Here is a 144,179-nt window from a genome sequence, read left to right as displayed (position 1 = left end):
GCACGGTTCTTTCGTTAAGTTTACGTAAGTCCATTACCAACCTCATTTTCCTATTGCCTGCTTCATCAGTGCCCTTCTTGTCTACTACCCATATTGGGTTATTGTAGGGAGAGACGGACTTTTGAATTATTATCATTTTTTAGCAGATCCTTGATTTCTTTATTAACGAAATCAGCTGCTCCCATTGGATATGGGTAAAGCTTGGCATAGATCGGTTGCTCATCTGTGGTCCTAATGGTAGCCACGACTGATGTGTTTTACGGCAACGCCTCGTCTGGGTCTGCAAGGGCCTTTGGCCTTTTGTCTGGTCTTTAGAATTTTCAAAAAAGAACTTCTAACCAATGGGGATACCTCTGCACAGTCTACATTTGTGAAATTTACATTTTTGCTCGTGTGGAAGGTGATTTGGTCGACCTCCGTACCCCACTTAAGTTGTCCTGAAGCTAGACAAAGCGAAGCAGCTGCCTGCTTTAGCAGGTCAAGGCCTACAATCCCATCAAAAGTTGACAAGTCCGGCAGAATAAAAAAAGTTGCCTTTAACCCAAACATTGAAACAAAGCATTTGTGTATAATTTGTGTCTCGCCGTGAATGGAATAAATTTTGAAGGGGGACTCTTCCGAGCGGACGCTCAACCCTTCATGTGGCCGAATGAAATTCTTGGCCGCATCCGTGTCTATGAGGAATCGCATGTGAGTCCCTACTACTCTTCGTCTGATGACGGGTAGCAGGGATTTGCTCCTAAAAAATTGAGGGCATCAGAGTCATAAATAGCATCGTCATTGATTTGTGTCGCTGCGCTGGGGCGGCATCAGCATCCGCCTTTGCCCCCTGTCCCGCGTCTTGCGTGACGTGATTCAACCTCTGCTGATTTCTCTGACCGCCTGTGCGTTCAAATGCGGGGTGCTTCCTATTCACGTAAGCAGGGGCCTGAGTTGGCTGCATGACCCTTGAGAAGGAAGGATCGACCTCCATGGGCACCGGTGCGCCATTATTATTGTGCTGCCTGCTGCTTCGTTGGTCAGTCTGCACTGGGGCCTTGCTTTTTTTGCTAAAGTGCGGATTCTTTGTACCGCTAGCTTGTGCTCCGGCTTGTTGCGAATGCCTCTCCTGTTGGTGACCCTGCGCTTTTCCATGCGGCTTGCGCTCTTTGTCTTCTAGACTTCTTGCGAAATTAGCCGCGAATGCGTACCTTTCATGATTTGACTCGACTTCTTGCGCGAGAGCTAGCGCTGAAGGCAAATCTCTGGGCTTTGCTGCGAAGAGCACATCTATAAGACTGCGCTTGAGACCCGATATGAACACACGCAACGCATTGTCGCGGAATTTTTCACCTAGGCCCTTTGCTAAAGCCGGCTCATATGACATGTTAACTTTGTAAGTGAGAAGAGTGAGTTTCTTCTCTACCTAATCGTAATATTGAAGCAGGGACAGGCCACCTTGCCTCAAGGTACCTAATTCCTGTTCAATGACATGAATTGGTCTCTTGTCACTATATGTGAAATCTAGGCGATTTATTATCGCATCAAAATTTAATACAGTACCAAATGAGGCCAGCACCGTGTCTGCGCCTGAGCCTGATAATGACGAGAACTGCCATTATGTGGTCTGAAGATCTCATAAGAGGCTAATTCTGCCTGCCTCCAAGATACATAAGATTCCTGTACTCCTGCAAACTCAGGTAAGCACTTGACGGCATCTAGCGGCTCGTCACAGCGAATGTCGTTTCTAATTCCTATAGCAGCATATGTTACTACTTGTGGGGCGGCAACGCTGCTATTTGTTCAGCTAACTTATTAATTCTGATGGTGGGGGAACTGAAGGGAGAAGTCTTGTAGCCGGGACTCTGATGCGAATGTCACAGTCGGAATCTGAGTCGCTAGACTGCTTGCGAGGGTTTCTATATTGGCTGAACCGTGACATGCGCAGGCCAGTAGCCGCTAAAAATAAAACGGGCCGTCAAAAGATGGGTCGAATTACGTGCAGCTCTGAACCACGAGAACTGTATGTATATGTATAGCACAATTTTAGACACATTGAAAGTAACACAAAGTAATTTTATAAACGATCTGGATGATAAATTGTTTCAACTAAAATTCTCAAAGCAGTCACTCTCACGTGTTTCAGAAACTTGGTTCTGATTATTATTATTTAAAAAAATTTTTTTTACATGATCTGTTGCAATAAAAAATACTCACTAGTACTAACTAATTTTTTATAAAATAAACTTAATAATTTTTGCGTTTGAAGAAAAATTTTGGCTAGAGTATCCACTTACATGATTCAATTAACACAAACAAATTTCTTTATAAAATAGGTCACTCGCAGCTCCCGCGCTGCTGTCTTAATTGTTGTTGGTTGTTGCAGCTTCCGCGCTGTTGTCTTAATTGTTGTTGGTTGTTGCAGCTCCTGTGTTGCTGTTTTACTTGTTGTTGGTTGTGGAGTCCGCCCCACGTTGGGCGTAATTGATATTTAAATAAAAGGTCTTCGCGGATTTTCGTGATAGGACTTTATTTTGGTTATTTATAAAACACTAGGCCGATACGCCGTAGTGAGCGAGTTAATTTAAGCGCGAAATTCCTGGGCCGATGTGCCTCAGTGAAAGTCGAATTCAAAACTGCTAAACTAAATACACAGAATATTTCACTTAAGCTAAGCCAAAACTCGCATCACGCCACAATGTCATGGTCGTCAAGCCGACTCATCAAAATCTTAGGCAATAACGGAAACTCTTGCAGCAAAACAAAAGTGACCGGTTACCGCCGCTGACCATTGCAGCTATAGCGCGCTGATACAAAGTATGCAAAGTATAGCGAGGGTTGATTATAAACTTATGAAATATCCTATATTAAGTGTTATGTGTTAACTTATATATACTTTACATTCTCATTTATTTTAAATATTTTCAGGGTGTAAAATAAGTGTTTCACAATTTTCGACCTGTTTGTCAGAACCGTGAAGATGACGATTTGACTTTTACGAGTACTATTGGAACCCAATCTATAAAGGATCATATAAATAGCACCACATCTTCGACGAGGAAACCGAACAACAAATAAAAGATAATTATACACTAAGCTATAATCCGAAGATATAAATCTCTTTGTTGTTCACCAACTTCGATTGTACCAAGGAAAAGTGATGCATCGGGAAAAATAAAATTTCGAATGGTAATTGACTAAAGAAATCTTAATGAAACAATTGAAGATAAATATCCTATACCGTTCCTGGATGAAATTTTTATGATTATGCAAGTATGCGAGAATAACGAGTACAAAATATTTTAAATGCACACATGGCAACGCTTAGGTACCCTTTCCAACGATAACGAGCTAAAGTGCGAGAATTGCGCAACGACGTGGCAAGCCCTTTCATTATTTTATATTACTCGTCCCTTAAAAAGGGAAGAAAGCCACCGACTTTTGAGAAAAATTGAATTTGTGGGCATTTCTGCTTGTGCGGAAAAATACGCACGCAGACAGTACAAATATGAAGTCTTAATATTTTAAAATGTTTAATAAGTGTGCTTCGAGTATTGACTTGGCTAAATATTCCAAAGCCAAGTCAAACTCAATTTTTCAGAATTCTTAGTGCTATGAGAATTGTCTTACTCGTTGCAAAAGGTTTTATAATTTTGTAAACTTGAAGCGTAAATCTTTAATTTTCCATCTTAATTTTCTCTAGGGATGGATAAGCCTAGCAATGATTCTAATAATAATAATTCTTTCACTCGTAATATTTCTTAATCTAGTTCTGTATTTGCTCGTATTGTTTCGCATTCCTCTCTCCTTTCTGCTATAAACTCTTAAAAGTCTTCTTGCTCTTCTGGGCCCCACAATACTCCTAGTTGTCTACTCAAGGAGTGTAGTGCCTTCCTTCCATTACAAAAGCGATGGATTCCCTTGAATCTTCTGTCTTCCCATCTCTTTAAAAAGATTCTTATATTATTCTTCTCCACAAGAAAGGCGGAAAGTCGGATATAAAATATTACAGGGTCATAGCAAAATTGTCCGCTATCCCTAAATTATTTGAAAAATAATCACTTCGACTTTGCAGCATTTCTGCAAATCAGTTGTTTCCCCTGCTCAATATGGATTCGTAAATAATCGGTCAACTACGACCAATCTGCTTGAGTTTACTTCCTTGGTAAATGATGCATTCCTTTCCAAAATGCAAACTGATGTTATTTACACTGACTTTAGTGCTTCATGAACCTGTACCCCTTAAACTTGACCGCTTAGGTTTCTCCGTTTCTTTTGCTTTAGATATCTGGGTTTTAAATAGTAAATAAGTCATGTTGCGGTTGACTACCTCGAAACAAGTGCACGTTACTTTTTGTATTCCTCAACGTAGTCATCTTCGACCATTACCTTTTACTCTTTTAATAAACGATCTCCCCTCTTTTATATTACATGGCCATGTACTTATATATGCGGACGATGTGAAACATATTCTTTCCTACACTAATCCTCTAAATCACTCTCGACTTCAAGATGATTTGAACGCTATGCGAATTTAGTGTTCGGCCAATCAATTGCATCTAAATTGTTCAAAGTGTGCTTATGACCTCAATCGTACTACACGTACTACACGCATTTATCTGCTGGGAGTTCGACCATTATATACGTTACATGTATAGACCATTGCCCTCATCTGACCATAGCTCACTGTATCTATATCCGCATATTAATTGTCTTATATTCGAAAACGCCATCTTCTATTGCACGTAAGATCACAAATCAAAATAGTATTATAATCTTTGCTACAGTTAATAATTGCATATATATTTTATTTACTTTAAAAAAATGTCCTCTAATTCAGTGTTGACAATTACGTTATTTTTATACCCTAAACCCATTAAAAATTGGAAAAAGGGTATAATATATTATTTTTGTGCAAATGTATACAAAGTATATAAATTGTTTTATCAGCATCAATAGTCGATTCGATCTAGCCATGAATGTCTGTCTGTCTGTCCATATGTATGATCGCAAGGATGTCAGAACTTATAAGTGCTAGAGACAAAGTATTGGAAGTTTATTATCTCCAAAAATAGCTCGCCCCGTTTCATAATCTTGTTTTTTTAGCAAATCGTGTATGTTATAAGAGCCAGGGTCACCGAATTTTTCAAATAGCCTTTTGCATATACATGTATCAAGTATCTTTCAGTTTTTACCTATAGCAATCTCCCCGCTACCAACATATAGCTACAAATAAATAAATTAACGAATTTGATCTACCCTCTAATTTAAGCCAAAATGTTATTGCAATTGTCTTATTGAGAATATACAAATATTTTATAGCACAATAGGATTTTTTGTTCCAAACGTGTTTTGGCTGGCCACATGTTTGCTTCAGCCGCAAATTTCTATATAAGTACTTTTCTGTACACACACGTTCATGCGCGTCTTTATTTAATTCTATCTACAGTATTACAATTGCGATTGTATTGTATGGGGATATACATATGTGCTGCTAATTGTTGGTATGGCTACTGCGTAGAGGCGGTGGCAATTTAAATATTTTGTCTATTTCATATAGTTTTTTTTTCGAGTAAAAGGTGTTTATTGAATTTAGTTTAGCCCATTGTATGGCGTATTTTATATTGATAATTTTATTTGCTTTTGAAGGCTCTTTAATAATCCTGTTTTGTAATAGTTTTAGTTAGGCTGTTTATTCGTAGTTTTCGACAACCGGTTTCTTATTATTTATTACTTTGTTGATATGTTCTTCCAATAGGATCAAATAATCGTGGTCAGTGTACGTTCCTAAGTACCTACGTACTTCATGCAGTTGTTAACATATTTACGGCTCTTTTGCACTTTTGTTCGGCTCAGCAGCTAAAAATTTAACTAGTTTTATGTTCGCATAACATTTCAGTTACATATTGCCCTGCGAGGCAAGCAATGTCACTATTTTGTTTTGTTTGGCGCTTCTCGCATGTCATAAAGTAGCTCCATATTATTTGCTGTTAATTATCTAGCGCTTATCGCTTTGCGCTCATCGTAGTTTCTGTTATCGCGATCTTTTACCTTTTACACTTTGTCTGAATCAGTTAGCGCATCAATGCTAGCGACTCCGCAATGCATTCTTGTCTCGTATGTTCGCTATTCTCTTATCGATCGCTTCGCTAAAAACTAAAAACATTTAGGCATATTGTCAATACGCTCGCTGTAAGCATATAAATAAATCATGAATGAATTTTTATAAAATCCTTAATTTCTCGCTATTAAGTGCTAATAAAAAAGCTTGTTAGCCCAACATTTTGATGACCCCGACGTGATTCTTTTTATTTAACATTATATTGTTGCATAAAATTATTTAAATTAAAATTGAGCTAGTTGTTACTAGCAGCAATTAAAAACCGCTCTTATGTACATACGTATGTACATATGTACGAGCAAGTGTCATGAGGTAAATTGCAGTAAGGAGGAGTCTGTGTACATAAGCATATATACACATACATACAGACGAGTTGGCTCTCGCTATCTGCATTTTACTTGAATTTTGATTCGACTAACTGTTGCGCGCGCTTAAGAGTACAGTGCTGACAATAAGTCAACTGTCAACGAACTTCGTGTGCAGTTTTAATTCAGTTTTTTTTTTACCTCTTTTTCGTTTTCTTCGGTTGCCATAGAAAGTTTTAGTGCTGAATCGCTGGCCCAGCCTACAAACAGGGCGTCATTTTTAAAGCGCAAGGTGGCGTCCTCGTATGAGCGGTTGCATGCGCTTCAATCTAGCCTCAACCAAACGTCCCTTGCCAATAATGATAAAATTGCATCGTCGGTGCTGCTATAGCGGATTAAAAAAAAAGGAATCTGCATTCGAAGACGCTCAAAACAAATTTGAAGAACTAGGCTTTGACGAAATCGGCAGTAAGTTACGCGAGGCTTTTGATGAGCTTTCAGTAATTTTGGAGACATCGGTGTGGCTTGAAATCGCTATGCGCAGTAGAGCATTGTCGTCCAGCTCCACATTTGAAAATGAGCCTATTGCTGCTGCGTCAATGACTAGATCCAGAGCGTTACCGACCTTACCGCCAATCAAATTGCCAACGTTTTCTGGAGGTTATACGGACTGGTCAGATTTCTTTTCAATGTTCACAACTTTAATCGAAAATCATCCCGAACTGGCAAACATTGAAAAAATTCATCATTTGCGGCTCTGCTTGAAGGACTCAGCGCTAAATTAAATTAAATTTATTACGAAAAAGATTTATAGCCTTCGATTAGTATTTCAGGCACACATCGTTGAAATGCTGGGGCTCAAGAAGGTAAAGAATGGCTCCGCTGGCATGCTGCGTGAATTGTCGGATAAAGCCCATATTCGTGGTCTCACCAGTTTGGGTAGCAAGGAGCATATTGCTGGTTGCATCCTTATTTAGGTGCTACTGCAAAAACTGGATCCTGCTACGCAGGCGAAGTGGAAAGAGAAGCTGGAGGTTCCCGCCTTTGCAAATGTAATTCCAACATGGACACAAATTTCCACATTTTTGGAGCAACGATTTCAGGTGGGCAAGAACAAAAAGACTAACCCCAGTATGACCCCAGTATGTAATGGTGAAGAGCATAATATATGGCAATGCCCGAGATTTGGCTATTTGTCTCCAGAGATGCGTCTCAAGGAAGCAAAACGATTATCTTTATGCCTCAACTGCCTTAAAAGGGGACATCTTTTACGAACATGCAATTCCGGAACTTGTCGCACATGTGTCTCCAAACACCACACATTTCTGCATTTAGACGTTTTGCATTCGATTCATCACTCTGTCACTCATTCTGCAGCTTCTTCAGCCCCCGCCTCTACCTCTCTTGTTGCCCACAACCTCAGCAGCGATGTAGTGTTCCTGGCCACTGCCCCACTAGTTCCGTGTCGTGCTGTATTGGATGGTGGGTCAAGGGTACATTTAATTACATCCCGATTTTCTCAACAGCAAAAGAAAGAAAAGTCCATCTTCAGCCGCAGTTGCTGCCTGGGAAACGCCCCTTTCGCTACTGATGGATGCAATGTGACCGTCAATCTCAAACTTCAGAGTACTCTGCAATCATCACAGCCATCGTAGCTTCCACTATAGCAGATCGCCAGCCAAGCATCGCCCTTAATACAACTAATTGGAATGTGGCTGGAAATATTCGCCTCGTTGATCCTTACTTTTAGAAGCCGCAGCGAGTTGACTTATTAATGGGAGCTGGTCTTTTCTGAGAACTAATGTGTATCGGGCAAATAAAACTGCTACCGGGATTGTCTCTTCTGCAGAAGACACGCTTTGGATGGATAGTTGCAGGTGGCGGTTGATGCCCGCACTGATTCTGATGGCCGAACCGCTGAGTTAATTCAACGATTTTTGGAAGTAGAAAGTTTTCCAGACCCTGTTGCTAAAGCAACAATTAAAAGCTTGACTGCGAGGAGCATTTTGTTAAGAATTTCCAAAGGTTGCCAACAGGAGCATATTCCGTGCGACTTACTCTGGATCAATTAGGTGAGCCTAATAAACAGGCATTTAGCAGATTTATATCGCTTGAGAGAAAGTTGCATCGTCCCAACCTTAAGTCGCAGTATTGCGCGTTCATTCAAGAGTATATGGAGCTCGGACATATGACTCTTGTCTCTCCAGAGTCGTAACGTTTGCGCAAATATTTTCTTCTCAACATTGCGTGCTGAAGGATCAAAGCACGAGCACCAAACTTCGTGTCGTGTTTGATGGTTCAGCTATCACCAGCACTGGATGTTCGTTGAATGAAGTGTTGATGGCTGGGCCCGGCATACAACCGAAGCTGTTTAACATTTTGATGCGATTTCGCACGTTCCCTGTTGCCATTACTGGCAAGATTGGCAAGATGTATCGCTGTGTCAGAGTTACGGTCCCAGATAACTACCTACATCTTGCATCTTGTGGCGAAATTCTATGGATTCTGAAATAAGTGTCTTCAAGTTGGACACAGTTACGTATGGCACAAAACCAGCTTCCTTTCTTGCCGTTCGAGCAATGCAGCAATTGGCAGTCGGCGAGCAACATTCATTTCCAATTGGTGCGAAAATTCTTCGACGTGAATTCTATGTAGATGATCTATATCTGGCGGTGGCTCGGACCAAGAGGCGATCGACGTATTAAATCAAACAAAGGGCATACTATTTAAAGGTTGCTTTGAACTCAGAAAATGGAGCTCGAGTCAATCTGCAGTGCTAAAATGCATTCCTGACAAGGATATAGACTCGTTTTTAAAATTTAGCGATGGAAGCGACATTACCAAAACCTTGGGCCTTGCGTGGGATCCTTCAACTGATAAATAAATGTTTTTTCTCACGCCTGCCAATCAAACCCTTAAACCTTGCAAGAGATCTGTTCTGTCCACCATAGCTCGTTTTTACAATCCACTAGGATTAATTGGACCAGTCATCGTTAAGGCCAAAATCATTATGCAGCTTCTTGGGAGAAAAACTTGGATTGGGATGAGAGTCTTCCAACTTCTCTAAATACTGCCTGGCAGGAACTTTGCCAAACTTTCAGGAATGTCAATTATCCAATTATCCTTCCCCCGGTTGGTTTGCAATACAATGTGCGATATAGAGGCTTACGGTTTCTGTGACGCTAGCATTAGCGCGTATGAAGCGTGCATTAATGTGGTTTAAAAACTCTTACGGTACCAAAAATCGAGCTTTGTGGCGCACTTTTGGTAGCCCAATAGATAAAGGAAGTAGCTGAAATGAAATTATTTACCGGTACATTCCATTCTTGGTAAGATTCATCAATATGTCAATATGGATCCGAGATGAATCGTCGAAGTTCAACGTATTCGTTGCAAATCGGATAGCCACCATCCAGGAGCTCACAGCGGGCTTCTAGTGGCATTATGTTCCAACCGCCAGTTGAGTTGGTGGGTTCTCCAAAAGTCAACCCTTCCATCAGATGTTTCCGGAACAAGCCCCGCTTGGTGGAGCACGAAATGGCTAATCTTCCAAAGGAGCGATTTGTTGAAACTCGAGCGTTTGATATAACTGGTGTGGACTTTTGCGGACCATTCTTCTACAAGCCTAACACTCGAAACAAAGCTCCTATAATATGCTACATCAGCGTATTTATTTGCTTCGCCACGAAAGCCATTCATTTGGAATTGGCCAAGGATCTATCTACGTGTGCATTTCTCAATGCTTTAAAGCGCTTTATATGCACTTGTGGCAAGCCACATCAGATTTGCTCTGACAATGCCACTAACTTTGTCGGCGGCAAAAACGAGCTATTGGAACTAAAAAATCTCTTCGTCAGTAGCTGCCATCAAGAGGCGCTTCATTCCACCGCGCTCCCTTCACTTTGGTGGCCTTTGCGGAATTTTTATAATTGACTGAACTTCTCGCTATTAAGTGTTAATAAAAAAGCTTATTAGACCAACAACTTTGTCTTAAGTGGCTGGCACATCAATGCTATCGACGCCACAATTCAATTTTGTCTCGTACTTTCGCTATATCAGATTTCTTATCGATTGCTTCGTCAAAAATTGTACATTTTCCCATAATTTCAATAGATTCGCCATAATCATATAAATAAATGAAACTGTTGCATGAATTTATAAGAAAAAACGGCATTTTTATTTCACCCTATCCTTCTCGCTATGAATTTTTCAATTTTCTCTTGCCGATAGAGGTTTTGAGATCCTTGAGTTCATACACACGAACATACCGACAGGCGAATGGATAGACATATGGACGTGGCTAAATCAACTTGGCTATTGATGCTGATCAAGTAAAAAATTCATTAGTTGCATTAAAGCTGGCTTCAGATCCACAATGGTTCTTGAAGGGACCGGTTGGACAATAGCAAACTTAGAGAACTTGTCGATGCAAGTGAGAAAGTATTTCCTGTCAGTGGAGAAAATGTCTATGTGTAACATCTCTCCTACATGTGAGGGGATCGGTGCCTCCCCAAGCTCTTGTTTTTTGGGGTGTCTATCATATTTAGCCCTAGCACATGTTTTGCAATTTTGTACTATTTCATTGGCTATTTTTGCAAAGTAGTACTCCGAGAGTAACTGCTTAATATTTTCCTGTGCATACCTATGGGCCCTATTATGCTCGGCTGTGAGGATTTCCCTTCTTGCTCTAACCGCAAATACGTCCACTACGCGATTTTTGCAGTGCCAGAATTTTCTGGCCGGGTATCTTCGAACCAATGCATCTTGTATCATTGCAAGCGTGTGTAAATTACAGTGGAGAGCATTTACGCAATTGGGTGAAACTACATCTTCGAGCTCGTCTAGCAGCGATTCGATGCAAGTATAGCTGATCAAGTAGCGTTTCTTATTTCCAAAAAGAATAAAACTTCGTTTTAAGGGGAAACGCGCCTCTTCTAGCACTATTTGGTTTTGAAAATAATTCAAGAGTTTGTCTGTTGCATTACGTGCATTAGACTCGTCAATGCGCGCTTTCCACCTTTTAATCTTCGCATTTGGATTGGATTCCGAAACTGCGAAGGTCAAGGGTTGATGGTCAGTGAAGATATTAATGTCTTTCACCCCATACAAATAGTGCCTTAACTTGGCAAGTGACCATACGATGGCCAATAACTCTCTTTCATTTGTCGCATTGTTAACCTCGCTGTCCTTTAATGTTCTTGAAATCATTGTTATAGGGCGACCCTCTTAAGACAACACTGCACCTATGCCGTGAGCCGAAGCATCGATCGTTAGATCGAATGGCTTCTTAAAATCGGGGTACCTGAGCATTACATTCTCGGATGACAAAATATCGCACAACTTCTGAAACGCCCTTTCCTGCACTTCAGAGAATTGAACCTTTTTATTTCTGGACCTATGCTTACTGACTGTTCCATTTTCAGCCTTCAAGATATTCGAGATGGGTCTTGCTATTGCGGCGAAGTCCCTAATGAAACATCTGTAATAACTTGCGAGGCCTAGAAATGATCTGACCTCGAACAGTGTTTTAGGTTCTGGATACTCCTGTATTGCCCTAACCTTTTCAGGATCCGTTGTGGCGCCAGTGCTGGTGACTATGAAACCAAGAAAGTTCACGCTTTTCTTAAAAAAACGTGACTTTTCGACGGAGACCCTCATGTTTGCTTCGTGTAAGCTTTTTAGGACCCAATCCACGTGTTTAATGTGGGATTCCTTATCTTCTGAAAAGATGATTACGTCATCGACATAAACATAGCAAAATTTGCCAATCTGCTCTCGCAGTATGTCGTCGATGGTTCTTTGGAAGATGCTTGCTGCATTCTTTAATCCAAAGGGGAGTCTATTGAACTCGTATTTCCCCCCGTTCACAGAGAAAGAGGTTTTTTCACGGTCGCGTTCAGCGAGTATTATCTGGTGATAACCAGACTTCAGGTCTAATGTTGAAAAGAATTTGGCTCTCCCCAAATTCCCCAATATCACTGATATATTTGGCATAGGGTATTTGTCAGGCACGGTTCTTTCGTTAAGTTTACGTAAGTCCATTACCAACCTCATTTTCCTATTGCCTGCTTCATCAGTGCCCTTCTTGTCTACTACCCATATTGGGTTATTGTAGGGAGAGACGGACTTTTGAATTATTATCATTTTTTAGCAGATCCTTGATTTCTTTATTAACGAAATCAGCTGCTCCCATTGGATATGGGTAAAGGTTGGCATAGATCGGTTGCTCATCTGTGGTCCTAATGGTAGCCACGACTGATGTGTTTTACGGCAACGCCTCGTCTGGGTCTGCAAGGGCCTTTGGCCTTTTGTCTGGTCTTTAGAATTTTCAAAAAAGAACTTCTAACCAATGGGGATACCTCTGCACAGTCTACATTTGTGAAATTTACATTTTTGCTCGTGTGGAAGGTGATTTGGTCGACCTCCGTACCCCACTTAAGTTGTCCTGAAGCTAGACAAAGCGAAGCAGCTGCCTGCTTTAGCAGGTCAAGGCCTACAATCCCATCAAAAGTTGACAAGTCCGGCAGAATAAAAAAAGTTGCCTTTAACCCAAACATTGAAACAAAGCATTTGTGTGTAATTTGTGTCTCGCCGTGAATGGAATGAATTTTGAAGGGGGACTCTTCCGAGCGGACGCTCAACCCTTCATGTGGCCGAATGAAATTCTTGGCCGCACCCGTGTCTATGAGGAATCGCATGTGAGTCCCTACTACTCTTCGTCTGATGACGGGTAGCAGGGATTTGCTCCTAAAAAATTGAGGGCATCAGAGTCATAAATAGCATCGTCATTGATTTGTGCCGCTGCGCTGGGGCGGCATCAGCATCCGCCTTTGCCCCCTGTCCCGCGTCTTGCGTGACGTGATTCAACCTCTGCTGATTTCTCTGACCGCCTGTGCGTTCAAATGCGGGGTGCTTCCTATTCACGTAAGCAGGGGCCTGAGTTGGCTGGTTGCATGACCCTTGAGAAGGAAGGATCGACCTCCATGGGCACCGGTGCGCCATTATTATTGTGCTGCCTGCTGCTTCGTTGGTCAGTCTGCACTGGGGCCTTGCTTTTTTTGCTAAAGTGCGGATTCTTTGTACCGCTAGCTTGTGCTCCGGCTTGTTGCGAATGCCTCTCCTGTTGGTGACCCTGCGCTTTTCCATGCGGCTTGCGCTCTTTGTCTTCTAGACTTCTTGCGAAATTAGCCGCGAATGCGTACCTTTCATGATTTGACTCGACTTCTTGCGCGAGAGCTAGCGCTGAAGGCAAATCTCTGGGCTTTGCTGCGAAGAGCACATCTGTAAGACTGCGCTTGAGACCCGATATGAACACACGCAACGCATTGTCGCGGAATTTTTCACCTAGGCCCTCTGCTAAAGCCGGCTCATATGACATGTTAACTTTGTAAGTGAGAAGAGTGAGTTTCTTCTCTACCTAATCGTAATATTGAAGCAGGGACAGGCCACCTTGCCTCAAGGTACCTAATTCCTGTTCAATGATATGAATTGGTCTCTTGTCACTATATGTGAAATCTAGGCGATTTATTATCGCATCAAAATTTAATACAGTACCAAATGAGGCCAGCACCGCGTCTGCGCCTGAGCCTGATAATGACGAGAACTGCCATTATGTGGTCTGAAGATCTCATAAGAGGCTAATTCTGCCTGCCTCCAAGATACATAAGATTCCTGTACTCCTGCAAACTCAGGTAAGCACTTGACGGCATCTAGCGGCTCGTCACAGCGAATGTCGTTTCTAATTCCTATAGCAGCATATGTTACTACTTGTGGGGCGGCAACGCTGCTATTTGTTCAGCTAACTTATTAATTCTGATGGTGGGGGAACTGAAGGGAGAAGTCTTGTAGCCGGGACTCTGATGCGAATGTCACAGTCGGAATCTGAGTCGCTAGACTGCTTGCGAGGGTTTCTATATTGGCTGAACCGTGACATGCGCAGGCCAGTAGCCGCTAAAAATAAAACGGGCCGTCAAAAGATGGGTCGAATTACGTGCAGCTCTGAACCACGAGAACTGTATGTATATGTATAGCACAATTTTAGACACATTGAAAGTAACACAAAGTAATTTTATAAACGATCTGGATGATAAATTGTTTCAACTAAAATTCTCAAAGCAGTCACTCTCACGTGTTTCAGAAACTTGGTTCTGATTATTATTATTTAAAAAAATTTTTTTTACATGATCTGTTGCAATAAAAAATACTCACTAGTACTAACTAATTTTTTATAAAATAAACTTAATAATTTTTGCGTTTGAAGAAAAATTTTGGCTAGAGTATCCACTTACATGATTCAATTAACACAAAAAAATTTCTTTATAAAATAGGTCACTCGCAGCTCCCGCGCTGCTGTCTTAATTGTTGTTGGTTGTTGCAGCTTCCGCGCTGTTGTCTTAATTGTTGTTGGTTGTTGCAGCTCCTGTGTTGCTGTTTTACTTGTTGTTGGTTGTGGAGTCCGCCCCACGTTAAATAAAAGGTCTTCGCGGATTTTCGTGATAGGACTTTATTTTGGTTATTTATAAAACACTAGGCCGATACGCCGTAGTGAGCGAGTTAATTTAAGCGCGAAATTCCTGGGCCGATGTGCCTCAGTGAAAGTCGAATTCAAAACTGCTAAACTAAATACACAGAATATTTCACTTAAGCTAAGCCAAAACTCGCATCACGCCACAATGTCATGGTCGTCAAGCCGACTCATCAAAATCTTAGGCAATAACGGAAACTCTTGCAGCAAAACAAAAGTGACCGGTTACCGCCGCTGACCATTGCAGCTATAGCGCGCTGATACAAAGTATGCAGTGTCGCAATTGCGAGGGCTGTTAACTTATAAAGCACGCGATAGCGAGGGTTGATTATAAACTTATGAAATATCCTATATTAAGTGTTATGTGTTAACTTATATATACTTTACATTCTCATAAATATATCATACCCTTTTCATTTATTTTAAATATTTTCAGGGTGTAAAATAAGTGTTTCACAATTTTCGACCTGTTTGTCAGAACCGTGAAGATGACGATTTGACTTTTACGAGTACTATTGGAACCCAATCTATAAAGGATCATATAAATAGCACCACATCTTCGACGAGGAAACCGAACAACAAATAAAAGATAATTATACACTAAGCTATAATCCGAAGATATAAATCTCTTTGTTGTTCACCAACTTCGATTGTACCAAGGAAAAGTGATGCATCGGGAAAAATAAAATTTCGAATGGTAATTGACTAAAGAAATCTTAATGAAACAATTGAAGATAAATATCCTATACCGTTCCTGGATGAAATTTTTATGATTATGCAAGTATGCGAGAATAACGAGTACAAAATATTTTAAATGCACACATGGCAACGCTTAGGTACCCTTTCCAACGATAACGAGCTAAAGTGCGAGAATTGCGCAACGACGTGGCAAGCCCTTTCATTATTTTATATTACTCGTCCCTTAATAAGGGAAGAAAGCCACCGACTTTTGAGAAAAATTGAATTTGTGGGCATTTCTGCTTGTGCGGAAAAATACGCACGCAGACAGTACAAATATGAAGTCTTAATATTTTAAAATGTTTAATAAGTGTGCTTCGAGTATTGACTTGGCTAAATATTCCAAAGCCAAGTCAAACTCAATTTTTCAGAATTCTTGGTGCTATGAGAATTGTCTTACTCGTTGCAAAAGGTTTTATAATTTTGTAAACTTGAAGCGTAAATCTTTAATTTTCCATCTTAATTTTCTCTAGGGATGGATAAGCCTAGCAATGATTCTAATAATAATAATTCTTTCACTCGTAATATTTCTTAATCTAGTTCTGTATTTGCTCGTATTGTTTCGCATTCCTCTCTCCTTTCTGCTATAAACTCTTAAAAGTCTTCTTGCTCTTCTGGGCCCCACAATACTCCTAGTTGTCTACTCAAGGAGTGTAGTGCCTTCCTTCCATTACAAAAGCGATGGATTCCCTTGAATCTTCTGTCTTCCCATCTCTTTAAAAAGATTCTTATATTATTCTTCTCCACAAGAAAGGCGGAAAGTCGGATATAAAATATTACAGGGTCATAGCAAAATTGTCCGCTATCCCTAAATTATTTGAAAAATAATCACTTCGACTTTGCAGCATTTCTGCAAATCAGTTGTTTCCCCTGCTCAATATGGATTCGTAAATAATCGGTCAACTACGACCAATCTGCTTGAGTTTACTTCCTTGGTAAATGATGCATTCCTTTCCAAAATGCAAACTGATGTTATTTACACTGACTTTAGTGCTTCATGAACCTGTACCCCTTAAACTTGACCGCTTAGGTTTCTCCGTTTCTTTTGCTTTAGATATCTGGGTTTTAAATAGTAAATAAGTCATGTTGCGGTTGACTACCTCGAAACAAGTGCACGTTACTTTTTGTATTCCTCAACGTAGTCATCTTCGACCATTACCTTTTACTCTTTTAATAAACGATCTCCCCTCTTTTATATTACATGGCCATGTACTTATATATGCGGACGATGTGAAACATATTCTTTCCTACACTAATCCTCTAAATCACTCTCGACTTCAAGATGATTTGAACGCTATGCGAATTTAGTGTTCGGCCAATCAATTGCATCTAAATTGTTCAAAGTGTGCTTATGACCTCAATCGTACTACACGTACTACACGCATTTATCTGCTGGGAGTTCGACCATTATATACGTTACATGTATAGACCATTGCCCTCATCTGACCATAGCTCACTGTATCTATATCCGCATATTAATTGTCTTATATTCGAAAACGCCATCTTCTATTGCACGTAAGATCACAAATCAAAATAGTATTATAATCTTTGCTACAGTTAATAATTGCATATATATTTTATTTACTTTAAAAAAATGTCCTCTAATTCAGTGTTGACAATTACGTTATTTTTATACCCTAAACCCATTAAAAATTGGAAAAAGGGTATAATATATTATTTTTGTGCAAATGTATACAAAGTATATAAATTGTTTTATCAGCATCAATAGTCGATTCGATCTAGCCATGAATGTCTGTCTGTCTGTCCATATGTATGATCGCAAGGATGTCAGAACTTATAAGTGCTAGAGACAAAGTATTGGAAGTTTATTATCTCCAAAAATAGCTCGCCCCGTTTCATAATCTTGTTTTTTTAGCAAATCGTGTATGTTATAAGAGCCAGGGTCACCGAATTTTTCAAATAGCCTTTTGCATATACATGTATCAAGTATCTTTCAGTTTTTACCTATAGCAATCTCCCCGCTACCAACATATAGCTACAAATAAATAAATTAACGAATTTGATCTACCCTCTAATTTAAGCCAAAATGTTATTGCAATTGTCTTATTGAGAATATACAAATATTTTATAGCACAATAGGATTTTTTGTTCCAAACGTGTTTTGGCTGGCCACATGTTTGCTTCAGCCGCAAATTTCTATATAAGTACTTTTCTGTACACACACGTTCATGCGCGTCTTTATTTAATTCTATCTACAGTATTACAATTGCGATTGTATTGTATGGGGATATACATATGTGCTGCTAATTGTTGGTATGGCTACTGCGTAGAGGCGGTGGCAATTTAAATATTTTGTCTATTTCATATAGTTTTTTTTTCGAGTAAAAGGTGTTTATTGAATTTAGTTTAGCCCATTGTATGGCGTATTTTATATTGATAATTTTATTTGCTTTTGAAGGCTCTTTAATAATCCTGTTTTGTAATAGTTTTAGTTAGGCTGTTTATTCGTAGTTTTCGACAACCGGTTTCTTATTATTTATTACTTTGTTGATATGTTCTTCCAATAGGATCAAATAATCGTGGTCAGTGTACGTTCCTAAGTACCTACGTACTTCATGCAGTTGTTAACATATTTACGGCTCTTTTGCACTTTTGTTCGGCTCAGCAGCTAAAAATTTAACTAGTTTTATGTTCGCATAACATTTCAGTTACATATTGCCCTGCGAGGCAAGCAATGTCACTATTTTGTTTTGTTTGGCGCTTCTCGCATGTCATAAAGTAGCTCCATATTATTTGCTGTTAATTATCTAGCGCTTATCGCTTTGCGCTCATCGTAGTTTCTGTTATCGCGATCTTTTACCTTTTACACTTTGTCTGAATCAGTTAGCGCATCAATGCTAGCGACTCCGCAATGCATTCTTGTCTCGTATGTTCGCTATTCTCTTATCGATCGCTTCGCTAAAAACTAAAAACATTTAGGCATATTGTCAATACGCTCGCTGTAAGCATATAAATAAATCATGAATGAATTTTTATAAAATCCTTAATTTCTCGCTATTAAGTGCTAATAAAAAAGCTTGTTAGCCCAACATTTTGATGACCCCGACGTGATTCTTTTTATTTAACATTATATTGTTGCATAAAATTATTTAAATTAAAATTGAGCTAGTTGTTACTAGCAGCAATTAAAAACCGCTCTTATGTACATACGTATGTACATATGTACGAGCAAGTGTCATGAGGTAAATTGCAGTAAGGAGGAGTCTGTGTACATAAGCATATATACACATACATACAGACGAGTTGGCTCTCGCTATCTGCATTTTACTTGAATTTTGATTCGACTAACTGTTGCGCGCGCTTAAGAGTACAGTGCTGACAATAAGTCAACTGTCAACGAACTTCGTGTGCAGTTTTAATTCAGTTTTTTTTTTACCTCTTTTTCGTTTTCTTCGGTTGCCATAGAAAGTTTTAGTGCTGAATCGCTGGCCCAGCCTACAAACAGGGCGTCATTTTTAAAGCGCAAGGTGGCGTCCTCGTATGAGCGGTTGCATGCGCTTCAATCTAGCCTCAACCAAACGTCCCTTGCCAATAATGATAAAATTGCATCGTCGGTGCTGCTATAGCGGATTAAAAAAAAAGGAATCTGCATTCGAAGACGCTCAAAACAAATTTGAAGAACTAGGCTTTGACGAAATCGGCAGTAAGTTACGCGAGGCTTTTGATGAGCTTTCAGTAATTTTGGAGACATCGGTGTGGCTTGAAATCGCTATGCGCAGTAGAGCATTGTCGTCCAGCTCCACATTTGAAAATGAGCCTATTGCTGCTGCGTCAATGACTAGATCCAGAGCGTTACCGACCTTACCGCCAATCAAATTGCCAACGTTTTCTGGAGGTTATACGGACTGGTCAGATTTCTTTTCAATGTTCACAACTTTAATCGAAAATCATCCCGAACTGGCAAACATTGAAAAAATTCATCATTTGCGGCTCTGCTTGAAGGACTCAGCGCTAAATTAAATTAAATTTATTACGAAAAAGATTTATAGCCTTCGATTAGTATTTCAGGCACACATCGTTGAAATGCTGGGGCTCAAGAAGGTAAAGAATGGCTCCGCTGGCATGCTGCGTGAATTGTCGGATAAAGCCCATATTCGTGGTCTCACCAGTTTGGGTAGCAAGGAGCATATTGCTGGTTGCATCCTTATTTAGGTGCTACTGCAAAAACTGGATCCTGCTACGCAGGCGAAGTGGAAAGAGAAGCTGGAGGTTCCCGCCTTTGCAAATGTAATTCCAACATGGACACAAATTTCCACATTTTTGGAGCAACGATTTCAGGTGGGCAAGAACAAAAAGACTAACCCCAGTATGACCCCAGTATGTAATGGTGAAGAGCATAATATATGGCAATGCCCGAGATTTGGCTATTTGTCTCCAGAGATGCGTCTCAAGGAAGCAAAACGATTATCTTTATGCCTCAACTGCCTTAAAAGGGGACATCTTTTACGAACATGCAATTCCGGAACTTGTCGCACATGTGTCTCCAAACACCACACATTTCTGCATTTAGACGTTTTGCATTCGATTCATCACTCTGTCACTCATTCTGCAGCTTCTTCAGCCCCCGCCTCTACCTCTCTTGTTGCCCACAACCTCAGCAGCGATGTAGTGTTCCTGGCCACTGCCCCACTAGTTCCGTGTCGTGCTGTATTGGATGGTGGGTCAAGGGTACATTTAATTACATCCCGATTTTCTCAACAGCAAAAGAAAGAAAAGTCCATCTTCAGCCGCAGTTGCTGCCTGGGAAACGCCCCTTTCGCTACTGATGGATGCAATGTGACCGTCAATCTCAAACTTCAGAGTACTCTGCAATCATCACAGCCATCGTAGCTTCCACTATAGCAGATCGCCAGCCAAGCATCGCCCTTAATACAACTAATTGGAATGTGGCTGGAAATATTCGCCTCGTTGATCCTTACTTTTAGAAGCCGCAGCGAGTTGACTTATTAATGGGAGCTGGTCTTTTCTGAGAACTAATGTGTATCGGGCAAATAAAACTGCTACCGGGATTGTCTCTTCTGCAGAAGACAGTTGCAGGTGGCGGTTGATGCCCGCACTGATTCTGATGGCCGAACCGCTGAGTTAATTCAACGATTTTTGGAAGTAGAAAGTTTTCCAGACCCTGTTGCTAAAGCAACAATTAAAAGCTTGACTGCGAGGAGCATTTTGTTAAGAATTTCCAAAGGTTGCCAACAGGAACATATTCCGTGCGACTTACTCTGGATCAATTAGGTGAGCCTAATAAACAGGCATTTAGCAGATTTATATCGCTTGAGAGAAAGTTGCATCGTCCCAACCTTAAGTCGCAGTATTGCGCGTTCATTCAAGAGTATATGGAGCTCGGACATATGACTCTTGTCTCTCCAGAGTCGTAACGTTTGCGCAAATATTTTCTTCTCAACATTGCGTGCTGAAGGATCAAAGCACGAGCACCAAACTTCGTGTCGTGTTTGATGGTTCAGCTATCACCAGCACTGGATGTTCGTTGAATGAAGTGTTGATGGCTGGGCCCGGCATACAACCGAAGCTGTTTAACATTTTGATGCGATTTCGCACGTTCCCTGTTGCCATTACTGGCAAGATTGGCAAGATGTATCGCTGTGTCAGAGTTACGGTCCCAGATAACTACCTACATCTTGCATCTTGTGGCGAAATTCTATGGATTCTGAAATAAGTGTCTTCAAGTTGGACACAGTTACGTATGGCACAAAACCAGCTTCCTTTCTTGCCGTTCGAGCAATGCAGCAATTGGCAGTCGGCGAGCAACATTCATTTCCAATTGGTGCGAAAATTCTTCGACGTGAATTCTATGTAGATGATCTATATCTGGCGGTGGCTCGGACCAAGAGGCGATCGACGTATTAAATCAAACAAAGGGCATACTATTTAAAGGTTGCTTTGAACTCAGAAAATGGAGCTCGAGTCAATCTGCAGTGCTAAAATGCATTCCTGACAAGGATATAGACTCGTTTTTAAAATTTAGCGATGGAAGCGACATTACCAAAACCTTGGGCCTTGCGTGGGATCCTTCAACTGATAAATAAATGTTTTTTCTCACGCCTGCCAATCAAACCCTTAAACCTTGCAAGAGATCTGTTCTGTCCACCATAGCTCGTTTTTACAATCCACTAGGATTAATTGGACCAGTCATCGTTAAGGCCAAAATCATTATGCAGCTTCTTGGGAGAAAAACTTGGATTGGGATGAGAGTCTTCCAACTTCTCTAAATACTGCCTGGCAGGAACTTTGCCAAACTTTCAGGAATGTCAATTATCCAATTATCCTTCCCCCGGTTGGTTTGCAATACAATGTGCGATATAGAGGCTTACGGTTTCTGTGACGCTAGCATTAGCGCGTATGAAGCGTGCATTAATGTGGTTTAAAAACTCTTACGGTACCAAAAATCGAGCTTTGTGGCGCACTTTTGGTAGCCCAATTGATGCAGGAAGTAGCTGAAATGAAATTATTTACCGGTACATTCCATTCTTGGTAAGATTCATCAATATGTCAATATGGATCCGAGATGAATCGTCGAAGTTCAACGTATTCGTTGCAAATCGGATAGCCACCATCCAGGAGCTCACAGCGGGCTTCTAGTGGCATTATGTTCCAACCGCCAGTTGAGTTGGTGGGTTCTCCAAAAGTCAACCCTTCCATCAGATGTTTCCGGAACAAGCCCCGCTTGGTGGAGCACGAAATGGCTAATCTTCCAAAGGAGCGATTTGTTGAAACTCGAGCGTTTGATATAACTGGTGTGGACTTTTGCGGACCATTCTTCTACAAGCCTAACACTCGAAACAAAGCTCCTATAATATGCTACATCAGCGTATTTATTTGCTTCGCCACGAAAGCCATTCATTTGGAATTGGCCAAGGATCTATCTACGTGTGCATTTCTCAATGCTTTAAAGCGCTTTATATGCACTTGTGGCAAGCCACATCAGATTTGCTCTGACAATGCCACTAACTTTGTCGGCGGCAAAAACGAGCTATTGGAACTAAAAAATCTCTTCGTCAGTAGCTGCCATCAAGAGGCGCTTCATTCCACCGCGCTCCCTTCACTTTGGTGGCCTTTGCGGAATTTTTATAATTGACTGAACTTCTCGCTATTAAGTGTTAATAAAAAAGCTTGTTAGACCAACAACTTTGTCTTAAGTGGCTGGCACATCAATGCTATCGACGCCACAATTCAATTTTGTCTCGTACTTTCGCTATATCAGATTTCTTATCGATTGCTTCGTCGAAAATTGTACATTTTCCCATAATTTCAATAGATTCGCCATAATCATATAAATAAATGAAACTGTTGCATAAATTTATAAGAAAAAACGGCATTTTTATTTCACCCTATCCTTCTCGCTATGAATTTTTCAATTTTCTCTTGCCGATAGAGGTTTTGAGATCCTTGAGTTCATACACACGAACATACCGACAGGCGAATGGATAGACATATGGACGTGGCTAAATCAACTTGGCTATTGATGCTGATCAAGTATATATATACCTTATGGGGTAGTAGATGCTGGTTTGAGAGTTGATCGATCTACGTTCTCCCGTCTGTTCACGCATACAGGCATTGATTTCGCTTAGCCGTTCAATATCAAAAACTACACATGTCGAAAATGCCAAGGGCTATGTATGCGTCTTTGTATGCTTTAGCACACGAGCCATACATTTAGAAGCCACTTCGTACCTAGCCGGTTTCGCTCGATTTGTTTCTTTCCCAACAAATATACTCCGACATCAGCAAAACGTTTGTTGGAGCCTTTTGGTTGGTTGGTGGCTTATGGGAAGCGGGAATACAGAGCTTCAAGCCTTCAAGCATGTTATTATTCAGGTACACGTTTGAAGAGTTATCGACACTTTTATTCAAAATTGAAGCTTGCTTCAACTCGAGGCCAATCTCCCCATTACCAGAAAATCAGACTGGCTGGTCCTCAGTCCAGGCCATATTCTGGTCGGAGACCCTCATATACCGATTGAGGAGCCTAAAATTAAAAAAATGCACCGTCCATCCTGAACCGCTGGTAAGGCTCTTAATCAGCAGTTTTGTTTCCCTTGGAAAGAGGAATACCTCAAGGAGTTACACAAAAGGAACATATGGCAACTTCCAACTAGAAACCTTCAAAACAAAGACATGGTTGTCGTTTAAGAAGGTAACCTTCCATCCACCGAATTACTGCCCGCGGCGTCATCAAACAACAACGGTGTCTAAAAACCACAATTTTAAAGCCCATTGTTTCTTACTTCAGCGACATGGTTCCTATCCCAAGCATCAAAGGCCCCGTGGAGCGGGGTCGCATCGCTGCCGCGTCTGCCGTGGAGTTCACTCACTGCAGAAGTGCCAACGCTTCCTGAGCCTGAGCCCTGAGAAGCGTCTCCGGGCAGTGCCCATCAACAAGTACTGCCTTAACTGCCTGGCCCACGAGCAATCACGCTCATTATGCAGCAATGATCGCTGCCGGTCCTGTGGCAAGGATCACCACAGTTTGCTCCATGCCAAACGAGAGGAGACGAAGCAAGGAGCACACTCGGGAACTCGCCCTTCTCGACGCACCCCATCCGCCGCACCCCCATTAGGGGCGTCACACTCCGATTCCACGGCATCGGCTACAACGCTGTCGTTATTCCTGCAGCGCAGCAGCATCAGTGTACTGCATACTGCACTGGTGCTTCTTGGGAACGGCACCAAATCCTTCGAGACTCGAGCGCTAATCAACCCGTGCAGTTTAACGAGTCGCATCGATGCATTCTTGGCAACGGGCCTTGGGTTTTCAGTCACTCGCATAAAACCCTTATAAAACAAATCAAAGAGTCAATTTGGCTGGGTACAATAGGCCCGGCACCATCTCATTAGTGCTCGGTGCGGATCCTTATCCGCAAATTATCCGCTCGATCCTGGTACCCAGCCAGGACAATCTGCCGCTGGGGCAGAACACTATGTTGGGATGGGTCCTCTCCTTAACCTGCAGCTATTACCGCCGCGTGTGACACCTGACCTCCTTCCATTCTAAGGGTCTCCAATTGCAATAGTATAGCTTGGTTGCTACTTATTATTTTGTCGCTACTTCCAAGCCTGACTTAAGAAAATAGCCCAGACGCCATACTTCGTAGTTTTTGACTACATTTATAATAATTCTGTATTTGACATCAAACGCATTGTGCTAATGTTTTTTATAACTACACAAAATAATTTATTTTGTTTGTTCGAAATTTACCACGTCGAAAGGAAAACCACCTCACAACATTTTCACATATATCAACTTACTTTATATACCACTTACACATACATATTTCAACTTACTTCATAAGGAATTCCATAAATAGGAATACATAAATAAGAAGAATTAACATATCGAACCCCCAATTAATGATTTGGCAATCCAAACATAAACACTGGCCAGATATCTATCTCACTTAGTAAATGAACTATTTTAGCTCAAATGTAGGCTGAGGCAATATGAACAAATAAACAAAGCGAGGTTTAATAAGCGATAGCCAAATTATAATTATTGAGTCATATTTTGGAATTCAAAGTGTATTAATCTGTTATAAGTATTTAGTTAGTTTCGTTCATGCTAAATACAAAAAAATTTATTTGTTTTAAAATGTTTACCGGTGCTTTTTCACTGATACAGATCCGGTAAAGAATAATATTTGCGAGTTAATGATCTGTTAACCATTAAAGAACAATTTAGTTCCGGGGTGTATTTTAAATTCATAAACAGTGCTGTGTAAACCATTATTAAAGCTACAGAAGCATAATTAAAAAAAAAAGTGCTCAAATTTTAAGAAAAAAATCCCAATTAGAAAACAAATAAGAGGCTATAATCGGGAATTCCCGAATAGAACATTTTGCACAAATACAAATGTGTGTAACAGGCAGAAGGAATCATCTCCGACCCAATAAAGTATATATATTCTTGAACAGCATCAAAAACCGACTCAATCTAGCCATGTCCGTCTGTTCGTCCGTCCGTATGTATGAACGCAAGAATCTCAGAACCTATAAGAGCTAGAGACCTGAAATTTTAGATGTAGGTCCTCCTAGTGACTGCGCAGATCCAGTTTGTTTTTGAAAATCGATAAATTACTCCGTTTCCAAGCAATCGATATAATCGATATCGACATCCTGTTTTTTTTTAAATATTAAGAGCTAGAGTCACCAAACTTGATATGCTGCATCTTGAATATTATATATATCAGATATCTTTCATTTTATACCTATCTCCACCTCCCCGCTAACACCACAAAGCTATAAATCAAGTTAATAACCCAAATTTTATTGCCAACCAATCTAAGCTACAATTTTAATGCAATTGATTTTTTGGGAATACACAAATATTCTATGGTACAATAAGATATACTGTAGAAAATTTCATTAGGATCGGTTAGAGAAAATCAAAGTTATATGTATCTGCGCAATTGGATGACACAGCAAGCGAAAACATCAAGAATTTATGTATACATATACACACACACATTTATGCGCGTCTGCTTCGCATTTTAACGCATTCTAACAGCATTGTAATTGCGACTATTTTCTGTAATGCTATCTTAGTTCGGTTTTTTCTCAATAATACTTAATTATTGGTGTGGCTGTGATGTAGAGGCATAGCAAGTGTTGTTGAAAACTATATTTTTTTTTCTAATTTGTCTGTTGAGTAGAGTCGATAGCAATTAATACGGTTAGTTGCGAGTTAGAACCCTGCCAAGATAACTTTTTTTTTTAATTTATCTTTATTACTTCAAACGAGCGCGTTGCGCGAACTACACTTTGGCGTTGGAAAAAAAGGGTTCAGGGTATTCCCTAGTCTGGAGCTCCCGACTAGAATCTCTTACTTGTTTTTGTTGTAATTAAAAAGTACAACTGGTCTAAATGGGGGGATAGAAATAATATTAATTTAATTAAATAAATTAAATTAAAATTTAATTAAATATTTGCATCGACTTAAAAATACATATTTTTTACGGAGCCAGCCGCAGAACAAAATAATAGCAAAATAATCAGAACAAACGAGTCGGCAATGAAAAAAGCACACCACAAATTCTGTCCTTGCTATCCCATTTTATACTCTGAACCCATTAAAAATGGGTATAAGGGTATATTGTATTTGTGCAAAATCCAAATGTATGTAACAGGCAGAAGGAAGCAACTCCGACCCCACAAATTATATGTATTCTTGATCAGCATCAATAGCCGAGTCGATCTAGCCATGTCCGTCCGTCTGTCCGTCCGTCCGTATGTATGAACGCAAGGATCTCAGAACCTATAAGAGCTAGATACTTAAAATTTTAGATGTAGGTGTTCTTAGTTCCCGCGCAGATCGAGTTTGTTTCCGATAATCGATAACTTACTCCGTTTCCAAGTAATCGATAATGTTGTTTTAGGATACAGCCTATGATCTTTGCTTCTGCTCATTTCTAACTCATTGTTATGGTTTCTAAACACTGTTATGCCTATAATTCGCAAAGTCATGTCTTCTTCTTTACCACTCGCTTTCAACTTGCAAGCAGATCGGCAGATTTTTATCATTTTTCATTTTTTGACCACCTTTTGTGCCTTACCTTACCTGTCTCTGTGCAAGGTAGAATTTCTGACGTACCAGTCAGCACCGGTCATTCGGCGCAATGCAAATTTTTGGAGTGCCTAAATGCGACTTCGATTTGTAAGAGATGCCATTCCCCAAACCTGGATACCGTATCTCTAAGTTGGCGCTACAACGACGTTGTAAACTGCCCGTTTGCAGCGAAGTGGCAATGGGCTGTTGAGGTTTAGTAGCCAGTTGGCCTTGGCCATCTTAAAGCGGCACTGCTTGAGAAGGCTTTCGATGTGCACCCGAAAGGTAAGCCTCTTATCCAGTACAACTCCAAGATACTTGGCGCTTATGCCAGGGTGAAGGGGGCTGCCATCTATCCAGACTGCTGGAGCCTTGCCACGCCTGCGAGCTCTCAAGCAAGTGGATGTATTCCTGGGCCCCATCAGTGTCTTCGTACTAACAGTGGGCGGAGTAAAATATTGGCACGTCATCAGCAAAAGTGGCCAGCAACTGTTTGCCTGAAGGTGGCGGGAAGACACATCTTGATTTTCTGGAGCAATCCATCTATCCAGACTCGGTCGAAGGCCTGCTGAACGTCTACAAAGACTCCATAGCAATAGTCTTTGTCGTCGTAAGCCTTAAGATTATGGTTAATCACTCTGTGAACCTGTTCAACAGCGCCATGCCCATTCCTGAACCCAAATTGGTGATTAGGAAGAATGGCTATTTGATTCGTAAGCCTAGCAAGTCGGGCGACAATCAGTCTTTCCTAAACCTTAGACAAGGAAGGCAGGAGACTGATCGGCCGATATAACTCAGGGTCATATTCCGGCTTGCCCGACTTATGTAGCATATGGATCCTCACTAACTTCCACTGTGCAGGGAAGTGTTGCGTCCTTAATATGGTGTTGAAGATCAACATTATGAAAAGAATGCGCATTGGCAGGGCCTTCAGAGTGGTGTGGCATGTTCCATCATGGCCCGGTGCTTAAGCCCTGGGAAGGGTTTTGACGATGTTGATCACCCCCTCCACGCGGATGGGGCCGATAGGTGGTGACATCTGAAGCGGAGTCTCCAATGCTGGTGTAGTCTCATCGAGCTCTTCTGGGGAGGCCGAATTGAAAGATGTGAATCGTTCCTCCAGGTGACTGGCGAAGGTATCAGCTTGCTCTTCGTCTGTAAGGCAGTATGTTCCATTGTGGCGAAGAAGGAGAACGGTTCTCCAGGGTTGGCGCTTCAGGTTTTTAATTGCTTGCCAGAGCGAGTATCCTGAGTCATGGGTATAGTCCATGCTCTCCAACCTTCTGGAAAAGGATGCGTCTTTGTGTCTGCGAAGGGCCTCCTTGAGTTGCCGCTCCGCTCTTCGCCACTTCGCCTTGTCCCCCGGATGCTGAGTCATGTGGAACCTGCGTTTGCACGGCCTCTTAATCCTGAGCAGGTTGGCTATATCTGTGGGCAGTCCGTTGCTAGAACTATCCAGCCGCTTGGCAACCGGCGGCCGGGTGGCTTCGGCTGCTGCTGTACGAATCTTTACGTTAAGCCGCTCAGGGGTCCTCTACATCCAGTCCAGTGCCAATTTCAGTATTGAGGTGCATACTTTCACTCATCTGTCTCTGGAAGACACCGAAATAAGTGCGTGAGTTGATCAGCCTCGGTATTGCGCTGACCACTCTGGCCCTGCTCTCCAGGGTAACTATCAGTGCTAGATGATCGCTCGGGAGGTCCCAATCGTCAGCGATTGAAAGGAGCAGGTCAGGGATTCCCTGATAGATAGCGAAGTCTATGCAAGACGGAGTGCCTCTGTTGCTGTACGGGTATCTTGTGAGAGCACCTGTACCCAATACCTTTGCTTGATGAGCGATGCGCTAGGCTGTTGAGAATTGCAGAATTATTCCGAAGGCATGTTTTGGTACTAGGGCCTCCAGCTCTAGTACTTTACCTGAAATGCCATTGGCATTCCAGATTAACACCTTCAGTGATGTGTTCATTTGAATAGCAACGCGGTCAGAAGGGTAAGGATTTGCTATTGCATACCCAAAACCTGCTGTTGCATTACTGTCATCTTTTCGATAGCTCGGCTCATGTCCTTGATGGCAGAGGAAAGTCCTTCCCCGTTTCCAGATGTCTGCTGTTGCTGTTATTGCGCAGTCAGCTCCTCCTCTTGCTGTTCCCTCAGCAATCTATGTAGCCTAGCTTGCACTGGTCCTTCTCGCTGGCTAGCGCTGGGTACACTGTTCTCCTTGCTGAATGCAGCTAGTCCTCTTCTGGTGGCAGCGGCGTATGAAAGCCCATCTACTTGTTCAGTGGGTGCTGTACGGGGGAAGTCAACAGGTGTAAGCCCATGAACTTTATTGCTGCGGCTTCGGTTCGCTTGAGATGGTGGGAGATTTTTGGGGCTCCCGCACGTTTTGTATATTCGGTGAACCACTCACAGCCTTGATAATTGGCAGGGTGGTTATAACCTCAGTGGGCGCATTTGCCGGAATTGAGTCGGGCCGTGTGCAATCGTCAGTGCGACGATTGAGCCCGCATTTTACGCATTTGTATTGTTTTCTGCAGTATGTGGCTGTGTGTCCGTATTGCTGGCATCTATGGCATGCACCACGTCCTCGTTTCTTCGTGCAGTCTCCACCTTGAACACCTGCTTGCACAGCTTCCTGGTGGTAAGAGCCTCCTTGTTGTTGGCTGCCGGCTTCAAGTTGATGAAGTGGATGTTCATGGGCTCCTTGGTGGCTTTGCTGTTCGGATTGTGCACATGGAGAGCGCTATGGCCCTGGCTCCGCAGGTCGTCGATGAGCTCTCGGTTGAGTGTGGAGTGGTGAAGGCCTTTAATGACTATGCGGTAGGGCTTCTCCTCCTGCAGCTGGTATGAATAGAATTGGATTTTTTGTTCTTCCAGTTTCTTTATGATGGCCCTGTATGTGGGCACATCATTGGCTTAGAGTCGCATAGTCCGACCTAGGTTGGACTTGATGGTCAGGTTGTCCAGGTCCACTACTTCAGATAGTATGAGCCACACGTCGTTGATGTCATTAATGTGTTTACGACAATGGGGGGTGGCTTCTTTTCTCCAGTTGGGGCATTCTTCGGGCACGGAGGAGCTGGTGCTGGCATGGGCGACGGCGTTGGGCTGGCTACCGCGCTCAACTTGAGCCGCAGCTGCAGCGCGTGAGTTGGGCTTGATGATATCTATTATATGCGCTAGGATGTCAACGGGGTCTCTATTCACACTATCACCAGCATGCGGACTGCTGCTGCGGACTGGGTAGGAAGGTGAAACTGGAGTACTTCCTGCAGACATCAGCGCGGAGAATTTATTGGCAGCTGTTGCTAAGCGGCTGTTAAGCATTGAGGTGCTTGGCGGCGTAGCGGCGTCAGCATATAGTTGACCTACGTCGTTAGTTCGTGACGACCCCTTGTTGCTTATTTTGGGTGCATTGCTGATCTCAGCACTCTCTGGTATGGTGGCTCTATTGACATTGCCACTGGCTAGGTACATGTCAGCAAGACAGCGAAGACTACTTTCTCACTAAAAAAAATTGCTTTGTCAGTAACTAGCTTTGTTTTAATTTTTGACGTTATTGTTTTTTTTTTCTGTTTGTTATTGGGTCATAATTATTGATGCATTGCAATCTTTGAGTGGGATTGCAAAAGCCGCGTTTGGCCGTTTGGGCGTACACTGGAATTTAGATTTTTGATTTTATTCCGCGAGTACGTCCGTTCACTCTGAACACCAATAAGTGTCTACGTACTGTGTTTCTGATATCCTTTTTCTTATTTTGTTTTTGATAGGCACGGAAGTAAAGATTTCAGCTTGTGTTCCAACTTTGAATACGTCTGTACATTAAATTCACTCAAAGGTTTGTTTATAGGGGAAAGCAATGTCGTTAATATTTCCGTCTCCAGTGACGCGGTTAAGGGCGTCGGCTACAACGTTTTACAAAATGCCTTTAAGTTGTTGTGTCCAGGGTTAAGTTACTGCTGCGAAATCTCTTATGAACTTTCTATAGTAACCGAGCAGTCCTAGGAAGAATTTTATTTGTCTTCTGGTCTTTGGCATAGGGAATGCTTTAGTAGCAATAAGCTTGTTTGGATTCGGTTTTATACCGGGATCGGCTACTACGTGTCCTAGGTATTCGCTTTCCTTTCGGAAAAATTCAGTTTTTTTAGTTGGAGCGTTAAATTTGCTCTATTTAACCCGTCGAATACTACCTTTAGGTCGTTGACGTGTTCTTGGAGTGAAGATGAAAAGTCTATAATGACGTCAAGATAGATTAACAACAATTGCCGTTAAGGTCAGCTAAGATATTGTCCATCACTCTTTGGAAGGTTGCTGGGGCGTTAGAAAGCCCGAAGGGCATTCTTACAAATTCAAAATGTCCTCCTATTGTCGAAAAGGCTGTTTTGCTAATGTCTCTTGGATCCATCTCAGCTTGGTGGTATCCACTTGCTAGATCTAAAGCCGTAAAGTATTTGGCTCTACCTATCCTGTCTAGAACGATGTTGATGTTTGCCATGGGATATTTATCTTAAACGGTATTTTCGTTTAGTTTTCTTTAATCGATCACTATTCCCCATTTCTTATTATTTGAAGCGTTGGGTTTCTTTGAAACTATAAATATTGGTGCGCTCCATGGGGAATGACTGTGTCTGATTATGTCTTGTTCTAAAAGTTTTGTGATTTGTCTCTGAATTTCCTGTTATCTATAAGGCTTTATCGGAATGGCTTTGTATGCAGTGGAATTTTGTCCGTAGTCTGTATTCTGTGTTTGACTAAGTTCGTGAAAGCGAGGTTGTTTCCCTCTCAATGAAAACGTTTTGCAAAGGTCTTTTAACGCTGTTAACTCTTCAGCGTTTAGATGGTCTGTCCGCAGATGGGTAAGTATATTGATACTGTTTTTCGTGTTGCTATCATTTATTGCGGATATGGCATTTATCTCAATGTAATCGTTATCGATGTAATTATTGACTTGTAATTCTGAGTCGAGGCACAATTTCTGTTTATCTTGTGAGTAATTGATTACATCCATGAGACTGAAATTATTTTTGGCATGTTAAAGTCCTCCAGACATGTGAACATCTTCGGAAATTTTTGTAGCTTCGCACCAAAATGCGCCGTTAGCGATGCTGACGGGTAGTTTTACTATGTTCCTGGACGCTTCGTCCAAAATGTGAAGTTCTGAAGTTGTGTTGTTTTCTATGTGCATCTTAATGTTGAAACATTGAATCTCTTGCATTAATTGGGAGATATTGAATACCGCCTTTAACTGTTGTAAAATACCAATTCCAATAAATCCATCGAAGTATCGGTGGAATTTAAATTAAGGTGGAATTGAAATAGTTGATAAAGTGTATTATCTGAAAATTCCTTAAACAGGGGTAGCACTCTTCTAATGAAGAGTATGTAAATTAAGATTTAAATAAGAAGACCTCACGGATTTTCGTTATAAGACTTTATTTTGATTATTTTATTAATTAAATTAATTAATGTTATATGGCTTATAAAACACTAGGCCGATACGCCGTAGTGAATGAGTTAATTTATGCGCAAAGTCGCTGGGCCGATGTGCCTCAGTGAAAGCCGAATTTAAAACTAAATTTACAAAAGATTGATCAAAATTTTCTAAACTATTGTGTGTTTTTCACAACGGCCGCTAGAATGCTTAGCTTGCGCCTCGTTCGCTGCCGTCGAGCTAGAACATCCGGCCCAGAGCTATGGCAGCATATGTGGCTGGTGCTATATTGCATTTTGCTGAACCCTGTTAACTCGTAAGAACATCCGGCCCAGAGCAATATCAGCATCTGGAGCTGGTGTCGTTGGCCTCTGTTAACTGCTCCCCTTTTAAGTTAAGGACGCCCTCGGCCGCTCCTATCTCGGCGATCACCTTCATAATCTCCTTGGCCGATGCCATGTTTTTGGTAAGCCGACGGCAATTTCTTCCTTGACTTCCTTGATGATCTCCAGGTTACGTTCATTCAAGCGGAGATGCCGCGATGCCGGGGAACTTACTCTGGACGTTGTTGCGATTAAAGTACTTAGTTTCGTTGATCAGAGCCCAATTATTGAACTTATTAAGTTCGTTCCGTCAACCCAAGTCTCAGTCCCGTTCTCAGTGCAAACTTTAGCAGGTCGGTTATTGATGATCAAAATTCCGTCATCGACCCATGCGATCGGGTCTAAGTGACTCGGCTATATTTGGCCGTTTGTCAAGCCACCAACATGCAGTGCTCTGGCTTAAGAGCTGGTCGGTGAAAGTTGACGAATGGTTCCTCCCGGCGTGGAAGTGCAATTCTTAAGGGCAAGCACTTGATCTCCGCACTTAGCTATAATGTTGTCGTCAATTTGTAGCACAGCATTCTCATGTGCAACTGGATACAGCATCACCTTTCTGCAAGCCATTTTGATTTTCGGGAACTAAATGATAAAGTGAAGGGCATTAACAGATTGTAATACTTTCACGGACGCAACGGACATAAGGTCAGCTATTGAAGTACCTGTGGGTTCATCGATCTAAACAGATTTTAAATCTGGGTGATCTAATATATTTGAGCTTATGATATTAATTTTTGCAAGGGTAACAGCGAGCATCAAATTCTGCGTTTCCATCAGCAACATTCTATTCCGAGCTAAAAGAGTTTCGTATAAATGCCCGGAAACTACCTGATTCTTCACACTTGAAGTGAGTTGATTGATTTGTTCCTGAACTTTTGTGTTGATAGCTACCTGTCGGTTGTTAGAGTTCACCAACTGTAACTCAGTGAATTTGATCTTCCCGAAGTCACTGGCGTCAGGTGTTCCCGCAACTACTTTGAGGGCTGTGCCCAAGAAATCTAAACTTCTTGCCACCCTGTGGTGCACGCCAAGAGCTTCTAACAGATCTCTGAGGCATCTACGCTTAGAAGCTTTTTCATTAACTATTTTCTCGTACCCAGAGATGTTTGCTGTGCCTGACGAAATTGAATTCCTCCAGACCAGAACTTGGCCCTCAACAATGGGAATATACTTGGCGTGTGAGTAATTAGTCACATGTGCTGCCGCACTTGCAAAAAATAGAAATAGCAGAAACCCGAACCTGCGGAAGATAGACAAAACGAACCAAACTATTACTACGTGTCTTTCTAAAGGTAATGCCAAGTGGCGTAAATAATATAACTTAGAGGTCAAGCCTAGTGGCTCAAATGTTAAAACTTATAGTTAAGTTCAAGATGCATAGAATCGTTGTTTTATTTCTGCTCTCGCCCTACTTAAGGTTGTCCTTGTGGACCACCTACCCTCCACTGAGAACGGTCGTGCCAAGGTCTGCTCACGATCCGATCAAAGACTCTATTTTGTAGCTGGTCGTTCAGCCTAGCCCGGAGTGCAACTTGTACACTCCTTAACTTTTCTGATATTTCCCCTTCAGGTTCGCCTAAGGGTACATGGAGGGCATCAATAGGTCTCTTGTTGATGACCGAATTTATTGTCTTGTTATCGTTAGCATCGTTAGCATTATTACTTCGACTGAGTCACTGATGTTTCTCTCCAGCTTAAAGCAACGTGCTAGCTCGGCTAGAGTGCTATGGAAGCGCTGGACTTGGCCATTGGAGGTGCTATGCAGCGCCGGCACTTTAACAATATGGTCTCCGTAGTCGTTTAACAACAGGGTCTTTATCGTTTGAGAATTCATCGAAGGCTCGTTGTCGCAATAAATTGTTCTGGTTCGTGGAAAGAAATTCATAAGCTGCAGTAGTGGATCGTTTAAGTCCCTGATAGTGCGCGACTGAATTGGTTGTACGACTGCCAATTTAGAGAACTTATCAAAACAGGTCAAAAAATTTGTTGTCCGTGGAAAAAATATCAATGTGTGGAAATTCCCCAGAAGTCTCAGGGATCGGAGTTTCTCCTAGCTCCTGTCTTTTCGGGTGCCTATCGTATTTGGCTGCTGAGCCAATTCTACAAATTTCCGAAAATTCCTTAGCCAACTTCGCCATTTTAGGGAATTAGTATTCTTGTAACACTTGCTTAACATTTTCTTGAGCTGCTCTGTGTGCTCTATTATGTTCCGCAACGAGAACTTCTTTCCTCTCGTCAACGTTGAAGACATCTGCAACTCGGTTTTGGCAGTGCCAAAACGTTGTGCCTGGAAACATGCGAACTAAGCGACCCTGCACCCGTGCTAGTGTGTGCAGGTTGCAATAGAGGGCATTAACTGCATTTGGATTAATCAAGTCAAGGAGTTCATCTAGAAGGACTGTGCGATCAGTGAAGCTCACTTCATGACGTCTCTCGTCCTCGAAAAGAATGAAGTTGCGTTTGGTGGGACGCGTGCCTCTTCAATGACAATTTGATTTTGATTGATTTTGACAATTTGATTAGCGCATCAGCAACTAAATTCTCCTTGCCTGTCTTATAAAATATTCGCGCATTCGTGTCCTCAATGAGCGCATTCTACCCTTTAATTTTGGTGTTCGGGCTTGACTCAGAAGCGGCAAAAGTTAACGGTTGGTGGTCCGTGAAAATGTTAATGTCTTTTATCACATATAGGTCGGAACTTGGTTTGCTAAGGGCCAAAACTATAGCCAACAGTTCCCGCTCGTTGTTGGCGTAGTTCACCTCCGGGGGTTTCAATGTTCTGGAAATCATTGAGATGGGGCGACCCTCTTGAGAAAGCACTGCCCCTATGCCGTAAGCTGAAGCGTATGTCGTAAGATCAAACGGCTTCTTAAAGTCAGGGTTTCTGAGCATGAGGTTTTCTGATGACAAGATGTTGCATAGCTTTTGGAATGCGTGACGTTGAATCTCAGAGAATTCTACAGGGATGTTTTGCGATATATGTTTACTTACTGACCTATTATCGCCCTTTAGAAGATCAGAAATAGGTTTTGCTATTGAGGCACAGTCTTTGATGAAACACCCATAGTAACTGGCCAGTCCTAAAAATGATCTGATCTCGATCTCTGGGAACTCCTGAATCGCTTTGACTTTTTCAGGGTCCGTTGCAGCTCCATTACTGGTTACCACGAAACCAAGGAAACCTACGCTTTTCTTTAAAAAACGCGATTTTTCCTTGGAGACTCTCATATTTGCCTCGTACAGGCTTCTTAGGACCCACTCTACATGTTGGACATGAGAATTTTCGTCTTTTGAGAAGACGATGACATCATCAACATAGATACAAGATTTGCCAATTTGCTCACGCAGTACGTCGTCAACAGTTCTTTGGAAGATGCTGGTCGCATTCTTCAACCCAAAGGGAAGTCGACAAAATTCGTACTTTCCCCCGTTAACTGCAAAGGCTATTTTTTCACGGTCACGCTCTGCTAGCGTGATCTGGTAATAGCCGGATTTTAGATCCAATGTCGAAAAGTAATTGGCTTTGCGATGGTTTTCTCGTTAAGTTTGCGAAAATCCATTATGAGGCGCATATTCTTGTTACCAAACTCGCCGTCCCCTTCTTGTCCACCACCAAAATGGGGTTGTTATAGGTGGAAACAGATTTTTTGATGATACTGTTCTTCAGAAGGCTTTGAATCTCTTTATTAACGAATTCCGCTGCTCCCATGGGATAGGAGTACAGTCGGACATAAACTGGTTTTTCATCAGTGGTCCTGATAGTGGCCACCACTGATGTGTCTGATGTGTTATAAGGAAGTACATCTTCCGGGTCCGTGAAGGCCTTATTAGCATCTTTAGGAATGCATATTTTGCAGCATCGGGCGCGTCGGAGCAGTCAACATTGGTAAGGTTAACATCCGCGCACCTGTGGAATTCAATTTGTTCAGTTTTTGCGCCACATTTTAGTTGGCCAGAAGAAAGACAAAGCGACACTCCTGCAATTCCATCAAATGTGGACAGGTCTAGGAGTAAGAAAAATGTGACAGTTTTGCCGAACAGGGATATAAGGCACTTATGAGTGATCTTCGTGGTGCCGTGTATGGAATGGGTAGAGAAGGAAGAATTTACTGGGCATACACCTTTTAGATTTTTATGTGGCCTGATATAATTCTTGGAAGCGCCCGTGTCGATAAAAAATCGCATCTGGATCCCTCCTCTCTCCTACTGATGTAGTGCAGCAGGGAGCTTCCCCTAAAAAATTGAGAGTGTCTGAGTCATATACGCTACCATTGACGTCGGCAATTTGCGGTTCTGCTGCTGCTGCAGAGCTAGCATACGAACCTGAATCTTGATCAGGCTCGTGAGCTGTGTGATTAACTCTCTGCCTCCCCTGTCCGCTTAAACGCCCAGACGTGGCCGTTCTTTTGTAGGCTTGAGGAGCGCTAGAGTTAACGTAGACTGGTGCCTGCGATGGTTGTAGAATTTTTGACACAGATGGATCGACGTCCATTGAGTACTGTGACCCGCCACCTTTGTTTCACCTGCCACTCTGTTGCTCAAATTGACTTTGTTGCTGTTTCTGTTGTTTAGTATAGTAAGGATATTTTGAACCGCTGGGTTGCGGATCCCCCTGCTGTTGACGGACCTGTGGCTTCGGGGTCACTATTCCTTCTCTATCTTCTTGCCCTTTAGCGAAGCCAACTGCAAAGGCGTACCTCTCATGGTTAGCCTCTACCTCTTGCGCTACAGCTAGGGCCGACGGTAAGTCCTTACGCTTTGCAGCTAACAGGACATCCGTCAGGCTATGCTTTAGGCCTGAGACATAAACAGCATCATCTCTCAACTTCCTACAGAGCCCTTGTGCCATGCTTGGTTCGTAGGACATGTTGACCTTATTGGTGAGAAAAGTTAGCAGAACTGAGGGATTCAGATATTCTGCCTGCCAATTCTTGTATCCGAGCGTTTAAGGAATCCCTCAGTTCTGCATCTCTTTGTTTCATTCCTGCGCTCTGTGCTTCTAAGGCGGCCTGCACCAAAGCTCTAAGCTGCTCAGGCTCCATTCCCATTTTGTTCTGTACCTGAGAAACGAGTTGTTCATGGACTATACTGTCAACAATAATAACAACACAACTTCAAATTAAAAACAGTAAATTAAATGAATGCTGACAGAGGAGAGTTTATTGAAAATTGCTGATGGATGCAAAATTGTGTTACTCAAAGTTAGTTGGAAGCACAATTACTGCAATTTTTTATATTTCTCACTTATGTATTTTTGGATTTTATTTTAAGTAAATCACGCAAATTGAAAATTCTACAAGGGTAGTATGGTCGACGTCTAAAACTACTGCATCCCACGCTGCAGTCGCGAATGCTTTTTTATGATCCCTCGCTGAAGTCTATGGGTGTTGGTTAACTTCGCTGCTTAAACCCGCTTGCGCGCTGGCTTGGTGAAGAGTCGCTGACCGAAGAGCTCCAGGGGCTTCGGTGTATCAAATGGCTTTTTATTGGGCCTGTGCCGCTGACGTAAATTCATGTAGGTAAGACAGCTTTTATTGTTTGCACTGGTAGGTTCGGTATTGCTATTAAACAGCGCGAAGTGGCTTGTACTGGTAGATTAGTTCTTTACACTTTAAGATATAAATAAGAAGTCCTCGCGGATTTTCGATGTAAGACTTTATTTTGATTATATTATTATTTGGGTAACACAAAATTAATTAATGTTATATGGTTTATAAAACCGATACGCCGTAGCGTGTGAGTTAATTTATGCGCGAGGTCACTGGGCCGATGTGCCTCAGTGAAAGCCGAATTAAAAACTAAATTTATAAAGGATTACCTATGCTATTGTGTGCTTTTCACAACGGCTGCTAGAATGCTTAGCTTGCGCCTCGTGCGCTGCCGTCGTCCAAGAACATTCGGCCCAGAACTATGTCAGCATCTGTGGCTGGTGTTATATTGCATTTTGCTGACCCCTGTTAACTCGTAAGAACATCCGGCCCAGTGCAATATCAGCATCTGGAGCTGGTGTTGTTGGCCTCTGTAAACTTGTACGTTAAGTACTGTTTTAATGGAAATTGGATTTCTAAGAGTTTTCGTCTGAATCAGTGACAATTTTTGGGTTGATGAACGACAAGGTTACAGCTGTGTCTATTAGAAACTTTGGGGGTATCCGGATTTTAAATGAATTACAATGTACAATGAATCCCTGGTTGTGTTCGAGTTTGAGTTTTCATGTCTTCTCTGTTCGTTCTGGTGGTCTTTTGGCATTATTGTTGATACGTTTTTTTATGTTGGTAATGGTCCTTTTCATTTGGGACGCACTGTCGATAGTCCCTCTTCTTTCCGTTCTCTCTTGGCTTGCAGCCGTTACTTTGGTTGCCCTGATATCCCTTTTGCAGCCCGTCAGTTTCTTGCTTCCTCCTATTTTCTTGGAAGTAAATGCCCCTTTCTTTAATAGCCCATTCGAAGGCTTCCTAAAGGTTAGTGGGTCTCATCGATTTATTTATTTATTTAAACAAGTATTTGCGAACAATCCTTACTTTGTTTGTATCAATATTGGTTCGCATTCTTTTGTATCTGTCAAATTGAAAGGGCTGTTCTGACTTCGCAAATTTTTTCAATTAAAAGTTGTATTGGGTATTGAGAAAAAGCGAGGTTATGTAATTCGAACATGAGAGTAGTTTCGTCACGCTTGTCGGAACAATGCAGAATTAAAGCATCTTTAATCTCATTAAAATTAAGGCCGACTCCAGATGCGTGGACCGCATCACCAGCCTTGCCTTTAATTTTCAGCCTAATTGCCCTTAGGAGCATTTGTCCACATGGGGTCTTATCCGTTCCTCTTATTAGGATTAGGATTTCCTCTACATTATTAATAAAACGCTTAGTTTTTTAGGATTACCGTCATAAGGCGGTAGGAAGCAGATCACCTCCGGGATTCTAAGGGACCAAACTAAGTCCATCTGGTTTGCTGTTATGGCAGTTTGGTTGGGTGGAGGGGAGCTTAAAGTCGAAGTCATTGACGGTGTTGAGGTTATTCTTGTCACAGTCTGTAGTTGTTTGTCGGGATGTTCCTGATCCCAACTCAGCTCACGCTACGCGGTATTTTGCTTTAATAGTATCAAAGATAAAATACAAAAAAAAAAAAGATCCCTTGTAAGGGTTCGAACTCGCAACTAACCGCACTACTTCCCGCCGTCTCTACTGAACAACCACACCAGCCAAAAACAAAAAGTTTCCTCTATAGGTCTCGAACTCGCGACAGACAACACCACACGCCACCGCCTCTACTCAACAGCCACATCAATAATTGAGTCTTAGTGAGAAAAAAACGAATTAAAATAGTAACAGAGAAAGCAATACAATCGCAATTGTAAAACCGTTGATGGATTCGAAGCAGACGCGCATGAATGTGTGTGTACATATTCTTGTTTCTTAACCGATCTTAATCAAATTTTCTACAGTATATCTTATTGTACCATAGAATATAAGTGTATTAGTGTGTGTATTCTCAAAAAGTAAATTGTATTATATAAGTTGGGCTATTTACTTGATTTATAGCATTGCGATGGTAGCGGGGAGGTGACGATAGGTATAAAATGAAAGATACTTGATATATATACACTATTCTAGAGTTAACATATCACTTTAGGTGGCTCTAGCTCTTATTATTTACCCAATTTGTTCAAAAAATGGATATCGATTTTTATCTATTGCTTGGAAACTGAGTAAGTTATCGATAATCGGAAACAAACTCGATCTGCGCATGGACCAGGAGGACCTACAGCTAAAATTTCAAGCTCTTATAGTTTGTAAGATCCTTGCGTTCATACATACGGACGGACGGACAGTCAGACGGACATGGCAAGATCGACTCAGCTCTTGATGCTGATCAAGAATATATATGTATACCTGTTGGGGTCGGAGATGCTTCCTCCTGCCTGTTACATACACTTGCACAAATACATTATACCCTTCTTACCCATTTTCAATGGGTTCGGGTATAACAAGTAAGAGGTTCTAGTCGGGAACTCCCGACTAGGGGATACCCTGAACCCTCTTCTGCCAACAATAAATGCATATATATAATCTATTTTAGAAGCTATATGTCAAGTTTGGTGACTCTAGCTCTTCTTATTTACCTAAATTGCCCAAAAAACAGGATATCGATATCGCTTTTTATTGATAGCTTGAAAACGGTGTAAGTTATCAATTATCGGAAACAAACTCGATCTGCGCTGACACTAGGAGCACATTGCAACAAAGTGTCACAATGCTGCGCTGGTCTTGTCTGGGCAATGACCGTTTTTCGGCGGCTTGGCGGGTGGAACCGAATCTTGTATATCCTGTGTGGTATATTCGGTAACTCCCGCGCATTAGAAGTTTTTTTCCGATAATAGATAACTTGCCTCGTTTCCAAGTAGTCAATCAAAATTGGCATCGAAATCGTATTGTAAAACAAACCTCTAGGTTACCAAACTTGGCATGTAACTTCGAGAATAGTTATAACTATATATCAAGTAAAAAGTCCAATTTGTATTGCCCACCAATTTAAGGCACAATTTTATTGCAATTGACGAATAGTCTCTAGTACAATACGATCTACTGCTGAAAATTTCATCAAGATCGGTTAAGAAACACAAAAATTATTAAAGAAAGTGTGTATTGGACAGGCTCGTGTTTGCGGCAGCTAGCACAAATTGGAAGAATTTCTGTATACATGTACACACACACGCGTCTCCTTTTGCAATTGCGATTGTATTGTTTTCTGTGCTGCTAGTTTACTCCGCTTTTTCTATTTAAGACCCATTTCCCGGTGTGGCTGTTGAGTAAAGGCGTTTGCAAATTGTGTGGTCTGTTACGAGTGCGAAACCTATCGAGGAAACAGTTTTTTTTTTTTAAATTTATTTTTAGTACTGCTGAAGCAAACGAGCGCGTAGCGCAAACTGAATTTGATGAAGAATTTGATAGAAGAGGGTTCAGGGTATTTTCCAGCCGGGACCTCCCGACTAGAGCATCTTACTTGTTTGCTTTTGTTAAGCTTAAATATTGTTTTCTTAGTATTACATTCTTGTCAAAAAACATGAAATTACTAATTAATCGATTTCTTCTTACGTTTCTATGAAAATAAAATTGTTTGGCTTTTTTTTTAAGTTTGTATTAGTTATATATAAAAATGAAAAAAATAAAGAAGAATTCTTAACAAATCTGTTAAAAAATTAAACTTATAAATGCTCAATTTTTCATTCGTCAAAATAATTATGCCGACTAGTGTATATATATACTCTGATTTATAGACCTTCGATCAGCATTTTGCATCCAGAGGATTTTCAAAAGGTGTGAAACAGAAATTATATTCGCAAGGCTAAAATACATTTTAATACGAATCATAAATAATTACGAAACTTCACAGGACAAACTTTAGCCTGCACTTTTCATCCATAAGGGACGAAAATCGCTACACGTTCACTCACGTTTCCTTTGACCACTACACTTAAGTGGAAATTTCATGAAGATTCTTGGAAATAATTTTGAGCCCGAAACTTGTCACACCAAATTTTGGACCCCTTAGAAGGGGTGTATTTTTAAAAATTGTGAAACACCTCTAAAATGTACCGCGCCGCTTGCTGCGCAGCTCGGGTATCCAAAAGGTGACTCATTCCGGATTCGTGTATATAATGTTAAAGCCCACATACAAAATGTTCTGCCTATATCTCTTGAAAGCTCTAAGAAATGGTATCAAGAAAAAGATTTTCATATGGGTTCTTGATATCGAAGAAACGGAAGATTATTAATGATTAAAAATGAGGGCTCAAGGTAGAACCACATTCAAATTTTAAATCCTTAGCTCTCATTGGCTGATTCCACTACTCCCAACATTTCTTAAATTTACGAAGTTCAAATACTGTGATTGCATAAGCAAGTGTCAGTTGTCGGTAATATATGAAAGCCATTCTTCAATCAAACATTATTCTCCTTTTGTTTTGATTTTATTTATCTAAGCGCCGCAAATGGTCCTCTCAGCAGACAAATAAGCCGGCCTTGAGGTAGAGGTCAATTCAATGGACTCTGTGAGACTTAGCCTTCTTAAAATATTAACAAGTAAGATGTTCTAGTCGGGAGTTCCCGACTAGGGAATACCCTGAACTCTTTTAATCTATCATCAAATGCAGTTCGCGCAATGCGCTCGTTTGAAGTAGTAAAGATAAATTAAAAAAGAAAAGTTCCCATGACAGGGTTCGAGCTTGCAACTGACAGCATTATTTGCTGACGACTCTACTCAACAGTCACACCAATAATTAAGTCTTGTTGAGAAAAAAAAAAGAATTAAACTAGCAACACAGAAAACAATACAATCGCAATTGCAATGCTGTTGATATAAATTGAAGCATGCGCGCATGAATGTGTGTGTGTACATGTATAAAGAAATTCTTAGAATTTGCGCTTGCTGACGCTGATACGAGGAGTGTCAAATCATATTTTCTTTAATAACGGTTGTGTTTCTTAACCGATCTTGATGAAATATACCCTGAACTCATTGAATATGGGTAAAAATGGCATAATGTTTTGCTCAAATGTAAATGTATGTAGCAGGCAGAATGAAGCATCTCCGACCCCATAAAGTGTATGTATTATTTATCAGCATCAAAAGCCGAGTCTTTCTAGCCATGTCCGTCTGTCTGTCCGTCCGTTCGTCCGTCTGTCCGTCGGTGTATGTATAAGCTAAGGGATATCAGAACCTATAAGAACTAGAGACTTGAAATTTTAGCTGTAGTTCCTCCTATTGCCTGCGCAGATCGAGTTTGTTTCCGATAATCGATAGCTTACTCCGTTTCCAAGCAATCGAAAAATTCATATCGACATCCTGTGTTCTGAGCAAATTGGAAAAATTAAATATTAAGTGCGAGAGTAACCAAACCTGATATGCTGCTTATAGTATATATATAATTGCAATTGCGATTGTTATCTGTGCTACTATTTTAATTCGGGTTTTCTCAAGTAGTGCGTAAGTAGTGAGGTCTGTCGCTAGTTCGAGCCCTACCGGGGAAAATATATTTTTTTTTTTGGCTGGTGGGGTTATTCAGTAGAGTTGTCAGCAAGTAATACGGTCAGTTGCGAGTTCGAACCCTGCCAAGGGAACTTTTTTTTTTTATTTTGTATTGTAATAAGAGGGTTAAGCGTATTGTCTAGCCGGGAGCTCCCGACTTGAACCTCTTACTTGTTTAATTTATCTTTATTACTTCAAACGAACACGTTGTGCGAACTGCATTTGGTATTGGAATAAGAGGGTTCAGGGTATTATCTAGTCGGGAGCTCCAGACTAGAAGCTCTTATTTGTCATACCCTGAACCCATTGAAAATGGGTAAAAAGGGTGTAATGTATTTGTGCAAATGTATGTAGCAGGCAGAGGGAAGCATCTCCAATCCCATAAATAATATATATATTCTTTATCAGCATCAGTTGAGAGTGATTGACGTGTTTTACTTGTGCTCCAACAATTTATATATTTTTGCGCTTTAATCTTGCTTTTTTTACCCTGATCCCATTGAAAATGGTTAAAAGGATATATTGTATTTGTGCAAAATGCAAATGTATGTAATGGGCTCAGGGTATAATAAGATATACTGTAGAAAATTTCATTAAGATCGGTTAAGTGAAAACTAAAGCTATATGTAACTGCGCAATTGGATGGCACAGCTGCGAAACCATCAAGAATTTGTGTATACATGTACACACACACATTCATGCGCGTCTGCTTCGCATTCTAACAGCATTTTAGTTTGTTTTTTTTTTGTCGATAATAATTATTGGTGTGGCTGTTAAGTAGAGGCATAGCAAGTTTCGCGGTCCGTCGCAGGTTCGAGCCAGACCTAGGAAACTATTTTTTCTTTTGTTTTGGTGCCTGAACCCATTAAAAATGGGTATAAGGGTATATTGCATTTGTGCAAAATCCAAATGTATGTAACAGGCAGAAGGAAGCATCTCCGACCCCATGAAGTATATATATTCTTGATCAGCATCAATAGCCGAGTCGATCTAGCCATGTCCGTCTGTCTGTCCGTCCGTCCGTCCGTCCGTATGTATGAGCCAAAGGATCTCAGAACCTATAAGAGCTAGAGACTTGAAATTTTAGATGTAGATGCTCCTAGCGCCTGCGCAGATCGAGTTTGTTTCCTAAAATCGATAACTTACTCCGTTTCAGAGCAATCGATAAAAATCGATATCGACATCCAGTTTTTTTTAGCAGATTGGGTTAATAATAAGAGCTAGAGCCACCAAACATGATATGTTGCTTCTAGAATATTATAGATATTTCTAGTATCTTTCATTTCATACTTATCGCCACCTCCCCGCTACCACCCCAGAGCTATGAATCAACTTAATAACCCAACTTTTATTGCCAACCAATTTAAACCACAATTTAAATGCAATTGATTTTTTCAGAATACACAAAATTCTATGGTACAATAAGATATACCATACATACTTATATATTCTATTTTAGAAGCTATATGTCAAGTTTGGTGGCTCTAGCTCCTATTATTTACTAAAATTGCCCAAAAAACAGGATGTCGATATCGATTTTTATCGATTGCTTGGAAACGGAGTAAGTTATCGGACGGACGGACAGAAGGACGGACATCGACTCGGCTATTGGTGCTGATCAAGAATATTCATACTTTATGGGGTCGGAGATGCTTTCTTCTGCCTGTTACGTACATTTGCAACCATATCTGATTTTGAGGTTTCTTCAAATAATTTTATTTTGCATAGAAATGATCGGCCGACTCGAGGTGGTGGGGTGTTTATTGCCGTTAAAGCCACTCTCCAGTCAAAGCATTTCTGTTTTAGTACGCCTACTGACGCAGAGATTGTCTCAGTTAAGGTGTTTTTCCTACACGGAATATTTATGGTTTTGGGGGATTTTATGGTGATTTTAATTTGCCGAACATATCTTGGTCATTATTCACTGCTGAAAACTATCTAGTGCCCTCAGCACAGCACAGCACGAATTTACAGACTGCATGCTTGATCTTTTGTTGTTTCATATCAATTCAATTTTAAACATTTAAATAGAGCGGTCAAATGCTATTTGTTAACGACTACTTTATTTTTAATGTGTCTAGGTCCCCTACTTTATCTCAAAACCACACTGTTTTACTCCCAGATTGTCACAACTAAAAAATTAAAAATCTAAATATTTTAAAATGTTTAAATAGGTTTGTGTACAGACTTGGCTAAATATTCCATAGCCTTGTCGAACTTCTTTCTTCTGAATTCTCAATGCTATGAAAATTATCTCACTCATTGTAAAAGGAAATTTGCCCGAAATCCGAAGCAGTTTTATAATTTTGAAAACTTGAAGCGTAAATCTTCAAGCTTGCCATCTTCTTTTTCTCTCGTGATAGATAAAGCTAGCAATGACTCTGATTCTGCTAACCTCTTTGCTAATTCTTTCCAATCAACTTACTCTTTAATCTGTCCGAATACCAATTCTTACCCGTATACTACTTCTTTCTCTAGATCTATACCTCCTCCCATTATTTCACACTCCTCTTTCCTTTTAGCTATAAACTCTTTAAATCTTCTTACTCTCCTGAGCCTGACAATATTCCTAGTTGTCTACTAAGGAGTGTAGTTCTTCCCTTCTTTATCCATTGCTAAAGCTTTTTAATCTATCCCTTGAATCTTCTGTCTTTCCATCTCTTTGAAAAGAATCTTATATCATTACTCTCCACAAGAAAGGTGGAAAGTCTGATATACAAAATTACAGGGGCATTGCAAAACTGTCCGCTATTCCTAAATAATTTGAAAAAATAATCACTTCGAATTTGCAGCAACATGGATTCGTAAAGAATTGGTCAACTACGACCAATCTGCTTGAGTTTACTTCCTTGGTAAATGATGCTTTCCTTTCGAAAATGCAAACAGATGTCATTTACATTGACTTCAGTAAGGCATTTGACTCCGGCACCATGACATTTTACTGCTTTAACTTGACCGAATAGGTTTCCCTCCGTCTCTTTTGCTTTGGATTAATTCTTATTTAAAAGGTAGGACCCAAAGAGTAATGCTGAGGCTGACTACTTCTAAACAGGTTCACGTTACTTTCTGTGTTCCTCAAGGTAGTCATCTTGGACCTTTACTCTTTTTATAAATTATCTCTGTTATATCACATGCCCGTGTACTCATGTATGCGGACGATATCAAACTTATTCTATCATACATTAATCCCCTACATCATTCTCGTATACAAGACGATTTGAACGCTATGCAACTATGGTGTTCGGCCAATCAATTGCATCTAAATTGTTCAAAGTGTATGTTTATGACATTTAATCGTACTAATCTTGTGAGTTATACAATCGGCAATATCCATTTGCAACGTATACTACCAGTTAGGGATCTAGGCGTTATTTTTGATTCTAAACTCTGTTTCAATCTTCTCATAGATACCATCGTTAATGATGCAAAAGGTGTACTTGGATTCATTAAACGATGGTCTAAAGAGTTTAACGATCCTTGTATAACAAAACTTCTGTACATCTCTCTTGTTAGCCCTATCCTTGAGTACTGCTCTTGCATCTTGTCTCCTCAGTATGTTCAGAAGCAATTTCTGCTTTTTGCCTTACGAGGTTTAAATTGGGATCCTAATCTTTGGTTGCCATCCTACTCCAGCAGGCTGCTTCTTCTTAACCTTCCGTCGTTTACCATCCGTAGGACAATTCTCGGTGTTGTCCTTCTATGTTAGTTGATTATTGGCGATATAAATTGTCCTTTTCTGCTAGGGCGTGTTCAATTCTCTGTTCCGGTTAGACCAACCAGAGATTATCGTTCTTTATTCATATCTACGTGCACAACAGACTACGCGATGCACAATCCGTTTTGCGTGCTATGTAAAAACAATAATAGTTTGCATCACGTTTTCTCTACCGAACTTTCTCTACCCCTAATAAAATCTTTGCTTTCAGAATACCTTCGGGAAGTCACTGACCATTCCCAGCTATGAGCAGGTGCATACAGCCGGACAGGCTTTTCCCCCTCATTTTCTCTACTTTCTCCTACTTTTCTCTTTGTCCTATCTACTTAACACTCTATACATCTAGCATACATTTTTTACTTTATTAACTTTTTGCTTTCTTTTTTCATGTTTATTTTATTTTCTTAATTAATATAGCAAATTAAGATTATTTTTAATTTTACTTAAGAACACTTTTTCCTATTTACACCCTTCTGCTTGTATGTAGGCTCTAATAGTGTCACTGACAAAATAAGCTGTGAAAAGGTGCGCTGTTGGCCGGACTGGCAAATAAAACACCTCCATCGGTCGGTGATGCTATTTAGAAAATTGTGTTCTCTAACTAGGCTCTCAGCATTAAATTTCATTATCTATTTTATGTATAATCTATTGAATAATGAGGAAGACACTCGTTTCGTCGACCATTAATAAATAAAAAAATTAAAATAAATGAACTGCCGAGTCGATCTAGCCATGTCTGTCCGTCTGTCCGTATGTATGAACACAAGAATATTAGAGCCTATAAGAGCTAGAAACTTGAAATTAAAGCTGTAGGTCCTCCTTGTCTATGCGCAGATTGAGTTTGTTTCTGATTATCGATAACTTACTCAGTTTACAAGCAATCGATAAAAATCGATATCGAAATACTGCATTTTGAGGAAATTGGGAAAATAATAAGAGCTAGAGTCTCCAAAAGTCATATGTTTACTCTAAAATAGTAGTTTGTACCTATCGCCACCTCCCCGCTACTACGTCATAGCTATAAATCAATTAATAGCCCAATAAATAGGCAATACAAGCCCACCAATTTAAGCTACAATTTTAATGCAATTAGCTTGTTGAGACAACACAAATATTTTATGGTACAATAAGATATACTGTAGAAAATTTCATTAAGATCGGTTTTTGTTTTGTGGTTCGGTATTTTGATTTTGCGACGCAAAATCCAAGAATTTCTGTATACATGTACTCACACTCATTCATGCGCGTCTGCTTCGAATTCGATTGTATTTTTTTCAGTGCTGCTATTTTTATTAGTTTTTTTTCTCTACTCATTGAGTAGAGGCGGTGGAAAGTGGCGTGATATGTCGCAAGTTCAAGCCCTACCGAGGAAGCTATTTTTTTTTGAGTGGTGTGGCTGTTGAGTAGAGACGGCGGCAAGAAGTGCAGATAGTTCAAACCCTGCCAAGGAAACTTTTTTTTTTTTAATTAATCTTTATTACTACAAACGAGCGCGTAGCGCTTTCTGCATTTGGTGTTGGGATAAGAAGGTATCCCTTAGTCGGGAACTCCCGACTAGAACCTCTTGTTTATTATATAAGCTGTTTGTGGAAATGATAATTTCATATTTCCCATAATATCGATATGAACTTCTATAATTCATCGCAAAAACACGAATTATTCTGGGTGAATACCAACATTTTTTGCAAATGTGCAAATGTGTGTCTTAAGGGAACACGTACAAGCACATACTTCACATTCACAAAAAATGTAAGAAATGTTGATAGTGGAACTGGACTTCTAACGTTTCTGAGATCGAAGCTATCGTTTATAAAGAAACACGAACGGACACTGATGTACATATATGTATATATTTTCATTGAGTTTCATGCCGATTGGGTAGCTAATAATAAAGTTCAATGCATTCGATTTCCATGAATATAACACACTTAATATGTGCTTTATTCACAGAATATATTTTAAGTAAAAATTTCAGTTTCCTTAATGCTTTAAATTGAGCAGCCAATTTGAAAAGTACACTAAATCCCTGGTCCTAATTATTATTTTAGTCGGTTTGTACTCTACATTCCTATTTATGACGAAGAGGTTACGAGTGGCAATATTTACTTTTGAAAATATCATATAAATTAAATACTGATGTAATAATTACAATATATAATTTGAATATGTTTACTTAATTATAAAGATGAATATATTATGTTGCATAGTAATTCTAATGGTGACTATCAATAAAAGTGTCACCTGTTTCGAACAGTTAATGAAATCCAATTTGTCTTTAAAAAATTACTCGTTTCACAGTGATAATTCTCAAAGAACTAGTAAATTTCTTTTTGATACAATTTTTCGAATAAGCTCCGGAGTTTCAAGTGCCTTTGGGTTTGACCCAGAGGATGATACGGAAAATAATGAAAGCACTAATCTTACAAAATGCGATTGCGGTAAGTTAATATTAATGCATTTGTGATACATTCGATCTTCAGATACTATTAGCTAAGAATTACACCTTCCAGTAAATTGGAATATTTGTATCAATAAGCTTAGAGGATCTCAATTAGATTACGCATTTGTTTACACGTGTTATGTAAGATGAAGATTGTCAATATATTTTGTTTAATTTAAAAGGCAAAAGGGTGTAGTTGTCAGAAATCACTGCAACTATAGATTACAGAAAACTGAGCGCCTCATATCATCGTATTGCCTGATATAAAATTTATCAATACCCTTAAAAAGCTTATACTTACAATTTGAAATTATAATCGTCTCACAGTTTTTAATATGTAAAGACACTAACCATACCATGTATAGAACATCGAACAGCAGAATAATCGAATCACGAGTGAGCCCCACAGTGGGTGCCTGCGACCATTTTGTTATGCCCAGAGAGAGTAAGACTGCTAAGAGTGGCGGCCGAGCGCCGGCCTCGAAAGTCGAACGTTCATTATGAAGCCGCAATTCGCTCATCGCACAACGTCGCTGCGGCTAATTCTTTTTTATACCCTGAACCCATTAAAATTGGCTACAAGGGTATATTGTATTTGTGCGAAAGCCAAATGTATGTAACAGGCAGAAGGAAGCATCTCCGACCCCATAAAGTATATATATTCTTCAGCATCAATAGCCGAGTCGATCTAGCCATGTCCGTCGGTCTGTCCGTCCGTCCGTATGTATGAACGCAAGGATCTCAGAACCTATAAGAGCTAAAGACTTGATGTAGGTGCTCCTAGTTCCCGCGCAGATCGAGTTTGTTTCCGATAATCGATAACTTAATCCGTTTCCAAGCAATCGATAAAAATCGATATCGATATCCTGTTTTTTGGGCAATTTTGGTAAATAATAAGAGCTAGAGTCACCAAACTTGACATATAGCTTCTAAAATAGAATATAAATATGCATTTGATGTTGGAAGAAGAGGGTTCAGGGTATCCCCTAGTCGGGAGCTCCCGACTAGAACCTCTTACTTGTTTAATATATGTGCATACAGAGGTGGTCAAAAGTATTTACACAGCGTGCATTTTTTTGAGCTTTCAACTTTAATTGCTTGTTGCTGCTGCTTTTGTACTCAGATACCAAAATAACGGTTATTGTCGTGTTTTTACATCTTTGCAGAATCAAATGAAAGAAAAATTAGAAATTATAACAGTTCATGGGTTTAAAATATAAGCTGATAAACTGATGCTTATCAGTTGTCAAACGTATTTACACACATTTTCTTTGCGTCAAATATATTTGCACAGAGTTGTACAAATATATAATTAAATCAGCTAATAAATAGTCACACCGCCTTTGGCATCAATGGCTGTTTAGAGTCTTGCTGGTATGGACAGGACTAAGTTACGCGCAAGGTCAAGAGTTAATTTGCAATAGTTTCGTTTCGTCGCGTCGACGATCTCTATCAATTCTCTATCGATTCTCTGACTCTTAACGAAAGCCCAAACGTTTTCGATAATGATCAGATCGGGGCTTTGCTTTTTTTGTACTTGTACTTTGTACTCGACCGTTATGGCATGGAGCATTGTCCTGCTGTAGGATCCAGTCATGCGTGGAGAATACTCAGTTTGCCGAGGTGAATGCGTAATCATTTAAGATATGGAGGTCTCCAGTTTAATGTAGTGTACCCTCTATCAGTACCAAGTCTCCATAATAGCTCAAACAGCCCCAGAACAGCACCGTGCACCACCAAAACCTGTTGATTGGCTGAACTGCTTTACCCTTTAGTTGTTTTGGGAAATGCATAAATTGCTTACCAAAGGATCCCTGAAACTGAAACGCAACTTCATCTGCCCATAAAACATCAAATCCAGATCTCGAGAGGCTTCTCTATGTACTCCAAGGCAAATGCGAGACGTTTTTCCTTGTTTAATGGGGTAATGTCAACTACTTAACGAACAACAGAGGTGTCAACTTCTTTCAATCTGCGACGCAGTTTACTATCGCTTATATGTTTTCCAGTAAACATTTTCGAAGCTTCGGCAATTTTAACAGGACTTATAGTGGGATTGCTTAGTACAACTCGTATTATGTGTCTGCATTCTCTTGGGTCAAACACAGGTTATCGGCCAGTTCTTGTTTTATTTTCCAATTTTCAGAGTGTGTTCTTCTTTTTAACTAAATTGTACACAGTTTTTCGCGATATTTTGTACAAATAAGCCCATTCAGATGTGGAAGTACCAGTTTTAAATTTAGTTACAATCTCGGGTCAATGCTTAACTGATAGTTCCTTTTTTTTGACATATAATTAATTAACTGCTTTAATTTCTCTTTTAACTTAACTGTTAACAGTTAGCTTAAATTCCAATTAAGAGCTTAACATCAACTAGAACTTAACTTACTCAAGGAAAATCAAGGTCTAATCTCGAATTTGCATTGTGTAAATAATTTTGACGCAAACAACATGCGTGTAAATACGTTTGACAACTGATAAGCTTCAGTTCGCATGCATCTATTTTTAGTCTATGAACAGCTATCATTTCCAATTCTTCTCTCATTTGCTTCTGCATAGATCAAGAAATGCGACAGTACCTGTTATTTTTGCATCTGACTTCCAATAACAACAGCAAAAAGCTTTTAAAGTTGTAAAGGCGAAATAATGTATGGTGTGTAAATACTTTTGACTACCTCTGCATATATATTAATTGCTTATTAAAAAAAATAGATCAAATTCTCATTTTGCCTGACTGGACGAAGAAATACTTTATGATCTACATGTGCGCACATCCACACAGCACAAACATATGTATGTTTGTAGATCTCGGGGTTTTTTAAGAAGCTGTGCAGGGGGAATGAGATGCACACAAATGCGCAATGCAATGAGTAAGAGCGAGGCACACTCTGCACATGCATTCAAGTTAACTCATAACACTTAATATAGGATATTTCATAAGACCTTATGACCTTTGACCTTATGTCCGTTGCATCCGTGAAAGTATTACAATCTGTTAATGCCCTTTACTTTATCATTATGTTCCCGAAAATCAAAACGGCTTGCAGAAAGGTTATGCTGTATCCAGTTGCACATGAGAATGCTGTGCTATAATTGACGACAACATTATAAATGAGTGCGGAGATCAGATGCTACCATAGCTCTGGGCCGGATGTTCTGGCTCGACGGCAGCGCACGAGGCGCAAGCTAAGCATTCTAGCGGCCGTTGTGAAAAACAAACAATAGTTTAGAAAATTTTGATCAATCTTTAGTAAATTTAGTTTTTAATTCGGCTTTCACTGAGGCACATCGGCCCAGAGACTTCGCGCTTAAATTAACTCACTCACTACGCCGTATCGGCCTAGTGTTTTAGAAATCATTACCCAAATAAAGTTAAATATAGATAATCCGCGAGGACTATTATTTAAATCTTAATTTACACACATATGTATTTGGGCTGTAAGGATTTAAAACTGACATACATATTAAGAAAAAAATTACCTGCAGAGACGTTGTGCGCTGAGCGAGATGCGGCTTCATACTAAACGTTCAATTTTCGAGGCCGGCATTCGGCTGCCACTCTCAGGTGTCTTACACTCTCTGGGCTGACTCGTTGCGATTTATAGTGATTTAATTATTTTACTGTTTGACGTATCTATGCATTGGATTAGTTAGTGGCACTAACCAAACAACATATAGACTAGACATCCAGCGGAAGATGTTGGGGCCACGAATTTTATATGCGGCTGGTCCAAAGTCGCCGTCGTTTTTGTTCGGGTTTGAGACACGCCCGCACGCTCAGACAGCAAGAGAGTAAGACATACATATGACCTGTCTGATAGAACGGCATCGCTGCTCTTTTTTATTCGCTCACACTACAGGAAACTGCTTGCCTTACTCTCAGTGCTTTTTTAATTTGTCTATTAACCGTTTAACTGTCTGTGTGAGTACGTGTCCGCGCAAGCAAAAGTGTCCACAATTTCAATTTTTCTCAAAATTCGATGGCTTTCTTACTATGCGAAACGTTCCAAAGGATACCGTAGAGTTGGCATGTGTGCATTTTAAATATTTTGGATTCGCTATGCACGCATACTTGCATATTTTGTATATAAATAGAAGAATTTATGCGCTTGTGTGCCTGTTGCTTGCCTGCCTGCATGGCCCTTTCAAATTTGACAAGATTTAAAGTTTTTGTTATTTCTGAATTTCCCGCTCGTCCGTCCATTTGATTCCGATAATCGATAACTTACTCCGTTTCCACGCAATCGATAAAAACCGATATCTACATCCTGTTTTTTGAGCCAATTGGGATATTGTATTATTATTAAAAAGGACAAAGTTTATTTTTAACGAGAAAGAAAGGCTATCTTCGGCACGCCGAAGATCTAATACCCTTGCAGACCCAACCTATTCATAATGCTTATAGTGCTTTGCCCGTATCTAAGAAGCACAGGGAAAATAGTTAATGCCGAATTTGGTCAAGATATCTTGATAAACAAAATGTTTTTTCATACAAAAACTTAATTTTCGACCGATCGTTCGTATGGCAGCTATATGATATAGTGGTCCGATCTTAATAGAATTTTGCATATATATGAGGACATTAGTAAAACTAATAATTGCCGAGTTTGCTCAAGATATCTTGATAAACAAAATGTTTTTTCATACAAAAACTTAATTTTCGACCGATCGTTCCTATGGCAGCTATATGATATAGTGGTCCGATCCAGCTGGTTTTCACATATGTGCTGCGTGCAACCGAAAGACGGACTTCTGCAAAATTTCATTAAGATTCGGCTGTTGATGCTGATCAAGAACATATATACCTTATGGGGTCGGAGAAGTCTCCTTCGATGCGTTCACATTTCACGACAAAATTATAATACCCTCTGCAAGGGTATAAAAATTATGATTTTAAGAAAAATAAAATTCCGTGTGTCGCCAGTGATTTTGGCATTGGTGCCGTTTTAGTACAGATGCCTGAAGATACAGATGCCTTTGGCTGCTGAGCGTGAGTGCCTAGCAGTCATTTTAGGATTCGAAAAGTTCCGATGTTACTCCAGAAATTCGAATTCGTTACCGACCATTCAAGTTGTCAAGTATAATTGGTTGCAGTCTGTGAAAGGTAGTTTAGCTGCGATACAAAGATTTCCCTGGAACAAATATGCCATTGTTTTATAGTGCAACAAACTACAATAAGTGACAGCGGCACTTGGTTTAAGGTTCGTAAGCCGAACATTACGACACTGCAGAACGGGTAAGCCGTTCTTAAAACAGGGGATTTCATGTTAGTGCTCTGCACTAATAGATCGGGTATTCTTCATATCGTGCCCTATTTGGGGAGAATATGATCACTCATGGCACGGATTATAAAATATTGAAGGAGGTATTGGAAAAACCCATGTTGCGGTCGGACAAATCGTCATCGCTAAGAACAGTTTGCATACAAACATCAGAAACGCCTATATGTGCATTGCGGCACAACAAATTTACGCAGCAAGCCTTTTTTTGTGCAGGACAGAAGGTTTTCTGTCGCAATTTTGCGCTTAGTAAGTTAACACACAATTTTAATACCAAACATGTTCTTCAGATTTTTATATGCCATGTCAAAAAGAAACTTAGCAGTGGTTTGTTTTGTTGTTCCATCTCAAGGACATTAGAGTGTAATTTACGCTAATATACCCGTCTAACAGTGGATTATTATCGGACGGTGAAACGGTATCCTTTATGCCTAATTCAATACTAGAGTGGGGATTTCTAGTTCAGTTTGCTGAATAACTTCACTCGTTCATTTTCTGGCCGTGAACTAAATCGGTCATTTAGTTCACTTGTTCAGCTATTCAGTCGGTCATGAACGATGAATTCTGCTCAGCTACTCAGTCGGTCATGAACTATTCGCTTAGTTCAGTTATGCAGTCAAATCAATATTGAAATTAAAATCCCGCTATCTTTTATGTTTATTGAGAACTGAACATCTCAGGAACGGATGAACTGCTGAGTTGCATACAACGTTCATGACCGACTGAACGAGTACAGAATACATCGTTTATGACCGACGGAATAGCTGAACGAGTGAACCAAATGACAGATTTTCAGTAGTTCATTTTAATGACCCGTTCAATCGAACTTGGTCTCAGCTAAACGACACAACTCTATTCAATACGTATTTAAATTAATCTGCGCCAGCGATCCTAACAGCCTGATTTCACTTTGTCAAAAGGTTGCCCATTAAGTTGGCCGGAGTGTATGGGTATTTTGCAAGAGCAAACTAATTTCGTTTAAGTGTTTATTGTTGGCTAAGGCTATTTTTAGATAAAGTCAGTAATTTGTTAGCCTCTTATATATGTCGGCGCATACGGAATGTCTATCTGGTTGCACGTAGAATGTCTGTGTGGTTACACGTAGAATGTCACAACAATGATTGAAAATGTCAACATATTTGGTAGTTCACAATGATTGGGAATTGCCATTCCCAAGTTGAAGTTGTATGCTGCGACTGTTCTAGAAGCATTATTGTCGCTTTGCCAATATATATGTATATATATTACCTTTCCATCAAGTACACGCCCGTAGAAAATTGAAATCTACTCATCTTGATCTCCACTTCTGTTTAAATATATGTTTTTAAGTGCATCGAATAAAGATCCAAGTGTTAGAATCAACGGTCTCCACAACATATTAGTTTTCAAAATCTTGAAGGTGAAGAATAAAGTTTCGTTTATTATATCTTTGACCCGCTTTTGCCACTCAAAAATGAAAAATGTGAAACACGTCTCAGCTCATTTTTCATATAGATTCTTGGAATTGAATTTGAGTGTGAAACGTCACATACCAAATATTTGGCCCCTATTTCCACCAAGGAGGGATGATTTTTCTAAATGTGCGAAACACACATCAGATAAATTTTGACGAATATCTTTACAAATTTTTTTGAAGCTGATCGGATGCTAAGCAAAAAACTTTTATACAACCGTTTTTCTCCTATTAAACACTGTTGTGGGTGGAATTCCTAAATCACTGAAAAAATCTTAGAATCGCACTTATTACCGAATGATTTTGCAAAAAATGTAAACATGTCTAAAATGATTTTCAATATAGATCTTTGAAATTGAATTTGAGTGCGAAACGTGACCCAACAAATTGACCGCAATTTCCACCGAGGAGGGATGATAGCTTTGAACAAAGATCTTTAAAATTGAGTTTGAGACCGATCGGATAGTAAACAAAAAAGTTTCATACAAACGTGCGAGAACGAATTTCCCGAAACCCCGCTTGTAAGTGCACCCTTATCATCAGGTAACTACAGTGAAAATTACAGCTTCCAAGCACTAAAGGTATGGGCTGTGCGTTGATCAACAATCAGTCAGTCAGTTAGGACAAACAGCATTATATATAGAGATGTGCAACGAGCATGGCCGGGGTGTACCCGCTAGTACATAAATATAAATATAATAGGACATATCTCTGAAAAGACAGAAGTGGTTATAGCTATTAAATCCCTTCAAATTACTCTGAAAAAGATAGAAAAACGATGTATTCTTCTACCAACACCAACAATCAAATGCAGCTCGCGCTACGAGCTCGTTTGCTTAAGCAGTAAAAAACAATATTAAACGAGAAAGAAAGGCTATCTCCCAACCTTTTCATAATGCTTAAAGTGCTTTGCCCGTATCTAAAAAGCACAGGGAAAATAGTGAATGCCGAGTTTGATCAAGATATCTTGATAAACAAAAAAGGTTTTTAATTACAAAACTTAGTTTTCGACTGATCGTTCCTATGTCAGATCTATGATATAGTAGTCAGATGTAAATAAGATTTCGCAAAATTGAAGGGACATAGGAATCGAGCACATACACTCAGCACAGAATTTAATAGTAGCGCAATAGCAATGCTGTTTATGGAAATCAATAAAGATGAGCATGAATGTGTGTGTGTACATAAATACAAAAATGCATGCAATTTGCACTAGGTGCCGCAAAAGCGTGGCCTGCCAATATAACCACACGTTTTTTTAAGAACTTCTGTGTTTCTTAACAGATCTGGATAAAGTTGTAAGCATAAGAATATTCGTATATTAATAAAAAAAAAGACAGTTGCATTAAAACTATGGCTTTAATTGGTTTCTAGATCAAAATGGTTTATGTAATTGATTTATAAGTAGGAGGCGATGGTGTGGGATGGCGATAGTTATAAAATGAAAGATACTTGATATCTTCATACTATTCAAGAACATACATGTCAAATATTGTGAATCTAACTCTTAAAACATAGAAAATTTGCTCAATAAACAATTAAAGAGACAGATGATGATAGACAAAAGTTCAGTGGAAAAAAACTGGTACAACATATCGCACCCTAATCTGGCGTACAAGTTATCACCCAGCGCGCAAGGCAATTCTTATTGCAATCATAAACAACATTTCAGTATAAGTCGCTATCCCAATTACTTAGCCCTTTCAGACTTATTAGACCCGTTTCAATCACTACGTCCACTTAACGCACAGCTGCAGCTCTGCTTACATAAATATCCAGATTCCCGGCTCTAACATAAACATAACAGCGCAACCACTTAACATAAAGATTCATATTCTCATGCGCAATTTATAACGTAAACTAAAGACCCAGTCTCTAGAACGCAATGCTAACGTAAACATGACTCAAAGCGTCTAGCTTACGCAAGCCACTCCCGCGAGCTTTTAAACTTAAAGGAAAGAAGCTTTAGCATAAACACAGCTGATTCGCAGCATAAGATCACCGCGAGCTTTTAAGCTTTAAGAGAATCAGCTTTATCATAACCATAGCTGACTTGCAGCATAAGTTCTCAATTGTACTTTAGTTCTAATCTTGGATTCAAATAAATCGGAAGCCTTCAGCCTCCCACTTAAAAACATATTTTTTCCAATTAGTAGCCACTAATCGGTTAATTGGCGCCCAACGTGGGGCTCGCGATTATAAACACAAAAACGGATAATTAAAAGAAACAAAATCCTTAGTGATTCGCGAGTGAGCAGAAGTGCCGATTTACCAGTCCAAGATTGTCTCAAAAGAGCATTAAAAATTTTCCAAGAACGAAAATATCGAGTGCCTCTAAAATAAACATTAAAAATTTGCGACGAACGGAAATACCCTGTTTCTGAAAACTTGAAGAGTAGTGAAAGTACCCTGAGCTGGAAATATTAACTGTTCACAAGACTTAAAAGTGAAATCACATTTCCCGTTCAAGTTAAATGAAAACATTCCAAAAAAATTAACCGATCAAAGAAAGCGAAGCGAATATTTTCGCCAAACAAAATTTTTTCATCAATCAAAAACTTTTAACCAACTAAAAAATATCACGTCAACCTGAGACCCTCATAAAAGAAGACCTTAAACTCAGAAGGAAGGAAGGAAGAAAGACTTGAACGACATATATATAATCACCCATAAAGAAAGACCTTTTACGTGAGCCATCATTTACTTTAAACAATTTTTTTTTTTACTTAAGTAATGAGAGTTTAAATTTGTGTAAGCATTTGTTAGAATAATAAGTGTTATAAGCTGGATAACCATATAGAAAGTTTAATTGAAGATTTTCAAAATTTAAAAATGGCTAACAAAAATAACTTGACAGCTGATTTGGTAGCCCAGTTGATTGCGACTCAGACCAGAGCGCTTCAAGAGCAAATTGCAGAATTGAAATTACAAATCACTTCCTCGTCTAATAATGAACAAGAATATAAGGTTACTGACATAAATGACCTTATTCGTTGCGATGAATCTTTTGATGTTATCAAGTCCATACCAGAAATCTCAGGCAACTATAATGCATATGTTAGTTGGCGTTAGTTAGTTAGTTAGTTGGAATGTATAAAGAAGAAAGTAGAAGGTACGTAGGTGCTTTAACAATAAAAGAAATAAAATAACAGGTAAAGCTAATGACACCTTGACTAATCACGGTACCGTTCTTAATTTTGAAGCTATACTTGCAAGGTTGGATTTCGCCTACAGTGATAGACGACCAATCTATATAATAGAACAGGAGTTAAGTATTTTACGACAGGGTAACTTATCCGTTCTCGAATACTTCAATTTAGTTAATAAACAACTAACCCTTTTGATAAACAAAACTATTATGACGTATGGTGACAAAGCCCACATCATTACGGAAATGAATAAGAAAAACAGAAACAACGTTTTAAGAATTTTCATCACAGGTCTTAACGATTATTTATTAGAAGTTTTGTTCTCCCTTAAACGTGAAAATTTGCCTAATGCTTTGGCAAAAGCACAGGAACTGGAAGCGAATTACCAAAGGGTTAACTGCGCTTACCACCATTTCGCAAATACCCATCAACGTAACAATCTAAACCCAGGGCATAACAATCAGCAAAAGAAAGCTGAATCCCCAAAACAACCTAATAAAATATATGACAATCACTTAAGGTTCAATCAAGTTCCACAAAATCAAATTTTTGCGCAAAGCAAGAAGACTCCTCAACCTCCACCGGAGCCCATGGATGTAGACAAATCCATACAACTACAGAATACACCTTATCCGTATCCCCAAAATCGAAATTCGGCTCAACCAAAGAAACGGGAATACGCTCCCCCTTCGGTTCAGCAACCTAACAAACTCATGCGTATCAATAACCTCGAGGAAGACCATTTTTTAGAAGAAGAGGGGGAGAACTCCCCTACATTTTCAGAATAGACAAAAAATAAATAAAATTTTAAAAATATTAATTGACACCAGTGCCACCGCTAGTTATATAAAAGAGCAAAAAAACGCAAAAAAAACGCAAAAGAATTATTTATAAAAAAAAGAATTAAAACTGTAAATGGCTACAGTATCATAACTCATTTTCATAACATAAACATATTTGGCAAACGCCACAGATTTTATGAAATTAATAAGCTAGACGCAGATCTATTAGCCGGTTATAATCTACTGAAGGAGATTAAGGCAGAAATCGACTTGTCAAAGGGAACTTTGTTTTATAATAACAAAAAGGAAAATATTAATTTTACAAAACATGTCCAAGAAACGGTTGGTCATTTAAAAAGTTCAGACGAAGTCTATAACGTTGCTTCATATTTGAACTACCAAAGTGGGAAATGTAAATCATTTTCTTTATTTAATGTATCCGATACAGAATCATCGTCTTTAAGTGACGCTGATAACCCACGTATCGAAAAAACTAAAGTTGACGATATTCTAAATGAAGGAATGCTAAATAAATTAAAACTCAAAAAGAGCACACGTCGAAAGATGTCGGTATCCTCTACAACAGGTTCTTCTTTGTGCAAAATAAATCATTCCATTAATGAAATGGATAATTTGAATATCCTTGAGCAACAAGTCGTTCAACAAATAGAAACAAAGCATTCTCAGATTCAAACATGTCTCCCTTTTAGAACAGATATTAGAGGAGAGATAAGAACATTAAACGAAAATGCAATTTATAGTAATCAATATCCTTATCCTCATTCGCTAACAATTTTGTTAGTCAGGAAATAAACAGGATGTTAAATGAAAATATAATAAGGCCCAGCAGAAGTCCTTATAACGCCCCGGTATTGGTAGTAGGGAAAAAAGGTTTTAATGAAGATGGAACCCCGATAGGTATCCAATGCCCGATCCTTCAGTCATTCTATTCAACCTAGGCAAAGCTAAAATGTTTTCGACAATTGACTTAGAATCGTGATTTCATCAGATTCTAATGAAAAAAGAAGACATCGAAAAAACAGCTTTTTCCATTAACAATGGAAAATATGAATTTCTTCGTTTGCCATTTGGGCTTGCAAACTCGCCAAGCATCTTTCAGAGAGCAATGGACAATATATTACGTGAAAAAATCGGAAAAACTTGTCACATTTATATGGACGACATAATAGTTTTTTCAAATACCCCGGACCAACATTTTGATGATTTACAAGAAATCATTGAAATTCTATTCAAAGCAAACATGAAAATATCCTTGGAAAAATCAAAGTTTTTTAGAAAAGAAATAGAATTTTTAGGATACATAGTATCATACAATATCATTAATACTGATCCGAAAAAAATAGAATCAATCATGAAATACCCTCCTTCTAATAATTTAAGGGAATTACGAGGTTTTCTTGGCTTAACAGACTACTACAGGAAATTTGTAAAAAACTACGCGACTATAGCAAAACCACTCACTAAATTGTTACAGGGACATAACGGTATGGTTTCAAAAAATATGTCCAAAACACAGAAATATCTCTAGACGAAGAAGCAATCTCTGCGCTTGAAAACTTAAAATCACACCTGATTGCAAACATCGAACTAACTCAGCCAGATTATACAAAAAAGTTCATCCTCACCACAGACGCTTCCGACATCGCCATAGGCGCCGTCCTTTCACAGGAAAACAAACCAATCACCTTTGTTTCAAAAACCTTAAATAAAATAGAAGGAAATTACGCCACAAATGAAAGGGAACTATACGCCATTGTATGGGCATTAAAAAACCTTAGGAACTACCTGTATGGTGTTACAAATTTAGAAATCCAAACAGACCATCAACCACTTTCTTTTGCAGTTTCTGCACGAAACCCTAACTCAAAAATGAAAAGATGGCTTGCTTTCATAGAAGAATTTTCCCCTAAAATATTTTACAAACCAGGATTTACCAATGTCGTCGCTGACGCGTTATCAAGGGTAATGATCAATCATATTTCCAATGAAAGTAATCTCGTGTCCGAAGAAGAACCGTCGTCCGATAATGAAACTATCCATTCAGCCGACAGTAGTTATAAAAGCGTAATTGAAGAAACACACAAACCATTGAACCAATTTAAACAACAATTACTTGTTTCTAAAAACAACATAACAATTCACAAAAAATATGAAGTTTTCAACAAAACAAAACATATTATAGAATACGACACAGTACACAATTTAATAATCATACTTAAAAAATTTCTTCAACCAAACCTGACTACAGGAGTTCATTGCAGTCTCTAAGATTTATACGAAATCCAAAACTCATTAAAAAACACTTTTAACAACAAATTTTTATTTACTAAAAAGTTTGTCCTAGACATTGAAAACAAAAATGACCAAGAAATTATAATACAAGAAACACATGCTCGTGCTCATAGAGGTTTGGACGAAAATCGTAAGCAAATTCTCAAACACTATTATTGGCCAACATTATATAAAACCCTTAAGCAACACATACGTTACTGCGAAATTTGTAATAAAAATAAATATAACAGAAACCCTAAGCAAATTCCTATTTCTAAAGCCCCTATTCCGGAGAAGGAAGGTGAACAATTACATATTGACATTTTTTATGCTCAAAAATTAACATTCTTGACATGCCTAGACGCATATTCTAAATTTGTAGTTATTAAGGAAATCAATGACAAATCAGTTATGGCAAACAAAGTGTTGGAACTTATTCAAACTTTTCCTTTCGCTAAATCCATAATGATGGACAACGAACCTACGTTTTCCTCGACACAATTCAAATCGTCAATGTCTCGTTCAGGTATAGCGATTTATCATGCAGACCCCAGACACAGTTTAAGCAACGGTCAGGTAGAAAGAGTTCATTCAACAATTATCGAAATTTCTCAATGTATTCAAGAAGAATACAATATAATGGATCATTCCGAAGTCGTATACCGAGCAGTTAAAGAGTATAACAACACAATTCAATCGACAACTCAACAAAAACCATGTGACATATTATTTAACAAAATAGAACACCAAAAATTGTCAGAAAAATTAAAATCAGCCCAAGCCAAAATGTTAGAGTACCATAACAAAAAGAGGTCACCAAAAAATGACCACGTAGGTGAAATAATTTATAAAAAAAAACATGACGAACGAAACAAACTACAACCTAGATTTAAAAAACAGGTAGGTAAAGAAGACTTAGGAAATAAAGTCAAAGTAAACAATAGGGATCGTGTTATTCACAAAGACAATATCTAATTCTAACCTATTTTATGTTTTTTTTAGTGTATTTCTAGAATGCACATTTTATGTATCTTATCTGTTATACTGCCGTTTTGCGGTGCACACATTATTAATTATTCAAATGATGACTATGTCCTACTTGAGGATACAGATAATCTTTTTTTATACGAAGCATACGGAGAAGTTTTTCATGTTACTAATCTAAGTTTTTATAACGATATTTTTGAAAAAGAATTAAATTTTTTTAAAAATCAAAACAATACAATTGATTGGGAAGTAACCTTGGAATTGAATTTAATCAAAACACTCCTTTCTGAACTTACACCTCACAAAATTGCTCACAAAATTGCCAATAGTATCAATGAACTAGGCACAATTTTTAAATGGATCACAGGAACACCAGACCATGATGACATGATAACTATGCAAACTAAAATCTATGAACTTGTTCAAAACAATAATAAGCAAAATCAAATCAATACTGCAATTTTCAAAGAAGTCATTAAAATCACAAATCTTTTAAGAGATATTAAATTTAATCAGGAATTATTTATGAAAGAATATCGACTTAAGTTGTTATCACTTGACCTACAAAATCTGCTGGATACTATAACATTTTCCAAAGCCAGAATATTGAATCCAAAAATCTTAAATAAACAAGACATAATAAATATATTTAATCATGAAACACTCAATATCACGCTAATCGATCTTTTAGACATTTCCTCTTTTTCGATCGTTTCATACCAAGGTTTAATAATAGTTTTTATAAAATACCCTACAATTAATTACAATTGTAAGTTATACCACGCTAAAGCCATATCCCAAACAGATGGAAAATTTTTCGTTAGCGACAAAATTGCTAAATGTAATAACACGTTTTACCTCATTGATAACTTTAAAAGAGAAATTTATAATAGTTTTGTCACATTAATTTTGAACCAAACTGTTTTGTAAATCTGTTTTGTAAAAATTAGAAAGTAATCATTCAAAAATAACCTTTTTATTATTTATACTAATTTTTATTTTTATTATGGTAAAGCTTCTTAAACGCTGTCTGTTTAATAAATCTAAATCCCCTCAAAATACTGAAATTGAAATCGTCAAGCAATCAAAAGTACTATAACACTCAAACTACAGAAACAGAGCTTCACATATTAAGCCAATTAAACGAACAAATTGAATCTTTTAAAAGAAATCATTAAGAATCGAGGACGAGTCTTTTTAAGAAAGGGAGGTGTTATCACCCAGCCCGCAAGGCAATTCTTATTGCAATCATAAACAACATTTCAGTATAAGGCGCTATGCCAATTACTTAGCCCTTTCAGACTTATTAGACCCGTTTCAATCACCACGTCTACTTAACGCACAGCTGCAGCTCTGCTTACATAAATATCCAGATTCCCGGCTCTAACATAAACATAACAGCGCAACCACTTAACATAAAGATTCATATTCTCATGCGCAATTTATAACGTAAACTAAAGACCCTGTCTCTAGAACGCAATGCTAACGTAAACATGACTCAAAGCGTCTAGCTTACGCAAGCCACTCCCGCGAGCTTTTAAACTTAAAGGAAAGAAGCTTTAGCATAAACACAGCTGATTCGCAGCATAAGATCACCGCGAGCTTTTGAGCTTTAAGAGAATAAGCTTTATCATAACCATAGCTGACTTGCAGCATAAGTTCTCAATTGTACTTTAGTTGTAATCTTGGATTCAAATAAATCGGAAGCCTTCAGCCTCCCACTTAAAAACATATTTTTGCCAATTAGTAGCCACTAATCGGTTAATTTACACGTAGGTAAAAATAAGAAGCATGCCTGTTTGGTGAGGACGAAGCTGAAAATTGCCGGCGACCAACAATCAATTTAGAAAGACAGCACCAAGGATTGCCTTTCGGTTGGTTTACGACGGTAACCGAAGATTGGGATCTCCGTTTAAACCTCTTAAGGCAAAAAGTATAAATTACGTCTGAACAGATTTAATTCGAACCTTGTTATCGTTGTACTACGGAGGTTAAGTACATGTACAGCATTCGTAGAAATTCGTTATGAAGGGATCATTGGTACAGCCCTATACCCATTAACAATGGTTCAGATATTAAGATTAATGGAGAATTTATAATCAAGGAGAATTTATAGACATTTTTCTATTAATATATAAGAGATTAAAGAGTAAGAGAATAAAAACTACCTTACCGAAATCGGTGTAAATTACATCAGGTTGAATTTCGAAATGAGAGTGTAATATATACCAACATATACCATTGTAGAGAGGGTCATTAAATGTGTAAATCATCGATGGTAAAGCTATGCCGGTATGTGCAACCATTCGTTTAAAAAAGACCAGCCAGTTGCATTCATTCACTTAAAGTAGGCAGGGTATTGTTTCCTTTTCAAAATATTTATTGATTACTCTCATCGGTTGGGACTTGAAATTAAGTAATGCAATCTCTAAAGTTTGATGTGACCTGGATAAAAAGGTATTCGTTAACAAAGACAAGATAAAGTATTCTAATTAAATGATAAGAAAACAAGTAAGAGGTTCTAGTCGGGAGCTCCCGACTAGGGGATACCCTAAACCCTCTTCTTCTAACATCAAATGCATATATATATTCTATTTTAGAAGCTATATGTCAAGTTTGGTGACTCTAGCTCATATTATTTACCAAAATTGCCCAAAAAACAGGATATCGATATCGATTTTTATCGATTGCTTGGAAACGGAGTAAGTTATCGATTATTACAAACTCGATCTGCGCGGGAACTAGGAGCATCTACATCTAAAATTTCAAGTCTCTAGCTCTTATAGGTTCTGAGATCCTTGCGTTCATACATACGGACGGACGGACGGACAGACAGACGGACATGGCTAGATCGACTCGGCTATTGATGCTGATCATATATATATATACTTTATGGGGTCGGAGATGCTTCCTTCTGCCTGTTACATACATTTGGATTTTGCACAAATACAATATACCCTTATACCCATTTTTAATGGGTTCAGGGTATAATTAATTGGTTAGTGAGGTAGGTGGGAAAGGTCTGGTATGAAATATTAAGAGTGGTGCTGTGCTGAGGATATCAGGTAATTTTAATGATCAAAGGATATTTTCTTAATTAAAATGACTCAATACGATAAACAAGATATTTATTTAGTACAAGTTAAAGAAAAGTAGAAGGAGGGATATAAGAGCATGTGATATAAACAGTGTTTGATGTGAAAATGACTTTAACTGAGACAGTCTCAGCATCAAAAGGCGCCTTAAAGTAAAGAGGTTCCGACTGGAGAGTAGCTTTAACGCCTACCTCTATAAAATTATTTGAAAACATTTCACAACCATATTTGAAGTTTGAGATTATCTAAGTTTCTGAAATTGTGATTTGGAAAATGCAAATCATTCGACCTGAATGATGGAGCTTTTACATTTACAACAAGATATCGATCATGTTTAAATTTATGCATGACCATATATAGACCTCTTAATTTCCTTTTCAGCTTCAGTCGGGCTTCAAATTGCACCATGGACATTATACTCATATTCAGGCTTCAGCTTTCTTACGAATCTAGTCATTTTCGTTCTGAAGCTCTAACAAAGACTTTTCCACCACTAGTTTTTCCAATCGTTTCACATATTTATTTCTCATATCTTAAACGGAGATATTTTAATTCTTCTCGGAGGAGAGGAGCTTATTAATTGTTGAATAAATTGTTGCTTAAAGCATGGGACTCCGCTGCCAGCAAATTGTGGAAGTAATGTTCCTTTCAATATACGGATTAGAGGTAATTGAACTGCGCCTATCCATGATTATGCATCTTGGATTCATAAAACTTCGGATTGTTTAAATAACTTGTCAATTGATTGATTGATTGAACAACCGCGTCGACTAAGTCGATGGTTTTCTTCGCCCTTAAATGTCTTTACCAATTGGCTGTGGTATTAATCTTGATTTTCATTCTAGAAGGTATAACAATCAACTCCTTAATTGGGTCTTTGGACAGAACATAGTACTTTAAACAGAAACTGCAATATATCCCTGTTTCTAAAACTTTACATATTGCATTTATCCAATCATTTTGTCGCTGTGCTTGTTTTATTCTATGTCTTAAAGAATCGTGTGATATCAAAATATACACGCTTCTTAAAAAATCACCGTGTTTCATCTTTCATCCTAAACGATGCTCAATCTCATACTCAAAATCATGCAGAAATATTGCCTAAAGAGACACATTGTCGGGAACCTCCGACTTTCACAACGCCATGGCAAATGAATTACGGTCAGTAACAGTATTTATCTTTTTCCCTAGCAAGTTAGTTCTCCACTTCTTTAAAGCCCGTACTAATGCGAGTACTTCCAGCTCGTAGGAAGGATACTTTTTCTCAGCTGCTGTTGATTTCCGGCTCATGTACTCTACCGAATATTAATACCGATCCTCTGAGTCTTTTTTTAAAAGGACAGCTTCATACCCAATGCACCTCTGTTGCACTTTTATGGTCAAACAACTTCAACTGATGAAACGAAGCTAACTCCTCTACTCTCATTTAAAAAGTAACATCCTTTCTCAGCACGTCGCCAATGGCTTAGCAATGACGGGGAGGTAGAAATCCTGAATGGTACGAAGCAAAATTCGTATTGTCCACTCTGTGTCACAATTGTTGTATATTTCCGCGAAATGTCATGCACACCAACATCTATTTCCATTAGGTTAATCTAGCGTATTGTAAACCTGTCCTTTCTGCAGGTTCTGTACAACGTAGTCTATCAATGCCATTGGAAAGTTATCATTCAAATTTTTTCTAATTTTCATTCTCTTGTCACAACAGAGTCTTTTAGTACAATCATTTTTCGTAACTTGTACAACAGGCGAAGCGTTTTAAGAAAACTATGACGAACTATTTCTTCCTCTAACCAATTCTGAATCTGAATTTCGACTTTCTCATTATCCTTATATGAGAAGCGTCTCGGCCTCTATAAAACTGGAACTTCCTCTTCAGTTGAGACAGTTCTAGTTTTGGTATGGATTCTTCAATAAAATGCGCCAATAGTCACTGTTCAAAGGTATTTATCAAGTCGGATATGCTTGAATTCAAATCTGATGAGGTAGTTATATGCCGAACGCAAGGGTCTCAAAACCTATAAGAGATAGAGACTTTTAAATCTAGTAAAATTTTAAACGTAGGTCCTCCTAGTGCTCGCGCAGTACGAGTTTGCTTCCGATAATCGACAACTTACTCTGTTTCCAAGCAATCGATAAAAATCGATATCGCAATACTGTTTTTTGAGCAAATTGGGTATATATTAAGAGCTAAAGTCACCAAAAGTGATATGTTTATTCTAGAATGGTGTATATATCAAGTATCTTTCATTTTATACATATCGCCACCTCCCCGCTTCTAACTTATAGCTATAAATCAAGTTAATAGCCCATCTTGTATTGCCAACTAATTTAAGCTAAAATTTTAATGCAATTGACCTTTTGGCAATACACGAATATTCTATAGTACAATATGTAGAAAATTTTATGAAGATCGGCTAAGAAACACAGAAGATATTAAATGATTAAATAGAACATGTTTTTGCTGGACTCGTGGTTGGGGCATCTGCGAAAATTCCAAAAATTTCTGTATAAATGTACACATACACATTCATGCGCGTTTGCTTTGAATTCTATAGCTTTGCCATTGCGATTGTAGCCATGTCCGTCTGTATGCCCGTCTGTCCGACCGTCCGCCTGTCCGTCCGTCCGTATGTATGAACGCAAGGATATCAGAATCTATAACAGCTAGAGTCTTGAAATTGATTGATCTGTAGGCCCTGCTAGTGCCTGCGCTGATCGAGTTTGTTTCCGATAATCGATAACTTGCCCCGTCTTAATGAGAAAAAGCGGAGTAAAGTAGCAGCACAGAAAACAATACAATCGCAGTTGCAGAAGAAGACGCGTGTGTGTGTACATGTATACAGAAATTCTTGCAATTTGTGCTAGCTGCCGCAAACACGAGGCTATCCAATACACACTTTTCTTTTGTGTTTCTTAACCGATCTTGATGAAATTTTCAGCAGTAGATCGTATTGTACTAGAGACTATTCGTAAATTGCAATAAAATTGTGCCTTAAATTGGTTGGCAATACAAATTGGAGATTTTACTTGATTTATAGTTTTTACTATTCTAGAAGTTACATGTCAAGTTTGATAACCTAGAGGTTTGTTTTACAATACGATTTCGAAATCAATTTTGATCGACTACTTGGAAACGAGGCAAGTTATCTTTTATTGGAAAAAAACCGAATATACCATACAGGATATACATAATTCGGTTCCACCCGCCAAGCCGCCGAGAAACGGTCATTGCCCAGACAAGACCAGCGTAGCATTGTGACACTTTGTTGCAATGTTGATCTAGCACTTTAACAGGATGTTGGTTGCGACAATTCTCGTGCAAGACACTTGAACTGCTGCAACGGCAGTTTCTTGGAAACATGTTGCTAGCTTTTCAGAAAACCATTGTATACATTTAGCTTAGCTTAAGCTTGAGTAATAAATAGATATTCAGTTCAGTTCATTTTGGAATGTTCAAAGAAAACGTCGCAGTGTTTATTAAACTCTTATTTAATCTAAAACCAACCAATACATACATATAAGTATATATCACCATGTCGCACTCACGATACTGGAAACTGGCGCAGCCGCTCTAGGAACACATCTACAATCCCGAGGACAATCCCTAGGACCATGACCAAGGACTAAGGATGAACCTTATACTAAGTCTAATTTTGAAAGTAATGAAGATCACATTATGAGACCACCTTGTGAAAGTGTTGTGAAAGTTGTTGTACAATATTAAAAAAATATTCAAATAAATATTATGTTTAAACAAAAAAAAAAAAAGAAAAGAAAAATACAACAACAAAAATAATTAAATAAAGTAAATACATAAATTAATATAAAGTACATAAACATAGATGTGAAGTTAATACATTTATGCTACTACAAACAAATTATTTACGAAATACCAACAATAAAAGCAAGAAATAATAATATGCAAAATATGTATACAAAGAATAAAACATCACTCTAAGCACGTATCAAACCAAACAAATTGTTCGATGCGGCATTTTGGTCGCAGCAACGTGTGCGTTCGAACAGCGATGGTGGCAAACGGTTGGTGCATAACCAGCCGCATGGCTATGTGACAGCCGCGAGTTGCATTCAACAGCTGGTCATGGAAGCAAGTTGATGGAACACATCGACTTGCTGGACGCATCACGAACTGGGTCGAATAGGTCACTGAAGCGTTCTGTGAAACTCATAGCGGCGGTCCGACGGTTGTATCAGTAAATCGTCCGACCATGTACGTGGTCCAGCCACATCATACGACGTGTGATACAACATAATAGAGTGGTCAGAAAAAACTAACAAGGCAAATAAATTATATGCACACAAGCCAATAAAGGTAGCCAAGAAGGCAAAATAATTTATATTCACAAAAGCCAAAAAAGGCAGCCAATAAAGGTACAGAAATCGCTTAAATACCAAATAAATAAACAATTTTTATAAAAAATAACACGAACGCGGATCAGTTAACTGTTAAATAGGTCACTGAATCATGTCGATCATATGCATCGAAACGCTGGACGCAACTCGAACTGGCCACTGAATCGTACGGTAAAGCTCATAACCACGTCACACAATTAATACTGCCAATATTATTAGGGCAAATAAAATTAACACAAAAAAATCTTTTCCAATAAATACAATTAATAAATAAAAGAAATAAACAAAAATAATTGCAAATACATATGAACCATTTTCCATTTTTATACCCTGAACCCATTAAAAATGGGTATAAGGGTATATTGTATTTGTGCAAAATCCAAATGAATGAAACAGGCAGAATGAAGCATCTCTGACCCCATAAAGTATATAAATTCTTGATCAGCATCAATAGCCGAGTTGATCTAGCCATGTCCGTCTGTCTGTCCGTCCGTCCGTCCGTATGTATGAGCCAAAGGATCTCAGAACCTATAAGAGCTAGAGAAATTTTAGAAGTAGATGCTCCTAGTTCCCGCGCAGATCGAGTTTGTTTTCGATAATCGATAACTTACTCAGTTTCGAAGCAATCGATAAAAATCTATATCGACATCCTGCTTTTTCTTAGCAAATTGGGTAAATAATAAGAGCTAGAGCCACCAAACATGATATGTTGCTTCTAGAATATAATAGATATTTCAAGTATCTTTCATTTCATTCCTATCGCCACCTCCCCGATACCACCGCAGAGCTATAAATCAAGTTAATAACCCAACTTTTATTGCCAACTAATTTAAACCACAATTTAAATGCAATTGATTTTTTCAGAATACACAAATATTCTATGGTATAATAAGATATACTGTAGAAAATTTCATAAAGATCGGTTAAGAAAAACCAAAGTTATATGCAACTGCGCAATTGAATGGGGCAGCAGCTTTAAGAATTTCTGTATACATGGACACACACACATTCATGCGCGTCTGCTTCGCATCTTTTGCATCTTTTTTTTGTAATGTTATTTTAGTTCCTTTTTTTATCATAAGTACTTAATTGTTGGTGTGGCTGCTGAGTAGAGGCATAGCAAGTGGTGCGGTCTGTCGCGAGTTCGAGCCCTACCGGGGAAAGTTTTTTAATTTTTTTTTTTTTTGCTGGTGTGGCTGTTGAGTAGAGTTGACAGTAAGTAATGCGGTCAGTTTCAAATTCGATCCCTGCCAAGGGAACTTTTTTTTATTAATTTATTTGGTGTTGGAATAAGAGGGTTCAGGGTATCCCCTAGTCGGGAGCTCTTGACTAGAACCTCTTACTTGTTATACCTGAACCCATTGAAAATGGCTAAAAAGGGTATAATGTATTTGTGCAAATGTATGTAACAGGCAGAAGGAAGCATCTCGGACCCCATAAAGTATACATATATATTCTTGATCAGCATCAACAGCTGAGTCGATCTAGCCATGTCCGTCTGTCCGCCCTTTTAGCTGTTGTAGCATGTTACATGCAAATAAGCATATACCCACCATATTGCAATGTATACAATATGTAAAGTGGTCATATGCTCAATCTTAATGTTAGAGTATCACGCGCATTGTTTACATAATACAACTACCGCCAAGTGCCGTAATATGATCAGCCACTTATATGTGGACTGGCCTGCAGCGTGAGATCTGTAGCGTAAGGTGTATGACGTTTTGACCGTTCGGTCCCAAGCGCATTCCAATGTATATGCCTTCTGCATGTACATATAACAACATATATACAAATACATATGGCATGCTATGTACTCCCGTTCTCCCGCTGCTTTCAGCGACAGAACTCCAAACTCTATTATGTACTTTAGGCTAAGTCCATTTTAAATAAAGAGAGACGAATTCATTCTGAATCTGACCAACTACAAAACCACTGCCGTTGTTATTCTTACACTGTAGGTCCTCCTGGTCCATGCGCAGATCGAGCTTGCTTCCGATAATCGACAACTTACTCTGTTTCCAAGCAATCGATAAAAATCGATATCGCAATACTGTTTTTTGAGCAAATTGGGTATATATTAAGAGCTAAAGTCACCAAAAGTGATATGTTTATTCTAGAATGGTGTATATTGATCAAGTATCTCTCATTTTATACTTATCGCCCGCTACTAAATCAAGTTAATATCCCAACTTTTATTGCCAACTAATTTAAACCACAATTTAAATGCAATTGATTTTTTCAGAATACACAAATATTCTATGGTATAATAAGATATACTGTAGAAAATTTCATAAAGATCGGTTAAGAAAAACCAAAGTTATATGCAACTGCGCAATTGAATGGGGCAGCAGCTTTAAGAATTTCTGTATACATGGACACACACACATTCATGCGCGTCTGCTTCGCATCTTTTGCATCTTTTTTTTGTAATGTTATTTTAGTTCCTTTTTTTATCATAAGTACTTAATTGTTGGTGTGGCTGCTGAGTAGAGGCATAGCAAGTGGTGCGGTCTGTCGCGAGTTCGAGCCCTACCGGGGAAAGTTTTTTAATTTTTTTTTTTTTTGCTGGTGTGGCTGTTGAGTAGAGTTGACAGTAAGTAATGCGGTCAGTTTCAAATTCGATCCCTGCCAAGGGAACTTTTTTTTATTAATTTATTTGGTGTTGGAATAAGAGGGTTCAGGGTATCCCCTAGTCGGGAGCTCTTGACTAGAACCTCTTACTTGTTATACCTGAACCCATTGAAAATGGCTAAAAAGGGTATAATGTATTTGTGCAAATGTATGTAACAGGCAGAAGGAAGCATCTCGGACCCCATAAAGTATACATATATATTCTTGATCAGCATCAACAGCTGAGTCGATCTAGCCATGTCCGTCTGTCCGCCCTTTTAGCTGTTGTAGCATGTTACATGCAAATAAGCATATACCCACCATATTGCAATGTATACAATATGTAAAGTGGTCATATGCTCAATCTTAATGTTAGAGTATCACGCGCATTGTTTACATAATACAACTACCGCCAAGTGCCGTAATATGATCAGCCACTTATATGTGGACTGGCCTGCAGCGTGAGATCTGTAGCGTAAGGTGTATGACGTTTTGACCGTTCGGTCCCAAGCGCATTCCAATGTATATGCCTTCTGCATGTACATATAACAACATATATACAAATACATATGGCATGCTATGTACTCCCGTTCTCCCGCTGCTTTCAGCGACAGAACTCCAAACTCTATTATGTACTTTAGGCTAAGTCCATTTTAAATAAAGAGAGACGAATTCATTCTGAATCTGACCAACTACAAAACCACTGCCGTTGTTATTCTTACACTGTAGGTCCTCCTGGTCCATGCGCAGATCGAGCTTGCTTCCGATAATCGACAACTTACTCTGTTTCCAAGCAATCGATAAAAATCGATATCGCAATACTGTTTTTTGAGCAAATTGGGTATATATTAAGAGCTAAAGTCACCAAAAGTGACATGTTTATTCTAGAATGGTGTATATTGATCAAGTATCTCTCATTTTATACTTATCGCCCGCTACTAAATCAAGTTAATATCCCAACTTTTATTGCCAACTAATTTAAACCACAATTTAAATGCAATTGATTTTTTCAGAATACACAAATATTCTATGGTATAATAAGATATACTGTAGAAAATTTCATAAAGATCGGTTAAGAAAAACCAAAGTTATATGCAACTGCGCAATTGAATGGGGCAGCAGCTTTAAGAATTTCTGTATACATGGACACACACACATTCATGCGCGTCTGCTTCGCATCTTTTGCATCTTTTTTTTGTAATGTTATTTTAGTTCCTTTTTTTATCATAAGTACTTAATTGTTGGTGTGGCTGCTGAGTAGAGGCATAGCAAGTGGTGCGGTCTGTCGCGAGTTCGAGCCCTACCGGGGAAAGTTTTTTAATTTTTTTTTTTTTTGCTGGTGTGGCTGTTGAGTAGAGTTGACAGTAAGTAATGCGGTCAGTTTCAAATTCGATCCCTGCCAAGGGAACTTTTTTTTATTAATTTATTTGGTGTTGGAATAAGAGGGTTCAGGGTATCCCCTAGTCGGGAGCTCTTGACTAGAACCTCTTACTTGTTATACCTGAACCCATTGAAAATGGCTAAAAAGGGTATAATGTATATGTGCAAATGTATGTAACAGGCAGAAGGAAGCATCTCGGACCCCATAAAGTATACATATATATTCTTGATCAGCATCAACAGCTGAGTCGATCTAGCCATGTCCGTCTGTCCGCCCTTTTAGCTGTTGTAGCATGTTACATGCAAATAAGCATATACCCACCATATTGCAATGTATACAATATGTAAAGTGGTCATATGCTCAATCTTAATGTTAGAGTATCACGCGCATTGTTTACATAATACAACTACCGCCAAGTGCCGTAATATGATCAGCCACTTATATGTGGACTGGCCTGCAGCGTGAGATCTGTAGCGTAAGGTGTATGACGTTTTGACCGTTCGGTCCCAAGCGCATTCCAATGTATATGCCTTCTGCATGTACATATAACAACATATATACAAATACATATGGCATGCTATGTACTCCCGTTCTCCCGCTGCTTTCAGCGACAGAACTCCAAACTCTATTATGTACTTTAGGCTAAGTCCATTTTAAATAAAGAGAGACGAATTCATTCTGAATCTGACCAACTACAAAACCACTGCCGTTGTTATTCTTACACTGTAGGTCCTCCTGGTCCATGCGCAGATCGAGCTTGCTTCCGATAATCGACAACTTACTCTGTTTCCAAGCAATCGATAAAAATCGATATCGCAATACTGTTTTTTGAGCAAATTGGGTATATATTAAGAGCTAAAGTCACCAAAAGTGATATGTTTATTCTAGAATGGTGTATATTGATCAAGTATCTCTCATTTTATACTTATCGCCCGCTACTAAATCAAGTTAATATCCCAACTTGTATTGCCCACTACATTAAGCTACAATTTTAATGCAATTGACCTTTTAGCAATACACGAATATTCTACAGTACAATAAGATTTAGAAAAATTGATCAAGATCGGTTAAGCAACACAGAAGTTATTAAATAATTAAATGGAACATGTTTTTGCTCACCTCGAGGTTGGGGCAGCATGCGAAAATTGCAAAAATTTCTGTATACATGTACATAAACACATTCAAGCGCGTTTGCTTTTAATTCCATAGCATTGCAATTGCGATTGTAGCTATGTCCGTCTGTCCATCCGTCCGTCTGTCTGTCTGTCCGTCTGTCCGTCTGTCCATCCGTCCGTCTGTTCCTCTGGGTCCTCCTAGTGCCTGCGCAGATCGAGTTTGTTTTCCGATAATCTATAACTTGCCCTGTTTCCAAGTAATCGATAAAAATCTATATCGAAATCCTGTTTTTGGACAATTTTGGAAAATAATGAGAGCTAGAGTCACCAAACTTGACATGTAGCTTCTAGAATAGTATATATATTTGCATTTGATGTTGGAAGAAGAGGGTTCATGGTATCCCCTAGTCGGGAGCTCCCGACTAGAACCTCTTACTTGTTTAATTTATCTTTATTACTTCAAACGATCGCGATGCGCGATCCGCTACATTTGGTGTTGGAATAGGAAGGTTCAGGAAATTCCCTAGGCGGGAATCTAGGGAGCCTAGTTGTTTATTCGAGTTTTTACTACATCTATTAGTTAGTTGAAATCAGCCTCCGTTTTTGTTTTTAAGTATTCCTGTTTATTTTCAAATTCAATAAGCTCCTGTTGGGTAATTTGTAGCCTTTCAAGGTCATTAAAGTCCGGAGTCCCTGCTACTATCACTAAAAAAGTACCTGATAGATTGACGCTATTAGCGTACCTATAGTGGATGATTATTGTTGCCAGGAGCATTGTTATGTGTCGTATATCAGAGTCCAGAATCTGTCTCATGGAAGGAAATGATTCTTCAATTTCTCTGTTTCTCTCCAAATTGTCTCCACCCATAAGCGAGATGTAGACTGCGTACAGTTGACTGTGCCGTTGTCATTGTGAAAAGAAATAGCACAGTCAAGATGCTGGACATCTAAGCAACTGAAAGAAAAGAAAATAATGTTATAGGTGTCTCACATTATTTTCATGAAACACCTTCCTCTTAATTATGACTGTGGCTCCCAAGTCTGCGTCTACTGTTTCCTCACTGTACAAGGATGTAAGTTCATTTTCCAGTCTCTTATTTGATTTTACAGTTAATTTATATCCTACTTGGATATTTATATTTTGTCTTACTTCGTTTGCTGCTGTTTAAGGGCTGTACCTCTTAGTACGACGTCAAGGTCTGGGAAGGATAAATAGGCGGCGAGATAAATGACGGCCCCATGGGCTCTATTGACTTCCATGGCAGCTATTTATTTTTGTTCGTACTTGTTTAAAGTATCGGTTACCATGCGTTTTGTTTGGCTAAATGTTGCCGTCAGGTATGCGTCTATTATCTTGGGCTATATAAATGTTAATATTGAGAGTTCACAGAAAATTGCATTTATTATATCCTTCTCAACAATGGCACATACCCCCTGAACTAGCATTTCTCTATATGAGAAATGCATTACGTGTCGATTTTTTTCCAAACAGTTCAATTTGATCCGAGTCAGTTCCACTTTCTTCTTTTATTATTTGGTTTCAAACGCATTAGACAGGGTTATCTGTTGATTCAGTATCTTGGTATTGCCATACTTAATTCTCCTTGTTCGATTTATAATACTTCATACTGATTTCGTATGCAGTTAATGCTGCATTTTTTATTTATTCGCTTAAATCTTCTATTAATCCTATATTTTTATTTTTATTTTTACAGTACTAGTTTCGGCGACCTTTCCATTTTTCCATTTTCCCTGAACCTATTAAAAGTGGGCAAAAAGGGTATATTGTATTTGTGCAAATGTATGCTACAGGCAGAAGGAAGCATCTCCGACCCCATAAAGTGTAAATATTCTTGATCAGCATCATCAGCCGAGTCGATCTAGTCCGTCTGTGCGTCCGTCCATATGTATAAACGCAAGAATTTCAGAACCTATAAGAGCTAGAGACTTGTTATGTAGGTTTGCCTTTTTAAATATTTATCAAAATCATGTTTTTTGAGCAAGTTGAGAATAAGAAGAGCTCTTATCAATAAACTTGATATTTTGCTTCTCACCTCTCACTTTACACATTTTTAATGCAATTGACTTTTTGAGAATATACAAATATTCTATATAACAATAAAATGTGCTTTGGAAAATCATTTAAGAAACACAAAAGTTATTAAAGAAAATTTGTTTTGTCTGGTCACTTGTTTGAGGCATCTAGCGCAAATTTCAAAAATTTCTGTATACATGTACACACAAAAATAAATGCGCGGCTTCTTTGAATTCTATCAACAGCATCGCAATTACGATTGTATTGTTTTTTATGTTGCTATTTTACTCCGTTTTGAGCGGTCTACTTAAATTATTATGAACTGTTTATGTTGTTGCTTTTGCAGCTGCCGTCGGTGGTGAAGTTGAATGCTAAGTACTTCTGTTTTAGGTCGAAATATTTATTCTACTGCTGCTGTCGGTGTTGACACTTAATGCCGCTCCAATTGATTGCTGTTGTAACTTGGGATTTGCATTCTGTTGTTGCCGTCGGTGGTGTAGTTGCCTACTGCTACAGTTGTTGTTGAGAGAATCTGGGCTATGTTATTTTCTCGAAGGGCACTACTTAAAAAGTTAAGGTTAAGTTAAGTTAAAAATTAGCTAAATCTAATGAACATAATTTTTTTCTAATGTAGGGTACTGTCATTGTATGTGTTATTGATGAGGCCGCTTTCCATCGCCGCGAAATTTCACACTGTTCTGTGAAAAAACCCAATAATATAATCAGTTCAATGTCCAAAACCTTTTCTTAGAAATCAAGAATGGAATGAGTTGACTGCGACTGGCTATGCTTGGGAGCTGTGTGGCTGCCGAGGCCAATCACAGTCGATCGGCGGGTCATGTAAGGCCAACGAACTTCGCCCCTGTCTACGATCCGCCATGGAACGAGCATTCGACCCGAGTAGGTAATTATAGGACACTCAAACCGTGGCCCGCTGCCGATAGGAGCCTTCCTACGTTAAGCTAAGATTAAGTGGCAGCAGATGTCTTTCCTTGTGTTTAAAGCGAGAGGCCGCAAAAAGACAGCCCTCAATTCTCCCTTGAGAACACTAATGAGCTGGCATATCTCAATATGCACTTGAACTTCGCCACGACGATCAACCATGGCAGACGATGGTTGACGATGGTTGCGCCATACTATACATCGCCATGAGTCATATTGGCTACGTACTGGTGTGCAAGAAACACTAGCTATTTGTATCACAACCGCGCACTATACCGGTGTACTATGCACTAAGTACTACGCTCTTCAATTAGGCTAACTATTTGTATCACAACCGCGCGCTATGCACTAAGTACTACGCTTTCCAATAAACTTATTTTGCGTTGCTTGCAGGTCCGTAGTCGACTGACTCTGCTGCGCTCGAGCCCATCACCGCTTATGTTGGCGCCCACTGCGCAGTTAACAGCACAGTCGTTCTCTCCCTTGCTTACAGACTCATTTGCCATGCGTTTGCGTTATTTCTCTGCGTCGACTGCGCTGTCTGCTCCTCTTGCCCTTTACCGAATGCGCTTTTATCAACAAATGAATAACATACCTGTTATTTATTTTTAGATTGTGGATTTTCGAATGAAGAAAATCGCATTGTCGGTGGAAAACCAACAGGAGTAAACCAATTCCCATGGATGGCTCGAATCATTTATGATGGCAAATTTCACTGCGGAGGATCTTTGTTAACAAAAGACTACGTCATTTCAGCAGCTCATTGTATAAAAAAATTAAGAAGATCCAAAATCAGAATAATATTTGGCGATCATGACCAACAAATAACATCTGAGTCTCAAGCAATCCAACGTGCGGTAACTGCTGTCATAAGGCATAAAAACTTTGATTCAGATACCTATAACAACGATATTGCATTGTTGAGACTAAGAAAACCTATAATATTTTCGAAAATAATTAAGCCAGTTTGTCTTCCTCGATATAACTATGATCCAGCAGGTATTTATCTATCAGAATATTCGTAAGTTTAATTAGGCATAAAAAATTTGATTTAGACACCTATAACAACAATATTGCATTGTTAGGACTAAGAAAAGCTATAATATTTTCTAAAATAATGAAGCCATTTAATACGATAAAACTATCAAATAGCAAGTATTTATCTATCATAATATACCTAAGTTAAGTTTATATTCAGATATAGGACTGTATTACATAATTGATCCAATTGATTGGCCGAAATCCTAAGCAAAACCATAAAGTTTAACGAGTAAAAAGTCATGCTGCACAGGGTAAAGTGCTTTGCTTCAGTCGGTGTAAATTACATCAGTTTGCATTCTTGAAACTAAAAACATCATTTACCAAAAAAGTAAATTGAAGCCGTTTGTTAAAGTTCACCGATTCTCTACGAATCCATGTTGAACTTGAGAGGCAACTTACTTGCAGAAATGCTGCAAAGTCGGTGGGATTATTTTTTCGAATATGTTGGGGATAGCGGAAAGTTTGCAATGTCCCTGTAATTTGTTATATCAGACTTTCCACCTTTAATTGGGAAGTCGAATGATATAAGATTCTTTCCAAAGAGATTTGAAGAAAAAAGATAGATAGATAGATTAAAAACCTTTGGAAATGGACGAAGACTTTTATTTAAGCTACACTTCTTAGCATGTAAGTTATCCCTATTGAATTACGATATCTATATTACTTTTATGATGAAATAGCCTGCAGCGCTACTTGTAAAAGTGCCTAATTTAAACAGAAATGAATTAAGAACACAAAAGTGGTGTCAGAAGTGGTCAAAATGAGCATTAAAAACGACCAATGGAACGTCATCAGTTCAGCGTTGTTAAGCAATTACTTATTAATTATTTCGATGACAAACGAAACATTAAGGCAAAGGTTTCAAATTCCTGCATTTTGCAAGTACGGCTCGTTTCCAGAATGCTAAGGAACATATGATTGTTTGGTATGCAAAATCGCAGCACTTGCAATAAGGCAATCGCGAAACAGCCAACAACATTTGCAGGCACAGTCTTGTACAAAAATTAATTAAGCAGATTGAGGCCAACTTAAAAGAACAGACACCATCTATAATCGATCAGTGGCAACTGTTTCTTGGGAAATACGCTTACTACTCAAAGTTCATACCAAATCTGTTAACATTAGAAAGTCCCCTGCGCGATAGACTCAAAGGATGATAATTCTACATACGAACATTCGAAGCGATCTTTATGCTCCGATCACTATTGGGAAGACCAAGTCGTCATTACTGCGCATTCACATCAAGTCTCACATCTGTTGGCGTCGTACATCGCAAGTTATCACTCCACTACGAACGATCAAGCAGAAAGAAATGTTCAAACGCTTAAAATTGCGCTATCGGCAATGGGAATTGCATCTAACACATTGAAAAGAAACGTAAACGAATTCTTGCAGCAACGAATTCTTGTCCGCATAGCACAACTGGCTTATCACCAGCAAAACTTTTCTTGGGTCAAAAATTACGTAAGCCACTAGATTTGATCAGACCAGAAATCATCAAGGAAAAGGTATAACAATAAATTCTACAAAAGACATATCAATCAACAGAGCAAAGTGTACGTCGCTCGACACGGGTACATAAACCGAGAATGATATTCTCACCAGTCTGCAAGAAGGGGAAGAAATTTTATTTTTGATTTTATATTAAGCTACTATCGATTATATTATTTCCTAGCATCTAAGTTATCGTGAGCTTAGCTGCATTAGTTGAATTTACGTTTCAAGTTTCTGGATTGCATGCATCGCCTAAGATGTTCAAAAGTCAATGATGAAATCGTGATATTATTGAGCTTTTTTATTCTAACAGTTAACTCTGTCGTCTACAGATGAGGCAGTCCACGTAACTCATTTTATCGCCTGCATATGACATTGACAATTTTAGAAAATTATCATAGCAGTAATATAAAGAATTTTCAATAGTTTGGGTCGTCTATTTGAATCATTAGTGTTGAATGCTCCTAAAATGTTATTGTTCCTTCCACGAGCTTAAAGTTTTTCCAACACAAAAAAAACACAAGTTTCTTTCAATTTGTATTTAACCGATATATTTTTTTAGCTGACGTGGAATTAGAAACTTTTTGGTGATTCAATAAGTGTATACAAATGAGCGCAGTTTTCAGCATCTGTTTTGTAGCTTAGTCGTTTGATGTTTGGTGTGTTTATTACGAGAAGCATTTCCAATGTACGCAGTGTTGGTCTTTCTGCAGTATTGTTGTATCCAAGTTTGTGCGGTTTTTTCGAATTCGAAGTCTGTTATACCCTGAACAATTTAAACAATTAAGAAGCTCTAGTCGGGAGCTCCTGACAAGGGGATACCATGAACCCTCTTCTACCAACCCCAAATGCAGCAATGAATGAAGTCTAGTGTAGGTTAGGTTTAGAGTTGAGCGAGAGCGCAATAAAGCTTTATCACTCACTCCGGAAGCGTTTCGCCGCCTTTGCTTAATGTAGGCATAAGTTGTCAGTTGTCGAATTATATCAAAGCGATACGCACTAAACCGCATAAGCAGTGTTTTTAAAGCCACCACAACTTCGTCGTATTTCGTTTTTAATTTTATAAACTAATATAATTTTTCATGGCGCCCCGGGTGGACTGTGTGGTTTTAGTGCAAGGCTGTGGCTCGCAAGTGACTTTTAATTAAACATTTAAATTAAATCGTGTCGGCTTGAGACCAATACTTATTATCAGTCATGCTGCCATCGTTGAAGAATGTCAAGGAAAGTAGCTTCCAAAGTGGAACGTCCGCAACAGCAGCTACTGTGCTAAAAATTGAAAGCGCAACTCTATTGGCTTGATTTCGCTAATAAAGCTCACGCTTTTAATTCTTGGCACATATGTAAAGTAGCTCAGCATAATTAAAAGTTGCATGCACTTACTATCCACCTTGGAGATTTTTATAAAATTTAGTATTTGTGCAATTTAGTGGTTCTAAGCGAATGATAATAAATGTCAAAAATTAATTGTCACTAGAATTTCATTTCGCTTGTTGGGTCCCCCTCTTGCAATCACTCGCAACCACTGTAAAATATACAGTTGTCCGAGACCAAGCGCTTGTATATAAATGCAGTACACGCATACATACACATACATAGCAAGCCAGCTGTAGCCCGTTTCTTTTCGTTCCGCTTTGTGATTTGTTGGCGCGTTTCGGTCAAGAGACGCTCGCTCCCCTACGCATTATTGATCAGGCATATCATTTTTTTAAATTCGTTTGGCAATTTCGACTTTAATTTAAGTTAATAATTATTAAATCGAATTTAGAATCAAATATGGCTACTTAGGAAAATGTTGGCGATTCAAAAAAGAAACACAATATGTCCGTTAAAAGCATCATGCGTTCAAATGATCAACTAATAAAGGGTAAATTAAACTTAGAGTCTGCAGAGTTAGAATGAAATGCTGGCCACACATATAGACTCGAGTATAAACTTTTGATCCAGATGATGAGTATCGTACCGAGCTCGAAGAGCTTTGTATAACGGTAACGGCTCGTCTAAGGTCCATTATCATGACATTAAGGCCTGCAACGCCTACAGGCATGTCCGTTGCGGTTCCATACACACGTCTTCCGCATCTAGCACTTCCCAAGTTTAGTGGAAAATGGTCCGAGTTTACGAATTTTATTAGCCTGTTCAAAATTCTTGTTCATAACGATCATGCTATCTCGAGCATAGAGAAATTCGATCATCTAATCTCATGTCTCTCTACAGCGTTTCAAGTCACCGAGGACAATTATTTAAAAGCATTTGACAGTCTTAAGAGAGTATGAATGTCTGAATGTCTATGTCTATGAATGTCTAATATTTAATGAAAATATTTCTTTAGCCTGCCAAAAATAACACACCCTTCTGCGGTATTATTGAGATCAATGATTGACACTATCTCCGCCATCTATGGGTCGCTCATTCGCGCATCTCATTCACCTCGTTTTGAACAAAGTTGACCCAATGACCAGACAAATATGGGACGATCAACTTGATTTTGCAATCATTCCACTAGGGAGTGATTGAGAAACAGCCTTGAATCGTAGCCATCAACATATTTCTGCTGAAGAATCAGCCACAGCTTCGTCCGATGGCCTGAAGCCAGAGTCAAAGGCTGTTTCCAAAAGCAATATTCGAGGTTGGTTTTCGTGTTCTGTGGCTAGTGGAAGAAACGATCAAAAGACCCGAAAATGTTTATATTGCGGTTCCGAAGGCCATTCGATATTGAATTGCTCAGCATTTGCCGCGTTATCAGTACAGCAGCGGTTTGCGTTCGCTAAGGCGGCTGCTTTATGCATCAATTGCTTTCGGAAGGGGCACACTGTTGCCAAATGTAAGGCAAACAAGTGCAGAGTATACAGTCGTTCTTATAACATACTGTTCCCTAGATATTCGGCTGTTTTTAACACTCTGGCGTTACCATCACCCCATGAATCCGCACCGGATCAACCATCGACTTCACACTGCTATGTATGCGAATGTATCTGATAGTATAACCCTAGCTACCGCAGTCATTAGGGCTAAAACGATAAGTAACGAGTTCGTTTTGGCTAGAGCTTTACTTGATTCTGGATCAGAAATTAATTTTGTATCAGACGAGCTAGCACAACGATTGCAGCTGCGTAGAGAAGAAGCCAGTATCAGCTTACTTGGCATTGCTCAATGCAATACTCAAAAAAAAAAGAAGATTCATACAGTGTTGAAGTCGCGAGTCAATTGCAGTGAGTTCTCGTTAGATTTGTGGATTTTGAAGACCATTTCAGGTTACCAGCCTGACCATACGGTCAATGTCAGTGGTTGAAAAATTCCTGAGAACCTGCAATTGGCTGATCTATATTTTCATAAGCCATACATCGACATGCTCATCGGAGCTGAGACTTTCTTTAAGCTTCTGTCTGAAGGTCAGTTTAAACAAAGTCCGAATTGTCCGATTTTGCAAAAGACACTTGTTGGCTGGATTGTACAGGGCGTTACACATTGTCAAGTCATGAGAAGACTCATGCTGTTAATCTGAGTTGCCAAGCAGAGTCTTATACCTCGATAGACAAAACATTGCAGAAAGTTTGGTCGTTGGAAGAGCCTTCAGCTAAAAAGGTCCAAACAGTTGAACAGCAGTTATGTGAGAGCCATTTTCTAGATAATTTGGAAATATTGCCGCCAGGTCGATTTAAAGTGAGTCTGCCATATAAATCAGACCCCAATCAGCTTGGTAACTCCTTCCTTCCTTGAAAGACGCTTGTCTCGAGATCCCGAGCTTAGGCGTATGTACTTGGAATTAATGAAAGAATATTTAGCTTAAGGTCACATGTCTGAAATAGATGATCAGATTCCAAGTACTGCACACTACTTCATTCCGCATCAGTATGTTTTAAGACCACAAAGCACATCGATGAAGTTACTCGTTGTTTTCGACACGTCCTGTCCGACATCGTCTGAAATTGCGTTGAATAACCTTCTAATAGTTTGACCAAATATTCAAGAGGAGCTATACTCGATTCTGCTAAGATTTCGACTCCACAAATATGCGTTGACAGTTGACATCAAAAATATGTATAGGTAGGTCATGGTGCATGAAGCAGATCGATATTTTCAGCTTGTAGTGTGGAGAAAAAACCTATCTCACTCTTTGAGGTCCTTCAGGTTAAACCCTGTAACTTACGGAACTGCGCCTACTCCATTGCTGGCAATATGGTGCTTAACAAAGCTAAGGGAGATGAGCGAGTCATCACACCTTTAAGCTGCTGACGTTATCTTTTATGTCGATGATTTACTGACTGGTACTGCATGCGTAGAGAACCTTGAGACAATTAAGTCTGTAGTGTCGCAAATTCTCCAAAATGCAGATTTCGAGCTAACCAAATGGTTTTCGAATTCACCTGAGTTCTCCGCAACAAACGCAGTTAAGCCGATAACGATCTCAGAGTCTGACACAACCAAAATACTTGTCGTGTTGTGGTTGCCAAATGAAGATGCCTTTCAATCACTAACCATACAATGTATAAACATTCCAAATGGCCCTTTTTATCGAAACCAAAAAAATCGAAAAGAGGCAACCCCAAGTGTACCTGCGACCATTTTAGTGTGCCCAGACAGAGGAAGACTGTTGAGAGTGGCAGCCGAACGCCGGCCTCGAAAGCCGAACGTTCAGTATGAAGCCGCATCTCGCTCAGCGCGCAATGCCGCTACGCATGATGCGTTTTCTTAATATACGTATGCCGTTTTTAAATCCTTACAGCTGTTATAAATATAAATATTTCATTTAAGTCAATTAATTGTGTATTAAATACAATTAGATCAATTTCTTCTCATTATGCCTGACTGGACGAAGAAATACATGATAGATCATTTGAATGTGTGTGCCTTTTGCTACATGCCACAGGCATAAAAGGCACACAATGAAAGAAATAACCCCTGGCACAACACAAGCACATGAATGTTTTTAGATCTCGGGGTTTTGTGGGAAGCTATGCAGATAGAAAGAGATGGACGCAAGTGCGCGAAGCAATGAGTGAGAACGAGGCACATGCATACACACATATGTTTTTGGGCTGTAAGGAATAAAAAATAGCATACATATATTTAAAAAAAAAAGCATCAGCCGCAGCGACGATGCGCGCTGAGCGAGATGCGGCTTCATACCGAGCGTTCGGCCTTTAAGGCCGGCGTTCGGCTGCCACTCTCAACAGTATTCCTCTGTCTGGGCACACTAAAATGGTCGCAGGTACCCTTGGGGTTGTTTCTTTTTGATTTTTTTTGTTTCGATAAAAAGGGTCATTTGGTATGTCTATACATTGTATGGTTAGTGCTTTCAATTCAAGCTAGAGGATTCATTCATGGGTCTTAGAGCGACAAAACGGAACATACTCTCGGTGACATCGCGACTATTTGTCCCGCTTGGCCAACAGGCCCTCTGATAATCAAGATAAAAATCCGACTCCAAGTGCTCTGGCTTCAGAAGTTAGACTGGGATGAATATGTCCCTCGGACTTTGGATAGCTCGTGGTAGCAACTAAAATCTACTTTGATCCAATTGAAACGAATACGATACCAAGATACGTGTTAACAGAGCAAAATTGCACCGATCGAAATACATGGTTTCGCCGACGCCTCAATAAGAGCGTTTGGGGCATGCGTATATAGTATGGCCGCGTATACTGTCGTATTTCGTTGTTGGCATCCATATCTAAAGTAATGTCAAGACGAAGACTCTTTCCCGACTTGAGTTGTGCGCGGCTCACTTTCTCGCTGATCTTTATCATCGAGTCAGAAATCTCACAAGATTACCAATTGAACGGACGGCTCTTTGGTCATATTCTGAAGTCACACCTATTTGCATTCGGTCACATTCTTGGCAACATTCTTTGGCAACATTTATGTCAAATCGACTGGCTGAAATACAAGAATGGACAGAGAAAGCTGAATGGCGCCATATATCTAAAAAGCAAAACCCAGCAGATATTGTTTCAAGACGCTGCGATGTTGTTGAATTACTTGCGTCGATGTGAACCAAGCGAATCCTGGTGGTTAACCACCATCTGATGACAGATGAGATGCGAACTCTTGAAGTGTTCAAAACAGCTGTTGAACTAGCAGCTATGGTAGACCGACCAGATATATTGGAAACTATCGATATTTTCTCATCGCATGCCAGGCTGCTGAGAGTGATTGTTTATGTGAACACATAAAGCGGAACGCTTTATTCAAAAAAATAAAAAGAGGGGGGGAAAAAATAAGAGAGTATCCTTACGTCGCTCGAAACGAAAGAACGAGGTAAATTTGAAGATGACATAGATAGAGTTCGAAAGGGCACACCGTGGGTCATAGCAGCGCCTCATTCCTTTTATACATGAGTATAATGGATCTTGGTGCTCCTTTACGTTATTGCGAGTAGGAAGACGACTTGTAAATGCTCCTATATCATATGATGCCAAGTGTGCGGTGCATAAAAAAAAAACGTCGCAATTCGCTAGAAGCCTTATCAGAGCCAAGAGCACTCGTGAGTCTTTTTCGTGAGCGACGTTGGCTAATCAACGCTCAAGAGGTCTGTAGTCAGACAGTAAGATCATGTATCTGTTGCTTTAAATGGAAACCTCGTCTGCTAGCACAAATTATGGGAAATTTACCAGCAGATCGACTCCGAGCGCTCCGCCATTTTCTATCTGTGCCGTCGATGATTGTGGCCCAATTAACACGACCTTTCGAATGAGTGGAAAGCCTACGTATAACTTACGTAGTAACTTATCCACTAATATATTTTTAATAGCTTTGTAAAGGTTCGTCGGCCGTCGAGGAGTCCCACAGACCGTCTATTGCGACAACGTGACGAACTTCGTAGGAACAAGCCGTCAGTTTCTGGAGATACGAGCTCGAATCAAGGAAGAGGCGGACGCAATTCGCGAATTCGGATACAAGCGGATGCGAATTTGCATTCATACATCCAAGAGCTCCGCACTTCGGGGATCTGTGGGAGGCAGCTGTGTAATCTGCAAAGCACCTACTCCTGCGGACGGTAGGCAGCCTGCTGCTAACGGCCGAGGAGAAGCAGACGACTCTTGTCGCAGTGGAAGCCGTTCTCAATTCCAGGCCCCTGGAAGCAATAAGCTAGGACCCAAGCGATGGCGAGACTCTGATGCCAGGCCAATTAATAGTAGGAGGCCCATTGAGGGTTCTGCCAGCAGAGGGGACCCCGGACCAGCAGGGTCTCACCTTCTTGAATCGATGGCGAACTCTCTCCTTGCTCAAGTAGTATATGCTCGGACTGCAAGTGCGGAAACTTAAAAGGCTAATCCACTAGTTGGCTCGGCTACCCGTTGAATGAAGACCCAAGCGCCCCATGGTGGCCGGTGTTGGCACACATCCGCGCATTGCTTCACAAAATGAATTTAAAACAGGAAGTCTAGTGTAAGTAAGGTTAAGACTGGAGCGAGAGCGCAATAAAGCTTTATCACTCGCTCTGGAGGCGAATTCGCTTCGCTTCGTCGCCTTTGCTTAAACCGCATAAGCAGTCTTTTTAAAGCCACCACAATTTCGTCGTTTTTCGTGTTTGTGTGTTTATGTGTCTGCACAAGTAAAAGTGCGCACAAATTAAATTTTTCTCAAATGTCTTCCCTTTTGAAGGGACGAGTGATATGATATAATGAAAGCTCGTTATCGTTGGTAAGGGAACCTACGCGTTGGCATTTGCGGATTTAAAATATTTTGAAATTGCTATTCACAAATACTTGCATATTTTATATATATGCGCCAGTCTGCCTGTTGGTTGTCTGCCTGCCTGTCCTTTGAAAACTTTCAAGATCTTAAGTTTTTATGATTTTTGAATTCGAGCTCTATACACAGACACACACACACACACAAATGTGAATGGGCAGATCATGGGCGAAAAAGAAAGTTTCATTATTGGCACGCGTCTGGATTGAATAAATTAAATGAAAAAACTAAATATGATAAGTCAATAAAATGTTTATGTAAATAATCGACCATAAGAGGGAAGACCTTCTGGGAGAGATAACTTCGGCCGGTTTGCAAGTAGTGCTTCTATGTTTAGAGGGAATACTGTTTTCGTTTTGTTAACGAACTATCCTTTTTGAGTGTTGTTGTCACGTAACATAGCTAATCGTGTTTTGTTTTTTCTTTAGAGTTGTTGTTATTTTATTTTCTATTTTTCTTTTAAAAAACCAATTTGAGTCATCAGTGGTCATCAGTTGTACTATGTTTGTTTTTGCTGTATCCATATGTTTGGTGTGTTTTTGTTAGAAGTTTTTTTGGTTTTTACGTAAGATTAATATCTTGGTATGGAAAAAATGTGTGTCTAGTTAATGTTCTGTTTTTGTCAGAGTGGATTTCGTAGTCAGCAGTCAAGCAATAGTTTGGACAAATTCTTCATAAAATTAGTTATATGGTTTGAATTCCCCTATTTTAACAGAAATTTTGAACTTGATGTAAGTTATTCTATTGAAATTTGTTAATTTTTTTTCTGGAGTCCTTTAACTTAGTTTTTATTTTTGCATTACTGGACTTCTTCTCTTAATGTGAACTACTTTTATTTTCAAGAATATTCATGCACATATACTTATATTCAAAAGTTTATCACTATAGAACGATTGTCCGAAAAAAAGGTTCTTTTGTAGAAAACTTTACTTTCATCAAGATATGTTCACCAAACTTCAATCTTAAATAGGAATAGAGTTAGGGCCACTTTGAGAAGTGCCTTGCTGACAAACTTAGCGAGAGTCGTCGAACCTACCACCTCATTTGGGTGTGAATTTTTGGATACTGTGGAAGTTGCGAGAAGAATATCGAGTCTTCTTGCTTAATATATCTTAAGGAGCGAATAAACACAATCGTCCGAAGCCGTGCGGCATCTGTAGCTGCTTCTATTTTCGAGCAAAACTTGTCGAATGAGGCACTTGCCATGTCTCGTTACTTTTTATATACTGGAAAACAATTTTCAGTTTTATAACATTTATCTGAGTAGGTACGAGGACCTGCGGTGCTATTTCTGGGAAGTTTTGTCTGAAGGCTGTAATAAGCCTAATCAAGTTTTTTCTACAGTTAGCAGTTAAAAAACAAGTAAGAGGTTTTGGTTGGGAGCTCCCGACTAGGGAATATCATGAACTCTCTTATTCCAACACCAAATGCAGTTCGCGCAACGCGCTCGTTTGAAGAAAAACAGATAAATTTAAAAAAAGCTCCCTTGTCAGGGTTTGAACTCGCAACTGACCGCATTACTTGCTATGCCTCTACTCAATAGCCATAACAATAATTAAGTATTATTGAAAAAAAAAAAAACGAATAAAATAACAGCACAGAAAACAATCGCAATTGCAATGCTGTTGATGAAATCGAAGCAAACGCGCATGAATGTGTGTGTGTACAGACAGAAATTCTTGCGCCCCATCCAATTGCGCAGTAAACGAGTGTATCGCTGTGTGTATAGTGCTCCTAAAAAATCTTGGAAAAAAGTGACAAAATACGGACAAGGCCACCTAATAGTGGCATAATAATACATTTAGAAGTGAATTTTACCCAAAAAAAATAAATCAAAAACTGCGTTAAAGTGCCTAAAATAAAGAAAGACCCAAAAATAAAACTGCAAATGTGCAATTTGTACACAAGCAAAAACTGGAAGCTGTCAACGCCAGCGCTGTCAACGACAATTCCGAGTTGCCTACAAAAATAGCAAAATAAAAACTTAAAAAACAACACACGCAGCAACACCTACTCCAGTCACGCAGTGTTTAGCAATATCCCTCCGCCAACTAACCCCGAAGTCAACAGCAATCAAGTACACGGTCTTCTAGCCCCGCTCACTGAAGCAAGTAGATGTTCACCTGATGACAGGAACGAGGTTCACGTGTACACTCCTGAGGGATGGGGACAGTCGCACCAGCTACAACTCCAGCAACACGGCATTGTGTGCACAACAGAAACCACAACAACTACAACCACCGTGTCCTCAAGTAGCGGCTGCGGGACCTCTGCCTCCACTGGTACAAGCTGTGCCGCACTGGAGCCCTCTGGAACACACCGCAAAAGCACCAATGAAACTCTCCTGCTTATCCTGGTAGAACCATATTGCGGCCAGAGCTCTTTCCCGGCAGCTGCGTCTTGCACCGCTCTTTGCAGCCAAATCCCTGCTCTGCACCCTCTAAAGAGCAAAGGTAATATGTCAGCCTTCCAAGAAGCGCTGGTCAAATGGCAAACGGCTAAAACAAAAAAACGACAAGGAACAACACCAAAGGCCGGAGCCATCAAAAAAGGGAAAGTACCCACAAAAAACGGGAAAACCAGCAAGGCAGGAGAAAGTTCAACTGCTCCCAGTGCCTCCCTGACAAATGGGAACAGATATGCTCCACTTGCGCCTCTGGAAGAAGCCTTTGACATCGAAGACGACGAGATGGAAATTGCAGGTCCATAACACTTCCTGGAGTTAACGACATCGTCGCAATGGAACAGACACTTGACCAGGCAGCTGGCCCAGATGCCTACGAATTTAAGGTCTCTCCCTCCGGCACGCTGAGAATCTACGCGAAAGATTCCGACACTCATAGAGCCATTATTCGCAAGCTCATTAAGGTCAGGGTCCAGTTCACGCACTTCTGTCTCAAGGAGAACAAATCGTATCGCGTAGTCGTCAAAAACTTGGTCGCTTCTACTCCCAGAAGCCAAATCGAAAGTGCCATTGCAATACACGGCCACGTTGTAAAAACTCTATACAACCTGGGGACCAGGCTACCTACAAGTGACGCCGATGCTGAGTCCGCACGCGATTCGCCAAATCGTAACTACTGGTTAGTAGATCTTAAGCATGCCCCCAACAAAGGGGTTCAATTTGAGCTCCCAAGAAAGAATAAAATCATCTGGCAATGTTATCGTTGCTATGAGTTCGGCCACACTAAAAACTATTGCCCCAAAAAGCCCATATGTGGACGGTGCTCGGAGCAATGCCAGGCCCAAACGGTGGCAGACCAGCGATGCTCAAACTGTAATGGAAACCATGCTGCTTATTATAAAGCATTCCAGCAGCGCTTGAATTCCAGACAACCGGCCATCTATGTCCGCACCCAGGATCCCAGAATCGATAGGATCTATTGTCGTATCGCCAACAGAGTCAGAAAGGAGTTGACTTTACTGAGAAGAAAAGCCACAGACTCCATGCTGGAGGAAGCAACGGCAGACGAGAGCTCCAAATTCACACTGTGGGAACTTACCAGTCGATACAAGCGGCAAGCTGCACCAAAGTTCCCCGTTCGACATTCCGATGGCACCTGGGCCAGGTCGCCAATGGAAAGAGCCGAAGCCTTAGCCTGCAACCTGGAGGAGCGTTTCAAGCCGTTTGAGACCACATCGCAGGGAAGGATACAGCGAGTCGCGCAAATCCTGGAGGCGCCGCTCCAAATGTCACTCCCTGTATCACCAATCACTTTCCAAGAAGTAAAGCAGGAGATAAAGAGCCTAAAAAACAACAAAGCCCCTGGGGAAGATCGGTTGGACAACCAGACAATTAAGCTATTGTCATACAAGGCGGTGCTTTTTCTTGTCGCCTTTTTTAATGCAACTCTTCGGCTAGGTCATTTTCCAGTGGCCTGGAAGAAGTCGCATATCATTATAATGCACAAGTGCGGAAAGCCCCTTAATCAAACGGAGTCATATCGCCCCATCAGCCTCCTGCCTACCTTTGGCAAGATACTGGAAAGGTGCATCCTAAGAAGGATCCTGGATACCCCGGAAATAAAACGCTTAATCCCGAAGTTCCAGTTTGGGTTTAGACTCAAACACGGTACCCCTGAGCTACTCCATCGGGTCTCAATTTTTATTTTGGACGGCTTTTACAGGAAGGAGCATGTGGTGGCAGCATACCTCGACATCCAAGAAGCTTTCGACCGGGTGTGGCACGCAGGACTCCTCTCCAAGATTAAGGGCGAATTGAATCCGCAGCTCTTTAACATCATTGCGAGCTTCCTGAACGAGAGGACATTTCGAGTGGTACAGGATGGCATAGCCTCTCATACCAAACGCATAAGAGCGGGCGTTCCACAAGGTAGCGTTTTGGGTCACACACTTTACAGCCCTTCACGCACAATATGCCCAAGGCAAGCGAAATAGCCCTTGTCAGTCGGCAGGATCTCCTGGTGGCTACGTTTGCTAATGAGACGACAATCCTTGCAAGAATAATTGCGTCTACAATGCAACAGACATCCTGCAGGAGTCTCTGAAACGGTTCGAAAACTGGGCTTGCAGGTGGAATATCTCCGTGAACCCCCAAAAATGTGCTACGGTCACTCACACCCTGCGCTGGGACTCCTCCCCCGGACTTTTTCTTCATGGCGAGCTCTTAGAGCAGGTGCGTGGCCATAAATACCTAGGCATTACACTCGAAAGACGACTAACGATCAAAAAACATGTCACCGAGTTAACTAAGAACTTGCAAAGCAAAATCAGGCGTCTGAGCTGGCTGCTTAACCCAAATAACAAACTCTCGCTCCGGAATAAAGTCATAATTTAAAAAGTAATACTTGCCTTGCATGGCGATATTGGCTCCAGGTATACGGAATTTCCGCGAAGACGCACCTTAGCAAACTTCGCATCATGCAGGCCAAGATCTTGCAAAAAATCTCTGGAGCCGAATGGTATATTCGAACACGAGACATTGCAAAGGACTTTAAGGTTACTGTGGTAGGAGACCTTATCAACCAATAAGCAGCAAGTCACTTATTTAAGCTCCGCAACCACCCTAATGTCTTGGCAAGGAACCCGCTAAGGAGGCGAAGAAGGAGCTATCCTATAGACCTGGCCAAACGCCGACTATAATGAAGCAATATTAACATGTAGATATATAAACATATTGTAAATATTTAAATTAAGTTATCATTAACCAAAACTCACGCTGATAAAAGCAAAAAGGAACAGAAAATTATCAAAAATAAAAGTAACTTAAACAAAAAGAAAAAAAAAAAAACAATATACATATATAACAAAATTTAATGCTAAAAGCCTAGTTAGAGTACACAATTTTCTAATAGCATCATCAACCGAAGGGGATGTTTTAATTGTCAGTGCAGCCAGATGTGCCCCTATTCACAGCTAATTTTGTCAGTGACGCTATAAGAGCCTACAGATAAGAAGGGTGTTAGTAGAGAAAATAGTGTTCTTCAGTTAAAACTAAAAATAATCTTAGTTCAATATATTAATTAAGCAAATACAATAAATATGGAAAAAGAAAGAGAGAAGTTATTAATAAAATAAAGGAATTAAACAAGATATATAGAATGTTTTGTAGATAGGATAGAGAGATAGTAATGATCATAGCTGGGAATGGTCAGTGACTTCCCGAGGGTATCCTGAAAGCAACAATTTTATTAGGGATAGAGAAAGTTCGGCAGAGTTAACGTGGTGCAAACTATTGTAATTTTTACATAGCACGCGAAAAGGATTGTGCATAGCGTAGTCTGTTGTGCACGTAGATAGCAATAAGGGCCGATAATTTCTGGTTGGACTGGACAGAACAGAGAATTGAAGACCCTAACATAAAAGGAAAATCTATATCGCCAAATTTTTTTTTTGTTTTTTTTTTTTGACTCTTTTTATTTTCGTATACATTTGTTTAGATGTATTCAGTTTGTTTTATTTAAATAGCTTTATAGCTTTATATCGTTAAAATCTCTGCAATTTTGTTTTATTTAAAACTACAAATACAATATATAAGTGTGTGAGTGTGTGTGTGTGTTTCCTAAATTTGTTTGTGTTTTGAAGTTCTTATTATCGGTTGCCAAATTGATATCTATTGCTTACACATTGTTACTTGTTTAATTTGCTTGCTTTGTTGTTGCTATTTTTCACTTGTCACTTGTGATTAATGAATTAACTGTTGGCTTGCTGAGTATTAAAAAAAGTTACAACATTTTGATTGTTAAACAAATAACATTTTCAACAAACGGCTATGGCTATTGTAGAGTTCGATTTAACAGTAGGGATTAAATAGTCCAGCGGACGAAACTGTCGCAAATGATAGCGAAAACTGGTCAAATGCGAGACTTTACCCGACAAAACTCTCACAAACGCATTGGGAAACGATAGCAATATGTATGAAGCATATGTCGTTCAGTTTGTGACAGTCAAAATTTCATTAACGACTGTCGCATAAATAAGTGAGCCTTTTGTGATATGTTTTGCGAGCACTCTCTGATTACGATTAATATATGAAACTAAAAAACAACACACCATTCTCTCTACTGTACACACATTTTTATCGCAAAGATCTCACTGCAACGCTTGTGTGAGATTGTCTTGCGATAAAAATATATCCCACTCTTTTTCGGCTCACAAACGAGCTCATTTGTGAGCATTTTGCGAGACTCTCGGTAAAGGCTCGCGTGTTGGTTCGCTGGGAGAGTTTGTAGGTTCTTGGTGTGTGTGTGTGTATAAATAATTTTTCTATATACATAAATGTATAGAATATATGTTTGATATATATTTTTTTGGTTGTAAAAATTGTACTTTTGCAGCGTATGGAGGAAGTTTGTGGGGCAAGGATATTTAGGGGTGGGGATATTTTGTTTGCGTGTGTGTACATGCTTTAAAATACTGTAAGTGATTGTGTATGTGTGTGTGTGAGTACGAGTGTGGCGAATTTTGAATTTGCAGTTGATACATATGTTTGTGTTTGTGGTTTTTGCAAACGCAAAATGCCTACACAACATATACTATTATGCATTGCGTGTAAGCACTAACCATATCGGATAACGATTAATCGGATAACGATTAATCGCAACAAGGGAACCCCGAGGGTGCCTGCGACCATTTTGGTGTGCCCAGACAGAGTAAGACTACTGAGAGGCACCCGAACGCCGGCCTCGAAAGCCGAACGTTCAGTATGAAGCCGCATGTCGCTCAGCACACGACGTCGTTGCGGCTGATGCGTTTTCTTAATATATGTATGTATGCCATTTTTAAACCCTTACAGCCCAAAAACATATGTTTGTATGCATGTGCCTCGCTCTCACTCATTGCTTTGAGCATTTGGGTGCATCTCTTAATCCCTGCATAGCTTCCCACAAAACCCCGAGATCTAAAAACATGCATATGTTTGTGTTGTGTGGATGTGCGCACAATTAGATCGCGGCGTTTGTCGCGAGCCAATTAGTTTATTTCTTTAATTGTGTACCTTTTGTGCCTGTGGTAATTAAAATGCTTTATCATGTATTTCTTCGTCTTCTTCCGGATAATGAGAAGAATTTGATCTAATTTTATTTTATACACAATTAATTGACTTAAATAAAATACTTATATTTAGTTGCTGTTTACTGTAGGGACCTATTTTACTTAACATACAAAAATATCTAAGTCGTATTTCTGCAAGGGTAATTCATCGTCGGCTTGTTAGACTTTTCAGAAAAGTCCAAAAATTGACAATGTTCAATATTTTCGACTTGCAGCTTGTGCACACGCACACTCTTTCGAGTAAGCAGTTGTGTGATATTATTAAAGGGTTTGGACTGTTTATGTGCCAAATTGCTATATCCCATGCTTGCTGAAAGAAGGGTACCTCAAAGTTGGCATGTGTGCATGATAACTTTTTGGGCTGGCCAACCACGCACACTTACACACTTTACTTTATGGATGGAAGGATTTATGCGTTTGTGTGCGTGTTCGTTGCCTGCCTGCCTGCCCGATGCAAATTTGACAAAATTTGAAGTTTTTGGGATTTGTGAATTTCGAGCTGTACACACACACCTAAATGTGTGCGAATGAGCTGATCAAGAGTTTGTCGTGAGGCAGAGATATTTATATCAATGGGTGCGTAAATTTGGGCGACTGGCACGGTCTTTGTTTTTTTGGCATGCCTGCGGCATACTGGCGATTGAAGCCACCCTTACGATTCATGTACTGGCGATACTTGCGCTTGAGGATCACATGCACTTCACCAACATCGTTGCCCTCGACTTTCTTGTTCTTGGTGTCAAAGGTGCAGAAGCCCATTGTCTTGAGTAATTGAAGCTCTTCCGGCGATTTAACTTCCAGATCAGCTTCATTTATCTTTGGACGCTCTGCAGCTGCAGCTGCACTCGCTGAATTGTTGCGTGTGGCGCATCTCGATGTGGATGGACCCGATCTGCTGCCGGTACCACACGGGATCTCGGGCGCCTGCCCCGCGCACGTTTCCTGTCACGGCTGCAGCTTCTCGCGATCAAGTTCCCGGCCACAGCCACTGCTGCTGCTGCTCCCAATGACATTGGCCTCTCTTTCTCTTGAGCGTCGTTCACGTCCTTTTTTAATGAAATTATCTACAGTATATCTTATTGTACCATATAATAATTTGTGTATTCTCAAAAGGTTAATTACATTAAAATTGTGGCTTAAATTGGTGGGCAATATAAGTTTGGTTATTAACTTGATTTATAGCTCTGCGGTGGCAGCTGGCCAGTGATAATAGGTATAAAATGAAAGATACTTGAAATATATATATCTCGAATTTTCAATTTGCTCAAAAAACAGGATGATGATATCGATTTTTATCGATTACTTGAAAACGGAGTAAGTTATCGATTATCGAAAAAAAACTCGATCTGCGCATGGCATAGGAGAACAAACAGCTACGGTCGGATAGACAGATAGATAGACACGGCTATTGATACAGATCAATAATATATATACTTTATGGGGTCGAAGATGCTTCCTTCTGCTTTTTACCCATTTTCAATGGGTTCAGGGTATATAACCAAATTCCTTGCCCAATACCTACAGTTACTCTTTATTATCGTTGAGGAACTTGCAAAAAGCTGTAGACGAAAACTCACTATGCTGAGCCTTTTATTCGAGTTGTTAACTCTATCTTCACGGACGTGCACGTCTGCAGAAATCGACTGAGTTAGACTATTTAACTTATTCTGCTTTTCTAGTCGTTGTCTGTTTAATTCGTTTTATTATTATTCTTCCATATGACGTCATTATATTTGCTGTGCTGGTATATTGATAAGAAGTTCGTCCGTCCGTATGAACGATTCACTTTTTTTTATGTTTTATGTTATTTCGGCCTCAGTTTTATCTATTTCCAGTTTTTGTGTTTAATTTTAATATTGTTAACTGCGAGCAGTGATATCAATGTATCAATCTTAACGATATTTCACTGGTGGTCCTTAACTCCAAAGCAAACGCTAAATCTGCTCATCGCCGCGGAAGCGACTGTCTGGCGCCACTCTTGCCTTGCGATACTTTAGCCAAGGAGTGGACAACACAGGAAGCAGGTAGGCGTCGCACTTCTTCGCATCAGAACTGACGCCACGCCACCTCCAACATTTCTTTTATCTGATGGTTTTGAAGCTGGGTCAAAGAGGAGTGCCAAATAAGACTGCTGCATCCACTCGAGCCATCCCAATTCAACCGAGCGGTCTTTAGGCCTAGTCATCAGAAAGGGCAAACTAGCGACAGAGCAACGACCGACGGTGTTTACTTGACCGACATCTCATTGCGTCGCAACGACATAAAAGTAACGCCGCGTCATCGCGACCATCTTGCACGATGAATGTAGAGGGATACCAAGAAGCAAAGGCAAAAGCAGCGTTTTCCGCGCGAAAAGTAACGCCACGCCGCTTGCGCCTCTTGCTGAAAATTTAACTAAATAAAACAGCCCGGGCGAGTCAAAAACTGAAGTAAAGGCTTGAGAACAACTACTTACTTACTTACTTAACTACCTAAAACGCTCAAATAACGGAACAAAGTCCTATGCAAAGCATAAATAAAAAATTAATAAAATCGACGAAAGACAAGTCAAATAAAAGTGAAAATGAATATAGTCACAACCATAAAGCTCCATTTACTGTATTTTATGACGCCATCGGAGAAGGTAAATCAAGAAAAGCCTTAAATCAGTTCGACCGGCGCCAATAGCAAAGAGAATCAAGTGGCAATCTATCCGCAATGCAATGCCCAAAAAAAAAAAAAACGTTGCAGTTGCGCAGGGTCAGTCTGCTATCACTAAAGTGGTGAGAGGTCCAGAAAGGTCCGATACGCCAACTGATAAGACAGGTATGAATCCGTCCAAACGCCTATCTCCCTCAGAAAAGTCTATTGATATATGTGGAGGTCAACAAGCAGCTCTGTGTGCAAGTTTGGGATCGAGTGCACAAGAAAAGGACATTGCATTCAGTGCAAAACTTTCAGCACATCTAACGGACACGAGCCAAAGCAATCAGGAAATTTCAACACTTAGGAACAATGTAGATCTCGACATATATCGGATCCCCCTATCATCGAAAAACCACGAATTGTCCAGCTTAACATCCAATTTTTGAACCACAACAAGAACAAACAGCGCCTAAAAATATTCCTAATCAACAACAATATAGACGTTGCAATATTATCTGATATATGGGTAAGGGACAACGCGAATTGTAGCATCCCGGGATATAAGTTTAACGGCAGACCTATGGACAATAGGTACGGGGGAGTTGGCATTTTCGTCCGCAGCTATATAAGATATAAAATCATCAACCTCGACAGAAATATTAAAGCAATAGGCATACAAACCCTCAATCTGAAGAGCAAAATAAACATATTTAGTCTATACGCGGCACCTGCCACAAGCGTGGTAAGCTTTAGAGAAGGAATCAACAGTGTGTTCTCGGTGGCATCCGCCCTAAGCAACCCCTGCTTCATAGGAGCAGACTTAAATGCGAAATCCACGATATGCGCAGGACAAAAGCAGCGACGGCAAAAGGCATCTCTAAGGGCTGGCTTTATTTGCCTGAGCAACGGCTTGCCTACTTTATCACACAACCCAGACAATTTTTCGTCCCTACGCCTATAAGTAGCCAAAAACATAGAAAACTTCGAGGAACCATGCATTTTCCTCAACCTTTCATTTAACTCCACAAAGTCTAAACTTATTCACTTCAATAGGCGTAGGAAGCCCCTTAACATCAGCCATAACGGCTTACCGACCAGTAGACCAGATAAGATATCTAGGCAGTACAGTGGCAGTAAACAATTCTTCATGTCTCCATATTGATATGTATACTGGAATACGCATGTTCATCTTTCAATAACCTTCCCAAAGCGGCACCTCACAAGGGCACTAGGACTCATAAAATTCACTCCTGTATCGTGCAGGAGTCTACCATCCGGCTGCGGAGCTCCCTCCCAAACACAGGCTAAAATTTTTGACTGCAAAAGAGTTGGCAAAGGCCATTGCCTAGGACCTGCCAGTATGCGAGAGGCTTGGGGGTTATAAGGTGCTAAATATAAGCTACACCAGGGCATATAGAGAATTCGCTGGGATCCTTGAACAGATAGAAGTCCTCCATCATAGCATGATCCGATGTGACAAGATCGGGTCCAGCACAGACTTCTTTTAAGGCCTAACCAACAGGAAGAGGGATAGTAATAGGGAAATTATTTTACAAATTCATAAGGAGACAAAGGAAAAGCTGGTCTCTGAAGGGTTCGAAATATATAATCATGCTCTAACTTTCTAACGGACAGCAAAAACGGAGTTCCAATGCTAGCCAAACCCGACCGATAGCTTCGTCGCCCAAAACACTCGGTAAAAAAATCGGAAAAGTAGTGTGCTACAAAAAATTGAATTCCACTACATCCCTGGTCATGCCTGTATAGCGCAAAATGACACGGTATACTCTGGCGCCAAGAATGGTCCAGGACGTGATGCCTTCATATAAGTGAATTGGACTCTCAAGGACACTTTAATCACCATATACAGAACCATTAAAGGCAAATGAGAAAGAGTATATGGGGAGTTCACAGCCACGAAGTTCAGAGACTTCTGCGAAATGTTTCCAAAACACCCTCAATAATCCGTGGTTCATCAAAAAAAAGAAATACACTAGAGCTAAAAGAAATGAAACTATTTAACAGATTGCTCAGTGGCAACGCCTTTGACAAACACACTTGTCAAAATGCGCATCTACCCCGAAAACACATGTGACACATGCGATACCATCGATAACGCCTCGCACATCACATTCAGCAGCAGCAAACACACAGCCAATCGACAAATTTTCCCATCAAGAATCAGACACACCAACATATACATACTACTTTTTCCAAAATGAAGATAACACTGCATACCAACTATTAACCAAGTATCTAAATTCCAGCACCATCATCTTATAAGACTGCAATTACGTTCAAATTTCCAAATTGTCAATTTCCGCCGTAAGGTGGGCGGCCAAATAATCCCACACTTGACACGTATGGCAACCTAAACCCAAAAAAATGTGGTGTATTGCCCTCGTAGCTGTAATAGTGTGATGTTGCAGAAAATAGTGCAGAACAATCTGTGAATCAGACCAGAAATGTGCGCTGTGCGGCTTGCCGATGAACATGTGCAACTCACTCAGTAATTGAATTTTGTTCAACTCTAATCGATGAAACGTCAGCTTCTTGACTGAAGCCACCCAAGATTTAGCAGTCAGAAGCTGAACTTGAACATAACCAAAAGAATCAGTAAAGCGTACATACACGCAACAGCTGTAAGCACGTATTGACGCTAAAAGAATGTGTACCGTTGTATGTCAGCTTGCAAGCAAAAACGTCTTCGAGTGACGATACATATTTAGTGGCTTAGAGGACTGATGATGGTAATTGGAAAGTTTTGTTCGCGAGTGGCGTATTCGCGTGCAACCTCCAATCGGACGTGTGGATTTCCGAATCCGGCTAATAGGCTATGTATGACGCTATGAAGAATTGTAGTTACTTCAAACGGTAATATCAGTGCTGTACAGTTGCTGATTTTAGTCGCGTAATCTCCTATGCCACGTATTTCCAATTGATGCTTGTCACTGCGTAGATGCAGCCGTTGACGTGATTAATCCGTCGTGAAGTTGACTTAAGAGCATGGGTCAAGCAGTGCTCTGCATTGTTGAATCTCGCTTTTACCTTTGCAGTGGCAAGAATTATTTCTTCGTCTGGTGATTGATTCATGTGTGAGTGTGTTTCAGCAGAAGTCATTAAAGATGGCACATGCGCTATAGATATTGGCAATGTAGACAAGGATGATGCAGGCGCTTGCGATCGTTGGCTGCAGTGCATGTAAAGTCCAGTATTTTTAACGACTCCTTACCTGAGTTAGGTATTCATGAAACTGAGCTGGAACAAACAAATCATGTTCATATGCAATCAGCTATTCGATACGCTGCGATGCCGCTTTAGTGAAAAAACTGATAGTGAAGTTCCAAAATGATTCCACTTATTTCAACTTTGCTAGTCACATGTTGCAATGACAATGTATAATAGCATGGCTTAGGCATTATGATGAAGGCAATAAGATGAAGTAGTTCAGTGTGTTACTAGATCGAGTCTTATTGAGGGTTTTAGTTATTTATTTTTAATTTATTAATAAGCCCATTAATAATGTGTAAAAATTGTATAATGTATTTGGTAAATGGTAAATGTATATAAAAGGTAGAAAGAATAATCTCCAACCCCATCCGTCTGTCTGTCAGTCCGGCTGTCTGTCCGTCCGTCTGTCCGTATGTATGAACGCAAGGATCTCAGAACTTATAAGAGCTAGAGACTGCAATTTTCAACGGAAGCCCTCCTTTTTCCGATAAACGATATTTTGCCCCGTTTGCAAGTAATTGAAAAACTCGATATCGAACTACTGTTTTTTGAGCAAATCTCTTAAGTAATAAGAGCTAGAGCTAAAAAACGCAATTCGAACTACCCACCAATTAAAGCCACAATTTTAATGCAATTGTCAATTTTAAAATATACGAATATTCTTTAGCATAATAAGATCTATTGTTTAGAATTTCATCAAATTTGGTTAATAAAACACAAAAGCTATTAAAAATACATGTATAAGCTGGCCACATGTTTGGGGCAGCTAGTGCAAGTTGCAAGAATTTTTGTATACATATACATACGTATATATTTGATCCTTTAAACAGCATTGCAATTTCGATTATGTTGTTTTCTGTCATTTTTTTTAATGCAGTTTTTTTGTTTTAAGAAATGTTCTTGGAATAGCTGTGGAGTAAGAGGCGGTGGCAAACATTTCGATTGGTTGAAAGTATTTGTAATTTCGACTCCACAATGGAAAACTAAAATTTTTTATATCTTGAGAATGGGTAAAGGGGTATACCAGATCTGCCAGATCTACCAGATCTACCAGCATAAAGTATATTTATTCGCGGCGAGTTCAAACCATAAATACAGTATGATTTGTTATTAAAATACTACTTTTACTTTTACTTTTACCTTTACCAAGTAATGAATAACTGTATAAACATTCACAAATCTAATGCGTATTTATGGTAAACATCATTATGTCTAATCAATGTTCATATTCTTATTAAAATTGAATGTTTATTAAACCTAATAGAAATAATTTATTTAATTTACAAACATATATATAAGGCGAGGCCTATGTGCATATGCAAATGAATATTTTACATACATACATATATCAATTTCTCACCACAAGTGAGTAGAAGTCTAGAAGTGGACCTTTTTCAGCACTATCACTTTAAATCAGCGCGAGTCTTTTAAAAATTGTGTTTTATAAACAATTAACATTCCAGTTAATTTATATTGGTAAGCTTATACGACCATCTAAGAGCGGGTAATTGATAAAATATTAAATATTATCTTTAAATCAATGTTGTAAAATATGTGTTTCTAATAATAATTGAAGTAGCGCGCGGATTTTCATTTGTATTATTTTCCAAAACTCTGACTTCAAATGTGCTCAGAAAAAGCTTCAATCGATTTATTTTGTAGCCTGCGATTGCCATCACACAACAGACTTTTGCGTGTTGTCAATTTTCGTTTTTTGCACTAATTTAACAACGATTTTTAACAAATAAATTATTTTACTGGGTTCCCAGCGGTAGATAATAAATAGCTTGCAATGTTTAGTGATCTAATATGAAAATGATAAAAACAGTGCTAACTCCTCTTTCAGCTATGTGAAGGGCGTCCTCGATCTTTCGTATGTTTGCTAGCAAATTTGCCACCAAAGTAGTCTGCCGCCTGAGTTTTAAACGTTGACGAACCGTGTGAATGGTGATCAAGTATATGGGTATTAGGGGGAGGGTGATACCGCTGCTGATAATTGGTCCCGACAGTAACTTGGATCGTAGGTGGCCGATATGTTGCAGGTTTGTCAAGGTTAACTCGTGCAGGAATGGAATACGAACACGGTGTTTATCGCGAAGTCCCAGAAATGTTGTTGTGATTTATTGTGGTGAGCGGCCTCGGATGGTCCGGGCGCGTTCTGTACTGTGCGCGATTTCCGGATATTGCTGTCTTCAAGACCTAAAATTCTATTGAAATGGTGAACAAAAAAATGTTTAATTTTCTTTCAAGCTAATTCGGGGCTTGGGAGCTTAATTAGAAAATACAAAAGATCATTACTTTGGACGTCATTAATGCTAGGTACTTCTAATATATCTGATACAATAGCGTTTGTATAGTGTTTACAGGTCACCATCTTGATATTAACGTCATCTAGTATTGCTGGGCTTATCAGTTTTCTATATTCTATAGTCATTTTATATTTCTCCTAAAGTGTCTCGCATAGGTGATCTTTATCACTACCGTCAGTTGTGTGTATTGAGTTACAGTCTTTTTTAGTTTGTTGAGTCTCGGTTGTAGCTTTGAATTTATCTCTATTTTCTGTTAGATGTTTCGATATGTCTAATGTAGTCAGTACTTCCCTTATGTGGTCCTGGTTGAATAAGTGTATAGTTTTCCTGGTCTCGTTCACGTAAATCTCGTACGATGTCACGGTCGTAGTATGTCCCAGGTAACCGTACTCATCACGTCACCGTCTGTAACAGGTATGTTGGAGTGAGTGTAGCTTGTCAGTTTTATTATTGCAGTCGCTGATGTCACCATAAATACTACCAGTAGGGATTTTAATCTACAATAAATTAAAATTATAAAAACTATTCTTATTGCCTAAGGTTGTCCTTATGAAACCACCCGGCTTCCACTATACCTTCTCTGATTGTTCGACTCTATCTCTAAACTGTAGTACCGTTTCTATTATACTTGAATGGGTTATCTCGACTGGTTTCTTATTCGTAACTGAATGAATGCTTATATTGAACTTCATTGTTGAAAGCAGAATAAGATCGCCAGTAACACTTATTTGTATACTGAGTTTCGTGCACCTCGCGATTTCCGCTAATTTGCTGTAAGATCTTTCGAACTGACCGTTAGATATACTCTGTGTGGAGGGGGTACATTTGCAATTTGCATTTAAAATTCGACAAGGGGGATTTTATCGTTTCGAAATTTAAGCAACTCTCATTGTCGCAGTATATGGTTTAGTATTAGGAAACAAGCTTACGAGATATAGGATGGGGTTTTAGATGTCTTCTATCGCTCGTGAGCAAATTTGTTGATCCACAGCAAATTTCGAGAATTTATCAACGCATATCAGAAAATAATTTTGATCCGTGAAAATGCATTGACATGCGGGAATTCCCCTGTGTAGAAGGAAATTGGTCTTTCGACCAGCACCTTTTCTTTTGGGTGCCGGACGTACTTAGCCATTGAACAATTACAATTAGCAACTATTTCTGCTGCTAATCTGTTCTGTTGGGAATAAAAAAGTCGTTCAATATTTGTTTTGTTTTCTTTCGCTGCTCGGTGAGCTCTATTGTGCTCCCTCTTTCTCTCTTTCTCCCCAAGCTTTATCTGGTGAAACCCGAAGTAGTGTCCAGTGTAGTAAAATACTGACCTCTATCCATATTTAACAGTATTGCCGAAATAGTGGTTATGGGGTGTTTGTCGTATACGGGGTTTTAATGAAGTTTTCTAAAATCAATTTCTTTTTCTTGTGGCCAAGATCATCGAGAACTTTTTTGTTAACAACCCAGATAGGGTTATTGTATGGTGATGTGGACGGCCTTCTTATGCCATTTGCGAGAAGTCTTTGACTTACAAATAAAGCTTAGAGTATACCGATTCCCCGTCTGTGCGGATTGTGTCTACATTATTGATATTATAACGCAAGAAGGGTATCTCATCATCATTTATTTTTATTATACCTTGAACACATTATAAGTGGGTAATAAGGGTATAATTTCTTTGCGCAAACGGATGTAACAGGCAGAAGGAAACATCTCCGACCCCATAAAATATATATATTTGTTATCAGCATCAATAGCCGAGTAGATCTGGCCATGTCCGTCTGTCCGTATGTATGAACGCAAAGATCTCAGAACCTTTAAGACATAGAGACTTGGAATTTGGAATGAAGGTCCTCTTAGTGCCGGCGCAGAACGAGTTTTTTCCGATAATCGATATCTTGACCTGTTCCCAACTTAACTATAAGCATCAATATTGAAATCCTGTTATTTGAGCATATATCGCAAGTTACAATGCTGGAGTCACTAAGTTTGACATGTAGCTTTTTGAATAATACATGTATATATATAGTGACATATCCATAGTCGCACCCACTCTTTAATATAACTTAGCTCATAAGCACAAGTATAAACATTTCCAATTCTTGTAAACAAAGAGCCTGGTGATAGCATTGACATTTGGCAAGATCAAACTGTCCCCCTTTGGTAGACATAAACAATTCACCCTAAAATCACGCCACTGTCAATGTGCTCACCATAGCATTATCCCACGCATAATAAAAAAAAAAAAAAAAAAAACAAATAGCCAATCACAAACAATTAAATAATTAAATGTACAAAGTACAAAAACAAAGTGCAAAGAAATAAAAGTGCAAAATCAAAGAACAAAAAAAAGTTAAAAACTACAAACTCAAAACTATTTAAAATCATCCTACAAATAAAAACAAAAAAAGTGTATTACATTAAGATGACCATGGAATTATCAGAACAACACCTCAACCAGGCCCTCTCACAACTGAGACAGGTGCCAAGTTTTGACGGATCAACGGAAAATCGCAACGCTTTCATTAAGAGGATCGATTACATCCTACACCTTTATCCGACCCGAGATGTTAAACAACACAGCATCTTATACGGAGCCATCGAATTACAAGTTATTATTATACAGTTTTCTGTATTGTGAGAGAATAAAAAGACAGCGATGACGTTCTACCACACAAATCATACGTACTTCTTACTCTCTTGCTGTCTGAGCATGCGGGCTTGTCTCAAACCCGAATAAAAACGGAGGCGACCTTGGACCTGCGGATGAGAAATTTTTTCAAATTTGACTAATATTTATATTATTTCGTTAAGATTGTAGTTCTATCACTATTCGGAAATTTTGCTTTCCAGATTCATCGATCTTCTTTGGAACGATTACTGGTTAGCAGTAAGGGTATTTAGATTTTCAAATGAAATTTTGTTCGAACATTTCGTTTATTGTCTTATTTACTTCATCATATATTTTAGGATATTTTTACAAATAATAATAAATTGGGTCTGTGTGTCTGTTTTAGATATTGTACTCAATAATACTCGTAAGTCAAATTTTCATCTACACCATACTGTATGTCACTCGTGTAACGCTTTTTTAACTTTGAATTTTATTCTAGAAATTCTCTACCAATCAGAACATCATAATGCTCTGAAAGATTGAGAATGTTACATTTTTTATATACATATCTAACAAAGTTTACTTGGACCGTGTGATTTCATTATATGTATCTATCGGTTTTAAATTTAAAATAATTATTTTTTTGGTATATTATTGATGAACCTGTGTCATTGACACATTTCAAAAATGTATCATTCATAATTAGTCTCATGGGTTTCTTATATTTCTATTTCTTCCGAGGTATCGTGATGAAAATTGTATGAGAATGATGTTCACAATTTAAAGCACGTTGCGTTCTGTCCTGATTGAATTTTTGGTGAATCTCATGGTGAGCCCTCTAATTCTGGTTTCGGTCTTGGCTTGCATTGGCATTGGCACTGAACTTGTCACTTGATTGAAATTCTGATAATAATTTGTCGGTATCCTACGAAATTTATTACTTTGATTAGTTTGGCTGTAATTGGCTTTTCGTCTACCTGACACACTATTTTTGTAAAAAAAAATCTCGTTGAACTACTTGCTTTAATTTTTGTATCGACGTAATGTCGGATCTGGTTAACATCACACATTTTTGGTAATTTCCATTAATTGACTCATTCATTATTGACCGTATTATGCATAGGATTTATATATATTGTAAAGTTATTTTGATTGCATTTTATGGCTAACTTATTTATTATTAATAAATATTTGTTTTGAAGATCCTAGAAAAGCTAACTGGAGTTTCCTTGGTAATTCGTGTTATACAGTTTTCTACGAATTTCTTCGAGAGGTGTTTGGACCCTGAATTTCTCGATGAGTTCGTTCCTCAACTTCGACTGCTGTCATTTGTAATACATTCAGAATGTTTAGAGCTATTGAACTAAAAGTCACTGGAGAACAGCTCTAAACAGGATGCTATGTTGGCGTACATTTCATGTTGGATAGAGACATAGACCATATAAACAATAAGATGAGAAACGCCCATACATTTGCATGCGACGAAAAATTTCACGCCTGGCTTCCTAAACTGGCTTTTACGATTTTGCACGACTTGCCAGCCGACTGCTGTTCGAATACCGAAGTCGCGGCTTGCTGATGCTGACACAAAAAACGAAGTTATTCGCCAGCCTGCCTTCAGCAAAGTTGGTCTATTGTGCTTTGCGTCGCTTTGTTTTCGACGTACATTGAGCGAAAAAGTTTAGAGCTCACGATCGACACAACGCACTTCTGCTTTATCCATGAAATGCATGCTTTATTAATATGATATCTTATCCTAGATACTAACGATAAATTTTACAGTAAAATTTAATAATTTTTACACAAGGCGCATCTTGTGCAATAACTATGTTAAGAAAATAGCACACATGCATACATATGTACTTAGATTGAATTACTTTTGTTCTTGGACAGTGTATGCTCTCAGCCAATGGCGTGCAAGCACCTTTGGTTGTATGCGTGAATTTTGCATGCATAAGTACATCAAAATAAGTATATATGTGTTGTTATTCACTGCTCTACCTTTAGCTGACAAGAAATTAATTTGGTTAGCTTTCTAGCGCTGATCATGACCTATCCAAAATTTGTGTTGACATATGAATGCATGTTTTGTACTGAGGTTGGCTCCGTAGAAATTTTAGTTGCAAGTAGGAATTAGGGATGAGCGATATTTACTCAACCTGTTACAAGTAACAAGTATTTAAAAGTAACCAGTTACTGCTATAACACCTATCAAAAGTAACAGCGACAAAAATCATCATATACCATATTAGTCGATGATCACTTAAATGATTGACATAGAAAATTTCACTAAGTGATTACTACGACGATATAACAAATGACTGGATCAATGTTGATGGCTAAATTTGTGTGTCACAGGGATGTACTCAGGCTGTTTCTTTTGTACTTGACGAAGAGCTGAGTACTGTATAACAGATCTGTACTCAGGCTGTTCCTCTCGTTCTGGATGCAAAGCTAACATCTGTGTAACTGGCGTGTACTTGGCTGTTATTTTAAGCTTGCAACTACAACTAACTAACTTTGGTACTTGGTATCGGAAAATGAATCGGACACTTTTAAATGCATTAATTTATGTTTTTAAGCACAGAATCTATAAATGTAAATGCAGAATTGCAAACAATTAAATTATTTACTGTCTGCATTCATTAGTGTTTGAATTTTAATTTATAATATGAGTAAACCAAGGTGTTGACAAATTAGGTTTCCTCCATTCTTTAAATATTTTAATGCCCCGAAAGCCGCATATACACGATTATAGCCTATAGTTTCACCAAACCAATCTTGAAAAAATTATAAAAATCGATCAGCCCGTTTTTAAGATATTTGTACAACAGTTCAGCAACCTTAAAAGATTAACCTGCACTTGAACCCTAATATCTTTTCTCAGGGATAACGGCCCTCAATGTACGGTATACCAACTTGAAGATACATGTTTAAGAAAGCTTCACGCATCAATTCTACGCAATTTATTAAAAATAACAAAAAATTGGCATATATCTAACCATATTTTAAAATTCTTCGATAATGGCCCCAACACGGTAGCTTAACATAAGGATCACGAATTATCAATCATTTTGCTTTTTATCTCAACAAAATCGTCCAGCCAGTTTTTAAGAAATTCGTTCAGCAACAGACACATATATATTCTTGATCAGCATCAACAGCCGAGTCGATGTAGCCATGTCCGTCTGTCTGTTTCTATGCGAACTAGTCCCTCAGTTTTAAAGCTATCATAATTAAACTTTGCAGAAGTCCCTATTTCTGTTGCACGCAGCACATATGTCAAAACCAGCTGGATCGGACCACTATATCATATAGCTGCCATAGGAACGATCGGTCGAAAATTAAGTTTTTGTATGAAAAAATATTTTGTTTATCTTGATATCTCGACAAAACTTGGCATTTATTAGTTTTACTAAGTTCTTCATATATATGCAAAATCCTATTAAGATCTGACCACAATATCATATAGCTGCCATAGGAACGATCGGTCGAAAATTAAGTTTTTGTATGAAAAAACATTTTGTTTATCAAGATATCTTGAACAAACTCGGCAATTATTAGTTTTACTAAGGTCCTCAAAATCCTATTAAGATCGGCCCACTATATCGCATAGCTGCCATAGGAACGGTCGGTCGAAAATTAAGTTTTTGTATGAAAAAACATTTTGTTTATCAAGATATCTTGACCAAACTCGGCAATTATTAGTTTTACTAAGGTCCGCATGTATATGCAAAATCCTTTTAAGATCGGACCACTATATCATATAGCTGCCATAGGAACGATCGGTCGAAAATTAAGTTATTGTATAAAATAACATTTTGTTTATCAAGATATTTTGACCAAACTCGGCATTTATTAGTTTTATTAAGCTCCCCATATATCTATGCAAAATCCTATTAAGATCGGACGACTATATCATATAGCTGCCATAGGAACGATCGGTCGAAAATTAAGTTTTTGTATGAAAAAACATTTTGTTTATCAAGATATCTTGACCAAATTCGGCATTAACTATTTTCCCTGTGCTTCTTAGATACGGGCAAAGCACAATAAGCATTATGAATAGGTTGGGTCTGCAAGGGTATTAGATCTTTGGCGTGCCGCAGATAGCCTTTTTTTTCTCGTTTTTGTAATGTTATTTTAGTTCCTTTTTTATCATAAGTAGTTAATTGTTGGTGTGGCCGCTGAGTAGAGGCATAGCAAGTGGTGCGGTCTGTCGCGAGCTCGAGCCCTACTGGGGAAAGTAAATTTTTTTTATACCCTGAACCTATTAAAAATGGGTATAAGGGTATGTTGTATTTTTGCAAAATCCAAATGTATGTAACAGGCAGAAGGAAGCATCTCCGACCCCATAGAGTATATATATTCTTGATCAGCATCAATAGCCGAGTCGATCTAGCCATGTCCGTCTGTCTGTCCGTCCGTCCGTATGTATGAGCCAAAGGATCTCAGAACCTATAAGAGCTAGAGACTTGAAATTTTAGATGTAGATGCTCATAGTTCCCGCGCATGTCCATGTCCATGCGCAGATCAAGTTTGTTTCCGATAATCGATAACTTACTCCCTTTCCAAGCAATCGATATCGATATCCTGTTTTTTGGTCAATTTTGGTAAATAATAAGAGATAGAGTCACCAAACATGACATATAGCTTCTAAAATAGAATATATATATGCATTTGATGTTGGAAGAAGAGGGTTCGGGGTATCCACTAGTCGGGAGCTCCCGACTAAAACCTTTTCATTGTTAAAACCGAATTGGTTTATTTATATACGCGGAATCCCATCGACTTCGGGCCACTATATCATATAGTTGCCATAAAAAAGATCGGTCGAATCTTTAGTTTTTGTATGAAAAACTTTTTTGTTTTTTTTTTAGACATCGTAACTATTTTTCCTGTGCTACTAAGATACGGGAATGCACCCATGAGCCTTATAGAAAGGTTGCGTCTGCAAGGATATTAAATCTTCATCGTGCCAAAGATAGCTTTTTTTTCTCGTTTTAATTTATTTTATAGCCTGAATCCACTAAAAATGGGTAAAACCGGTATTTTGTTTTTGTGCAAATGTATGTAACATGTGAGAGAAAGAATATCCGACCCCAATATATATTTTCTTGATCAACATCAATTGACGGGTCGATCTACCCATGTCCGTCTGTCTGTCACTCCGCGTGTATGATTGAAGGGATCTCAGAACCTCGCTTTCGATAATCGATAATCTATGAATATCAATTTATCTTTCACCACCCATAGCTATAAATCAAATAAATGAATCAATTGGAACTACTCACAAACGTTAACCACATTACAATCAATTGCCCCTGAGAATATGCGAATATTCTATAGCACAATCAGTTCTGCTGAAAATTTCATCAATATCGGTAAAGAAACGCAGAAGTTATAAAAGAAAGGGTGTGCTTATATTGACATGTGTTCGCGGCAGATAGGGCAATTTGCAAGAATTTCTTTTTACATACATGTACGCACATCTATATTGAATACTATAAAGGGCATTACAATTAAAGTTGTATTGTGTTCTGTGCTTTGTTTCGCTTTTTTTTTCATCAAAAATGAAACAGCAACCGCGTGTAGAGGCGGGAGCAATTAGTACAGTCGGTTACTGGCTCGAGTTTAAATGAGGTCAGTTGTTTTTCATTTATTTAGTTTATTGCTAAAGTAAAAGGGTCCGTAGAATGAGCTGCAATTATGTGGGTAGGAGAATTTTCAGGGCTTGCCATAGTCGGGAAGGCGCTCTTACTTGTTTTATTTCGTGCTTTTTCGATTCTGTTTATGACCTGTAGTTCACTAATCGGGATTTCCCGACTAGAGCATCTTCGTTTCTTTTAAACAATTTTTATTGATATAAGCGAGATTGTAATGTGAGCTATTATGTTTTCAACCAAGAAATTGTGGCTATATTCTTAAGTTGCACGCGAGAGGAAGAAAGTTTTTGAAATAGTAATTGTGACATACTGAAAAATTATAGGCAATCCCGATTGAAATCTGAATTCCAATCAGCCTAGCATATGTATATTACAAAATTTTGTTTTTTTTCTTCTAGGACGTATAGGAACTGTCGTTGGTTGGGGCCGTACATCCGAAGGAGGAGAACTACCTTCAATCGTTAATCAAGTAAAAGTCCCAATAATGTCTCTTGCAGAATGCCGAACTCAAAAATATAAAAGCTCACGAATAACGTCAACTATGTTATGTGCTGGAAGGCCTCATATGGACTCTTGTCAAGGGGATAGTGGCGGACCTCTTTTATTATCGAATGGTGTAAAATATTTTATAGTAGGTATTGTATCGTGGGGTGTTGGATGCGGACGAGAAGGTTATCCCGGCGTTTACACACGTATAAGTAAATTTATTCCTTGGATTAAATCTAATTTAGAAAATACTTGCTTGTGTTCTTAGTTACAAATTTAAATAAAGTATTTATATACAAAATTATTTGTTTGTACTAACAGATTCATCCACCAGTCCGTCCGTAATAGTGATTAGTATAGTAAATAATGATTACGCTGTTGCGTAAGGTTATTCTTTACGATTTGTCGTCACATTTACTTGCACTTACAAGTCAAGAGTATCGATATCACATTCAGAAGCAGATTATATTAAATTTTAGATGATAAATACCTGGTTTTGAGATTTTAAATGTGACAGCCAATACTTTTATTGTTAATACGACAAAAAGATTCAAGCTGCGCCCGAAGCGAATTTCTCTTGATTGTTACTAAAATATCTGTGATTAATCACTGACTTTTATGTGAACTCCTAATACCTGTTACCATCTCGGGAAAAACTTGTGCATGCTATGTATCAAACAACTGAGTTGGGACATTGTGCTTTGTGCATTTCTGTATTTGGCTGTCCCCAGTATGTAGTTGCTGCTGGTAAGTCTTATATATAACTACTAACATATTTTTGTTTTGGGTTTGACGTGCTGTTGTCACGCAACCCTAATCTTAATCTTCCCTTTGCGGGAGTTACCGATTTGACCCCCCACAATTCCCTTAAATTGTCACCGCCGCTTAAGCCCCAAAGGAGATTATATTAAGTACACCCTAGTTCCTAGTTCCCTCGGACTCATGTTCTGCGATATGTATATACACAGTAAAATATATATGTAGATTCTTTATTACTATAGAATTACAAAGTTTCTTATTATAATTTGTTTCATACTGATTAACTTTTACAAATATGTTTAATATTATAAGATGATTGTTTAATATTATTTTCAGTTATTATGGGATGATTTTAGTTACAATTAAAACTAAACTATTCGACGGACGACGAGTTTTTCAGTCAACTCCTAAATGCAAAGTGTCTGCTTTTCTTTTCGCGTTGCGCAGTCAGCTCTTTGACGCAAAACTGCAAAGCTACAAATGAGCGAAGAGAGAGCGATCAGAAACAACGACCGCTGCGCGTTGTTCTCTGTCTCTCGCCTTCTAGGGTTCCCACATTCAGCCCTCCTGACACGTCTTTCGACCCGAAGGAATCCCACAACTTCATATACTCTGAAACTGTTGTCGTCTTACACGGTCTTTCTCCAGTGCCTAGTTTCTCAACTTCATATCTACCAGGATTCTTAACGTCCACCCCAAAAATTTTCCCTTTAATTTTAATCCTGAGTGCGCTTTATAGCTACTAAATCGTTTATTTTGTACTGAATATCCTTTTTCCTTTTTAGATCAAATTGCCTTCTGTTTTCATCTTGCAACTTTTGGATATTTTCCCGCGCCTGCTCACGCGTTACCCTTTGTTCGTCTTCCAACTCGTCGATCAAACTTTCTTTCACTAGTTTATTTAACTCTAGATCGTCTGGTATACGCATTTCCAGACCTGTTAGAGTATTGAAAGGGGATACTTTTGTGCTCCTGTGTGCAGTCCGGTTGATCACTTGCTGAACTCTTCCCAGATGTTTATGCCAACTGCCAGGACTATCATAGCTTAACTTACAAAGCATTGGTACGACTATTTTATTCATTCGCTCCACCTGACCATTTCCTCGCGGTAATCCGGTAGCTATAAGCAGATGCGCTATGCTTTGTTTTTTGCAATAGTCTTTCAAAAGATGTGACGTAAATGCAGTACCTCTATCAGAAACGATTCGCTCTGGATTTCCAAACAGGACGGATTGCCTTTCTAAGCAGCTTAAAGCTTCATTAACACCAGTGCTGCGGGTGGGGTACAACCACACAAATTTGGAGAACCCATCTACCACCACTAGAATGTGGTTATAACGTTTGCTGATTAGCTCCATTGGCCCTACGTGATCGATATGATAAGTACACAATGGTCTGTCTCCCTTATCTATCGGGGCCAGAAATCCTTCCTTTTTCCCAGTTTTAGCATTCATAATAATGCATTCTATGCAACTATCTACAGTTCGGGCCACCTTCTCCTTTAGTTATGGTATAAAATAGTTTTTCTGCACGAGATCCTGAGTCTTTTTAGCGGAAAAATGACCCTGCTTGTGTGCAATACGAATGATTTCCGTTTCCATTTGACACGGCACAACAATTAACTCCCGATACAAGATTTTGTTTTCAATGTAAAAATCTTCATACCCCTTTTCCTCAACAATTTGGCGATTTATCTTTGTCCATTCATCCCCTAACTGTGCTTCTTTTAAGCGATGTACCAAGCTATCGGTCAACACATACCAGGAAACACGACTCAAGGCGTCAACATTTTAGAACACGAACGATGCTCAATTTCATAGTCGAAGTCTTGCAAGTACATTGCCCATCTGGCTACACGCAAAGGCACTTCTTTTTTCCTCATCGTCATTGTAAACGCATTGCAACCGGTTATGATTTTAAACTTTATGCCTAATACGTACACACGCCATTTTATTAGAGCAGACATGACGGCAAGGACTTCTAATTCGTATGAATCGTACTTTTCTTCAGCTGCATTTGTCTTACGGCTCATATACTGAACAGGATGAAACAAACAGTCTTCTGGGTCTTTCTGCAACAATACTCCACCAAAACCAAACTTGCTAGCATCCGTGTGAATTTCCGTTTGTAACTTAGGACTATACAATTTTAATACAGGTCCACTGGTCAAAGCTGCTTTCAATTGCTCGATGCAATGCGTAGACCATTCTTTCCTGCAACTTGCAACACTCTTTTAAGCTTCACCAGGCCCTCTTCGACATTGCTGCTCGGAATTATGGCGTCGTCCATATAAACGACCGCATCATTATTTTGGATTAATTCTCGCATAACTGCCATTATAAATCTAGTAAACACTGCTGGAGAGTTTGAAATTCCGAAAGGCACGTATAAAAATTCATACTGCCCATTTTGAGTCACAAATGAAGTATATTTTTGCGAGCGTTTTAACTGGTACATGGAAAAATCCATTTGTCAAATCTAGTGTAGTGAAAATTGACGCACCTTCCAGCTTCTCAATTACAGTATCCATTTGAGGCATAGGAAAATTATCACGAATCACCTTTTCGTTTAGCTTACGGTAGTCGCAGCACAAACGCTTTTTGCCATTCTTTTTGGCCACTAAAACAACTGGTGAGGCGTACTCTGACATGCTGGGCTTGATAATTTTCTCCGCTAGCCATTCTTTCACTTGCTCATCAACAATTTTCTGATCACACACGGCTATACGTCTCGGATACTGAAATACTGGCAGTTCCTCTGTTAAAAGAATCTTCATCTCAATTGGAAAGCTTGGATTTCTGATTGGTTTATACGAATGTACTAGTTGCTTAACCTCTTTTTGTTGCAACTTAATCAAATGTGAAAAATCTAATTCGATCGTAACCGCCTCTTGGTCCACAGCTAACATGCACATACTTTCAAACTCATGAAACAGTTCAAAACAAGAACTATTGTCTGCGCTTATCATTTCATTTTCTACATCAACTTTCGGTTTTAATAAAGTCCCCTTTTTAGTCACTTGCAAGTCAATATAATCCAAAATTGTTCTGCCAAGAATTGCTTCGAAATTCTATTTCCATTTGAATGTAATCAATCTTGACGGGTGTTACAAAGCTTCCAAACGTCAGAATTTGGCTGTTAGCCATCCCCGTTAGAGTCTTAGAACATCCGGTTAACTGTCTGATTCCAAACTTCCGATAGACACACCTACGCATAAGACACAGGTCCGCTCCGGTATCCACTAAACCTTTGCAAATCACTGCGCCACAAACGACATCTTTTAATTCTAAGCCAGAAGAAGTGAATGTGCTTAATAACTTTAACATCCTCTTTTCGTCTCGGACAACATTCGTCGATTTTTCTTGTTTATATTGGCTCTCACCACTACATTGCACGGCACGGTGTCCTGGCTTACCGCATTTAAAACAAGAAAAAGTATTTTTGGGACAGTCCTTTATTACATGTGAGTCGACACCACATTTGAAACATTTACGGCATTTGTTTGCTTGAAAGTATTGACCCACGGTAGGCTCTCTTTTTGCAATTGTCGATCCAGGTTTACTGGGCGGTGCGCAAGAACCACGAACTTTCTGATAGGTTTCCATCTGAGCTTTCAGCTGTTTGATTGTTCCAGCTTGATACAATAGCGATTTGTTAGTTTTAGAATCCGGTATGCCTTCTATAAAATAATCAATCAAACTGTCATCCTCGAGATCGATAGATTTTGCTATTTCCATCAACGCATATAAAAATTCTAGCAAGGTCTCGCCCTTTTTCTGCTGTCGCTTTCCCAAACGTCTATGAACTTATGCTGATGACAATCTTACCTCAAATTCATTTTTCAATGCGTTCTTTAGCGCTTCCGAGTTACTAATACCCAGCTGACTACGGATAAATGATTTAGCGGCACCCTCAAGCAACTGTTTGGCATAGATAAATAACTGTAATTCGCTCCACTGTACTTTTTTAGCGCATTCTTCTAACTCGCCCACTGTTCAATATCTCTCGAACTCGACCCATCAAATTTATACACGCTACCCTTAACATCTTTCAGTGTAAGCCACGACCTAGCTCTTTCAGGACTCTGCATCAAAGGTGCTGTATTAACCGACGTATCATCACCCTCTTCTTCTATTTCCATGCCAAAATGTTCAAATAGTCTTGCTTGCAGTTCAGCTTTGCGTCCTGCAGTACTCAATTGCAAATCTGTCGACACGAAGACATAGAATCTTGTTTCTCTCCATCTTACAAATCTGCCACACGGTTACTTAGATTTTAGGTTTTCAAATTATTCTTATTTACTTTTTTCAGATTTGATATTCTTACATGTAAATTTTCAGCACAACAGCTGCAGTTTGTCCTATGTTAATTAGTAATAACACCGGCTGTTCTCTTTTGTAGCTTAATTTTAACAGCCTCGACGGACACTCTCTTGTGTATCTTGAGTTTAACAGCGCTAAGGGCCGTTTATTTTGAATTTGTTCTCAGCTGTTATCAAAATGTTAAAACTATGTTAATGAATAATGTCGATGAACAGAAAACAATTATGCCAACAAATAATTTTAATTTTCTTCCGTGTTTCGTGTCACCGTCCGTGACTAAATTTCTTAGTTAATAATGTACGATCTGTCTGCGCAAGTAACACCATTTGCTAAGGTCAGCACAAATAGTCAAATTTTAAACACTCCCACGAAGGACTCATCTGCCTGCGTAACTGCTAACACCGACTCTGCTCCAGCCTGCTATTACACTCGACCACCTTGCCGGCGTACCAAGAAGTAGCTGCTGTCTATTTCACGCCTTGGCCAACTTGCCTGCGTTCCTCATAGATGACCAGCTGCTTTGATCGTTTTGGTTTCCCTTACGCACCGGCTCATCTGCCTGCGTAACAGCAAAACGCCAACTCTTCTCCAGCCTTCTAATACTTTCCTCTCTCCTCGTTCTTTCTGTCTGCTTCGCTTTTGGCGATGCATACACACAAAGTCCGGATTTCACCAGAAATTTTTTGGAATAACGTTTCACTGAGCGTCTGTTGCTATTTCGCACACACTTCACTTTGCACTTCTCTCTTCTCGTTCTTTCTGTCTGCTTCGCTTTTGGCGATGCATACACACAAAGTCCGGATTTCACCAGAAATTTTTTGGAATAACGTTTTACTGAGCGTCTGTTGCTATCTCGCTCACACTTTACGTTGCACTCTGTTTCTCCAACTTTACATGTCTTTTATATCGACCTTTACGATGATGTTTTCCTTTCAAATTCACTCACTTTGTCTCATTGTTTTAATTGTAACTTGGATAAATTTCGGTTGAGCCCCCAATTTGTAGATGCTTTATTACTATAGAATTACAAAGTTTCTTATTATAATTTGTTTCAAAGTGAATAACTTTTACAAATATGTTTAATATTATAAGATAATTGATTAATATTATTTTCAGTTATTATGGGATGATTTTAGTTACAATTAAAACTAAACTATAAGACGGACGACGAGTTCTTCAGTCAACTCCCAAATGCAAAGTGTCTGCTTTTCTTTTCGCGTTGCGCAGTCTGCTCTTTGACGTCAAGACACCTTGAAAAACAAAATGTTTTTCATTCAACAACTTAATTTTCGACCGATCGTTTCTATGGCAGCTATATGATATAGTGATCCGATCTCAATAGGATTTTTGCTATATATGAGGAGTGTAGTAAAACTAATAAATGCCGAGTTTGGTCAAGATATCTTGTAAAACAAAATGTAATTTCATACAACAACTTAAATTTCGACCGATTGTTCCTATGGCAGCTATATGATATAGTGGTCCGATCCAGCTGGCTTCGACATATGTGCTGCGTGCAACAGAAAGAGGGACTTCTGCAAAGTTTCATAAAGATACCTATAAAACTGAGGGACTAGTTCGCATAGAAGCAGACAGACGGACATGGCTATATCGACTCGGCTGTTGATGCTGATCAAGAATATATATACTTTATGGGGTCGGAGATGTCGCCTTCTATGCGTTACACATTTCACGACAAAATTATAATGCCCTCTGCTAAAAAATGAATAAAATGTATACATATGTATAAAGCTCTTATAAGAAAGTTAAATTGTTACAACTACAATACTGTAATTGTACAACACGTGTCAATGCTTACGAGCTGACCAAATGAAGCTTATAGATTATTCATTTACCAAAACTAAAAAGTTTGATACGAACAAATGGGGAACGTGGGTTTGACCGGAACACATTGCAGTGTTCGAACTGGTCGTAATAAGAGCTGAATCTTTTAGCAATCAACACAGTGAGGACTTATCATAGCTTAGAACTATTTAGGGCTCGTATGTGGGTTTGCGAGACTGATACGCGCCGCAAACTTACAGCGAAAAATTAAATTCTCCTCAACAAAAGTTAGGTGCGAACACATTCTGTGTTCGAATTAGCTATGTTCATATCGAACCCATAGTTTTGGGGCGGAGAGCGCGAGAGGCTGGACGCTTAGTTGTATTATGCATGCGAATAGATCACTGAAGCGCATCGAGATCTTGCAACAAATGAGCATAAGCGAACGACAAGTCCGTCGCGAAAATGCACAATTTGCTTAAACAGGTCACTAAAACTTGTCGTTCAGAGCTAAATATTAAAAAATTAAATGAATTAAATGAATTAAAAAAAGAAAGACAAGCAAAAAAGAAAATTATATTAAGAAAATACCGTCAGCTTAAGCTCCAACAACAAAAGAACAATAAAAAGATTACAATATTAATAACATGTACACCACCGCCAATCCTTAAGAACAGTTATAAACAAAAAATGTTTCAATAACAGACAATCGTAACACTACACAACTATTACGACATTGGAGAATAGTCCTTGTCATAACCTACACAAACACCCTGTCAACAAAATCGTATACTCAAAGCAAATGCATAGTATTTAACCAAGACTCTTATTGCAAACAAAAACATTACCGATTGAAAACCACTTCTTCGGACTCCTGTCCTGCAACACCACTTGTTCGGACTCATGTCCTGCAACATGTTGCTTATCAGCAAAAACGACTAAGTTCCAATAAACTCTCGCAGGATTGCATTTTTGAATGTCGATACCTGATTAAAATTGAGAACTTCTCAACCTCTTTCTTAACCACGTGCTCGAAGCGACTGGATGGACAACATATAGATATGACATGCAAAACAACCAGGGTGGACACCCAAAAATCGGTGATATTTGGTCTAACATCGGGATGAAGATAGTAAGATATACATATGATGTCTTTTGATTCGCGTACACTAAAGGAAACTGCTTTGGCTTACTCTCTTCCATATGATTTGTTCGATAAAACGGCATCGCTGGTTTTTTTTTTATCTCGCTTCCACTTACTCTCAGTACTCTCAATGCTCTCTCTTTATGTTTAGGGATCGTTTAAATAAGTGTGCTGCAGCAGCACACAGCAGCTGTGGATACAAGTTCGGGGGAAAAATTTAATTTTGCCCATTTGACAAAATTAAAACAGCCCAATAATTTAAACCTTTCCAGATGAGCGTGAATGAAAAAGTAATACAAAATAAGTGTGTAAGAAAGAGAAAAAATTGTTAGCCATCGTGCTTGTGTTTTTCCAAAATCAAGTTTGTGGGTTTCTTAGGGTATAGTTAAGCATGAAATAATTGGTAAGGCGTCGGCTTTAAGCACCTAGGTTACACTGGTGGGTTGGGAAGGTGACAACGGTGAAAGTAATGGAAGTATAAAATTTTGGGTGGAAAAGTTTGATCTGGCAGCTGCATAGAGGGAGAATCATATTTATTAAATTTATTGTAGGGCTACCCCGAATTCCCATTTTTTAATCTCATTATTTCCCTTGAAAACCAGGGAGACTTATCAGGTCTCGCCGGATAATCAAGTCTGCAGAATAAGATTTGACAATGGGAGTCAACAAAAAGTATTAATTTAACATATAAATTAAAATATAATTTTGAATGAGGAAGAATTGGAAGAGATTGCTAACGCGTGTATGGCCGACTATGAAATACGAATAGAAGAATAAACGAGAGATTAAGGTTAGCTTCGGTAGGCCGAGGATTTTTTACCCTTGTAAACATTTCCATTTTGCAACTTTATAACCGATCGTTCCTATGGTAGCCATATGATATAGTGGTCCGATCCGGCCCGCTCCAAAAAGACGGACATGGGAAAATATTCCCGTAGTTTCCCCACCAGCGATGTTTGGCGTTCCAGTCGTCCCCTCTGCCAGGAATTTTGATCCAATTTTTTAGAAGAGGGCTTGAAATTGAAGCTCTGGCCGTCTGAAGGCAGTAAATCGACGCCCTGTTGAAGTCGCCCCTGCCGGGTCAAAGTCGGATGATGACGGCCTGTGTATGTCAGGGACAGGACGACTCCAGCGGATGGGGGCTCAAGGTCAACATGATCATGTTCGTTAATATCTGGGTTGTTGGCAGGTTGAAGAGTATATCCTGGCACTCTGAGGGTGATGTGGGAGCATAATGCGATGGATGCGAAAATTTCATTAACCTATGAGAACAACTTGTTAGCGTTCCACACTGCTGTCCTAAGACAGGTCATATAAGGCACTATTGTTTTCTGTGCTTTTATATATAAGTGCTTGCATAAACGTCTCTGCAAGAGACAACATTCTGTTCAACCTGGCAAACACTTGGCCCAACCTGAGGTTGAGGGCTGAGTTGGGACTGTTGTCATTAACCGGATGTAATCGATAATCGACCGCTCGGTAATCGTCCGAGTATGGGATGCAGGGCCCTTGGAGTTGATGGAGCTTATCGCACCCGTTCCTAGGGATCAGGCGGTTGTGGTGGCCCCTGATAGGCCCCATTAGTTCCGGTGGGTGAAAAATGGTAACGCAGGATAGTCATCGATAAGATAAACGGAAAGCCGAACACAAAAAATCCAGATCTTTTACTATAGCTCATTTTTAATAGGAACATAACTGTTGAGTTGCTACTGTTTTTTAGCAAATGTTTTTTGCCAAGAAGTAAAGTCAATTTGGGCCTTTTACAACCACACGTTATAATTTAGTTTTATTTACCGAACTTATATCAACTGTTAGGTTATTTGGCTGTGGCTCAGAAAAAGTTCTTCGCTCGATCAACAACGAACAAGTGTGTAATAGTGTGTTTCCAACAAAATAGCTGTTTCACTAAACTAAGATTACGCCTCTTCATATGTTTATATGAATGTTTGCTTATGCTAATTTGATGTGACTGCTGCAGAATCCAACAATAACAAAACACTTGCAACTCGAGATTTCGAGTACATATGAAAGTCAGCGCAAAGAAAAGGGGCAGACAATGCGACTGTTTGTTCCTGGTTTCTCTGCTGTTCAAACAACACAACGAGTAGAAACGACAGTAGCACTATTTGGTTACTAGTGTTGTTATTGCTGATAGAATACCAGTAGCCCATGGCATTCAAATCAAGGGGTTACGCACACGGCATGTCAACATCATAAACTATGACATTACATTTCATAGGACTTTATTTCTTTTTTTTCTTAGTATATTTTACTACTTTCACTATGTACATTTAAATAATTATTAATTATAAATAATTTTAATGTCTATTAAAATAAATAATTTATTTAAGTATGTATTAATATACTGTACGCAACAATCGCACACACACATTTTTTTTATATTTTTTTTTATATATTTTTATTGTATTGAATCAAAAATAGCATACATTTTTATCACAACACAGTTAACTTAGGTGGTATTTCGCCAAGCCTGGCCAGGCTTTATCGTTAACAAACGTCAAAGGCGTCTTCTTTGAGTAAGGCTGCATCGTCACGTAGGTAGTCGGGGGCCTCTGGGGCGTTTCCTGTGTCGTGGTTGGAGGAGGTTCTTTAAGGACCTTCTCTTGAGCCTCCTGACTACACACCTCCCATGAGATCTCTTGCTACCCGGTCACAGCGTCGCAAGCGCTTGTTGTATCGGTTGGCGAATGCTTCGACTTGGCTGTATATAATCTCCATTTTGAGATCTATGTGCAAGGTAGAGTTTCTGTTTCGGTCATTTCGGTCATTCGGCGCAAGACAAAGTTTTGGAGTGTCGGTCGATTTTGACGAGATGCAATTCCCCAAACCTGGATACCGTATCTCCAAGTTAACGCCACCATGACGTTGTAAGCGGAACTGCTTGAGAAGGCCGTCGATGTGCGCCCGAAAGGTAAGCCGCTTTTCCAGTACAATTCAAAGATACTTGGCGCTTATGCCAGGGAGAAGGGGGCTACCATCTATCCAGACTACTGGAGTCCTGCCCGCCTCAGTGTGTAGTTGACCGCCTGCCACTTCGAGGCATTGAGCTTAATGTTCCGTCTGCGAGCCCAGCTTTCAAGCAAGTGAATGTATTCCTGGGCCCCATCAGTTGCTTCGTACCCACAGTGGACGGAGTAAAATATTGCCACGTCATTAGCAAATGTGGCCATCGAGTGTTTGCCTGGGGTGTCGAACTCATGTAGGTGGATCCGGAGTGGGGATTTCTGCCGTGTAAAAATTGTAGTAGAACGCTGCCTTGAGGGACACCCGCCTTCATATAGCGAACCGGAGAGATTGCTGTTCTGACTTTTACTTCAAACTTACGCTCCATTAGATAAAAAAAATAGAAAGAAGAGGGCGGGAAGACTCATCTTGATTTTCTGGAGCAATCCATCTATCCAGACTCGATCGAAGGCCGTCTACAAAGACTCCATAGCAATAGTCTTTGTTGTCGCAAGCCTTAAGAATATGGTTACTCACTCTGTGAACTTGTTCAACAACGCCATGCCCACCCCTGAACCCAAACTGGTGATCAGGAAGCATAGCCATTTGCTCCATAAGCGTAGCAAGTCGGGCGACAATCAGTCTTTCCCAAACCTTCGACAAGGAAGGCAGAAGACTGACCGGCCGCATTGGCAGGACCTTCAGAGTGGTGTGGCATATTCAATCATGACCCAGTGCTTTAGCCCTGGAAAGGGCTTTGACGATGTTGATCACCTCCTCCACGCGGATGGGGCCGATAGGTGTGGACATCTGAAGCGGAGTCTCCAACACTCGGGTAGTCTCATCGAGCTCTTCTGGGGAGGCCAAATCGAAAGGTGTGAACCGTTCCTTCAGGTGACTGGCCAAGGTAACAGCTTGCTCTTCGTCTGTAAGGCAGTATGTTACATTGTGGCGAAGAAGGAGAACGGTTCTCCAGGGTTGGCGCTTCATGTTTTTAGTTGCTCACCAGAGCCAGCATCCTGAGTCATGGGTATAGTCCATGCTCTCCAACCTTTTTTAAAAGGATGCGTATTTGTGTCTGCGAAGGGCCTCCTTGAGCTGCCGCTCCGCCCTTTGCTACTCCGCCTTGTCCCACGGATGCTGAGTCGTCTGGAACCAGCGTCTGCACCGCCTCTTGATCAGGATCAGGAGCAGGTTGGCTATATCTGCGGGCAGTCCGTTACCAGAACTCGGCCTCGGTATTGCGCTGACCACTCTGGCCCTGCTTTCCAGGGAAACTATCAGCGTCAGGTGGTCGCTCGGGAGGTCCCAATCGTCCGCGATTGAAAGGAGCTGGTCAGGGATTCCCTGGTAGATAGCGAAGTCTATGCAAGACGGAGTACCTCTGCTGCCGTACGGGTATCTAGTGAGAGCACCTGTGGCCAGTACCTTCGCTTGACGATGCGCTAGGCTGTTAGCTAGTTGAAGGCCGCGCGCGTTGCTATTATTTGCGCCCCACAGCCAGTGATGTGCATTCCAGTAGCCTCCCACTAGATATCTGATTCCAGCCGAGTTGCGTATGACGTTGAAATCATCAGTCGACGTCTGCTCATTTGGCCTGCAATAGACTGCTCCAAAGTCCACGCTACCAGCATCAATGAAGACTTTCACCGTCGAATATTGGTAAACGCGATTTGCAATGCTCAATAGCGGAAAGTGAACAAAGTTACTCCGGACGAGGACAGCGCAGCCGCCACTAGCTGAGCGATTTTGAGTCCAGCATACAGGGTACCCCTCGAAGCCAAGATTTTCCCCAGAATCGTACAACCGTTGGTTCTAGTTTTTGATAGCAGAATTATACCGATAACATGTTTTTGTACTAGAGCCTCCAGCTCTAGTACTTTACCTGAAATGTCATTGGCATTCCTTATTAATACCTTCAGTGGTCTGTTCATTTGGATAGCAACGCGGTCAAAACGTTAAGGATTTGCTGTTGCATATCCAAAGTCTGCTGTTATATTACTGTCATCCTCTCGATAGGTCGGCTCATATCCTTGATGGCAGAGGAAAGTCCTACCCTGTTTCCAGATGTCTGCTGTTACTGTTCCTGCGCAGTCAGCTGCTCCTGTTGCTGTTCCCTCAGCAATCTATGCAGCCTAGCTTGCGCTGGTTCTTCTCGCTGGCTAGCGCTGGTTACATTGTTATCCTTGCTGAATGCAGCTTCTAGTGGCAGCGGCGTATGAAAGCCCTTCTACTTGTTCAGTGGGTGCTGTACGGGGGAAGTCAACAGGTGTAGGCCCATGAACTTTATTGCTGCGGCTTCGGTTCGCTTGAGTCGGTAGGAGTTGAGTTTCGCGGCCCTTGGGGCTCCCGCACGCTTTGTATATTCGGTGAACCACTCGCAGCCTTTATAGTGGGCAGGGTGGTTACCACCGCAGTGGGCACATGTTGTCGTAACTGAGTTGGGCCGTGTGCCATCGGCAGTGCGTTAAGCACACATTTTACGCATTTTTTTTTCTGCAGTATGTGGCTGTGTGCCCGTACGCCTGGCATCTATGGCATTGCACCACGTCCTGGTTTCTTCGTGCAGTCTCCTCCAGCAGGTGGGCAATCTGCTTGCACAGCTTCCTGATGGTAAGAGCCTGCTTGTTGTTGGCCGCCGGCTTCAAGTTGATGAAGTGAATGTTCATGGGCTTCTTAGTGGCCTTGCTGTTCGGATTGTGCACATGGAGAGCGGTATGGCGCTGGATCCGCAGTTCGTCGATGAGCTCTTGGTTGAGTGTGGAGTGGTGAAGGCCTTTGATGACTATGCGGTAGGGCTTCTTCTCCTGCAGCTGAATAGAATTAGATTCTTTGTGGGCACAGAGCACACACATAGTCCGACCTAGGCTGGACTTGATGGTCAGGTTGTCCAGGTCCACTACTTTAGATATTATGAGCCACACGTCGTTGATGTCATCAATGTCCTTTAGGACGATGGGGGTGGCTTCTTTCCTCCAGTGGAGGCATTGTTGTTGGCCCTTTCTGCGGGCACGGAGGAGCTGGTGCTGGCATGGGCGACGGCGTTGGGCTGGCTGCTGCCCTCAACCTGAGGAGTCGCTAAGGCAGGCAAGTTCTCTTCTTGGGCTGAGCTTTTCTGCTCGGCCTCAGATTCATCAGTCTCCATGTCTTCGTCATTTTCGGGTGGCGCCAAGAGAGCATATATATTGGATGTATGTATTTGAACTGGACTGGTGTCAGTCTTGTTCTGTTTTCGACGCGCGGCAGGTGGGGACCTGCTGTCTTAGACTTTGCGCTTCTCGTTTTTTTTTGCCTGTGATTGAATCAGGCGAGCCGCAGCTGCAGCGGGTGAATTGGGCTTGATGATATCTATTATATGCGCTAGGGTGTCAACGGCGTCTCTATTCACAATAGCACCAGCATGCGGACTGCTGCCGGGGGTCATCAGAAACCATTAAAGGGTAGGAAGGTGAAACTCGAGTACTTCCTGCAGACATTAGCGCGGAGAATTTATTGGCAGCTGTTGCCAAGCAGCTGTTAAGCATTGAGGTGCTTGGCGGCGAAGCGGCGTCATTGTTGCTCATTGTGGGTGCATTGACATTGCCACTGGCTGGGTGCATATCAGCAAGACAGCGAAGACTACTTGTTCACTAAAAAAAAAAATGCCTTGTCAGCAAGCAATTTCTGACGTTATTGTTTTTTTTTTCTGTTTGTTATTGGGTCACAGATATTGATACGTTGCAATCTTTGCGCGGGATTGCAAAGGCCGCGTTTGGCTACCATCCAAAACTAGAGCAGTACATAACAACACATATATGTAATTTTATTGCCCAGATTGTTAAAAACAATCATGGTGCCTCTTTAGCTTCTCCAACTCCTGTATTACCTACAGCCCCATCACCTACTTTAACGGTTGTTGCCCCCGTAGGCAAGTTTCTGTGTCTCGACTTTTGTGGGACACCACTTCTGAGTCATTGGCAGCCAATATTGCTAGCAAATCTTCTGCTAGCGTGTCAATAACCTAATTTAATTTCTCCACCCCTCGTAAAATATTATCATTCAAAGTAAACGTTTCACATGATGTGTTCCCAATCATTTGTGATCCCAAATTTTGGCCTCCACACATGATTATCTACGAGTTCTAGCCTAAAAAGCGTAACCAGCCTGTCACCCTTCCAGTCCCTTTAATACAGGGTACCATTTCTGCCCCAAAAAACCAACTTCATCTTCTGACCAAATCTTTATTAATTATCAGAATGTTAGAGGTCTCATTTCAAAGCTTAAAAATCTTTTCATGGCCAGCTTCCTTCGATACGGATATAATAGCATTTTCAGAAACATGGTTAAACTCAACCATATCTGATTTTGAGATTTTATTTAATAATTTTATTTTGCATAGAAGTGATCGGCCGACTCGAGGTGGTAGGGTGTTAATTGCCGTTAAAGCCACTCTCCAGTCAGAGCATTTCTGTTTTAGTAGTAGAGATTGTTTCAGTTAAGGTGGTTTCCTACACGGAATATCTATGGTGTTGGGTGATTTTAATTTGCCGAACATATCTTGTTCATTATTCACTGCCGAAAACTATCTAGTGCCCTCAGCACAGCACGAATTTACAGACTGCATGCTTGATCTTTCGTTGTTTCAAATCAATTCAATTTCTAATCATTTGAATAGAGCACTTGACCTTGTATTTGTTAACGACTACCTTATTTCTAATGTGTCTAGGTCCTCTCCTTTATCTCTTCCTGAGGATGTATATCATCCTACTTTAGAGATCGCCATGTTCAATTGAGTGATCCTCGCATTTCGTGCTCATCAGCCAATAAGCCCTGCCGTTGCTTTCGCAAAGGAAATTATTCAGTGCTGAATCAGCTTATTTATGCAACCGATTGGTCTTTCAACACCCTAAAGTCCCTCTTAGATATGTGTATTCCTAAGTCAATTCCTTCGACTGCTTTTTCAAAACAGCACTGGTTTACTCAAAGATTGTTACATCTAAAAAATTTAAAATCCAAATATTTTAAAAAGTTTACAAAGGCTGGTTCGTGTACAGACTTGGCTAAATATTCCATAGCCAAGTCGAACTTCTTTCTTCTGAATTCTCAACTCTATGAGAATTATCTAACTCGTTGTAAAAGGCAATTTGCCCAAAATTCGAGATAGTTTTGCAATTTTGTAAGCTTGAAGCGTAAATCTTCAAGTTTACCATCTTCCTTTTCTTTCGGGATGGATAAAGCTAGCAATGACTCTGATTCTGCTAACCTCTTAGCTAATTTTCCAATCAACTTACTCTTCAGTCTGTCCTAATAATAATTCTTACCCTTTTGCTATTTCTTCCTCTAATTCTATACCTCCCTCCATTTTTTCACACTTCTCTCTCCTTTTAGCTATAAACTCTTTAGACTCTTTGTCTACTCAAGGAGTGTAGTTCTTTCTTCTTTATCCATTGCTACAGCTTTTTAATCTATCCCCTGAATCTTTTGTCTTTCCATCTCTTTGGAAAGAATCTTATATCATTCCTCTCCACAAGAAAGGTGGAAAGTCTGATATACAAAATTACAGGGGCATTGGAAAACTGTCCGCTATTCCTTAATTTAGTTGAAACAAGTAAGAGGTTCTAGTCAGGAACTCCCGACTAGGGGATACCCTGAACCCTCGTCTTGCAACATCAAATGCATATATACTTATATCTTCTATTTTAGAAACTATATGTCAAGTTTGGTGACTTTAGCTCTTATTATTTACAAAAATTGTCAAAAAAAAAAAACAGGATATCGATATCGATTTCTATCGATTGCTTGGAAGCGGAGTAAGTTATAGATTATCGGAAACAAACTCGATCTGCTCAGGCACTAGGAGCACCTACATCTAAAATTGCAAGTCTCTAGCTCTTATAGGTTCTCAGATCCTTGCGTTCATACATACGGACGGACGGACGGACGGACGGACGCACAGACAGATGGACATGAGATCGACTCGACTATTGGTGCTGATCAAGAATTTATATACTTTATGGGGTCGGAGATGCTTACTTCTGCCTGAAATTTTAGAAGTAGATGCTTCTAGTTAACGCGCAGATCGAGTTTGTTTCCGATAATCGATAACTTACTCCGTTTCCAAGCAATCGATAAAAATCGATATCGATATCCTCTTTTTGGGCAATTTTGGTAAATAAGAGCTAGAGTCACCAAACTTGACTTATAGCTTCTAAAATAGAATATATATATGCATTTGATGTTGGGAGAAGAGGGTTCAGGGTATCACCTAGTCGGCAGCTCCCGAATAGAACCTTTTACTTGTTTCCTATTTATTGTATTTTCTTTATTAATATAGGAAACTAAGATTATTTTTTATTTTACTTAAGAACCCGTTTTACTACTTACACCCTTCTTAGTTGTAGGTTCTAATAGCGTCACTGACAAAATTAGCTGTGAAAAGGGGCACATCTGGCCGGACTGGCAAATAATAATAAATGGAGGTGTTCCATCGGTCGGTGATGCTATTTAGAAAATTGTGTTCTCTAACTAGGCTTTTAGCATAAATTTCCATTATCTATTGTATGTATAATGTATTGAATATTAAGGAAGACACTCATTTTGTCGACCATTAATAAATAATAAATAAATAAAACTTTCTTAAATAAGTTCTTGAGTCGGCGGTTTTCTCCATTTCTCTGCTATATAAATTTTCTTACTTCTATCTTAAACTTCTCTTCAACTGTGTTTTGACATTCAGCCTCTCCTGACCTGTCGCTTTCACCTCACTGACATCCAAATTTGTATGTAATGCACATCATGGCTTGATGTGATGGTCGGGCTGATTTTGAAATATGTAACGATCGGTACCCATGACCAATATAAGGTTCTTTAATTGCAGGATTTAATTTATGGCCTGTGGCCACTGGAACAAAATCAATGACTACCAAATTATTTATTTAAAACTTGAGTGGTTTGTTATGTTTAAGTGCATAGCAGTGCATCCTTTTCGCTATTCGCTGGGTATGCTTTCAGCTGCCTACTGTCTTCCCAATTTAGCATCTAGCTCTGGTTTATTCAAACGTCTCTCTCTAATAAACTTAGTCGTTGAGAAAACATTTTGTAGTCGTATGTACCTGTGTATTCATTCTCCATTGAATGTTTCCCCAGATATTGATCCTACTTTTTATCGCATTCCGTGATGTTTTTATGCACGATAAGTAGTGTTTTATTCATGCGCTCGGCTAGCCCGTAGTCTGCAGTTTTGAAATGTTGAATTCCGTGTATTTTGATAAAGCTCTCAAATTTCTTGGGTGTAAAGGACGATCCTCTGCCGCCTTCAGAACTGGAGCTGCCGTTGTGTTGCGCACAGTTGTCAAAAGTATAAATTAGGTAAATGAGTAAACTATTACGAAATTATATTAATTTCCACTCTAGCTCCTTATGAACGGTCTTATGTGATCAATATTAATTGTTCTAAATGGAATTGGTATCACATTATGTATATACATCTAGTTATCTGGTTTGCCTCCTTTTACTTTGTTATTGCAGCACTCGAAACAAGATGCTTAATATAATTTAATATATCGTCTCATACACGGAATCCAAAAACGTTTTTTCATGCGATCCAATGTTTTCTCAACTCCATAATGGATTGATTGGATTTTGATATGCTCTATCTAATTGCTTGGGGCTTATTTCCCTCTGCTGTTTTGCGATACAAGCGGCTTGCCAACACTACATAATATTCTTTGATCTCTTTTCAGCCTGCATTTATATCTTTACTTTTAAATACTTCAAAAACTGCGTTTATCAATGAATCGTGTTTCTGCATTGTATACACCCAATCCTCGTCAATTGGCGTTACCTTGAAGATAATGTTGACTTTTGATGCTTGGTCTCACTCTGCTGTGAGTACATGATGTCTGCTCAACAGATAAACATGTGGTATCTGCTTTCCTGGTCGGCGTCTGCAAATAATATCAAATTCTTGTAGCTTGAGGCGCCAACGTTGCAGAGCTGTCGAGTCCTTTAATGTGGCTAGCGTTGCAGTCCGGTACAACCAAAAATATGAGCTTAAGAGATATACGCAAAATTTTTCTAACGTTTCAGTGATAGCTAAAACCTCTACGACATGGATTAGGTAAAGACTCTCTGCGTTACTACATAGGCGGCTAAAGTAAAATACTGGTTTTACGCCTTCTTCTTCTGTTTAAACAACAATCCTGTAATTTCTGTTTTGCTAGCATCCGTGCGCATTTCATGAGACTTTTAGTATCAAACAATCCGTACTGGATCCGAAGTTATTGCTTTCTTTAACCTAGTACAAGCAACCTTCTGCTTCTTAAGCCATACAAATGGTAAATTTTTCTTTAATAGCTTGGTTAACAGTTGGGATGTTGCACTGTACTCTTTTATAATTCTTCGGAAAACCCCTGTGATTCCAAGGAATCCATGCACCTCAATATCCTTTCGTGGTCTTTGCCTCGTTGAATAACGTTTCCCGTAACTATGTGATCTTAACCCTCTGTGTGAACTTAACCCTCGTCTGCATAAAGGTATATTTGGATAATGCCAAGCCTGTTTCTCCAACTGCTTGCAGAAGTTCGTTCAAGATGACTGTTCCCTCGTCGACAGATGATATAATAACTTCATCCACATTGCAAATACTGTTGCGCTGATGTTCGAGTTTTCTAAATGGTATTTCTTGAAACACCATTGGCGCATTAACTGAGCCAAAGGGCATAACATTGAATTCAAACAATCCGCCCGGTGTCATAAAATAAGTAGATTTCTGGCTTTCCTTGCTTATAGCAAGCTTTTAATAACGTGGAGTCAAATCCAATGTGGAAAAGCTTCTAAAGGTCATCCAGCATTGTGTGTAGCTTATCTCTTTGGGCAAACGGGAGTTGATCTCGTCTAGCTAAGATAGGCTTTTGGGTTAACACGTTGATTTCCTTGACTGCTGTATCGCATCTGGCATCTGATCACATGGCAACAAGTGATAATCTGCGTGCATGTGAAGCGCCCATCGCGACCCAGCCAAGATGAGTCTATTGCAATATAGCCTGTCCAGCAGCTAGTTTAATCTGGCCGACGCATAAACGATCGAAAAACAGACTGGCTTCAATCATGTCGATTTGCTGAGATTTGAAGAATTCAGAATCAGCTAGTTTTATATATGATGGAATGTTCCATGATGCGAGAGTGAAAGAGAGTGACGAGAGTGAAATCAGGCTGATTATCGGTGATGGATGGTGAAATCAAAGTCAGTATGCATGTGGAGTACTCCGACACTTGAGATTGGACATCGCCCGAAAAACCATTGGACGCAAGTACTGCAGCACCAATACCAACGACGACTACTGCTGATTTAAATTTTCCCAGCTGGGGCTGATGCGCAAGACGAAGGGTGATTATGTGCAACTGCGAACAAGAGGCAAGCAACGCACGGCATTACGAAGGAGCCAGATCAAATTTTTGCATTGACGATGGCAGTGGCAAGTAGGACAACATCGGGCTTAAGAATCTGAGCGGTGGGGGTGTCGAAGATAAAATTACCGTTGTGAGACCTTGACGTGGCGATGTAGTTGCTTGGGTTGCCAAGATGCAATAGGCTATGATGCTTGCTTCCACAAACTCTGCAAGCATAAGAGCCGCAAGCACCCAGCTGATGTCCCCTTTGCAAGCAATTTAGGCAGAGAGCAAGCCTCTTGCCTTCAGGAAGGCGCAGCGTAGGCGACAAATTTGCAAACTGGAAACATTTAAATAGAATGGTTAGCGACGTCGTAAAATACACATGCACTCGTTCCACTCTTAGTCACTACATTGCTGTTCCTTTGAGGCTTAACTGTAGATGCTGGAGTTTTTTAATGTTGGTAAAATGGAGATCCTTGTCAATGACCATGGTGAATGTGTTCGACGATTCGGTCCATTCTACGCAGCCTCCACTAACCTCCGACAATTTAAGTTGACACGAATCATCGGATGTGGCTGAATTAAAAGTAGAATGCGGAATCTGCTCGCGTTGTAGGGCCACACGTAGTCGCCTAATAGTTAACTCAAAACTTGACTGAATATCCTCGTCAATGCTGGCATGTATGACATCCTACAATCTGCCAAATGTTGTTTCAAATTTCGCATGCCATGCTTATGTTATCCTGCAGCTCGTAGAAATCAGCATCAAGTTCAGAGAATAATTTATGAAGTCGATCACCTAATTCTTAATCTTTATTTTAAGAACAGCAGTCTGGCCACAAACTGCCTATTAATTAGCTTATGTCGCCTCACCATGTCCACTTGCACTTGCACTTTCATCAAACATTATGAATCTATCGCACAACAAGGGTCACTCATCCGAATTAAAAAAACAAGTAAGAGGGTTCTAGTCGGGAGCTCCTGACTAGGGGATACCCTTAACCCTCTTCTTCCAACATCAAATGCATATATATATTCTCTTTTAGAAGCTATATGTCAAGCTTGGTGACTCTAGCTCTTATTATTTACCAAAATTGCCCAAAAAACACGATATCTATATCGTTTTTTATCGATTGCTTGGAAACGGAGCAAGTTATCGATTATCGGAAACAAACTCGATCTGCGCGGGAACTAGGAGCATCTACATCTAATTTCAAGTCTCTAGCTCTAATAGCTTCTGATATCCTTGCGTTCAAACAAACGGACGGACGGACGGACGGTCGGACGGACAGACAGACGGACATTGCTAGATCGACTCGGCTATTTATGCTGATCAAGAATATATATTCTTAATGGGGTCGGAGATGCTTCCTTCTGCCTGTTACATACATTTGAATTTTGCACAAATGCAAGATACAATTATACCCATTTTTAATGGGTTCAGGGTATAAAAATCTGCAAGCACAAGTGTTCGTCCAAGCCAGATAGCTAAAAGCTGGTTATAGCGCGCAACGATTAACGGATATTTTACTGCGGCGTTTATGTATAACAGCCAACGGTATGCAGATGCGCAACAAAGCTGTTCGCTACTGTTGTAGAGTCACTATGTTGAGGCGCGTAGCACTCAAAAGACGATTTGTGCATGTCAACGTAAACAAAAACATTATGAAATAAAAATAAATCAGAAAAGCAGAAATGTACATCTGAATCACCAAAATGTGTAGTTGTAAGCCTCTTTGCAACTAATTAATTCTCACTACTTGTGTGCAGCAAAATTCAAATAAGTTAATTTTTTTTTTCAAATGTATTTATTTTGCCGCGCAGGGCACTTATTAGAATTTATGAGCGTATAACTGTTACTTGGCAGCCAACTCGACCAAGTTGTGCCTAGATTGCAATCAAACGAAAAACTTACAATCGATATGTAAAACGAGCGTAAAACCGCTCACCGCGCAGAGCGATGGGCTGCGGACGTCAATGCAGAAGGCAAAGGGCCAACCAAGAGAGTCGGCAGCATAGTACAAAGAGCGCGAAAACATTATTTGCTCTTAGGCTGTAATGCTGATTGTTGTATTGTGCTGTTAGCTACTGCACGCAGCCGTCGCTGTTGTCTCTTTGGTTACTTGACCAAACATTATCCTGCTTGGGCAACAAACACAGCTTTCGGACGGCTCTGCGTATGACTTCATTCGCACTCTGAATCACAGCGATTCTGGATACCCCATCAGAACCCGAGATCAGAGCTAGAAATCTAGCTCGTGGCCGCTTCACCGTTGAAAGATTCTCGTTCTGTACAAGGACGACATCCTTAATGGAGAGTCCTGGCCGAGTAGGGCGCCATTTAGAGCGTTGTTCTAAAATTGTTAAATATTTTTCGCGCCAACGGGCACATAATACTTGTTGGAGATATGTGACGTGCCTAAAATAGTTAAGCCGGTTAAAGTTAAACTGCCTTAGATCAGGCTCAATGTATGACGGAGTTGGCGTACAGCCCAGGAAGCGTGCGGGTGTCAAGATGTCAAGATCACCTGGATGCTCTGAAAGCGGATGTAACGGACGAGAATTAATAATTGACGTGTTGTGGCAGACGAGCGCGCGCAGTGAATGGCAATGCAAAATAGAAGAGCCAACAGAGCGATAAAAATGGTGTTTTGCAGACATTACTTCGGCTTCCTATAGCCCGCCACAGTGCGTAGAGCGAGGAGGGATGCATAACATTTCAATTGAGTCGAATAGGCAAAAGTTGTGAACAGACTTGACATGCTCGTCACTCAGGAGCAGGCGGCTCAAATCTGCTAGCTCCTTCTTGGCACCTACGAAGTTTGTCACATTGTCCGACCAGATCCTTGAAGGCCAGATCCGAAAGCGAGTCAGGATGAACCGATTTAGGGAGTTGATAAATGATGTTTTCGACAATAAAAGCACCGCCATTCAAAGCCATTGACCATAGGGAAATACGATGTGTCGAGGCGATCAGCTGGTATGTCTGCCAATATATGCTCTGTCAATTGCGGCTTGGCACAAAAACAGACAAACAGTGGTTTTGGCAACAACACTGTTTTTCAACCGCCAATGAACCAGCACTGGAGCCGAATCGAAGACAGCTGGGCGCGAGATCCAGCATGTAGGTCCCGTTTAGGATAGTAAGCTATAATAGCTCGCTCTCAAGTTTTTCAGTCGTCCACCGATGCGAAGTAGGTTGAACTCGTCAAAGAATAGCGCAAGAGAGGCCATTAAGCTAGACGATTCGATATGCCTTCCTCTCTTCAGTGCCTTGTAGCCATCGCCAAAACTAGCAATTTACACAGACCGCAGCATCACATGTGTACCATGATGAACGTGTTCTACAGTGAGTTCAGCTTCTCAGATTCGACTGACAAATTTGGAAATAGCAAAGACCCGATTGGAGAAAGAATTAATGAACTTGCAGCCGATCGAGAGATTAAGTTGCGCTGCAGTTCCGAGTGGTAACTTGTGTCGAATGTTGGCAATGATTCATCGCAGACACAGGCCCCTCTTCTTTTATGAAGACTTGGGCCCTGGGCACAGAATGGAGACTGTGAAATTATATCCGCCCAATCCTCGTCAATTGACGTTACCTTGAAGATAATGTTTAGCAAGCAACTTTTGTTGCTTGGTCTCACTCTGCTGTGAGTACAAGTTGTCTGCTCAACCTATAAACATGTGGCATCTGCTTTCTTGGTCGGTGTCTACAAATAAAATCAAATTCTTATAGCTTGAGCCACCAACGTGCTATTGTAGGTTGCAGATCTGTCGAGTCCTTTAATGTGGCTAGCGTTGTACTAAGTTACAATCAAAAATGTGAGCTTACGCATAAATGGCTAAAGCATCTAGTAAACGGTGTACACAGCTGACGTGCCTTTCAGCCCGAATCAGAGCCTCTTGGTCGCCACGTACGCGGGTGCTACTGCTTTCCACACAACGGCCAACCGCAGTAGGCGTCTGGATGAAAAGGTGGAACATCGTGGTCAATCAGGAAAAGTCCACCCATACCACCTTCACGATGCGCAAAGGTTTTCCTAGATGGATTACAGATTCCGATGAGCACAACGCCCAATTATCTAGGCATCACACTCGACAGACGGCTGACATGGCGTGACACATTGTTCGCAAATGGAAACTGGCTGAAAGTAAGCTGAAAAAATATTACTGGCTGATCGCCAGCTTTGAGTTTATAAATTAATTATAAAGCCAACATGGACTTACGACTGGGTACCGCCAGCAAGAGCAGCCTGAGCATTATTCAGCGGTTTCAAAATAAAACTCTGCGTATTTTATCCAACGCGCATATTTATCATGAAAATAAGGTAATTCACGGCCAGCTAATTATTCCTTGGGTAAAAGAGGTTATTGCCAAGCTGAGTGATCGCTAAATCGCCAGACGAGGCAACAACCCAAACAATATTAGCACTAGCCTGTTAGACAACAGCTCAATAACAAGACGGCTCAAAAGGAAGCACCCACTTGACCTCCCCCAAAGAGTCTAACTCTACACATTCTACTGCTCCCCCTACACTAAACAAACACATAGATACACGCAATACTTAACTGCCAACGTTCACAGAGAACATTTAATTATTCCCCAAAAAGCAAAAGGCAGATTTTAAATAAACTAAACAATTATGTTAAAAAATAGTGTTTGCATTCAAAATACTTTGGACTTGCTATGCACGCATACTTGCATATTTTATATATGACTAGAAGCATTTATACGATTGTGTTTCTGTTGTCTGCCGGCCTGTGCGATTCTAATTTGAAAAGATTTCAAGTTGTTGTGATTTCTGAAATTCGGTACTATGCACCAACTGGCTATGGATAAGAAGAAAACATTCCCTTTTGGCGCTGACATTGTTAAAGGAGACTTCTACGTTCATGATCTCATCTCTGGCGGAAGCTGTGGTCAAAAAGCAGTTGAGAAATTGATGCAAACGTCTGGACAGCTCACCAAGGGCCACTTTAAGTTGCGAAAATGGCGTTTTAGCAACACAAATGTACTAAAAAACAATACCGGAAAAGGATAGAGAATCGTTGCCAAAATTTTACGATTGCAGTGACATCATGAAAATGTACGGCCTTGTTTGGGATGCTGCTTCAAATTGTTTTCTTTTTTCCTTCTCTCCACTGAGGATGCTCAAGGCAGAGAAAACTATCAATCCTGTTCGCAATTGCCCAGTTTGTTCCAGACGTTCGTCGCGAGCAGACGTGTTGAGGAATTATTTTAGTGCCGAGTCGGTTGCCAGCGTCGCCGCCGATGAAAGGAGGAGGGCGAGGAGAGGGAGAGGCCGTAGCACGACCCCCCCCCCCCCCCCCCACCCTGCGCACCCGTTGAGCCGAAGAGGCAGGCGGTGGAAAGCGCAGATGAGTTTGCCAAGCCCGCCACTAGGGCCGCTGCAAAGAGAGCCGCCGATGCTGCCGTCGTAGAGGAATACGTTGGAGCCGCTGCCGCCCCCATCATCGCGAGAGCCTCAGCATGGAAGATAGTGGCCGAGGGGACAGGGGCGATTATAGCGGAGCTTTCGGCAGCGGCCGAAATGACCCGTCTTGCCCTGGTGGGTGTCGCTCCCGAAGCTGCGCGCGAGGTGTCGGCAGCCGTAAAGTGATTGGAGGAGCTGTCCACTTCGCTGGCAGTGCGGAATGCTCTGCTTGAGAGCCTGGCAGGCAGGTCGTCTGCAGCACAGCTCGCCGCCCCCACCCCAACTGCTGCTCACCAAGTTGTGCACCAAGCTGCCCACCATGCTGCCCGCACCGCTGTCCCCGTCCCAGGAGTGCCGATCGCTGCCCCAAGGATCAACAAGCCAGTTGAGACGTGGTCCGCAGTGGTCACGAGTCGGGCAAAATGGTGGCTAAACGGATCATGGAGGAGGACGCACCAACCCTTGGAGTGCGGGTGCATGAGGTGCGAGAGCTCAAGCGAGGCTGAGCGGACATCCGCACACCATCGAAGGGCGAGCTCAATAGAGTGGTGGCAAACACCAAGTTCGCGGAGGTTGGACTCAACATCCAGCCGAGCAAAGGATTGAGGCCGAGGATAACGGTGTTCGATGTGGACACATCGATCCTGCCCGAGGTGTTCATGGAGGAAATGTATACGAACAACTTCAAGGCGGAGATGACAGCAGCGGTATTCAGCAAGGCAGTACACCTTGAGTCGAAGCCGTGGTCCGTCACTAATGGCGCCAGCGTTAATCTGACGCTAGAAGTTGACGAGAGGGCCCTGGCGACTTTTGAAAAGACCGGACGGGTCTATATAAAGTGGTTCTCATACCGATGCCGGTCCCTCGTCCGCACCTATGCTTGCCATAGGTGTGTCGGCTTCGACCACAAGGTGTCCGAGTGCCGCCTTAAGCAGGATGTATGCCGACAGTGTGGACGGATGGGGCATATCGCAGCCAAGTGCGCATATCCGGTGGACTGCCGGAATTGCCGCTTCAAGGGGCTACCCTCGGGGCATTATATGCTTTCGGGGACTTGCCCGATTTATGTCGCAGTGTTGGCGAGGGTGCAAGCTAAACATTAATGTTTAGTTTCATCCAAGCCAACTGTGGCCGGGGCCGCGCTGCGTGCATCGATATCGGTGTACGTATGCGTGACCACGGCCACTCCTATGCGCTGCTGCAGGAACCATACTCGGACGTCGTTGGAAGGATTACGGGCTTCCCAGCCGGGATTCGCGTTTTCGGAAGCCACGCTGTCGAGGGCCGGAAAAGGAGCGCTGCTGTCATCATCGACGACCCAGATGCCATCTGCCTGCCAGTGGAGTCGCTGACCACCGAGGCTGGAGTATATGTGAGGGTCACAGGTAAGCATGGCACTATTTACCTGACCTCCATATACTGCCATGCTCATGCTGACTTGACAAGGATATTGAGCTATATGGATACCATACTGCTACTGGCGAGCAGTACACCGGAAATTCTCAGCCTGGACGCAAACGCTGTCTCTCCCTTGTGGTTCAGCAAACGGCACGAATTCTTTCATGGCCAGCTGAACTACAAAAGAGGCGAACAGCTAGATGAGTGGATACTCGGAAGTCGTGCCAACGTGCTAAATCAAGTCAGCGAGGTGTACACGTTCGATAATGGAAGAGGACAGAGCGATATCGACGTAACAATCGTGAACGAAGCAGCGTCTACGTGGGCCGCGTATGACTGGAGTGTGGATGAGTGGGATATGAGCGACCACAACATGATTACTGTTGTGACTTCGCCAGCTATGTTCCTGTGCCGTAATGGAAGCTCGGGAATGCTAATTGGCGATTGTTCGATTCGGAGCTGGTAGAGGAAATCGAGGAGCACCTTTCCCAGGAGGATATTAGGATGTTGCCGTTGGATACCGCGGTGTCTGCCCTACGCCTTGCCGTACAGTCTGTGTGCGACAGAGTGTTAGGCCGCAGACCGTCGGGAGCCAAGGGAAAAGTTAAATGGTGGACTGCCGAACTGAGTACCAAACGCCGGGAGGTCAGGAGACTGAGGCGGAGGCTCCTGGATGCACGGCGCTGAGGTCATGAATCTGCGCCGTATCTTGCAGCTCATCTGCGGACAGCCGTCCGCGAGTTCCAGACGCTCATCCTGAAGACAAAGGAGGAAAACTGGCGACGCTTCGTTGGAGACCACAGAGACGATCCGTGGGGGTACATCTACCGGATATGCCGGGGACGAAAGCGGACTACCGATTTGAGGTGCCTTCGTTCGGATGACGGGCTGGTCAACTGCGCGAGTCTCCTCCTCCACAGCTTTTTTCCAGTTGCGGAGTCGAGTGAAGACATCGTCATTCCGGACGGAGCTGCTCCCGCGCTCGAAGCTTTCGAGGTTCCGCCAGCCAGGCGGTATACGTACTTGGTCTTTTCGTGGACTTTAAAGGCGCCTTTGACAACATCGAGTGGAGCGCCACGATGCGCCGCTTGATCGATGCGGGGTGCAAGGAAGCTAGCTTGTGGAGGAGCTTCTTCTGTGGCAGGAAAGCCAGGATGACCAGCAGATGTGGCGAAGTCGAGGAGGTCACGCGATGGTGTCACCAGGGATCCATCAGCGGGCCGTTCATCTGAACACCATGATGGATGTCCTGCTCCAAAGCCTTGTGCACATTTAGTGCATATGCCGATGACCTGCTGGTTCTTGTCGAGGGAAGGTCGAGAGCCGAACTGGAACGTCGAGCAGCTGAGCTGATGTCCGTCGTGGGAACTTGGGGAGCCGAGGTCGGAGTGTCGATCTCAACCAGCAAGACGGCAATGATGATGTTGAAGGGGCGTTTTGCCGTTTCCAGGCCGCCCGTGGTACGGTTTGCAGGAGCAAGCCTACCATATGTCGACAAGTACCGGTACCTTGGCATCACAGTCGGTGAACGGTTGAATTTTCAGCCGCATATCGCAGGATTGCGGGATAAACTGACTGGAGTCGTCGGAGCATTAGGCCGCGTGTTACGGTTTGACTGGGGCCTCAGTCCCCGAGCCAGACGCACTGTATATGCCGGACTCATGGTGCCTTGCGCACTGTTTGGTGCCTCGGTATGGTATTCCGCGGTCAGGGTAGAGACGGGGGCCAGGCCGCCTCATCTCCTGCCAAAAAGTCATGCTCTTAGGATGCCTACCGGTATGCCGTACAGTGTCCACCGTGGCACTGCAGGTGCTTGCTGGAGCTCCGCCGTTGGATTTGGTTGCCAAGCAATTGGCAATCAGATTCAAGGTCAAGCGTGCTCACCCGCTGGAGGATAGTGACTGGCTGTTCGGTCTAGATATGGCAAATCGCACGAAGGCATGTGCTCCGAGATGGGATAGTGATGAGCAAGGTCGACCGACTCATCAGTTTATCCCGGACGCATGCTTCGCTTACAGTCGGCGAGACTTTGGATTCGGTCTTCACGCTGGATTCTTGCTGACGGGCAACGGGTCGCTAAATGCATTTCTGCATCAGAGAAGTCTGAGTGCAACGCCCGCATGTCAATGCTGTGCTGAGCATGAGGACTGGCAGCAAGTGCTAGCGATGGATGGAATGAAGTGCAACCACACAGGGCCAACCAGTGCCGGGCTGACGTTAGCCAAAACTGGGAGTGGCATGGACTGTGTCACGAAGCCGAACAGAGCTTAATCTGGTAGACAAACCCCAATTTGGGGTAAGTCGAACAATGGATGACCCATTCCGTGTTTGTCGTCAACAAAACTGGGAAGTGGCAATTGCTACGAACTGCCGACCAAAGCTGTAATTTGGTACCACGGGTAACCAGGAGCCCACGGAACTCGTTCCGTCCTGGTTAGTTGGTGCGGCCCTTCGGGGAGTATCGTGGTGGCTGTGGTTCAATATCCAATTGTGGGGAGAGTTTTCACTCGGCGTGGAGTTGCGTGTCAACCGGGTGCTGTACCCAAAGACCAGCGGAGGTAAAGATAGATCTCACCTCCCATGAAG

General features: G+C 40.1%; 1 protein-coding gene across 6 annotated transcripts; it reads left to right on the top strand.

Moving 5' to 3' along the window:
* Nucleotides 1-38,178: 38,178 nt before the first annotated feature.
* LOC115760423 (trypsin-1) lies at nt 38,179-114,682 on the top strand. Of its 6 annotated transcripts, none has more exons than XM_030701733.1 (4): nt 38,179-38,261; nt 38,332-38,575; nt 80,357-80,743; nt 114,327-114,682. In XM_030701733.1, the coding sequence occupies exons 2-4, from the start codon at nt 38,536-38,538 to the stop codon at nt 114,680-114,682; spliced, it is 783 nt and encodes a 260-aa protein (XP_030557593.1). In that variant the 5' UTR covers nt 38,179-38,261; nt 38,332-38,535. The 6 variants fall into 6 exon arrangements, 4 of the variants coding, with proteins under 4 accessions (XP_030557593.1, XP_030557594.1, XP_030557595.1 ...); XM_030701734.1 differs by having other exon boundaries at nt 38,332-38,579; XM_030701735.1 differs by having other exon boundaries at nt 80,357-80,601; nt 114,327-114,409.
* The last annotated feature ends 29,497 nt before the right edge of the window (nt 114,683-144,179 follow it).

The sequence above is a fragment of the Drosophila novamexicana genome, unplaced genomic scaffold, assembly GCF_003285875.2.
Source record: "Drosophila novamexicana strain 15010-1031.04,08,12 unplaced genomic scaffold, DnovRS2.1 tig00000434-arrow-pilon, whole genome shotgun sequence".
NCBI lineage: Eukaryota > Metazoa > Arthropoda > Insecta > Diptera > Drosophilidae > Drosophila > Drosophila novamexicana.
The sequence above is the reverse complement of the archived record's forward strand: the minus strand, read 5'-3'. Positions and strand labels throughout refer to the sequence as shown.

Bases quoted from the DNA above. Each gene is read 5' to 3' on its own strand.
- LOC115760423 (XM_030701733.1), top strand. From the start codon at position 38,536: ATGGCTTTTTATTGGGCCTGTGCCGCTGACGTAAATTCAT. The intron at 38,576-80,356 runs GTAGGTAAGACA...ATTTATTTTTAG, and splicing joins TGCCGCTGACGTAAATTCAT to ATTGTGGATTTTCGAATGAA. The intron at 80,744-114,326 runs GTATTTATCTAT...TTTTTCTTCTAG, and splicing joins ATATAACTATGATCCAGCAG to GACGTATAGGAACTGTCGTT.